The sequence below is a fragment of the Drosophila erecta genome, unplaced genomic scaffold, assembly GCF_003286155.1.
Source record: "Drosophila erecta strain 14021-0224.00,06,07 unplaced genomic scaffold, DereRS2 tig00000000-arrow-pilon, whole genome shotgun sequence".
NCBI classification, from domain to species: Eukaryota; Metazoa; Arthropoda; class Insecta; order Diptera; family Drosophilidae; genus Drosophila; species Drosophila erecta.
The window spans coordinates 13695547-13836469 of record NW_020825194.1 but is presented as its reverse complement, the minus strand read 5'-3'; the positions used below and the strand labels follow the sequence as shown (position 1 = coordinate 13836469).

The 140923-nt window shown below is 41.7% G+C and overlaps 2 protein-coding genes across 2 annotated transcripts; both read right to left on the bottom strand.

The window, feature by feature from the left end:
• Nucleotides 1–22667: 22667 nt before the first annotated feature.
• LOC26526218 lies at nucleotides 22668–23192 on the bottom strand. The gene is made up of 2 exons (XM_026983733.1): nucleotides 22800–23192; nucleotides 22668–22730 (listed from the first exon to the last, which is right to left on the bottom strand). Exon 1 carries the CDS (start codon nucleotides 23143–23145, stop codon nucleotides 22909–22911), a length of 237 nt encoding a protein of 78 aa, XP_026839534.1. The 5' UTR covers nucleotides 23146–23192; the 3' UTR covers nucleotides 22668–22730; nucleotides 22800–22908.
• A 35029-nt stretch (nucleotides 23193–58221) lies between these two features.
• Nucleotides 58222–135302, bottom strand: LOC6551900. The gene is made up of 17 exons (XM_001980579.3): nucleotides 134329–135302; nucleotides 113951–114655; nucleotides 95381–95504; nucleotides 95165–95288; nucleotides 95010–95094; nucleotides 94036–94146; nucleotides 87683–87883; nucleotides 83930–84081; nucleotides 83731–83875; nucleotides 80324–80454; nucleotides 74526–74685; nucleotides 72334–72542; nucleotides 67107–67269; nucleotides 62821–63042; nucleotides 61411–61710; nucleotides 60431–60588; nucleotides 58222–59599 (listed from the first exon to the last, which is right to left on the bottom strand). Exons 2-17 carry the CDS (start codon nucleotides 114039–114041, stop codon nucleotides 58703–58705), a joined length of 3273 nt encoding a protein of 1090 aa, XP_001980615.1. The 5' UTR covers nucleotides 114042–114655; nucleotides 134329–135302; the 3' UTR covers nucleotides 58222–58702.
• Nucleotides 135303–140923: the final 5621 nt, after the last annotated feature.

Genomic DNA, 140923 nt, shown 5'->3' with positions numbered 1-140923 from the left:
TATTAATGGGCAAAACGTTGTTAGCCTTCTAAAAAATGCATGTGCCACAAAGGCAGCGGTAGAAACAAGAACCGAAATGTTGACTATTTGCAACGCAACGAGTTTTGGCGTCATTTTCGTTTATGGTAAAGAATTCCCAATGCTTTACATACTGTGTCTACGATATGTGAAAAATAATATTAGGTTTGACTTTGCTGTGGCATTTTCAGTCAGGAGCGACCGGGAAAATATTTAAACTGACTAGTACAGTGGTAGCTCAAAGGAGGAAAGTCTGTATCAAAAAAATATCTTGTCTTTTTCTCAAATATATAATGTAAACAAATTGTAATATATTAATATTTACTTAAGACTCTTTTTAATATTTTGAGCGCTTTAATTTCACATACACATTTGTTTAAGTAAGATATTCCAGTTTTTTATATCCATTGCGAAGAATGTTTGTTCGTAAAAGCTCCGTATATGTGTGATTTCTGGGGCAAACGGGGGATTGAGCTGAACATTTTAACGTACATAAATATATGAAAAGTTAATTTGAAAAAATCTCTTTTGACAGCGAACAGCTAGAGCCAAGGATGCGAGGTGTTGTTACAGCTCCTCGGTTCTTTTTGCTGCCCCTGCTGCTTTGGCTGTTCCCGAGTCGCAAGTCAGTCACTTGCAGGATGCTTTCGTCCTGCAGCTACACACCCATACAAGCTCATGCTCGCACTCACACTAGCGCCGCGTAAACGATGAAAAATGGGGAAAACGGAGAAATAAACGCGATATTCGCTGGTCTCTTGGGGTAAATGGAAAAAGGAAAAGGGAGCTGGTTGGTCCTGTTGGTCCTGCTGTTCCTGTTACTGTTACTGTTCCTGCTGTTTATATAGCCTGGTCTACGTGTATAAATAACGGTAACATTTTAAATCAGTCGAGTGACTGCAGGAAAATGCCAAAACGAAAAGCTCAAACTGGTGCCAACATCTGACAAGCGGCCCTAGAAGCCAGCCAGCCACATCCCAATCTTGGTATCCCCAGGAACCAGGAACCATTTCCTATTCAGCTCTTTCGCTGACATTGATGTGCATGTTTTGGCGATTGTGTGCATGTGTGCATGTGTGCGTGTGCCCGTGTGTGTGTTTGTGTGTGCGTAACCGCAAAAAATTTCATCGCTCATACATATCCGAGTATGTGTGAGCTGGACTTGTCCTTTTCTCCTCCCATTCCCATTCCCCTTTCACGTTCACGACCATGTCCATTTCGTGTCTCCTTGTCGCTGTCTCTCCCTGTCTCTCTCTCCCTGTCTCTCTCTCCCTATCTCTCTCCCTGTCTCTCTTACTCCCGCTGGATCCTTCAGCTCTGACACTCTACTCACTTTTTTTACGCTGCTTCATATTTTCTGCAAAATTTATGTAATTTTAACCCATTTTTTCACACCCTGGCATGATGCTGCTACTGCTGCTGTTATTAAATCTTGTCGCAGTTGTAATTGGTTTTTTAAATTTTAATTAAAAGCCAGAATAAACGATAATTTTGGAGTAGCTGAGCGGGGTTTGTTCTTATACACACATGTGTGATTTATGACGGTCAGGGATTAAGTGATGTCTGTATTTTGAAATAAACAGTCCAGCAGCGAGAGATTTTCGTTGATAGCGTTAAGTCTCTTAAGGTGCCAAGGAAATGTTATATTTAATTCATATCATATATTATTAACCCTGCACTGCTGTACATGTTATTAAATTTATTAGCATTCTTTTAGAACCATAAAACTACATCATTAGTTAGCAGAACTGAAAGAACGGGGAAATATTTAATTAAATCCCTGGATGGCAATGAATTTTAGAGGGGAGCATTTTGCTGAATGTGTTCTCGGGCAATTTCATTGATTTTGGCTGCAATGATTGCCAACTTTGTCATTGCCAATTGAACTACTGCAGACATAAATCAGACAGGCCACAGGCTTCTGCAGTAGTTGCAGCTGCCGCCGGGGAAACCACAAAATGTCAGCCTTAAAAATGATCCGCTGCAGCTGCGACTTCCGTTGGCCATTAAGGTGAACGTCGTGTCCGGACCGTATAATTGTATTAAAGGTAGAAAAATTGCAGGTAGTTAAGCCAGGACACGATTGCCTTCTGACCCTGCTCCTGCTCCTGCTGTTCATCGCCGTTCTTGCCGCTCCTGTCTAATTGAATTTTTCTGCGCAACGCTCATTTATTAATCCGATTTCTATCGGCTCAGAAATCCCCAAAACACCCAGCCCTGTTGGGACACTGCAGTTGCCCCACCGAATTAATGGCATTCATTAGCCGCATTTAGATAGCCATCGGAAAGAAATGGAAACGAAACTGAAACCGAAAGCTTAGCTAAGAAATACGAAAAGGGACTGCAGTTGCATGGTATTCTTGCAGCTTGTCTTGGATTGCAGTTTATGAGGTATTTTATCACTTGCATCGAATTTCATTATTAATTTTGATTCTATTTTATATTTGAAAGTGATTGGAATGTCTATTTTCCTTCAGCGCTTACCCGCATGAATGAATAGGAGCGAAGTCTTTACATATGTATGTATGTATGTACATATATCCAATTAAATTGGGTCAAACTGTTGTGCCACATCCCCGACTATCATTCTAGAGCTCCGCTTCTCTTTCTTTGCCTATTTGGACGCCTTTTAATTAGCATGTTTATTTGACTTTGCTGGCAAGCGGAAAGTTTTCTAGGGGACTACAGGCTGAGCCTTCGTTCCGGGCACACGTGGCGTATGTGCAATGCGAGTCTGTGTGTTGTGTGGATGGAGGAGCAGCTGCTTGTGCGTTGAGTGTTGATTAAACAAATTGCAAATGAGTTTCGGATTTTTTTTCGGGCGTAGATGTTGTAGTTTCTGTTTTGTTCTGGGTAAATGTAAATAAACAAAGAATTGGGTAAGACATGCACTTGAATAAACTCTTATAAAACTAAGCAAACAGAACGGCAGGAGAAGCAAACTGTAGTTAAATGCACAAATAAACGGCACATGTACTTCTGTGTGTGTGTGTGCGAGCTGTGCAAATGACAGTGAGTTATTTAAGAAATGCAATTTCAATTAAATATGCAAAATACTCAAAAGTCTAATTTAGACAATTCCCAATGCCGTCCGGGAAAGAGAAGAAAGGCAGGCAACAATGCGCAGATACTTAAATATTTATATAACCAAAGGGACTAAGAGGCGTGGCAAAGAGAAAGCGGGGTGGAGTGGGCCAGAGGCGGGGCAGCTGCAGCAACAAAAGTTTGTAATCAACAATTTGCATATTTGCTTTGGCAATGGCAAAAACTCGCTCTCTTGCAAGCCTCTCTCCTGCACCTTGCGCGCATTCCCCATTGTTCCTCCTGCTGGCGACTCCCACTCGTAATACCCTACAATCGCATATCTCAGGGGCATCTGGTGCTATTTGTAAATAATAAGGTATTTAAAATAAATTCCGATCAAAGAAATATACACTTAAACATCCAACAATTAAAATAAGAACAGCTACTTCTAGGCCCAAAAAAGTATGCTACGTTTTAGTGCAGTGCGATGCCGGGTATCCTGCAGTCCGCATGCTGTGCTACAACAGTTGCTCAGTTATTTTTTGTTTTTATTTCTGCGTTGTTAACAGTAGTTAGTTGTAGTTGTAGTTGTTGCTACTGTACTTTACACAGTTGTTTGGCTGCTTTTTGCACGCTCTTAAGCATCGCGCGGGCATGAAACTTACTTCATTTGCGTTTATGTGATTTTCTGCTCTAATAACTTTAAGTAGAGTGAAAGGCTTACCCAACAATAAAAAACTACATTACAATCATAATAATAATAATGAAAAAAATAAGGGTTAAACTCTCCGTCGACAATCCGTATAATGCCGCCAGCCCAAAAACCACTTCATTCCTCTTCCGTGTAAACATTTTCCGTTTGCCCGGTTTGCACCTTTAATTTTAATGTTAATTAATGGTGTCTAAGTAGCATAAATGGCTTCTTAGTGCAGTTGTGTTTGTGCAAGGTCCAAAGTCAAGTGCCAATTTAACTTGCAATTCTAAAATTCTAGGTTTCATTCTATAAAATAGGACCTTCCATTTGTCTTGACTTCCCATCTGTATCGCAATATGTATATAATGCATAAATAATAACTGATTAGGAAAGCTATAAAGTAACTGAAATATATTTAATATAATGCATACATCCACAAAAATTTGTTGCTTTGAAACCTATTTGTATGTTAAGGAAATGGTTAACACACTTTAATATACAATAAATGATAACTTGGCCCTTATTGACGCAGCTGAGGGCTTAAATTCGGCATTAGTAGCGAGGTCCTGTCACTAAGTAGTTCCTGCCACTGGGCGCTACTAACTTACTGACTCGCCAAAGGGGGTCAAAACCAGCCGCCCGTTCCTCCATTCATTCGCTTGGCCATTCAGCGTTTGTTGGCTGGATAATTATGTTGTGCGTGCTAGATTTATGCGCAGACCCCCCCTGACCGCCTCGAAAAACTGCGAGCTCGGGGCCAAAAACGTAAACCCGCCCAGGATTAGAAGGTGCAAAGACGCTATTTTCGGTTGGTAGCCGCCGTTGCCGCTGACGCTGCCATTGCCATGGCCATTGCCGCTACAAGTACTGCTGCTACTGCTGCTGCTGCTGCTGCTGCAGCAGCATGTGTTGCAAATAAATTGACTGTCTGTGGCGATGAGCAAACAAAGCGGACCATGCCCGAAACCAACGACCCACTACCAGGTCCTGTCCATCGGCCATGGCCACTAAATAAGCAGGATCGTGTAGGTGCAAATGGATGTGCGAGGGTATTTGGTATGCCTGCCAGGGGCGCTGCTTCAAGGGGGCAGCTCTCTGGCAGGCTCTACATTGATTTCGCATTCATTGGCTGATGAAGAGCTTATCGCTGTTTGGCTTTTGTGTCGTTTGTCGAGTGTGGTTAGCTGAGGTTTGCTCCAGGCCATTTACCTTTAAAGTGGTTTCATTTCGAAATGATTAGCCTTAACAAGGATTTGCTATCAATTCATTAAAGCGTACTCTGTTTAATTTCACTACTAACGCTTGACACAAAACAATGAAAATAATATGTCTTTTGAATTTTCTATTTAGCATTTTAATGAATTATATCGACCAACTGAAGACTTCATTAAAGAGCAGCCCCCCTTTTGCCATTCAACTGCGACCCTGTCCCTTGAGTGAGTATCCGTGAAAGTCGCTTCAATATTCAATATTGCAGGCTCGTCCTGTGCGTGCGTGCCTTGAAATTAAATGTCGTTATAAGTAGGCATTTATATACAGTGTAAGACGGTCGCTATATGGAGCGAAACACTCTCATGTATGTAAAGCCATATCTTTGTGCCTTGCCTGTGTGCATGTGTGTGTGTGGGTGTGTAAATGTGTGTGAGTGTGGGAGGAGTTTGTCTTTCAACACACAAAACAAATATTGAATGAGAAATAAACGCAAGCTAAATAATACAGAATGCCCCCTCTTCTTAGACAACGCAGTTGGCAGTCGGGCAAAGTTGATTGTAAAGAAAGCTGACGCCGTCATTAACTTCGATAGACTTTTATCTTTCGGCCCAGCAATTGTGTTCTCTTTAGTACTGATATATAAAGATCCCATGCAAAATATATAAATGAACCTAAGATTCTCCGTAGAAAATAAAAAAACGTGCGAATTCTTCAACTTGAAATCTGTTTTGGTATTTAATTATAAAAATGGGTAAAAACAATTAATCGAATTTGCGATGTGTACTGCACCAATTTACTGGAGTTGGAACTGTTATAACCAGAACTCCCGAAACCCATGACACTCATCTAATTATTCTCTCAATTATAAACCGAAACTCGAGCAGCACCACCCGTTTTGCCTTTGTGTGGCTGGCCGTCGCATTGAAAATTAGTGACATGGCGCATGCATTAGTAAGAGCTCGATGGCAGTCGATGGCAATGCAAATCATTGTCATTGCAGGGCGCAACCACATGCAAACCTCCACTGCACTCCCCCTTTCCCCCTGGAGACTGGGAAACCGAATGGAAGCCCCAGACCGAGAAAACCCCAACCCCGAAAACACAGAAACCGACGCTTTCCATGCAATTTCCGCACAAGTTTGTGGCTGCCGCGGACCCCAAGTCGTGTTCTGCAAGTGTAATGAGCTTTAATCATAATTGATTTAGTGTGTGAGCCCGGCTCGCTGCCTTCCTGCCAGCCAGCCAGCCTGCCTGTCATCAATGCCAACCGATTTATGCTCTGCAATAAACTTGGCCGACAAATTATGACGACAGTCAGCAAGACCGCCCAGATGCGATGACTGTTGAGTTCATTTTTCAACCGGCCAAAAGTTGCGCCGCTTTGCAGCTCAACACTCCTCGCTTATTGACTTATAGCCAAGCTGGGGTGTGGGGAAAAAAAAAGTAGTTTTAGCCTGCCACAAAAGCCAAAAGTTTTCGGCATCTACGCTTCGCCTTCTACGTTCCATTTCTGCGAGAGTGTATGCAAATATTTCAGAGCCGGGAAAACTTTTACAATGGAAATGCGGGGCTTTTCACTTCGTCTTTCAGCGTTGTGTGCTTTTAACAACTGTTTAAATCAATCGCAATATTGATATGGCCTCGGATTTCGTGATAGATTTATTTTGCCGCAGGATATGTAATGTTGCCTATAATAAAAACTCGACCTAGCTTAAGGTGTGGAGATTATAAGAATATTGTATTCTAATAGCACAGTATTAAGTTGCTTAGGTGATGATAGAAGTTGTGTGCATTTAGTTGCTGAGTGCACTTATTAAATATATAATTAAAAGAAATGGTGAGTTCCAGATTTCTTGTAGAAATTCAGTTTATTCCCGAAGAAATTGTAGAGCAATTAAATGAGCAATTGCTTGGGGGGCAATCCAAACAACGAACTAATTCCTACTGAATGCCGGAGTTAAATTTCTCGAAACAGGACCAAAAATGGCCAAAAAGTAAAAATCAAGGGATACGGTGGGGACCAGCCAAGACAATCATTTGTCAGCTGCAGCCCCACTGATTGGCCATTTAGTTATGCGCCGTCATAAAGATAAGCAAGCTGGTCCAAGTCACATTCGGATAAGTCTGGGGAAAATGACACCAGCTTACCAGAACCACAAAAGAGGGACACTTCAAAAATAATTACATAAATTCAAAATGAACCTTTGATTCGAGAGTGCATGATTCATACCCATATAGTTTGCATTGCCCTTTTAAAACTTCGTAGACTTAATTAGATGTATCGATTGAAGATTTTGTTTGTTTTTGGTTTTTAATGAATCATTTTTCTGAGTGCACCCGAAGCAACTGAGTCTTGGCATTCATTAGCAGTGGTCGAGCTGCCAGCTGTCGCCCATGGTCCACGCTCCATGCTCCTGTCCTTAGGTTAGTTAGTGCGAAATGCAAATTTCCATGGCTGCACTTCACTAGCTTGAAGGCTCGAGATCCACTGGCCCACTCGCCTCCATCTACAGCGCCGTCCGAAAGTTCTTGACTTTGGCATTTTTGTTTGTTTAATAAATTTGCCTCGGCAAAGACAATTTTAAATTCTTCTAGCAATTGGGGAAACAGCAGCCACAGCTACAGCTCTACAGCTACACAGCCACAGTGGCAGCCACAGCCACAGCCCAAGGGCAGCCGGAGATGCTGGAGATGATGGGGGTGCAGGAGTGTTGGAGGACAGGATTTGGGTCCAAAGCGGATGCAACCCCATTACCGAGGGCCGAGGACAAAGGAAACCAATTAACAGACGCCATTGTTTCACTTGGTAATTCAACTAAATTGCATGGCATTGCAGCTGTAAGCAAATCTACCGGTGCTCCAGCTTCCTCCCACAGCTCCACCACTCTGTGCCCATCGCCATTCAGGACTTCTCATTCAGGATTCGGGCTGGCTTATTGGTACAACATTGCCAGCTATGTGTGCCACTGCCGGACGTGTAGGTGGTGCCAGTAGTCAGTAGATGTTGAGTACTGAAAGATAACTGGCAGCGGTAGCGAGTGGAAACAAATGAGTTGGAAGGGAATTAGAATGGGGCATTGTGAAGAAAGGGTAGTGTTACTTTTGTTGTCTCGGCTTCCATTTGATTTTCGGTCGAAGCAGGCAGCCGCAGGATATTGCGCAGAATGCCACAAAGGCTCTGCCTCAGCTGATTAAAACCTTTTTGGGGAATTGTTTTGCTTTCTTAGGCAGTTGGAACAAAACCCAATGGAAATTACGATTTTTGACCACTTTTGATAATTTTTGCGAGCATTTTTCGATATTTCCAAATCAGAAGTTGGATTAAATATCATGCATTTTTCTAAAGGCACACAAAAGGTCATGTTTCATGTTTCATCCAATGGCAAACACTGATGATGTTTATGATTCGATATGAGATAGCGGTGAGATAGCAATAAGTAAATTTGTTTCATATTTTAGTTTTATTTAATAGCTTTGCTTTATAATTTTGTAATACTTCAGACGATTCTTTTTTTATTTTATTAAACCAGTATGAAGTGTTTTTGTTAATGAAATATAGAAAAGTTTAATTGCTGTCATCGACGTAGCTCTTTATATAATATTACATTATTTGTTTGTTTGGCTATCTTTGCGATTGGTCCTAAATAAGTAGTGAGTTAAAATTTCAAAGCGGAAGCTTAACGTTTTTTCCTCCGTTGGTAAGCGAAAATAAAGCCGAAAAAACTAATGCCGAATCCCTAACCGCATCCACAGACAGCAACTGGTAACGAGCAACTTTTCATTAGCATTTGGTATAACAAATTCTGGTAATTTTACCCCCCTCCGCACCGAAAGTGCCACGTCCACACGCACATGCCGCCACCCTAAGCGGAAGTCCTGGCGTCCTGAAAGCCAAGTGCATTGTGAGCGGGGCAAACATTTTCATTGGTTTTCCTTTTGGGGGAGGAGGGCGTAGAAGTGGGAGTGGGTTGGTCGGCGGCGCATTTGAAGCGCGTCGAAAATGCATTTGCCCAGCGAGCGATCGAAAGCGGTTGCCTGCCTGGATGATTATCCTGTGCAAGTGTTTCTGCCTCTGTGTGGGTGTGGCTATTTGTGTGTAAGCCTGTGTGTGTGTGCGTCTCTGTGCCTGTTTGCCAGGATAAACGACGTAATCCACACGAAATGGAACTTTTCACATTTAACTGCTGCCGCTTCTCTGCTTTTCCATGCTGCACGTTGGCTACGAAAGGTGGGGGAAAATGGAAAATCCGCAAGGGCAAGGGAAAAGTTTGGGAGGTAGGCGGTCCGGCAACTGGAAAACTTGGCCGGTGAAGAGTGAGAAGTGGCCGGCTTGATAATGAAAACTTGAATCATTGTAGGCAAACTGCAGTGCCTGGGCGGTCAGTGAAATCCTGACAACTAGGCGAATGCGCAATGTACTTGCAAACAATTTATGAATTTAAGTTCAAGGCTTTTCCACTTGAATCGAACGTTGGATACTAGGATTTTGTTTAGCATTTTTATTTTAGAAATAAATTGAATAAATTTAAAAAGTGAGAAACTTGTTTGCACCTAGTCGAACTATCGGGTAATGCAGGCAAGTCATCTGGCCAACAGGACAAAACGATCGGTTACTGGATTTCGTCCTTAGCCTGTAGCCCTGTTTCTTTCCAGGCTGTCGCTCTCTCGCTCCCGCTGCCTGAGTGTAAAGTGTTTTCGTTTCGTTTTCGTGGTCCGTTGCGTGCCAAATCTATGAGAGCGTGCAATGGCCGCAAAAAGTTGCCGGACAGAATGAGGATGCCTGGCTGAAGATGAACACGCACTGCGGAAAAAGACCCAACAAATGTGTGTGCTACTTTATATACAAATTGTACTTTGCCAGTTCATTTTAATGTTAATCAGGCATTTGGTAATAAACATCGTACATTTGTTTGAGAAGGTTATCAAAATTAAGACCCCAATACGGCGAAAAATTGTCGGAAAAATTGTGCCAAAGCATCAAGCGCCTCTCCCCCTTGAGACAAGGGCTCCAGAGTCCCATAGGAAATATTAAACCATAGTTTAGTACAATTTCCCTGACTTTTTCTCAGTGTGCGGCTGGGATAGGAATGGCGTTGATGCTGATGCGATGGAGGCTGAGGCATGGAGGGCGTTGGGGACACTCACTGGCCATTGCCTGCGTCAACCTTTAGTAGCCTTTTGATGACTTTTTGCTGGCGTTGCTGCTGTTGCTGCCGTCGTCGTTATTTTTGTTGTTGCTGTTGCTCCTGATGATGCTACTGCTACTGGAGATGCGGTTGTTGTTGGAACCGCAATTTTCTTGTTGTAGTAACACGCCCCATTGTTCTTGTTGCTGCTGTTGCCGCTGTCGTTGATGGCGTTCAAATGAAAACTTTTCCAATTATTGCGGTGAGCCAAGAACCGAGGAGCCGGAGACAACAGGCGGGCGTAAAAAGAGCAAAAAAAAAAAAAGGGAATCCCGGCTGAAAGAAAAATCATGGGGCAGACAAACAAGTAAATGAGCATCAAATCGAACTCGTGCGGCGCATAATGAGTGTTCAGTTCACTTCGAATTGGTTTGGCTTTGGTCGCTATTTGTGTTTTCCCCCGTTCACAGGCTACCCCACATTGGAGTGCCGCCCCGGTCATTAATCTAATTTGATGTTTCAAGCCGCCTACGAGCTGGTAAAATGTAAAATGATTCCTCAATCGACCTTTTAGGTTCCAAGGTGTATATCGATCAAAGCGTTCGTTTCGTTTGAAGCCCATCCGTTAATGATGATGACGCCCAGACAATGATGGTACAACAACAATGACACCCACTAAGCTGCGGCACGCCTCATGACAATGCAATGTGGGCCGTAATTCCACGCAATACGCGACCGGAAGTGGCGCCATATTGTTTTCAGTGCCTTCACCGCTCGTCATACTCTTTAGTTTTGGGATCACATCAAGGGTTTTCCAATTATAAGATCCAAACAGAAATATATTAATGAAATAATATCTTATTACTATATTCTTAATAATGTCTTAACGCAATAGTTTGATATAATTGATCGAGTTTTTTTAAGTTGTTTCAGAACTTACATTTTAAGGGTATATAGGGCTTCCATACGGAAAATTCGAATTATTAGTAATATTTTTGCTTTTGTCATTTACCGCCTGGTGTTCCCCAATGATGACAATGTGTTTTCTTCCTCTCGCTTTTCCTGTGGAGTTGATGGTTTTGTGGTGGGGAATCGATGGGCTTAACAAAAGGAAAAGCGGAAATAATTTTGTTTGCACGCGGAAGCTTTTTGTTGTTTAGCCGCCACTGCTCTTGCTTAAATCCTTTTTGCTTAACTAAATCGCCAAATTGATTAATAATTGTCGTCATCGTCATTGGGGTCCATGACTCTTTGTTTATATCAAAGTTTAATTAAAGTTTAAGCGTTTGTTGCATTGGCATTACCCTGCCAGCTTTTCGAGCCTTTCTTTTACTTATTTTGACGGTATGCTGGGAGTTTTTTTCTTTTTTTTTGCGGCTGGTGTATGTGTCGATTAATTACGCGTCTCGTCGGCGCCAATGTTGCAAAGTTTAATTAGTTTCGTTTTTAATTGACAGCTGAAAAAGTTCAGGCAGCCTGCCGCTTGTCAAATCGATGGAAGCGGGACGCTGATAGTTCTGGGAAATCGGGGCACCACGGTATTAGTTTCCGCAGCAAAATTCACTTCAAATTGACAGGGAAAGAGTGCGAAAATTAGTGGGTCTTTCTTGACTGGAGTTCAATGAAGCTAGCTCCAGTTTTAGTAATATTAAACGGAGCTCTTGTATAAAGCTTCTTAAAAAATACAAAATAATATATTTTTAAGTCACTACTCAAGTTTTTATATTTACCACTGAATTAATCCTACACACAGCCAAGTTAACGCATTTGCATTTAAAAGTCGATGGAACAAGCAGTTGCACTTTGTCTTAATTGTTTCGGCCAACAGGCTTTCCGTCTTGCAAGAACCACGACCACTCCTGTCGTTAGCCAGGGACTTAAATGGTAAGGGCTTCCGTTCCAGCTCCTAGTGTATTGCCACTTTTGTGGCTCCTACTGTTTCAGCTTTGGCAGTTGGTCGTAACTGTTTCTTGTTGCGTAAGTCAACAGTCGCAATGTTGTGTTAATGTTGGCTATACGTTTGCCCCCTCGGTCGAGTGTATTTGTGTGTGAGTGAATGTCCTGTCATTTGTTGACCAAATAACTACATGGCAAGCAATTTGTATTTGTTTTACTTTTGCCGAGTGCTGAGTCCTGTCCGGTTTTGCCAGCTCTCCAGCATTTGCTGCACGCACCGAAGACAAAAAGCAAAGGACTCAACTAATTTCATATTAAAACATCGTTTTGCATGCAGGAACACAAGCAGCAGCAGCAGCAGCAGCATCAGCAGTCCAAGAGTGCCATGGCACTCCACAAGCGTTTCTAATGAATTTGATGTCCTGGCCGAAAAATGCCATGCCCTTTTTGGCCAGCATGTGATTGTGTGACGGCCGAGAAGGGGGTCACATAATTGTCGTCCGCATTCCAGCCAGCTGTCAGGAGACAATAGGGCCAGCAATGCAATTAACATTTATGGGATTTTTTAGACATCTCCACCTCAAACCATCTGAACTCACGAGGCCTTCCAAAATCAAAGCCGATTCGATAATCCAATGAGTTCGCATTTCATTTCGTTTCTTCTCCTGCTCGCCACTCAAACGATCCATAATAAATTGCAAATAAATAGACAGTGAAAGTGAATTACAAATGAGCCGTGTCCAGCGAAGCGCATCTAAAAAAAGGGACACCAGAGCGGTCGACAAACCCCGAATTATCGAAAATTTTTACTCATTATTGAGCCCAAAAGGGCGTACCATAAATTTATGTTCTGTCCCTTTTCGCTCTGACCAGGAAATTGCCCATGCCAACAAGCTAAAGTCAAGAATGATGCACTGTTATGTGATTCTTGAAGCAATCAAAAATAAAATCATTGAAATGGTATGCTACTTTTTCAGTTGCTTTACTTTAATTTACTTTGTAGGTACAATCAAGCTTTGCTGGCTTAAAATAATAGAATATTTTGATAATCTCTAATTGATGATTCCCAATTATCAAACTAAACCAGAAATGTCACAAATGATAAAGAATAAAATATTTAAAAGTTCAAGTAGGTGGAATATTTTTTTAAGTGCAATGACTTCGTCCACTGAGCCATCGAAGCGCTCCTAATCAATAGGAGAAATGCCATAACAGATACTCAAGCACATACATAGAGCAGGAAGGCCAAGTCTGATTCTGGCCTAGGTCATGTGCCAGTACGAGTATTTGCGTTTGGCTATTTTCAAATGTTGCTTGTCCTCGATGGGAAATGTAATAAGGCTTTGGCCGCATCATCTGTCTATGGCATTCCGCCCACAGTAACCTCTAGTCCTTTGCCTTTCGAATCGGATGCGAAAACAGGCCATAGAGATGATTGAAGCAGTGAATAAATCACGAGCTCAGTGGCATTAGATTTCCCAAAGAACGTGGAGTGTTGAAGGCGTTTGGCCGATGAAACTTTCATATGACATTGGTTTTGAGCAATTAATGAGCAGGCATGTGAAATTAAACAAGAAATTAATAAAATAGTGCTTGGGTGCAACCAATAAGCATATGTATTTAAAGTACAAGCATTTGAAAAGATTTAATTTAATCTTTGGCTGGATCAGTGAATAATTTTCCATAGCCTTATTAGTGATTAAGCGTGATCATTCATTTATTGCATGCCTGCCTGCGTTTTCCTGGAGAGCATGCATTTTCAATCGGATTTCCGTTGCCGGTGTCGCTCGCCTTGATTTCTCATTTATCGACTTTCCACTTTATTTGAGCGGTTCCGAAGCCGTTGGATTGACCAGACAGTTGGCATCGTGTTTCATAAGCGCCACGCCCTCGGGCCAGAGCCGCCCAAATTTTGCGGTCGAGTGTGGGGCATCATTATTATGCCATGCACAGTTATGTGCCTGACCCGAACGGAAAAATATGTAAAAAGGCCGCGCAAAAATCCTTTTCCATTTTTTCATACTTGCCTTGTATGCTAGCCCAAAATTTGACATATAAAATTCAACTTTTGGGCGGAATTTTTGAGTCCATCTGGATTGCAGAATGTGGGCGGTGGTGGGTGGCGAAGGTCGCAGTGAGTGAGTATGCGTGTGTGTCAGTGTGTGAGTATGTGTGTGTGTCAGTGTGTGTGAGTGCCTAATGTCAACTTTTGGGCACCGTCCTGGCAGCAGCTCAATTTCGCTTTATGTTAATTTAAACATGTGCCGCTATGCGCATAAAATATGAACTCAACCTCTCGTTTAGCTTACTCTTGGATTTGCCCCGTTTTTGTTGTTATTTTTAATTCAAACCCCCCCAACCCCCCACCATCCCGCATAAAGGATATCCAGAGTGTCCGAGTTTCTTTTTAGTCCTGGCCTTGCTATTTGTTCATTGTAGTTTCGGGTCAAGTTAGTTTTATTTTCTGTGCGAGAGAGTGTGTGTGTGCCCAAAGATTTTCCTTTTCTCTTCTACTTTCACCAGGGGCGACACACGGTGGAGGGGGCGTGGCACGTCTGGCATGTGTGGCCAAGTGATTTGTATCTGTGTGCTGGTCATATGTTTGCTTGTGTATGTGTATACATCTCTCTCTGATTTTTTCTTGTTGATTTTTATGTTAGCATACTTCTTTTTTTTTGCCTGGTCAGTGTGTGTCTGAAAAAGAAGGCTCCCATATTTTTGTTGTTAGTCCTGCTGAGGTGCTGTAATAGGTCTTATTTCATAAATTTTATATACACTATGTGTGCAAGCTGAAACAATTCAATTTGTTCGGGCTTATTGGAAACGTAGAAGGTGAGGTTTTGGCTACCATTTTAAATTTAATGGCGTATTATTAAACCTTCAAAAGTTTTATAGTTTTTGCATTGAATTACTTACATTATTTCGGAATTATTTTATCGATGGTCTGCTATTGCAGGACATTTCAGAGTCGTCCATGTTCCTCAGTCTTGACCAACTTCTAGACAATTTCTTTTTCATTTGTGGGATAAACATGAGATTAGAGTTTGTTCTTCTGCACATCCTCCCCACAAACCCTTGACCTTTAAGCAAAATTATGTTTGCCTTCACGGTATTCGGTTGCCTTTTATTTACCTTTTGTAATTTTTGCCATTACACATGATCTAGAAATTTTCATTTCATTTCGGTTTGCTTGTTTGGCATTACTTTTATGGTGCAGATGTATGTATGTGCCATTTAGATAAATTGAAATGCGAAGTGCAGGCATTTTTCTGTTTGTATACGGTTGTGGGTTGCGCTCAAAGGTCCTGCCCGTTTTCTATTTCATCTTCTAATTATGAGTGTTTTAATTAAATGCTTAGGCTAAAAGCATTTTGCAAAAGGTTGCGTTTTAATTAAAATTTGTTCCAAGAAATCAAAGGCTGCGGAGCTGTGGGCTAATCTATCTCGGAAAATGTTTAAAATGGCATGGGAAAATTGTCGTGTCCTCGGCACATTTGTCAATTTATATTGCTCTCCCCTACCTCGCCTCGTCCCACTGAACATTTTTCGCTGCTCGTGGGCATTTATCAAAGCAATTGCCATAAATTTGCAAGTGCCCCAGCAGATTAACAGTCGAAATAGGCTATCTCCACTGCTCCACGGCCGTTGCTGCCCCACTGTCGAAACAACAATTTGTGGCAAACAAAATGCAAAATTAACTGCATTTCGCAGAGCCCATCCACCAAGCGACTGCGTGTGTGTCGAGGATATTTGACCCTATCTGCCAAATGCGTGCAACGTGCACCACTTAAAACTTTCCCACCACTTAACTCACCCCCTCAAATCACCCACCCCTTGTGGCCAACACAAACACTAACACACTCGCACTCACACTCACACTCACACTCACACTAAGCACGCACACAATGACCGGCTTTGAGCAGGGCTAATTGTATTGGTAATGCGCATGAAAGCTTTTGATTATGGCCGCCATCGTGAGTCGCCAATCTCTTCCGCCGCCTCTCGAAACTCCCATTCCATCTCTGATTAGCTTTTACAAATTGCAACAGTGTCATTTGTTACACACACACACATCAGGGCATGCTGCACAGTGCATTTAATTTATTTGCAGTTCAACGGGACAGAACACAGGCTGAAGTACAATCGCAACACCACGGCAACAACAATGACTCATTGTCGTGTGCGTATTATTGGCTTAGTGCCAAAAAAGTGTCAATGCATAAAATATTTATGGCCTGACCAGGACAAACATAAACGAACGATTGCAATAACCGCCCGGCGAAATGACCACCCACAATTTTAACTTTTCCACCCCCCCAACGATTTTCACTTAGATCCGACTGCCAATTGACATTGAAAGCGGGGAGATGAAATGAAATTAGGCGTGCTGCATTGAAATTTAAGACAAATATCAATGAAAGCTTAAATAATATATTCACTTAGCATGTAACTGCATTATTAAAGATCTTACCGAATGCGATGCTTTCCAGCTATTAAAGCTGTCCGAAGCAGCTTAATAATCGAGGTAAGGCAAACTGTAATCATGAAGAGAATTGCCTTGTCACAGCTCAATGGCAATTAAACAACTTCTGCTTCTGCACTATGCATTGGAACTTCCAATTTTGCTAAATAAACAAACTTTGCACAAGACAAACAAAGTGACAGAGGGACGAAAATGGCAAACTGTTTTCTGCTCCTGCTACATTTCTTCTGCAGTTTCTCCGGTGGAAGAACAACATTTAAAATGCTCTTCTCCTTCTCGACTCTTCGCTTCTGAGAAAGGACTGCTAATCAACGACCAGGGACCCAAACGGCTGCCATTTATCTCAGCCTTTTTTTTCGGGGCAATGCAATGCCAAAGTTTTGTTCTCGTTTCTGTCGAAACCTTCTCCACTCCTGTTCTCTTCATTTTTTTTTTGTATCTCAAATTAATCGATTTAATTGAAGACTGCAGCGGGATGTAAAGAAAAGTTGTGCTCCAGTCTGCCATGTTATTTCAGTTTATTTACAATTGAAATTTTCCCAAGGGAGCGGAAATGTGCACAGGAGAAAATTTAAACTTTCGCTATCGAACTTCCTAATCAGTTTTTTGTTATTAAACACAAGTTGTCTAATTATCAACTGCATCAATGAACTAATAATAATTAATTTATGCTTCAATGTTTTTTGATTCAGTAATATATATTAAGTGTTATTAGAATTTTATTTAATACTATTTGTTTAACTTATATTATCATTATGAATACTAGATATATGAACAAGATGTAGATGGTAGCTTATATATTAATAATCCGAGGGGTTTAGCATTTTCTCTCCATGATATAAGAAACCCGGCAAGAAACAATCAGCTGCCGGTTATTTTGGAAGCGATTGATGCCGTCCGTTGGGAAAAGCAGGAGCATTCGGCGGCTGATGAAGCATCCTCTCATCCTGGCAGCGTTGAAAGGTGCACGAAATTGCGCACTTTCCCAGATAAAACCGAAGGTGTACAAGGTGTGGGTGGTGTCCTAGGGTACTGGGGTTCTGGGGTTCTGGGATTCTGGTGCAGTTTCTCCGCCAAATGTAAATAACTAAGCCGCCGGCAAGGTTGTGTTCGACCCACTGAAGTCGTGTAGCAGTCGTAAATAGTTTTTGCCTGCAAGTGAAGAGTAAACACATTTAGTTTGAGTGCAAATCGAGTTTGAATTTGCTTAAAGGTGCACAGTGCCAGTACCCTGTACACCTACTATACCTAGACATTTAGCCCCCTGGACCCGTGATTCCTGCTTGGTTGAGCTGCAAAGTTCCGCTGTGGAAATGGTGCAAAAATTGCACTTGCCGGCAGCAACTAACTAGATTTGCCAAATGCATTAAGCGTGAGCAAAAACAGGAAAAATATATTTAACTCTGGCCAAAAGCGCACAAGGTGGTTCTTTTGAAGGAGCATATGAGGATGTTAAAACAGCGGAATTTCAAATGTAGTTGCATTCTAGGAAGGACAAGATAAAAGCATTTCGCTTGAATTATTCTCCTAATTAATCGAGTTGTTGCAAATGGAATATAAGTAAAAAAAATTAATCAACTCACCTTTTTATACAACTTTCTTTCTGTTCACTGCCTTGTGTAGTAAACTCTTATTGAATGCTATAATGTCATCTGTCTGCCGTGTACTTTTGCATTTACGTTTTTTTTAGCTGCCATTTCCAAAGCTGAACAATTCAATTAAATGCTCTGCGAAATTATATTTCCATTGCACGCCGCGAGAAGTTTTGTTGAATATTGCCAGTGACAGTGGCAGTTGCCAACTAAAATAGAACTAATTCCATATGCCTTGTAGCCAATTGCCAAAGAGACAGAGTGGAGCAAAAGAGGATTGCGGGAGCAGCGGAGCAGTGGAGCAGTGGAGCTGTGGAGTTGTGGAGGTCCTGGCAAACAGCTGCCCAACTTATGACATGAAAATAATGTGGGCGAAACAATGAATTATGCACTTGGAAATAAGTTTGGAGCTCGGCAGCGGCTAAATTGGGACGCGCGACGATGCGGTGTGGCCAACAAAACTAGTTGGCAAATCACTCATAAATGGCCCAAAAGCGAGGGCTCATGGCTGGTCATGGTTGCAGCTTGCAGCCTGCTGCTTGCAACTTGCGACTTGCACCCATGGGTTGCACCAAAAACTGGCGAAACTTTTCGGGGCTGCCTGTCTGGCTCGCTGGCTCGCTGGCAAATGTGTGGCAGACAGGGGCAGCAACAAAATTCGGTTCCATAAAATGTTGCCAAATGCAAAATGCGTGCATGGGGCTCATAATAATTCATAAGCAACATTTTGCGATGGCATAGGAGCATTTCCGCTCACCCTCATTCTCTTCACTTGCCACTACGCGAATTTGCTTGTGTATGTGTGTGTGTGTAACGCGTTATATTGCACAATAAACGCGTTAAGTTGAAAGTAATGCATCAACGTTTTGTGCGCGCCCCAAAAATGCAGCCGGAAATAACACTGGCCTACATTAAACATTCCACAAAGCATACGTTTTTTATATAATTTTTTTTTTTGATTTCTAGAAAGTTACTTATTATTTAAGTGCCTTCACAACTAGTTGGCAAAATTTAAAACAAAACGTTTAGTCACTTTCCCAGTTCTGCAGACTAGTGTCGTTGCAAGAACACCAGCCATACGCGCAGCGGCAACAATGCGGAGTATGTGCCTCCATATGTTGCCATCAGACAGACTGACAAGGATGGAGTGAACGTAGGCAACTGGATGAGGGCACCGAAGCTTTTGAAAGATGAAGGAGCAAATGAGGTTGCAACAGCGGACGTGGAAACTGAAGCCAAATGCAACCAGGGAAAATGAAGTGAAGTGCGAGGCGAGGCAAGGCAATGCAGACGGAAATATCTTTGCCGACTTTAAGGAGTTGCCACCGATCTGCGTATTAAGTAGTGAAAGGTGCTTCAGAAATGAGAAAGTCGCGCTGCAGGCGATTGGATAGACATATATGTATGAAATGTTTAATGGGATTTTAAGTAGGGCAAGTTCGAAAATCAATGTATTAAAGAGATTGTGTTAATGTACTATATTTTACATTTACAAGTTTTAATCTGACACGGCATTGACATCTTGCATTTTGGTTGATAACCAATTAAGAATATTTCCCCAATTAAAATAATTCTTTCATTTATTGTTTCCCTTTGCGATTGCGTCCAGCAAAGGGCGTTTGTGTATTTATATTTACATAATTTATTTTCGTATTCATTTCATGGTTTGGTGTTCGTTGAAGGATTCTGAAAAGTTACATTATGGTTTTAAGATATTAAAGACATAATTGTCCCTCGTTTTTTCAGAAGAATTGTACACTTGCTACCTTGGTAGTTTTAAATGTCAAGGCAAGAAACACAGAACTTCATCTATAAGAACAACATGACTCCTTGTAGCAGTAATAATATGGGCGGCAAGATGAAAGTAAAATTATAATTAATAAATCCATCATTGAGCTCCCGCTGACGCTGCACTGCCTTTCCCGCTGGCTTTTCCTCCGCCCTTTATTTTTCTTACTGGCAGTCCACTGATGTCGCGAACAGGCTGTGCCACGCCCCCTGCAGTGTCAATAAAATGCGTGAAATTTCCATAGCCAGCTTGGGGGCGTTTATGCATCAGATGTGTTATGAATTTCAATGCAGCGGAGTCAGGAAAAAAAAATAGACCGAGTTCGAACTGAAAAATTGCACTAAAAAAAAATAAAATAGCAAGTGACTGAGGCTTACTGGCACTGAGTGCGTTTCTGTTTTTTTTTCTTTTGTTGCGGAGTGAAAGTCTTTCTCTCCTTTTCGGGGGCAAGCAAAGTCCTTTACGCTGTCGCTGACATTTCACATTACGTAAACGTATTTATGCAAATGTGCTGAGAGTCCTGTTTGCTACGTGTTTGAGTCCTGCCACTCCTTTATCCTTACTCCTCACTCCTATAACGCCTTCCTTTCTTTGCTGAGCTTCGGGTTGAGATGGCTTGCTCGGTTTTTTGTCGATGCGCCATATTTGCATGCATTTTAAATGACTCGGATATCAATTTTGACATATCACTTGACAGCTTAAAAAGGTTTATGTATTTATACAAACGAACTCGCCAACCTCGCAGACCCATATTGCTCTCTCGCTCTTCCACATGAGTGCGGGAATTTCCACAATAAAAACGGCGGATTTTAAATTTATTGCTTCATTAAAACATAATACCCAACGGCATGAGTGTGCGTATTCGTTTTATTCATGTATCAGGTGAAATATTCAGGAACTGACTCACTTTTTTCCCCGATTTTCGTTACTTTCTCGTCGGTTAAACAGTGTTTTGCGTTCCGTGTTTTAAGGCGCCTTTAAAACATTTGAAAGTCATCCAGCAGTAGTGCCAATATTTTATTGTTAGCGCCAGCGATTCGGCCATTTGTTTAGGTGTTGCAAAATTAATACATATGTTATTTATTTTTTTTTTGCCATGCAAATATTGAATAAAATTGCCCGAAAATGTGCATGTAAAATGCATTTTAGGTATTCATGTTATTAAAATGTAAACAATATTAACCAAAAAATGTGCATGCCAGCCAGAATTCGTTGATTTTGCCTGCAATATTAATGCTTTAATAGAGCAACTTTAAAGTGGCATAGAATTCAAGTTGAGGGCTAAGGGCAAAGTTAATCATAATGCTAGACTGACGGTGAAGATGGAGCGGTCAATCCATTAGTTTCGCCCACAAACTCAAGTCGAGAAGTCAGAGTAAATAATTAAATTTGCTGTGTAAATAAAGCTTGGTGGGGCCGCCAAAATGGCCAAAAATGTACGCGCCAGAAGCTCGAGGAACGAGCCACTTAAACAGCTTGTCTACGATGTCAATGGCAGGCCATCGGCCTTCTCTCTACCGACTTTCTCCACTCACTCTCTGCCTGCTTTCACTCCCTTTTGGCTGTCAGTTACTCCGCTTGTGGAGCTGTTTTCATTTGGCATTCAGTGAAATTGCTTTTATTAGCGTATAAATCAACAGTGCAAAAATTGTAGCATACTATCCGGCATGCCGGCGTTTAAATTAAATTTATGCGCCATTTCGACTTGTTTACAAGTTGCTTGGCCAGAAGAGTATGGACGAAGACAAAAGCTGGCTAGAAATTGGAGTAAGAAGCGGCAATCGTCGTGTGCCGATTCACACTTGAAAAGTGCATGAAAGGACGAGCTTAACGACTTCCCCAACGACTGAGGGCAGCGATACTCGCGCCGTTTGCCCATTATTATGCCCTGAACATAATAATAAAACTATAAATTAAATTAACTCATAAAAATTCCGTGTGCATAAGAAGGCAAAGACCCTGCCACCAACGTAGACCGTCCGAATGCCGAATAATAACATCGTTTTTGTTGCAGTCCGCCCAAGAAACCAAAGTGGGTGGCCAATGGGGGCGGCCATCTATCTATCTGTCTATCCGGGGCGATGTCAGTCTCAGGCTGCTGCGTTGTCCAAAAACTGCCCGCCAGAGACTGTTCGCCACTCTGTTCGCTTACCCTGACCCCTTGGATTTTCAGGCACTGCAAGAAACTGCATATAATGTGTCAGGGAAGTATATTTCCCATTCCTAGCCTTTCCATAAGAACGTTCTTGGTATCCGCTCAAGATTGGAAAACTAATTTTTACTTAATTCGTTTAATAAGAGGTAAATATAAATTTGTTTTTATTTGTTATTCTAAATATGGAATAATTAGGCCAGAAATAAGAATCATAGTCTAATACTAAACTTCTGGAATAATCATTCTATTCTTAGAAATGTGCCCAAATTTCAGAATACAATATTTGCGAACTTTATTTTGGTCAGTGATGTCTAATATATATCCACTTGCCCATTCTGCACTCGGTCTTGCTCGCATTTTATGGGGCATACATATAGGCGCTTTGGCTTGTAAGTAGCATGTAAGTCGGATGATTTAAATTCTTGTGAGCACACCAAAAGCGAACGATGCTGGTAGATGCCTTTTCGGTGCGATATATAAAGCGTCAGCGCGCATATTTGATTTGATTTCATTGCCAGAACTGAGACTGGAACTGCCCAGTAGGCCATTCCATTGAAGAGGACGCGACGTGCCTGTAAATATTTATTAATGCTGTGCAAGTTACCATTCGGCTCCGATTCCCAGCATTCAATGCGATGATGATTCTTCAGTGGCTTTGATTTTTATTGAGCTCCGTTTGAAAATGATTTTGTGGTCGCCGTCCAACGAGAGTTTAGTTCAAATTTTAATCATCTCAATGGGCTAGCAGACAAAGGAAATTGATTTTACTTCTATCTATTGTTTATGTTCGCTTTTGATTTGGAAATTTACCAATTTCATGTGAAACTGTTTTGGAAATTAAATTGGCAGTATCAATTCTTATCTGGTAATTTCTTAATAATAAAATTACGATAATTTTCCTCCAGAACTTCGGTTGATGTTATTTTGCGGTTTTCTGAATCCCTTTCTTAGTTTGAATATCTGCCAATCTTCGCTCCAGCTTTTCAATAATTAAATGCTTGATACGATTTCTCAAATGAAGTTGTATCAATTCAATTTGCCTTTGCTTGAAGACTTTCTTTGACTTGGCGATGCGTTTCTTGATCTTAATGATTTTAACATGTTTCTTTGGCCTGTGCTTGCTAACAAAGCCGATTTCGCGCCATGGATTGTTCATTGCCTAATAGGCTTAAAACTTGAATTTTGTAACAATGCCAGCACTAAATTCAATACTGATTGCTAAATCAAAACCGAATGTAATAAACTTCAGTTAGGGGCCAAACAAAGCGCCGGGTCCAACAATAACAACAATGAATGCATTCAGCTGCGGAGCAAGAGGCTGTGATGATGACGTTTAAAGCAATTACAAGGGAAACCAAGCCAAAGTCTACGCCCACTGCCGCGCCCGCCGAACAACAATGTGCATACAAATGCAAATTGCGCCCTGGCATACGTTGCGTATACGTAACGCCAAATGCCAGCGGCTAGAGAGCGCCAACAACAATGCATTTCGCATTGCGTGAACAAAATAGTTTTGTGTTGCGGTTGTTTTTAGTGGCTCCGCGGGTGCAGGCGGTCTTTCTGTGGGCGGTTAACGGGCAAGCCGGCTGGTGGGCGTGACAGGCGTTGGACAAGGACTACAAGCACCACATCTACAACAAGTGCAATGGCAATTACTGGGCGTGTAGTACCAGCAGTTGTAAGGCAGGAGCTCAAAGCCAGAGACCGAGGGAAAAAAGCCAGCTAGAGTTGCAATTTCTTTTCGCGAGCTTAACAAATGCATAACCAACTAAGAACTAAAAGCAGGTAGCTGGGGAATACTTAGGAAGCAACGAATATGGCTGTTCCCTAACTGCTAGCTGATATATACTTACAAATTAACTGAACTTAAGTGTGTAGTATATCAGTTATGTCCACAATCTAATTTATTTGACTTCATGTTTAGTAATAAATAAAAGGCTGAATTGTTTAGGTTTGGTAGAATATCTGCCTAGTTTGTTTCTTATGGAACCACAGCCGAAACTTTCCTATCCTTCCATTCGAAGAACATCATAAAGGATGTATAATAGCGCAGAGAACTCATAACCCATGCATTAATACCCTATCCTAAGCTAAGCCCGCGGCATTGTTGAGTTTTGTTTGGTTGATTGCTGGCTGCTCGGCTGGAGGGTGGTGTTCTGTGTGCACAGAGTGCAGAGCCGTTTCGCGTGCTGAGCATTTAGTGACACATTTTAGTGGTTGCCGTTGGCAAATTGCAGGTGCAAATCGAAAGATGTTGTCGCCAGGCCAACGGGTCGCGCATAAATGGCGAATAGCCCACAGCCAAAATCTCAACCACCAACTGGGTTTGCGTACACCCACTCACAGCCACGCATCAAATCATGGCAATGCAAACCAAAATTGACTTCAGCAAAATGGGGGATAAAAAAGAGCACTGCTAGAAATGTTGCAATATTATAACATAAACAAGCTAAGATTGTATAGTCGAGTTCCCCGACTATCAGATACCCGTTACTCAGCTAGTGGAAGTGCAAACGAGAAATTTTAACATTTTCTGGAATTTTAGTAGAAATTAGGGAAAAAAATTATAAAATGAAAAGAAAAATTAAGAATTTTTTAAAAGTGTGGGCGTGGCAAAAAGTTTTTTTGCAAAACTTTAGAAATTTACAAGATATATAAAAAAGTGAAAAAATACCAAACATTTTTCAAAAGTGTGGGTGTGACAGTTTTGGGTGGTTTGTGGGCGTAGGAATGGGCGTGGCAACATTTGGAAATAAACTTGCGCTGCGTCTAAGTCTCTGGAAACTGCATGCTTAATCTCAACATTCTAGTTTTTGTAGTTCCTGAGATCGAGGCGTTCATACGGACGGACAGACGGACATGGCCAGTTCGCCTCGCCTTTTGATTCTGATCAAGAATATACTTTTATATGTTACATACATATATGTTACAATGAATCTAGTATATCCTTTACCTGCACGAGTAACGGGTATAAATATGTGCTGGACAGGAATATTGTAGGCACATACAAATAAAAAGAAATACCCCGAAATATAAATAAATAATTTCCCACCATCCTGCTAAGGCTTATATAAAAAAGGCAGATATTCTAGGCTTTTCCCGCAGTGAACTTTTTGGGGCGCATCCCCATCCTCAGTCGTGTATAAATAAAGCTCACAAAATAATAGAAACTGGCTTGGGTGAACCGTAAAGAAGGGCGAGGGCTGTGGCCGAGGTCAAGTTCGGAATCCATTTGTGTGCATTTCAGTTTCGGTTTAAATCAAGAGCGGGACTCGGCACTCCGGACAATCATTCAGGCTGACAGGATGTGCGCTTCACTGCGCTGATTGTGAGTCGAAAAAGGCTAACGAAATGCGAATGCCCATGCACAGAAGCTAATATATTGTGCAGGATCAGGAGATCCCGGCATCTTAAAGCTATTTTATCCCTGCCTCCGCCACCAAACGTTGCCACTCGAGGCCACTTTGCTAATTGAATTTATGCCGACGCCACTTGACAACTTCCTGCAAGAAGCAAAAGAGGAAACCTTGCCACACGTCTGGCAACAGTTGGCAACGTGTTAATTTAACAAAAATTACAATTGCAAGGCAGCCAGGCATCCTGTGCCTTTCAGCCTGCCCGCCTCCATATTTATCCTTCATCTTGGCATTTTGCTCATTAAGCATATGGCTGGCAACAAGGTGTAAATATGTTTGCCACCGCTCCGTCAGGCTGTTATAATTTTTTTCCCCCATTTCGCACAAAAAGCACAGCCAAGCGAGTAGACACAACCACCCAACCGCCCCTCTGCCACCCACTTTTAGACCAGCGACAAGCCTTTCTGCGTGTCCTTGTAGTCGGCTGTCGTCTAGGCTGCTTGCCATGACAATTTAAATGCCTGTTGTCTGCGCACATCCTGTGTAAAAAAAGGGTGGGATGGCAGGTGGGGTTGGTAAGTAATAGCCGCTTCTAGCTGCGGTTCCTTTAGAATCAGTTTCACTCCCATAAAGGGTAGCAAATTGGTTGTATACGACCATCTAGATGTCACGAAAATATAACCATTGTGTCTTTAATAAAATCCAAAATGGTTTGAAACCGTTTATGTTTCTTTCATATCTGAGCTAAGTCTTCTTTTTCATAAAAAACGGTAAGACATCCTTTAGAAATGCATTTTAAGCCAGTATGCATTAGTATAATTGATTTTCAAAACACTCTTGCGGTTTGTATTAAAGCATTTTAACGAGTCAACATTTAGTCGAGTATCTTTCATCACTTGTAATTGTTAATAAACAAGTTTTTTTATGTTGTATTTACACTTTAATGAATTGCATGTAATTACAAATATATGCGTTGTTGCCATCACGGCTTTTGTAGTCTTCGTTGGGGTGTTTCCTTCTTAAATTTATGGGGAAATGGAATAGGTCGAGTGCCGAGTGGCGCAACAAAAGTGAAAGCAGCGAAGGGAAAATTATCATTGTGGTTGGGATTCGAGAAAGAGGGAAAATTAAAAGTCTTCGTCAAAGTGAAGGGAGAACTTTTAAAAGCCCATTAAATATTATCAGCCTCTTTAAGGGGGTATTAAGTCTGACGAGTCAGGTCTATTCTGTAAAAGCTATATTCTGTCTTTCTTCCAAGGAACAAACTAACTAGTTTTAAATGGAACACTTAAAATAGTATTCCTTGTAAATATTAAACACTTTTTCGCTTTAAACATCGAAAAAGGTCGACGTGTAGGCCTTGGGAAATAATTTGCGGAGGGCATTTTAGCACCCATTTTGGCATTTGAAGCTGCTCCATTTCGGGAAACCAATTTAGTCATATCTTTTGCATGAAATGTAAGCCACTAATTAAAACTAAGTGGCGGGGGCGGAACATCGTTGAAAATATCGCGCCCATGCCGTAACACCGATTAACCCCAGCGACGCCCAATTACACTTTCGGCTACCGTACTTTTTTTTGCCCTCCCATTTAACGCGTTCTCATCGTTGACTGTGTGCGAAGAAAAGTGGGTGAAGGTGCGGAAAATGCGAAATGGGAAATGGAAAACAGCGTTGACTACCCTCGAAAATTTTTGACATTTTGACAGGGCTACAAGTTTACAAGCACCGCAGGCTACAAGAGGCAACATCATCGGCGGCAGGAAGAACACTACTATACATGGTAACGCATTACGCATACGCCACGTGGCCGGGGTAATACGGGATGTGTGAAAGTTTGAGTGTGAGTGTGTGGTTGCTAGACCCAATTCTAATTTGTTATGTAACTGTGTGTGCACGCGTTTTGGGTTAGATAGCGAATCGCATAGCTGCTGATGTAATAGCGTGCGGAGTTTTCGGGACTTCAAGCATTTCGACCCAGCTCATTATGCCACATGCGACTAAGGAGGTGGGTTCGGATGGGTTTCTGGTCTAGCGGCATATAAGAAAGTTGATTACTAGTGCAGTGCTTGTTTACATTGCTAGCTTGCTCTTACCAATCACCACACTCTTGCACAAGCTAATACCAAAGACACAGAATGTATTCCCTGAGGGAATAAAAAAAAAGTTCACTTTTGCTTCACCTGAAAATTAAACTTTCAAAGGGTGTAAACTATGAAATTAATGAATAAAATTGAATTTAAAAGGGAAGGGAAGTAGTATCATTTATGGACTTAAGCTTTCATGTCCACATGTAAATGGTATAAGCTATTCTAACTTAAATTTGGATCTGATTTTGGTCTGTTATAAGCTATTCTATCTTAAATTTTGATCTGATTTATGTCTCGCCAAGTTTCATTTAATATTGAATACTTAGGGTATTCAAAGCCGGCTAGTTTCGCTGTGGGCGCTGTATGTAGTTTTGAAGGGCCCTCGAGCTGTGTCACCTTGTGCCCGCCTGTCAGCCTGACAAATGGCGCACGTTTTACATATGTAGTTACCTCGAGCCCTCCTAATTTTCCGCCTGCCCCGCCCACTTACCACCCCCTCCCACCAGCACTCTTCGACGGACTGCGTAAATGTGTTACAAAATGCCGCAAACGTGTGCGTGGCAAATTTGTAAAGTGCAAAATTTATGCGTAATGTGAGGGCGGCGTTGCGAAGGCGACCCCCTTTCCCTGCGGCTTACAAGTTTCAAGAGGTCTCAGTATACCTATCCCTATCTCTCACCCTCTCTCTCTCTTTCTAACACCCTGTAGCCTTCTTTTTCACACACGGATGTAGGGTGTGAAGTTTTTGGCATATTCAAGTGCGAAAAGTTGCAATTTGAGGCTGCTAACCAAAAAATATAACTGTCTAGTCTGAAAGCGGGTGCAAGCATCCTCGTGTGAATGTGTGCGCGTTTAATTTTCTCACCAAACTAAAATGTTTTCGGTGGCAGAGTAGCAGCATCCTCGGGCTTTTTCCTCGCGCACTCATGCAAATATTTGGGTTGACTCTGGTGCTTCTATGGCAACCGACAAAATGACGGCAAAAGGTTAGCAAAATAAGTTCATATGCCCACCGACGCATATTTGGATTTGGTGAAATTCATTAAAGTTTATGTTTGCCTAGATGTGGGGGGCAACAATAATGTCGATAGCTGACTTTTAGGGCCTGCCTTTCTGCGCTTAATGTGTTAAAACTAATTTAAATTTATTTCAAGATGCCGCTACGTTTTTTGGTCCCCCCTCACGCACACGCACGCCCACACACTCGCACCGTTCAAGGGTTAATAAATAAATTACGTATACGTGCACATAAATCCAAGGAGTCAGGGGCCAAAGTTCAAAGCACGAGGCATAATTAAGTGTAAGAGTGTGAGTGTGCCGAAGAACTCGGTGATTGGCATCTATTTTGTGCGCCGAATGTACCATTAAATTAGCCAAATTACAAATGAGATAGGTATGGGTTTTTAAATGTGTTTGCTTTCTTATGGGGCTTAAAAATTTCTTTTGAACGTATTTTTCATTTATACGGTAAAAATATGTGGTTAAGTGGATCAAAGGATATCCTTCCTGCTGCAGCTCAAAAATGGAAACAAAGTTGTAAGTATTAATTACCTCATTAATTTTAAATAAAGGGTTTACTGAAACTATGATCCAAAATTGTAGCTTTCAAATTAAGATGTATAATCGAACTGTTTTGTTGTAAGTACATTTTTTGTAAGAGGCCAATCATTATTGAATAGATGATAAATAGATGAGAAATAGCTTAGAAGTCAATAGTAAGCCAACAATGCCCCCTGGCATGTCACGTGGCATGCCACAAAATGTGCACTGGAATGCTTAACAATGCAAGTATAGCATTGAACTTTCTGTTGCGTTGGAAATTTAATTAAATATGAGGCAAAACCGTTGTTGTTGTGTTCTTGGTGCTGTTTTGTTGCTACCATAAACGAGGACATGCACAAAAATTGCATGCGACGCACTTGGTGGGCGGCGGGGTCAGAGGTCAGGGGGCGGACAAACAGACAAACTAGTTAAAGTGTTGCCTGTTGGTTCCGTCGTTTGTATTGTTGTTGCTCTGCCTGTTTGTTTCTGTTTGGCAGACAGGCCAAAGGGCACAGCTAAAGACAAAGGCAAAAAGCAAAAGTGGGTGGTGTGGAATGCTGGTCGAAAAAATGGGTAATGGGGGCGTGACCGCAAAGTAAAAGCGCTGCGCGTTGACACGCAACAAGCACTAAAGTTGAGCCGCCTCACTCTTTTTCCGGCTCCTCCTTCAATGTTTCAGTACATAATTTCATTTGGCAACTCGTGCGTTCTTCAGCCTGACTCACACCACCCACTGCCAACCACTGGCAGTTTTATTTTTGTTGATAAATCGAATTGTACAAATTGCAAATTGTAAACATGCTATAAATTAAGCAACTTGCAAATTAAATTAAATTTCATTTCATACTCCGCATATGGGCGGCCGACTGTTGCTGCCATTCCAGCCAAATTTCTGTCTGCCAGCTGTGCTAATGAAATTTTCCTAAATAATTGCTCGCCTATATAGGCCGTCGCCTAAAAAGGGGGCGTGGCATTGCTGGGTGATGGGTGCTCGGTCGTTGGTGCAACTCAGCAGCGGTTTGTTGCCCTCCAACGGGCGACGCATTAAAACTAATGCTGATGCGGCACCCGAACTGCGAGTGGGAGCGAGAGAGGGCCAGTCAGACAGTCTTAGATGCGAGCTTATGGACGAGTCCATAAGGCCGAACGTTAACACCTTGTAGCAGCAGCCACGTCCAAGTTGCCTAATGCCAAAGCTCAGAGCCATTGCCACAAACTGTGTCAGCAAAGCAATTTTGAATACCCTCGGCGCTTCTGAAGGGACTGCGGCGTTTTGCGCTTATGCGTTAGTCTGTTAGCATTGTATCTACAATACTACAAATTCTAGTCTATAGGTGTAAATCTGTTTAAAGCATAATGAATTTAATTTGTAAAGGTATAGTTTTATAAAACTGTGTAAAATAAATCAATTTACAAATTTGTTTGCCTTTTAGCTATTTATTCTTGTTCACATTTTCATCTGAGTAGTATCTATGTTTACTTTCATACTTTGAATGCAGGGTATTTGTTTGTACTCACCTAACGCCCTAGGAAATGTATTTCTGGTGTGTGAGTGTGACCCCGAGCAAGATGTTTCCACCCACCCCAAAACCCGAGGCACACACACACACTCATATCGAGAGGGATGGCTAAGACATTTCGAGGGGCGGACATCCCAAAGGGAAGTAGAGGGTTAGGAAGGGGAGAAAACCTCCGTGTGTGTGTGTGAGTGTACGAGTGTGGCTTTTGGTATATTTGTGCTATGTAAACGTGTTTTTTGACAGTAATAGTTTGTAATATAAATTCACACCAGCATGCCAACGCCAAAACGCACAAAAGGCAGCATTCTCTTCTCTGCAGACCTCCACCACCTCCGTCCCCTTTTGCCTTTTCCCATGGACAGACAACAAAGTATTTTGCTACGTGTAACAAAAAAGCCATTTAAGCATTTTGAGGTCGGCGGCGAACCTGGGAGCTTGGATGTGGAAAAACAAGGGAAAGATCGGTGGGGGAACCTAACCATTTAATGGCTCCACACTCCAGGGAAGAAGTTCTCAGATGTGTGAGCCCGTCGGTCTGATCCCTTTTTAATGCAGGTTACACGCGGTAAATATAAAAATGCGCCAAATTCTCATTACTTCAAAACAAATTTACCATAAATTGGCGATGGTTCCAGCGAAAGATAACAGCATTTGGTCGCGTTTCCTCTCCCAGATGTCTGGCCACTCGAGTTTATCGGACTTTTGAGCGGAAATCGGAAAATGGAAAAATGGAAACTGAAAACTGAAAACTGTCACACGGCCAGTGGGCATGTCCTTGTGCATCCTTCGCTGCCACTCAGCCATCCATTCGCATTGTTGATGATGCACATTTCATGTTAATGCAATTAAGTTTTAATTGTTGAATTGTTGATCTTAACGCATGATTTCATATTTATGCGCATTAATGTGAATCGGTTCGGTTTGGCCAACCGGCTCATCCTTTATATCCTTCTCGAATCGCTTCCGTGTCCCTCGGTCGGCATCGTTGTCATTGTAATTGCGCGTCCGATAAGCAAGGCATTTAAATGTCGCATTTATTGTAATTACACAGTTCCACCGCACCTCCAACCACTTCCCTGATCACTTTTTTCACGTAACCTTTAGTAATCATTTTTGATATGCGTAAAAACTCATTTGACTTTGTATATGGATTTATTTATGCCCCGACAAATGGGCGTGTTGATTTATACGACGCTCCAGCATTTTTTTTGCTAACTATATTATTTATTTTCAAATAAATAAGTACGCATAAATATTAAAACTGCAATAAAAATAATTATGATAACCTGTAACAAATTGTTGTGGGTGGGAGGTAAAGAAATTCAAAATAATCAAAAAAAATTTAAAATATTTACAAAAATTGCGAGCGCGACACTTTGTGGCTTGTGGGCGTGACTACTTTCTGGAAAAAGGCGTCACTAGAATCTGCATACTTAACTTTCTACATTCTATAGTTCCCGAGATCTCGATGTAAAAACGGACGGACACGTCTAGATTTAATCAGCTAGTGATCCTGGTCAATAATATATCTATAGAAGTATGTTACATATTATTACACGAATCTAGTATACCCTTTTACTCTACGAGTGACGAGTAAACATTTATACGCGAGTATATAATTCGAGTACATCGCATTGCTTCCTTGTCAATTAATTAATTTGTTTGCTCTTAATTCCTTCGAACTAAAGTCGCTGACATGTGTTGGGATCGGCTTTTGTTTATGTGCTTTATATTGTAATGAATTGATTCATCTTTTCCGCAGTGGGGATTTACGAGCCAGTGACAACCAAATCTGACAAATTGTGGGGAACACCGATTAAATGCCAGTTTCATCTAGGATAAATTGCTGGTTGGGAATGCGATTAAAAAAGTCAAGGGATATAATGAAATATTTGCAAGCCAAGCAAATAAATGCAGTTTAAAAGCTCTCCGTTTGTTTTTTCCCCACTAATTGCTTTACCTTTTTATTGCACTTTTCTAAAGCAATGCCAGAGTTTTGGAATATCTTTAAAATATTCCTCTTATTACACTTTGCAGCAGGTGCCACTAGTGCACTTCACGTTGGCTCCCAAACGTTGGCTCGTAACTTTGAGCTTTGTGTGTGAAAAGCAACTAACCTGGAATTTGTCATAAGACAAGGGAGCAAACGAGCGGGTTTTTATTAAAATCTTGCCAACTTGGGAACCTCTCAGCTTTCCGCTTTATTCCCCCTTACTATTAGTTTTTAGACGGGGTATGCTAAGGGTATGCTGGACTATAAACATGTTTAAAGTTTTATTGAAACAAAAAGTATGATAAATACCTATACTTAATGCAACAAATATATTTAATTATGGAGCAAGCTATTCAGTTATCTTTTAAAATCTGTAAGAGAAAACTTCTTTACTGAACAGCTTGTGCTAGTAATGATGAATCATGAAATAAACTTTATTTATGAGATTAAGGATATCTAATCTTCGGTCCGAGGGAACCTGAACTTGTAAGTTTTTTGTTTTTGCAGCTGCCTGTCACCAGGCATCCACATATTATGTTTTACCCCATTGCTCCTCTTTCCTCAATTTTTTGTGCGCCCGGGCGCCTTTGTTCAGCTCAACCACATGCAACAAAGTCAAAGTTTTCAATCACATGTCAAACGCCGACTTGGCTTGGGTGCTATATGCTATATGGGTGCTACATGGGTGATGTGCGATGTGATGCGGGGAGATGGGTTTTGGGGCACGTCTTGAGCCCTGGCATTTTCAACAGTTGCCACATATTGCTCATAAATGTTGAATACTCGGCAGCAGTGCCCTTTGCCACGCCCTTCTGGCCCCTTTCACTTTTGGTTAACCGCAGCCGCATGCTGCAAAACTTTCGCCTGTCACAATTTATGTGCCAGCCACATAAACCCAGAGCCAGAGTCTCTGGCAAAGTGTCACAATCAACTGGTTGAAGGTATTGAGGTATTTTCGAGATTCCTGCTAGCCATACTATGCCAACTCAAAGAACTGATGCCAAAAGATTTGCTTAGCAAGTTATTAATTGGCAGTGGGATAAAAGGGGGTTGAGTTGTGCTGACAAAACAGCTGCATAAATAATTAAAATTTTCCACTTAAAAATCACACAGGAAATCGGTTTGTTTTATGCCCTTTTCCCCACACTCTGGTTCGAGGATAATCAACACAACGCACCGCAAAAAGGGTTAAGGGTTCTATTTTTCGGGTGTTGAGGGCGGCCAATCATCATTAAAATTTTGGGCGAAATTAGAGTTAAAATAAAACAATTTTTGGCCTATTTGCTTTACGTCCTGTCGATATTTAGTTTTGGTTTTCATTTCTTTTCTCTTTTGCAAATTTCGTTATCCTATGCTTGTTTTCATTTGCCTGTTCTGTTCTGTTTTGTTTTTTGGGTCATTTTACGGTTGAGCGCAATCAAAATAAATGTCAGGGGGTTCAAATGAGGGTGTTTCTAATGCTCGCGTGGTTGTTGTTTTTGATATTATTGAAATGAATGTTGCCCTGTTATTGTTACCATTACGACGAGTGTTGTTGTGCTTTAATAAAATTACCTTTCCTCAATGCAATGGGGGCGTCGTTGTCAAAATGTTCGTAGTAACAAATTGCGTTGAAAACCGCAAATGCAAAATGTTGTTTACTTCCAGTTTACATATATACGCAGCCACACACACACCCACACACATGTAGGCGCACATTTACCCATACCAGCACAGGCAATTGATTAGCATATTCAATTTTAATTATTGTTAAAATCAATTCCAACAGAGAATTCCCTTGCATATCCTTTCCATGGGCGAGAAACCGTAAATAATGTTTACATTTTGATTGATCAATTTTATGTTGTGGGTCCGAAAATTGTGTTTCCCTTTGGCTGTGTGCAGATTTGGTTATTGGCATTGTTAAAGCACAAATTTGGGGTTTTGCAAATGTTGTGATTGAGTAAAGACCAAGAGACCCTGAATAAATAACCAGTTTAGTGAGACAAAAGGTATTACTTTTCAAATCAATAATGCACTGCTGATGGGCCAAATATATAACCGATTCAAAAATACTTACACAGACATTTGAGAATGTGCGAGAACATTGAAAAGCACTTAAGGAGTGCACAAAACCGTTAACGAGTATAGGCCACAAATTTGCGTCTTTTTATTTTCAGCTTATACTTCTCTTATTATTCTGGTCTACGAAAACCATTTTCCATGTTTATACCCAGCTATTTTTAAACGCATCTTCTTACATTTAAATTATTCATTCAACTAAAATTTAAAGCAAACTTGGCTTGAACTGTTGTAAACATTATTATTGGATGAGCAATTTTATCTCAGGTAAATAAGGTAAATGTGTAATAATTCGTATCTTTCAATAGTTGCTCTAGTGGGTATAAAATGTTCGATGCAAAGTCGTTCAAACTGTTTGCTATATCTTGGGCTCCCACTTTTTAAATCTGTGCATAAAATATTGCTACAAGTAATATTTCAACCATTTAGTGGCAGAGGCAGAATTCCAATATCGAGAAGAGGCATTTGCATACTCTCCTATGCTCGGCGTCTCTTTCTGCTCCTTTAGCTGCCTCTCTCTCGCACACACATGGCCAAAGCCATAAATCTCGGTGACTGGCGGGCAACTGGAAAGTCAAACAGCTTCACTTCTGCATTTGATTCATGAATAACTCCCCGTCTCCTTCGAACTTCCGTGCTCTTTCGCTCTCCAATTTTGATAGATTTCCTCATACACTCGTACTATTTGAATGGAGTGTTTATATTAAATTGAGGTCCCTTGTCATCCTCTGGCAGCCTGCATTTGTCATGATCCTCATAACTAGACTCATTTCGTTGGAGGGGCCATTTCAATCAAATCCGATTCGGTGCATTCGTGTCCAGCAGTTTAACGTATGCAATTTAAGGCACAGCAAATACTAATCCAGTGCAGTGCCCGGAGTCTCTAAGGTTGGACAAACATTGGGCTGGGGACATTAACATTGTTGCAAGCAGTTTGACAGTGCCCAGGAGCAGTTGCAACAATAATTGCAATAATAATAATAACTGACCAAACACTGAGCAGCAGGAATCCTTGGGCTGGTGCCTTCATGCTTGCCTAAGTAAGTTAATATGCCATTTGAATGTTGTGATTTTGAGCTGGCCCAGACAGACTGCAATGAATTTTAATTAATTAAATATTGTTTGTGTCCAACTCTCACGTAATGTGCATTAACCACAATGTCGGACTTCTTGCCAACCCTTTCAACAACTTTCAGCAAAACCTTGATTGCCTTTGTGGGCTGCAGATGGTCAAGGATCCCAGAGCAGGCCAGGACAAATATTTGTCCAACAGCGGTGGGACATATTTTGGAATTGCAACATTTTGGATTATTGGTTTCTGCCAGGTCTCATGAAATATCTTCATCGTGCGGCAAGAAATTCAGTAGCAAGTTTGTGCCTGACTGGAAAATATGTCGGTCACAGATTCCTTTAAACTTGTACTATGCATTTCCGTATCTCATGTTTTGCAATTAAAATTGTGGTTTTTGTTGTAATTAAAATGGGATTCTCATCACAACTCCATTAAAGTTTACCACACATAAATTGAATTGCATATCAGTTTATATTGCATTTCCAAAATTAATATACCTAAGTGTTGTATATGAGCATGAATCTAATTTCATTCAATTTTTTCTAGGGGGCACAGCGGTAAAAATTGACTTGACTTATGACAAACATAATAAGTTTTTCCATTTGGAGCTCAACACATTGAGAAGGTGTTTGAAGAACTATGAAAAGTTCCTTACCAATAACCTTTTGTAATTTTTTAGAAGGGTGTGCAGGGTAAAGTTGACAGAGGTCAATAAAAGTCGGGATTGGACTAACATATGTTGCCCGAGAAGAGGGCAGAAATGCTTAAAGTTTTGTGCTCGCCAACATTGTTGCACCCATAATCTAAAATTTAGGAAGGACGACGAGTGGATCCTGCCCAGGGTATCATCATAAACGTTTATTACGTCCATAAATAGGTGAGAAATTACGGTGTTTGTTTTCCAGCTTCAGTGAAGGTAGCAACTTTCCTTCATCTTTGGCTGCAATTTTGTTGCCTTGCTCCATTTTCTTTAATATTTCTTGCTGTTCTCTTTGAGATACTTAAAACTGGCCGCAAATGATTAAATAGTTTGCCACACCCTTAACTGGAAATTCGTGGTCTTACTTTGTGGCTTCTTCTTTAGGTCATCAGCAAAGTTTAAAAACAAAAAAGGTGTCAAGTGTTTGGAAGGTTTAACATAGAATTTAAAGCACAGTACAAGTTTGTCAGAACAATGTTTCTATTTTAAAATTTTATCGAAACCAAACCAATTATCTAAATGTGTCGTAGTTTCTTTGTAATTAAATGGAATTAATTGGGGCTGTCAACGCTTTTCGTTTTTTCTTTAATTTCTCAAAATCTTTAAATGATTGGAAATGATTGGAAATTAGGTGCGGAATAATTTTTTCGTTTCCAGATTTACTGGGCACATTTCGCGGAGCATTGGGTGCCGAGCATAGATTTTTCACACTACCATATCGGGGGTATTTTAGGAGTGTGGAACCCCAAAGAAAAGCCAGTTTGTTGGGTGGGGCGTGGCAAGTTGACAAATGAGTGGTAATTTGTTGCGACGTAAATTTGAATGGAAGTGCCTTGATTGCCACTTGAGACATTTGTGTGGCAACATCTGCCAGCGAAAGGGATTCCTCTCGGTCTCGGCCTCAGTCCTATTCTCATTCTCCTTCTTACTCCCAGTTCCACTTTCGTTCAGAGTTCGGTTCCAGTCTGTTCTCATCCTCCGCCAGGATACTCAATTTTCCAACAGCGCCGGATATGCAAATTATAATGATATATTGGCTGTGAAAAATTTGCGCGACAGCAGCTACCCGCTCAAAAAAAAAAAAAAAAAATACAAGGAAAAATGTGAATGGTTTTTAGGGGAAACTTTTCGGGCAGAACTTATCGCTTAGCTGGAAACGTAAAAGATGGATATCTCAGGCATATTGGTTAAAGTTACAGATTGTTGATTCTTCGTGATAAATGTGCTTCATTTGAAAGCGATCTGTGCCATTTGAAAATTGGTTTGTAAATAAAATAAAACAAAAATGGGTTTCGCAACAGTAATTAAAGGTAGTTTAGATAAGTTCAAAATACATTGCACAAAATAGAATACTAGCTAAAAGTTTGAATTCTAAATGATGAAAAGCACCTTATCCCTTTTTGGCTAACTACCCTTGGAGGACATATTTAAAGGGTATCAAGCAGACCTTCGCCTTTCCCCAAAAGTAGCTTTTGTTGCCGTCTGCCTTTTGTCTTCTGATGCCGCCGACGTGGCTTAGGATTACCGCTAACGGTAATAAATAGACCTGCCACGCGTGTGTAATTTAGACGGGCCAGGAGACACAGGACGAAATTGCAGGAGGAGCAGTGGAAAAGGAGTGGAGCCCCACCATGGCGGCCATGCCGCGGTCGTTGACAGTAATGAAATTATGACATTGCTAATAACAGAGCCTCCCGACGTGGCCAGGAATTACTCACTTTTGTTGCTGCCGCTACTCTGTGTCTTGGCCAAAAGCCTTGAAATATGATTAGCCGCCATTCGCCACCAGCCATGGCAGAAACCCTTTCTCGGAGCGTCCGAAACATTTTTTCATCCTCTCCGTCCGTCAGTTGATGTAATTTATATTAATTAAAATTTACGCTGATGAAATGCTGTTGATTAGACTTGAAAGAAGCTTTCAGTCTGAGAAAAGGGCACCATAAACAAAAACACTCCCTTTTGTTTCAAGTCCAAAAACAGCAATTACAGTCCGAAGCATAAAATTGTTTTTCTTATTTTTACTATTCACACTTATATTTCTTGTGTTACATTTCAATAAATATTAACTGGGCTTTTGAATATATCTAAGAAGTTAACCAATTTGGGACTTGGAATCATAGCTGCGGCAAATCTGAAATAAGTTCTCTGCTTCTGTGGAAGCCATAAAATACCATCTGAAATGGCTATAAAGTTTTAGTTTTCATGTTTTACTCTTATTACCCAAATCTGCTGACTGCGCAAATGGCGAACGAAACTTTTCCATATGTCATACGCATAGCAAGCTGAGTCTTAAAAATGTCCCTCGGCTGCAAAATATGGTGTAATTTGTGGCAATGTTAAAAAAATGTGCGAGAAAGCGGAAACTCCAAAACTTTACAGAATTCCTATAGGCAAGGAAACCTTTGCTGTTCGGACAATTGCAAATTTTTGAAATTGTAGCTAAAGTAGCTTTTACCTAGGCAGTTTTTGTAACTTAACACACATCTTCATTAAAGGTTCGTCCTATTAAATATAAAGAAGCCTATTTAGGTATTAAATATCAACTTAAATGCTTTAAAAAGTGAGTGCCTCCTATACCAACCATGACTATGGCCAGAAAAACGTCCTGATGTAGGCAATTGACTTTACTCAGCGAGGAATTGAGATTCCCATCCTAACGAACATGCATGGCAGCAATTACCCCTGATGAGGTGGGCACTTGCTCCTCCCAGCTGGTGATGATCGGGTTACAAGCTCGCGCATTTGTTCGGGGTGTCAGATGCTCCGGCTGCCTTCGCCAGTTGGCTGAGTGCTACTATAAATCACTGCGGGGCATTTCTTTAGCTGCTACTGCTGCTGCCACTGCTGCTGCTGCAGCTCCTGCTGCACTGCCTCATGTTTTTCGCTATTATTTCGCTTGACATTGCGCTTGTCTTGCATGTCCCAGTACCCAGTACCCAGTCCCAGTTTTAGCCAGAGTCCCAGTGCATTTGTGTCAGCGCGCACATAAGGCAGCTGGCTGCTCGTGCTTTTGCTTTTGCCTTTTTGTCTGCTTCTAAACCGACATTGAGTTACATGCAACAAACGTATTTTGACAAGTGAACATGCACAGGGCCAAGAGACAGAGTTTGAGTCAGGGGCCAGATCCAGCTCCAGCTCCAGCTCCAGATTCAGATTCAGATCCGCAGCCAGAACAGAGCCAGCCATTCATGCAATATGCGGGTGGGCGAGCTGTTTCCACCAACATGTCCGACATGACACACATGGAGCAGTCAGCGGGAAGGAGCAGGAGAGTTATGGAGCCATTTGCTTGTCTGTGGGCTGGGATAACTTGAGACATTTGCTGCTGCTGCTTAAATTACTCAAAATTTATGCATGTGCCCAACCCGAAACACGCCCCCCAAATGAATACACTTCTGAAAGTCAATTTCATGTCATGTGGTCGGAAAGTGGGGTTGGAGGGTGACACAGACTCATTTTCTTCCTGCTCGTACAAATCAATATTGCTTTGCATAATCAAAAGCAACAGTTAACCGGAAGTCGTATCAAAAGGATTTTAGTTTCTGTCAGATCCACAGGCAAAAGTATCACAAATTGAGTTTCAGTTCCAGGAAAGTTGACTCTTATTTTCCCACTCATGTGGGCTTATTGCTACTTTTTGGTTACCGTTCGAAGTAATAGTTGCCTTACGATTTATAGGAGCTGTAAGAAATATTTATTACGTCTAAATAACTTATTAGGACGAGTTCTTCTTTACATTTTAAATCATTGAAGTACTTCATTTGCCTTTCCAAACGTCGTTATTAATAGACTTCAAACTGTTGGAAAAGACAAACTACAAATTGACTCTGGTACTGTGCTATCTTTGCATATTGTGTAGATATAAATGCTCTAAGCTACTGCCACAGCCATCGAGATCATTAATCTTTCTTAGCTGGAAACTGGGGAGCCAGGAGTGTAAGGACGTGCCCGCTGTTGTTTAGGCATCGCGACCTGCCCGAAAAATTCCTTTCGCCATTCCGGGAGAATTTCTTGTCACCTGAGGGGAGATGGCTCATAAAAAAACAAAGCGTTCTGGCTGCTTGTTAGCCATGATTGGCGGGGCGGCTAAACTGGTGGCCAGAGTGAGGCTTAGCTTTCATCGCCTCTTTGTCACACGGTCCATTTTGTTTGCCATTTGCGATGATAAATCGCTGGCGGCTGCTACCTGAGGTCATAGGTCAGTTATTGGATATATTGCAAATATGCACGCTGCTCACTTTGATTGATGGTCTGTTGACTTTGGCGGAATTTGTTTGATTTGCAAACTGTGCGGCCTGCGAATTTAAATTTGCCACGTTTTTAAACGGCCCACACATGCCTGTGTGGGCCATAAGACAACCAACCACATGCAGGTTTTTAGCCACCGGCAGTTGTGCTTCTTCGCTGCCTGTTGGTGGGCCCTTTTGCAGTCGCATAGGCAAATATGAAAAGATCATAAATTTTCATTCAATTTAATGCCTCAGCAAACAATTTTTATAGTCGGGGTACAAACTGTCAGAGGACTTAGCTGCAGTCAAAGCTCTGAGCCAATGGCAGCTGTTTTAACAGCTTGTTTTGTGGCCTCTGCCATAATACAAATACTGGTCCATATATGCGGATATATGCCGTACCATATATACATTTTATGTGGGCGCCCATTTCATACATGATAGCATAAATGGCTCAATGCAAAGTTGTCTGCCAAAGGAGTCTAAAATGGGCACCAGGACCAGAATCCGGACCCTTTCAAGCTGCCGCAATTCTGTCGGTTCGGTGCCTGTGTGTGTACTGCAAGTTATTGACTTCAAAATGGTTGGATGCACAAAACAAAACATCGAAATGTTCATGGAAAGTAAATAAACTGAGCAGTGCTCCTGACATTACGAAACCCATAAGGTTGAATTCATTCGAAAAGCAATGTAAAAGATCTTCAAGAGTCAAGTTAAAAAGTACACTAGCTTGTCAGTTCTCTAATGATATGAATAAGGAAATATATTTATTATTAATTATTATTGTATTAATATTTAGTATTAATTAGAAACAATTTAATGAAAGAGCAGGTCCCTTGCTAAAGAAACTTAATTAATTAATAAGTGCCCTTCATGCCAGCGACAGCTGAAAAGTATGCTATGGATTTTACTTTGGACAGCTTCTAAGCTTTCTCTTGATCTGCTTTATTGTCCAGTCTCTGGCGTCTATCATAAATCACAAAATTAATCCTTCTTGAGTTTATTAGCGAACATTGACGTGGCTCGTTATCTGCTATGTCCAAAAACAGGCCAGCCAGACAATCGCAACAATAAATTATGCGCGCATCGAGACTTTCTCGTCGCTCTCCTTCAAGTTGAGTTGTTCTGGTAAAGTTGGCAGTCAATTTATAAGTTACCTAGTACAGCATCACGTTTGTAACTTCAGTTTGATTTGCCTAGCTAGGCGATTGCTGATGGGAAAAGGCTACCCCATGGAGATGATAAACGATTTGTCTTTCGATTTTCAACCTGAAGGCCTCGGTTCAATGCACAGATCTGACTTTCAAAATGCAAATGTCTCGGTATAATAAATTTACACAAAAAATACTACCAGCCCAAAGCTTGTCTAGACACAGCCAATGCGAATCTCGATGATGAAGTTCAAAATAAGGCTGATTAAGCTGCTGCGTCCTTCAAAGGGCAAATCGCAGCAGGTGGCGATAATAAAAAATCGCACGGGTTCAAGGTATCAATGCGACCTCAACTGGAATGTAATGTATGCACCTAAAATGCAAATAAATTAATATATAATATACATCGAGAAGAATGTACTTTTGAAAAATATAAATCTCTCTGTATAAGTATATGAAATACATAACTTTTAAGCACAATGATGGGGTATTACTGGGCATTATTTCATTACTTTAAGTCCTCTGAATGCCCCGACGAAAAGTTAATACAACGGAAGGTCCCAATTGGTGACATCGGGTATTTCTCTGCCCAAGCATCCTTGAGCGAAGTTTAAAATCCTTTCATCCCACTGCTGAATGGCCCAACTGGCCCACTTTTCTTTCTCTTTGCGCCACTTCACTTTTAGTCGCTACTATTTCCTCGAGTGGCCACTCAAGACGATTGCGTATTCGACATGTGTGCCCAGGCACTCGAATTCCGAAATTCGAAATCCAAGCCGGTTTTGTTCTCTGGCGGGCTTGCATTAATGGGCAAATTGAGCCCTAATGACATAATTTACTTTTTATTCAGCCAAATAAAAACGTTGTTGCCAATTAAGCCATCGAAGCATTAATGCGACACCGGGAAAAAGAGAGATTCGGAGGATGGGTAAATTGTGGAAGAGATTGGCAAGTGGAAATAACAAATTGAATTTCAACAGCAAATTATTTTGAAACTGATTTCGATTCGATCTGTGGGGTGGGTCAACAGCGTGCGACAACCAGTTTAAAGTACGACGAGTCTCTCACTCCTGCACAGGAGCAAACATTCTTTCGCATTCTGAGAAACTTTTCCCCGGGCTTCCCTTCGCTTTTCTCCGCTTTTCCCGCTTGGCTTGCAAGTCACGTGTTGCCACAACAACCGCCAAAATTGTCAACAGCGAAAAATTGTGCGGGCGTGAGTTCTCCGGTGGAGAGAGAGAGGGCGAAGTGTCCTGTGCAGGGGGCGTGGTTGGCTGCAAATGAGCGCCAGCAGCACAAAGGAATTTCCGGTAGTTAAAGCGATTTCTCAGCTTTCTCAGCATATTTTCTTGAATTTTCTTTTATACATATATTTTTTTTTTTTATTCGCGTTTTTCTGCTTTTGAAATATATGTTGTATATTTCGCTTTCGCATTCAAAAGAATTACTAATGAAATAAGCAGCGCAATTGGACTGCCAGCCGAAATATAGACACCCACTGATGGAAAATGTATTTGCCTTCTTCATTTTTTGAGTGCTGGTTGGTGGGCGGCGTGGTGGAAGTCATAAAAGAACTTACAAAAATACATGTGTCTGTGTATAAATAATAAATTATATGCAAATGTAATAAACAAAGAGACGATGATGGAGAGCGATCCAAACTGTTGAATTCTTAATTGAATTGAATTCTTAAGCACACTTGACCACATTAAGATGGTCTGGGCCAGAGTGGTTGGATAACGATTGGGTTTTGCTTGGGGATTTAACAGGGAAAGAAAATATTGAAAAGTTGACATGCGGCATAGCATAGGCTTTCTATTTATTTTCCTCTTACCTACCCATTAAAATGTATGCATATTTTTACGGTGAAGACTCGCTTCTCGTTTCGTTTCGTTTCGTTAGGCCGACTGTCAAAATCACGGAAAACCAACGAACCAAAAAGTTGATATATATCCCAGCATATACTCGTACATAGATATGTATGTATGACCATTGGAAATTCTACAAATGCGGATCACTGTGTGCTTTTCGGGCCAAGTTATGCAAAATGGCAACCGAAAAACTATGACCGGGATTGCGACGGATGGGGGAAACGGCAACGCATTCCATGCAAATGTTGGCAAAACAGATTTTTAACCACCTATTTTTTTTTTTGGGCCGCTCCTCTCCCGGATAGGATTTCTTGGCCAGCTGGCTGACAGAATGACTCCCTGGCTCGGATAGTTAGTCCCTTACCAAATTGGCTGCCAGCCAGCTTATGTAGATTTCAGCAAGCCAAACACGTGCCCGCATCCAACTTGAGTTTCGTTTTCAGTTTTCGGTTTCTATTTTCGTCTGAGCAAGTTGATGATGGCTTAGTTTCCACTGGACGGGAGCAACCACTGTTTTTCCGTTTTTCTTTTTGGGAGGTGGAGTGGAGCCTACAACTTGGTCTGGGCATATTTTTGTAATTTGCATAATTATATGTGTGATTTATGGATTTAAAACTGTATACTTAATACGCCTCGTCCCCTGAGTCTCTCCTTTAACTCCATCCCCTTTGTTTGACTTGATAGTTCGTAGGATACTGGGGGTTCGTTTAAATGGCCTAATTGGATGGATTTAAGGATGTGTTCATAAATCAGATTTACAATCTAAGTAAGTAATGGCAAAGCATTTTCAATTTTATTTTTATAAAAAATAGAAAATAATTTATTTTTTTATGAAAAGTGGAATCGGATATTAATATGTGCATCCCTTTTTGGAAAACATTCGGAAATCAGGCAGCGAAAGAGCAAATTAAATGTGTATAAAAAGAAATATTAATCACAATGTTTCAGAGGATGCTGCGGCTGCTGCTGCTGCTGTTGCTGGTGCTACTGCTACTGCGGCAATAATTTCAATTTTCGCTGCAATGTGACAGGCGGCAACAACAGGGAAAACAAATAGCGCGGCAGATGAAAGGCAAAAGCACAGCCAGCACACAAACTCTTGTCCCTGAAAACACACAGATACCCACACGCACTGACACACACCGACACACACAGACAAACCACGAAGGATTGGGAGAGACCGAAAGTAGTGTCCGCATTGCATATGCAACATGTTCGAACTCCTTGCAACGGACACGCCTTCGAGGCATCCGAGGCTCCACTGTACCACAGTACGAGTACCACTCCAGCTCCTTACCACTTGTCGCTGCTATTGAGATAAGGAAATTTATTGGCTGCGCATGTTCTTTGTGACAGATTTCGATTTATGTGCCTTTATGTGCAGCGATTTTTTTCACTCCGGCTTTATTTAAATTTCTCTGCCTGTTCCGTGACCACAGGCATTCCACATCGCCCATATTCCCACCCACTGGCTTAACATTAAATGCTTGCTTACCTCTGAGATATATGGGTAGGGGTTCCATTGGAGAAGACTGTCGACAGACATTGCAATAAGCAATGAGCTGCAATTGAAAAGTGGCAAATTAAAACGCGTCCTCGAGCATAGCATAAATTTGGCGGCACATAAATACTCTTTGAAATAGTACAATTAGGCAATGCGTTCGAAAATACAAACTTCATTGAGCAAAAATTGTTTAACCTGTTTGATATGGAGATTTATGCAGTTAATACAAAATGTTAGGAATATTTGCTTAAAAGGTTATAAAGAGTGTATCACGAAAGCTGAGCAAGAAAAAAATGAACAGAAAAAAAAGCAAAAGAAAAAAGCCGTAGACGATAAGTATGCAGCCTATACAGTGTAATATTCAATGAATTGTACATGTGGTTAATGTCCATTTGGCAGCCTTTTGCCAGTCTGGCCATCTGCACCTCGATTTGCACTTCTTTTCCCCGCAAAGTCTGTCTGTTAGCCGGGAAATCTGGCCTTCTGCTGGCCTACGGTCATATAAATATATATACATACATAGACATATATAAGCGTATATATAAGGCGACTGTTGCGCCGGCTGCCCCAATCCCACTTAATGCTGCAATCAGCTTTGCCTTTTGAGCCTGCTGCTGCTTTGCCCTGTCTGTTCTTGGCTTTATGTTAATCATACGCCCTGTGGCCAGCGCCACTGCAGGCCATGCGCAGTTTCGTGTTCAGTGTGCGCCTGTAGGGCGGTTCGGCATTTTTATGACCACATCAAAGGCGGGACGTCATAAAAATAACTTGGTCTATGGAGCGGGCTTCTTCTATCGTACATCATCGATGTGTATTGTTCGTATGTGCCAGACTTGAGCAATTAACGCTCTTTTTGTTGCAATAATGCGAAATTGCTTCAAAGTTTTTCGGGGCCAATTAAAAGCAGGGGCGTACGAAAGAGAAAGCGAACGACCAGAATTGCTTCAATTAAATTGAAAGCTTTTTAATCGTTTTACTTTTCCTTTTACTTCTACTTCAAGAGCGGTTTCCGTCTTTGAATCGCTCCCTACAAATTTTCATCTCTGGCTTGTACGAAGAACTTTGGCTGGGTTCGTATTTATGCTCTGTTTAATTGCTGTGAGAAAATATTTTAATTATATGCACAAGCGCAAAGGAAATATTTTTCAAAAATAGCTAAACGAAAAGAAATTTATGCAAATGACTGCTGGCTGTCGCTTTTATTTTAGGTGACTTGCACACGATTGCAGGTTATTAATTAGCATTGCAAGTTTAATTGGCTCCGGCCAAGCGACACTTTCCATTTGAGAAAATACCTCCCCCTCTCGCCCGCTGTTTACTTATGCCGTTTGACTTTCCCTTTCCGGGGCAGGAGAAAATTTCACTTCATCTTGGCACTTTTCTTGAAGGCTGCACACGTCAGCCTCGGCTGGCAAAAGTTTTGTTTGTCATAAGCAAAAGCAGTGTTGGCCAAAGTTAAAACAAAAAAAAAACAAAATAAGGATGGCAAGAAAAACAAGACGAGGAGCGGCTTCAACCAACTGACGAACGCAAAAGTAATGAAAAGCCAGCCAAAGTAAACGAAAGACCAAAAAAATACATATATATAAACCAAAAAAGGTTGCTACAGCCAAGTTTAAAATACCCTAGTAAAGTTTTGTTTTGTTGATATTTTGATATTTTTTATGAATAAATATACATTTGCATAAAAAAGGAACACTTGTAAATAACTAGATAAATACATGATAATAAAATCCGACATTTCTTAAGGTACTGATATATATCAGTGCCACGATCAGAGGCAACGGACTTTCGTATTTAGGGTATAACAAGAAGGTCAAAACTTGAAATTCAGCTTGGCTTGGCCACTGAAAAGAAACGCAATTACAAACACAAGTCAAGTTTTTCACTGGGTCGAGAGAGAGAGAATCAGAAGGCTAACTGACAGGAAGACTGAGCGACGAAGCTGCAATAGAGAGCGATGTAAAAAGGGATCAAAGTTGCTTTTGACTGCTCGTAATTTAATTAAAGACCATTCCCTTTGTCATGCCCTCGCCTAGTCCAGTGACTGAGTCCGAGGACCTGGGTCACTCAAAATGCTCCTTGCCCGCTGCTGACCAAGTGACTAAGCTGGCCATTTGCCAGATTCCTTCCACTTGTCGCTGCAGACTCGTCTTACGGTTTCAATTTCCATTTTCAGTCAGCAAGAGGACTGTTTACGAATATCCGTCTGCGAATGTCCTGCCGACCCTTCGACTCTTTTTGTGATATTATCCAATTGACAATAAGTGCCCTGCCTTCGGGATGGTTTCGTTGACAGTTTAATTTACATTGAATTAGGCCCCACGCAAGTTCGATATTTAATTTAGCCTTGTGGCTAATACTTATTGTCGGCTACTTTAAGTTATTGTTGTTAGTTATTAAAAATATAAAGTGATTTGTATAGCTCAGTTATTGCTTCCAAACATTTCGATTTGTATGGTAAGATGTAATCGTTTCCATCGAGTGCCACATGATTTGATTGCTTTTTTCAATCGGCTCTTAGCTTTTTGACCCGGCGTGGGCCAAGATTGGACTCCATTTTCGGTAAAAGATCAGCCCCAACCATTTGACCTTGGCCATCTAATGACGAAAGCGTTTTCTAATTAGCCAAATGGCCATTTATTGTTACAGCTGCCTTGCAGAACCTTCAGTGACAGCTTTTGGCATCGGACAGCGTTTGTTACGTTTGTTCGCAACAAATCCGCCCGTTCACCACCCAACACCCACCACCTACCAAAAAGCCAAGTGCATTTTTGTTTATTTGTTGGACTAAGCTGCTGTCACATCTTAACTCAAACACAAGCCTCCCATCCCCACCACTCCCCTGCCTTTGGCCAACAGCAGTTTGTCTTTCGTTTTTTCATTTGGCCAACGTCTTTCTTTCTTTCGCTTTGTTTCGCTTCGGATGGTTCATTCTGTTTTGCTTGCCGCCCTCGCTTTTGGCCCTGCATTCGTTTCAATTAAACAAATCCCCTTAAGTGCCAACGAGTGTACGTGCAGTGGGCGGTGCGCGGGGCGTGGCTTTTTAAGGGTTGGGGCTGCAGCATGGGGGCCACTTTGTCAACACAGACTGAAGTCTGGGATCTTTGCGTTAAACAATTAAAAGAATGCACTTGAAAAAAGGCCATTACGTATACGCCGCGTACACAAAGCACTCGAATCGGTGCAAAATGCACTGCAAACAACGGTTTGCAGTCTCTTCAAGGCCTATAGCGAATAGAAAATTCACAGTTTTTTGTACATTCCACAATAGAAAGATATGCTCTTCAGTGTATTTAAATCAAAGGTGTATAGCTAGCTGCCAATGCGAATGCAATGTCTGATGATAAGTGTTTGATGTGTCGTGCTTCCAGTTGCATTTGCCATGAGCCCGCATATATTTGCATATGTGGGATCTGCAGGTGGCTGCCAGGGATTCAGAGTTGCGACAGGATATGTTGGAGATCCGCAGGATTCTGGATTCAGGATGTAGGATGCAGAATGCAGGAGTGCAGTCGCTGTTGCCATCGTCACCGCTCACAAAGTAAAACTAAGCGCTGCGGATTTGATGATGTGACGTTGAGTAAAGATGATGGATTCATCAGCGTATGCAAAATGCTGTCACACGCTTTGTCGTCCGCTCCCTGGCATCATCATCCGACCAATCCCGTTCCTGTTCCTGTTCCTGCTCCTGCTCCTGGTCCTGGTCCTGTTCTTTATCATGTCCTTGGCTGTCTGTGCGCTCATCAACATCAGCATCAACATCATAGTCGGGACGATGTCGCCGGCGATGATAAACGAACGTGATTTTGTAGCTGGCTTTCTGTCTTTCCGTCCGCTCCGTCAGTCCCGCTATCGTTTCCCCCGCTTTTCTGGCCAAATCCGTCTGCTGGCTGGCATTGCATAAGTTTCAGCGTTCCAGCGTGCGGCGCATAATGAAAATTTCATGTAAATGAGCATGAAATATCTTTTCCATTTCAGTCAGCCAGTCAGGCAGTCAACGTTGGCCAGCGAAACAAATGTCAGCTTATGAATTAAAATGCCTTATGATGCGGATTTTATATCTCCCCTTCCCCACGGCCGGCAGTCTCTTTGTTTTGCGCGAAATCTGTTCTATTTGTCTGTGGCGGCATTTTGTGTATATAAGCTAGTGGATAATTGTCACCGATCTTCAGTGGCCAAACGTTCGACAGACGATCCGAATTCGCATTCTAATTAGCGCGCAGAAGGGGGCAACTTAATCCACTACGGCAAAGGAGGATGGCCTCGTGTCGAAGCACTTTGAGTTTTACCCCCTGCGAATGTAAACCACTTGATAATGAGCATGACACCTTGACGCCAAGGGCTACATTGCCGTTACCCAACCGCTAAGATATCTTGGCTTTGCTGACCTCTGGGCGACAATTTAACCACTAATTACATGCAGTGTCAGACGGGACAGGCCAACTCACCCGGGGTCATAATTAGTGTAGGCAAATGTAGAAAAGAAATCTTAGTGGAGGCCAGAAAGAAATGCAAATACACGGCGACTAGGCAAAGTAACGAGAAAACCACGGAGAAGAATATTTTTAACAAGCGACAGCAAAGAAAACTGGCATAAGGTGAAAGCGGTTTACGCAAATATTGAGACTCTGTGATACCTGATGCCACCAAATTACTAAGTTCAAATTGTTCATTGTCTGCTATCGCCATGGGAGTATTAACTTGGCCCATAACAACAATTAAGTCTTAATTAATTGCTTAAGTAATGTATGTAGGTTCTTTACTGGGCAGTTATCTCCACTGGGCTATGGGAACTTTTCTCAATTTTGCAATAGTTTCCTATGGAGCATTTGCAGCAATTAAGATAGTTTAGCTGAACATTTTTTAGTAGATACACCAGCATACCCCACTATATATATAGATACACCAGCATACCCCACTATATGCTGGGTATGAAAGTATAAGGAATATTGAAGAAGAACTCGAACTGCGCACAAAGTTGCGGCCAGGTGAGGTTGAAGTCTCCCGGCTCTGCTGCCTCACAGAGCGTTTGCTGGGCAAACGGTGTGAAAACACAAACAGTTTGTTGCTGTTTTCTGCATCTTGGCCGCTTATCCCTCGCCTTTCTATCACTTTTCTTCTTTTCGCTGCCCTGCTGCCAAACTGTAATTAAAATTAATTGGAGGCTTTGGCTGTGGTCAGGCAGAGCCGGTCTCCGCACAGCACCTTAATTAACACGCCTTTTGCCGGAAATTCACTAATGAATTTTCACGCTTTAAAATTCCTAGAGGCGGTCGAAGTTAAAGGCCGCCCATGGCCCTTATAACATTATGTTTACTTAGCCAGCTTGCGCACAAGCAAAACTTGAGCGAAAGTATCCCAAAAGCGCACTAAAGAAAACAGTCAATAAATTGTTTACATGGCAAATTGATCCCCAGCGTGCATTAGATGAGAAAAAATGAGTTGACTTTGAGTGAGAACAACAACCGAAGACCGAAGAGGATAAGAATGGAGGAGCCGCATGGAGTCGAGCTGGGTACTCAGCCCTGGACATTTGGGCCACTCATAAATATCTGGAACTGGGAAATAGAACCGAGGCATCGGCTCGGCCAAGATAGTTTTCTTTCGGGTCTCATGCGAAGTGTTTTTGTTGAGATAGGTCGCTGAATGCCAAAGCGGCGTATACGTAACCTGTGTCACACAAGGCATACTTAAATGCCCCATTTAAAATGGTGTAGCTTATGCCGATTAGAAAAGTTTTACATTTTACCAACAACAAAATTAATATAAAATGCTGAATGCATTTGGGACTATGGAAATATTATCAGCTCTGCTGTCATTGTTGGTTCGAGGACAATAAGAAGGCTTAATTACGATGCATGCACCTACCTTAGTTTAGCCAAAACATAAGCCTCTAACCAGATAACCGGAGAAATAACCCCATTGTTTGTCCCCGTAATGTGCCTTGAATGGCAGGGCATGTTTACCTTGGGCCAATGTGGCCATAGCCATTGCTTGACCCAAATATTTATGCGCTAACCCACCAATTTGCCTATTTGCTGATGGCCTAACTGCAGCCCATTCACACTGACGCACTAATAATATGTGTTGACCGGCCAACTGAAACTGGCTCACACTCAAACACATGAAAGCACGTTAAGCTTAATCAGAAATCGATAATAATCAAAGCTATGACAGATTTACTGGAGGTGTGCATGATAATAATGATGAGGAGGATGCTTCACCGCAGCCCCATCCCAACGCAGTCGAATCCAATCCCATGCAATGCAATGGAATCCAATCGAATCCAAACCAATCCAATCGTCTGACTGCGTTATTACGGATGTGCAACGCGGCGTATGAAATTAATGCCGTTGCGGTTTGTAACACATTAATTGATAATTAATTAAACATTGCGCAAAGCGGCGAGTCCTGCGGCTAAAAGTGCATTTTATGCCCAATCCCATGCCATCCCATGCCAAGCAATGTCACGCATACGCACTGTGGCCAGGGTATTCCCCGATCCCCTTGCCTCATCCTGTGTTGCCGTTGGTCACATGATAAATAGGAGCTCTTTGCAAAGGAGGCGTGTCAGCTCATAAATGCTAAACATGAATTGCCAGCAAGATATTCAAAGTGCGGGTAATAATCTACCGATTAGTCAACGAGCAAGCGTCGTGTTTGAGTTCAATGCAAAATAGTTTTTCGGGATAAAGTGCAAAACTGTGTTATCGATTTATTGTCAGAAATATATAGATATATATACTTTCCGTGGCCACTTAAAATAGGAAGCTTCTGAATTGAGGGAAAAGTTTTAACAATTAAGATAAACTTCCGAATCTGTGCCAAGCCCTAAATATTTAATCCTTATTTGTGGCTTTAAATATGAGCAAATGGGTTATAGGTTAATAAACAAATAGGGTTCGAAGTAATTGGAAATTACTTATAAACTCAAGTGTCCAGCTTTATCTACTAGCTTCTATTTGTCCATTAAAAACATACACCGATACAGCTTTAAATCGCTTTAAACAATAGACACAAATATACGCGACCACTGTGTCGGCTTGCTCCGTCCTCTCCAACTTTTCGTCCTTCCGGACTGCCAGAATAAATTTAAAAAAATATTCTAGGAGATCTACCTAATCTGACAAATCCTCGGACTTTAGAGAGTGGCAATGAAAAAAATAAAATACAGAAAGTGTGTTGAGTTAAATAAATAATAGCAATCCGTTGGACCTTGAACAGGTATTCTGACATCGGCACGGAATGCACTCAGACTAAGCCAAGCTGCGCTGGGGAAAATAATGACAGGGAGCAAATAATTTTCCATTTGGCCGGAATGGCCTTGAAATGCAATCTTACCTCCGCCCTCCCCCCGGCGGCGCCCAACGGGCGCACATAGTTTTCACCTGAGCTCGGACTTGGATTTTGGATTTCATTCCAGCCCCGTTCGCCTGTCAAGGTAAACTTTTCCACCTCGTTGGGTCATGCAGCGCGTATTTGTGTCATGGCATATTTTCGCAGCAGCAACTTTGAGTTTTCCCAATTTTTTTCCTTTTTTTTGTATTGTACGCTCGGCATTCTTTCCACTCGTTTGTAGCATGCCCCAGATGCTTAAGGCTTGTTCCAGGCAGCGACTTGGCCGCATATTTGCAGCAGCACCACCATCTCCACCACCACCCACAATCCACAACCCACAACGCCATAATGCCGCACATATTTCGGTGTGTGCAAAAGTTGAAATATATTTCATATTTTACTTGGGCTCGGGGAGTTACGGTCTCTCTTAGCTATATATGGTGCCGTACTGCATGGCGTATACGTAATGTGTAGTGCAGCTTCTTAAGAGTGCAATAAAATGTTTTGTGCTTGCAAAACTTTTGTTTCAGCTCCGACTGGCAGGCAAAACTCTTTCCGTGAAATACTTTTGCCTTGCCGCTGAGTTTTAAGTTTTTAGTTGCATTTGCAGTTTTGTTTAAGTCCTTTTCTCCCTCGCCGCTTTTCATTGTCCGACTGCCCATATGAAAAGTGTCGCCAAAACGCGCATTAGACACTTTTCCCGGCATCGCCAATGCCACTGCGATAAATGGCATCCAGATGGCAGTTCAAGTTTTCGGGTTTGCAAAGTTTGACTAAGGTGGCAAACTCTTTCAGCAGCCAAAGCAATTGCTGTTTGAAAGATTTTGATGATGAGAGAAGCACAATTGATTCACTTGAAACTTAGCCACAGCGCAGTCCATAAAGCCTTATATGAATTCCCCTGCTGGAATTAAATTATGGGTAAATTTATGTGTAAATTGTATTTTAAGTCACTACTTTTTATGTTATGAAAACACTGTATTTCTGTGTGGGATTTGCATTTTCCTTCAAGTAATAATAAGCTAAGTAAAGCTATTTCTGGACCTTGAGCCACCCCCGAAAATTGGCTGCCATCCGCTCGGAGATTCCTTACCCATTTGTGGCGCTAACAAATGGGTTCAATCATATTTGCATCAGTTTGGACAAATTGAATACCCTTGCTCATTTGTAAGTTAGTCAACATCCGGTGGAAACCCGAAAACTGGGCAAAGCAGGATAAATGCTTTCTGTGTCAGAAAACTACTTTCGCAACGACTGACACACTGAGTGTAATAAAAGTCAAACGTGGTCGGTTTTGTGAACTAATAAGACGAGCACCGGATATGAGAAACTCAGATACAGCTATAGATACAGATACAAGATACACATACCATGTAGGGAGGACACTCGTCCCGGGCTAATAGATCATTAGTTAGCAGTTGTGCTGCTGTGACCATTTTTGGGGTTGTCTGCCCTTCCTTTTTTGGCTCTGGACGTGGCTATTTGAATATTTATTGCAGGCGTAACAGTAATTTATTGGCCAACATTTGTCATGTGAGCTGCAAGATCTCCTTACTGCAGTCCGTTTTCAGTCCCTTCTGCATGTGAAGCCTTTGTTAATTATGCCATTGTGAAAAAAGGGGTAAAGACGCGCCGGCTTCAAAGACATTTTAATATCCAGCCGGAGGGGGGAGCGCCAAAACTTTACCACTGATGATTATGTTGATGACAACGCTGTCGACGATGTCGGGGGGGCACAAAAAATAACACTCGCGATAAGGCAGTCTGCGAGTATCGAACGAGCAAACAAAACCCCGCCAAGTCAAAGTGCAATGCAGCATAAAAAATGCAGGAAAAGAAAAAGCGGGCCGAGAAATGGTGATGGCAAATGGGGTTGGGAAATGGGGCTGGGAAATGGGGATCAGACGCGTCGAGTGCATTGACAACTGACAGCAAAGAGGCTGAGCCGGCCCCAAGTTATGCATGCGAGTACGTCTGGGGCAGGAAAGGGTGCTGCGTTGCTTTCTTTTGCAAAATTGCTTGTTTACTTCAAAGCAAGCAATTCCTGGAGCATCAGCTGCGTCATGGCGCAAAACAATGCTGTCAACTTGGGCGTCGCTGCCATCGCACATCGCCATCAGCACTGCGAGAGGAGCATTGAAAGTGGCAGAACTCGGGGATTGATCGACTGTCAGATACCCATAGCAAACTAATGAAAAATTTCAGCAATTTCAAAGAATTTTCAATTCATAGTTATACTATTAACTAAATAGCTATCAATTTAAATAGAATATAACTCAAATAGTTTTCACTACTTTAGATGTGTACATTAAATGAAAGGCTGAATGCATATAAATTCATTTATCGAGTATGAATTTATTTATCTATATTATTATTATTATATTATATAGAAGTTACTTCATTTCCTCTTAATGGAGCAACCCTCGCTCAGAAAAGTAATGGGTATCAGAAGAGGCAGCAACAATGGCCAAGAAGCGAGTGCTTGAGACTTCCTCGAGGTCCCCAGGCTCTGCCGAGTGCCCCGACGGATATTGCCAGGGAAATTGATTGAAAGTTTGAGCATCTTAAAAGTAATGGTAATGAGATTGTTTGCACTCGCATTGCTCAGATGCATTGCTGAGATGCATTGCTCCTGCAGCTGCACATGTGCAGGAGTCCGTAATCCCCGAGTTCAATAATTATAAATAGTGCTCGAGAGTGTGGGCCTGTGAGTGCGATTACAGATTGCCTGGCTGCGCTACGTTTTGCTTTGTGGATGCTCTGTCAAATGTTATAAATACGCCTGCATTATGCGCCCCGATTCTGATGAATGGATGTCCAACAAATCTCCTTGCCCCTCCGGGCAGCTCCCTTGGCCAGGATGAACTGACCTGGTTGCCATCGAACGGTACGGTGTTTGGTGCTTGGTCTGCGCATAACAAATGGCCAGCAGATAACAATGGATGATGGGTACAAAAGCGAAGAGGAACCAACTGAAGGGTTGTTCAAGTGCCGGGCCACCAACCAGCCATCGGGGGAACCTGATTGAGGTCCCTTTCATATTCCGTTGAGAGTGGATCGATGCCGCTTATAAATATGCATGTGTAAATCGCAAAAAAATGCTGCACTTTACAATATAAATACGGCTGCTCAATTAAAGTATTTTGTTTCTTGAACGCGTTTTTACTTAAGCCTTCAGAAGCAATGTTTAATTGAGTGTAGTCTTTGTAGCCCTTGCAGTTTTTAAATTTGCCAAATCTGGCAACAAAACGAGGGGCCAAAGAAATTTTCGCACAATAATTACTTCGTAAGAAATCTTCCAGGGCTAATGGACTGCAAAGTGACGAATAGGCGGCCCAGGATGTGAATTTCGTCTTTCCGTACGATTTAAAATATTTAGTCAACATGTCTCCTGTTTTTTTTTTTAATTTTTGCGATTCATTGCGTGTGTGCCTTTAAATGTTAACCCAAGCAAAGCAGAGTAACGCAAATACTTTAAAATACCGAGTAAAATGGCCAGAGAGCAAAGTCCCGAGCATCCCGGGTAGCTTGTCAAACATGACCATTGCTATTGCCAGGCCACAAATCCATGTGATGTCTCCTGCTGTCTCATTTCTCTTAGATCTACGCTTCGCTGCACATGCAAACGTTTGTCAAAATAAAAAAAAAATGTATAAACCAAACACACGACCAAGAAAAATGAGAAAAGCCAAATGGAAGAGATGCTAGTGTTCCGCTCACATACGAGTATACACAAGCCAAAATAACTCATACGCCGCGTTGTCGCGTCCTCGCCTGTGTCCATTTGAGTGCACAATTTGAAAAGGCTACTTGCCTTGCTTTTGGCCTTGGGGCCTCCGTTACAAGAAGATGCGAGCAACACAGCATTGTCAATTTACCTCCTACTGTGTTTCTACACTGAGCCAATATCTTAGGAGCACAGTAAATAAATGTACGATGAGCGCTAGCTGACAAGCAAACTTTTGAGCGATCAAATATTTGATATAAATTAGGATGATTCGAATATCTATCTGTAAAAATACAAATTTGTTGTGTAGAATGACAACAATTTTATCTCACTGCATTTGACTGTGCATTAAAGTTGTTGCAATATTGCAGCGGTGAAAGCCTTGTCGCTAATGGGCCGAGACTTCTTTTGAGCCTCATCGCTGACTGAGACGGGATAATGCCACCAATGGAGACATCTGAAATCTGTGAAAAATCTTTGAATCCCGCTCTCAAAGAAAAAATGCTGAAACGCTTCTCATTGAAATTTTGTATGGATTTATTTGGTTGAGTTCATTCAGTTGCTTGATGTTCAGTTTGTTTCTTGTGTCTCAAGTTATTATTGTATTCCTTGTATTCATTGGGATAGGGGAGGGGTATTTTCCATATCGTTTCGAGTGCTTAATCATAACATACATTCATAATTCATTTGTAGAGTATATGCCTGGCTTTAAACTAAATCATTAATATATTTTACAATTATCTTTTATGGCTTCGTTTAGACGTTAAATTAGCTACACTTAGTTTATATTCAGATTGGTTGGAACACTTACATGCAGAAATATACGCATACATGATGACGACCGAACCATATATGCACGTTTGCTTGTATTTCGTTCTAATTGATGTAAGAGAAATCACTTGTTTCTTTATTTTTTTTTAGTTTGTTTTTCTGTTTTCTTATTTTCATCTTAACTAGCTGGAAATGGAAATTACATTTGCCATGCTGGGCCAATAATCTGTCTATAAGAGTTACGGCTCAACATTTTGTTTTATACACACTTTAAAGAAGTATTGTGCCTCGCTTGTGTGTTTTCTCTCCTCCATTGCCTAAAAACGTAAATATTAAAATGTAACAATAATTTACAATGTGCATTTATTTTGTTACTTTTATGCCTTTTTTACAGTTCAAACATTAAAGAGAAAAAATACAATTTGATATATAAATGCCATTTACAAACAACAACATTCCCACGTGTTTTTCTTAGTTTTGCTCTTTTTTGTTTATTTTCCAAACTTTACATACCAACAATAGGTCCTTGTTGTGTTTTCTATTTGTTATTTATAGTCTTTGGGAGTTTTTTTTTTGATAGAATGTGCAACTAATTTACATTCATTAATTTGCAGCGTTTCTGTTTGATTTGCTTTTTGGGTTCGGTAATACATTTGATTTACGATTTTACTATTTACACATTAATACTTAGTATTCATTTATGCTAAGCTAATTGCAGCTAATTTGCTTGTGTGTGTCTGTTAAGGTGTGAGTGTTTGCTTTATTTATATTGTTTACCATATATTTGAATAATGTAATTAATTTTCAATATAATTGCCAAGAAGGTGCGTTTTCGCATTGCTCGCCCATCTTCGTTTGAGTGAGTGTGAACTTTAAGTCTATTATATCAAGGATATACCTTACTAAATTTATTCTAGTTGTATGCGTTCATTGAGCCCAATTCCTAAAAATTGCAGCTCCTTACTGACTTCAGCTGACATTTACAAACATTTACAAAGTACCCTTCGAAATTAATATATACTTCTCGTTAGTGTATGGTAATCTGATGAAAAAATATGGCATAGGCTGTGTGTCCATCTGAGTACTTACTGTAAGGAAGGAACAATCATCTTCTGCTGCATTACTCATTTATTTGAATTGAGTGAAAGTATACCTAATGAAATGAAACCCTAATTTTTCTGGCTGCATTAAAAAATATAGCAATCTGTGCAAAATTTGCTATGCATTACGAGTTCTGAATATGTATTTCCTCGTTTCTGTTAATTTTCCGCATTGAAGTTTGATTTATTTATATTACAGCTTGGGTGTTTTAAATTACCGTTCAATTTTTATGATGCATTAATTAAACATTGTTGTTAGAATGTACACCTAAATTATAATTTCGTTTTGTGATATGTAACTACCACAGCAGCCGCATATAGAAAATTAAATATGTATATTTCGTGATTGAATTATAAATTGGCGGCCTAAAAGAATTAGTAATGTGGGCTTACTGGTTGCACATTGATAAGTTAACCGAATTACTGCTTGTATTCTTTAGGATTGTAATGCTCAGTGCAGAAGATTTGTGGCAGCCTTTGTATGAGCTTTGTACTAAAAAATATTCAGTTCCTCGACGAGCACACAAACGATTTAATTCTACAGAACGCTGCAATTTACTTCAATTCGTTTTGGCAACACTTAGCCTAGACACCAACCACGAAGAGCTCAAGACTTACATGACTACATAAATTGGTAATTTCGGGGATTCGGGGCGGCGAATATCCGTAAGATGCCAGGGAGACCTTAGACGCAGCTCTCCTGCTGCGAATACATGAGCGGGGTGCGAACGGTGACTATTTCGCGCGAATAGGACTTGCCCACGCCCGAAAGTCCCGATAATGAGCTACTGGGACTGGCCACGGCCGCCGTGGTGGAGGCCAATCCGCTGCTGTTGCTCGATACCAGCATCTGGCCATGGGCCATTTGCTGCTGTTGCTGCTGGTGTTGCTGGTAGGAGGGTGGCATGTTGGACGCAGGATGGTGGTGCATTTGCTGGTGCTGCTGCTGCTGTTGGTGCATCATTTGCATCATCGAAGCGGAGTTCTGCGGACCGCCCGCCAGCTGCTGCTGTGCGTGATGATTGTGCGGCAGTGTGTGGTAGCCACCGGGATGCTGGGGCAGGGTGTACATTTGCACGGTGCCAGGCGACACCGTGGATGGGGTGCCATGCGATCCTGGCGATGAGATGCTTGCCCCCGCACCGGTTACCCCCGATCCTGATCCACCGACACCGACACCGACACCTGCCACACCTGTTCCTGTGTCCACCTGCATCGTCTTGTACGCATCGATTTGCGCATATATCGTCGGCTCCTCAAAGTAATCGTAGTCGTACGTGGGCGGCGGAGCGTGCTGGTGCGGATGCTGCATGCCGCCCGCATTTGGCTTGTGGCGCTGCAGCGTCGCCGTCGCCGGAATGGTCGGCAGCAGCTTCCGCATACTGGAGCCGTGTGGCAAGGTGCCACCCAACATCGGATGGGGATGCTGAACCTGCCCCTGCTGCTGCTGTTGCTGTTGCTGCTGCTGCACCACGTGCTGCACCACCCCCACCCCGCCCACGGGCTGACCCTTCTTGGAGGCGCCACTGCTGCCGGATGGCATGTTGGTCAGCGACAGCTCGGCGTAGTGCAGCTCATCGTCCTGCAGGAAAGAGAATGGGCCAGGCATTTAATAAACCGCCACCACAGAATTTCTTGGAACAGTCGAGATTCCACTGAATAACTATTTGCTTGATGAACCCAAATACTTCTGACGCTATTTATTTCATCTTCATTTCAACATTCTGAGGAATAATTGAAAAACATATTTTTAAGCTTTCTGAGGAATTTCGATAATAAGCACAAACAAACAATGAAAGATTCTTAGAAATATTAAATTGTGGACAGAGATAATATTTAGTTTACATTAAACGAAAAACTAAGACAATCAAATCAAAAAGGGTTATAACTAAATAATATAAAATCAAAAACTAATTGTTAATTAGTCAGTAGCTCTTTTAATTAACAGCTATTATTATTCCCAATTCCTTTCCTAATTAAATGAAATTAGTTTCTGAGAAAAGAGTATTAGAAGAGTTTTTAGCAATAAGCACGAGGCATTCGTCAAGGTAACTACAAGTAACTTAATTTTCAATTTATTAAAAAAAACAGTTTGGGCTTTCAAGAAATACAGAAGTACAAACAAGATTACTCCTTAAGTGAGAAAATAGCGACAGAGTTAAGGCCAAAAGCCTCATTGCCAACTGTTTTCCGGGCAGGGCTAAAATCACAAGTTTATTTTCTAATCTGGCCCAAATTGTTTTCAAGAGCATTAGGATTTTCGCAAGAAATTTGCGACATCAAATCAAAGCATTTGTTATGGCAATGCTGTCGGCATTTTGGGTGGGTCTGCCCCCTCACCCGTCATAGAGTAGTTCGACTGTAATTAAAACTTTTCGGTGGCCAAAAGTTTGGCCGACTGCCGTCGACTCACCTTGCTGCTCTGATAGGTGCCACTGTCCGCCGAGTTGGCCTGGACGATTCCGGTGCCGGATGTTGAGCCCGGCTTGCAGCTGATTTCCACCTCGCTGGTCGTTGAAAGATGTCCCGATGGCGTTTGTGTTGCTGATTTTTGTTTATATTCGCCATCAACTGGATGGAAATTCCGGGTGGGGTGAATTCGGGTGATTGTGAGAACATCATGGAACGGATCAGAATGGAGAACGCTTAGTTAGTTCGAAAAGTTTTGAACTGGCCGACGACGTCGTTTTCGTTTCTCTGCTTTGTTGTTAAGTAGCAGGAGCAAGGCAAAAGTTTTTGGCCCGGCCGACGCCCTCAAATCTTTTGGTGATTTTCGGCACCAAGTTTTCTTCCTGCCCCATTTTGCTACCCACCGCCAGCTTCCTTGGCTTTACCCATAGTTTACTTTTTTTGGTTTTTTTTTTGGCCATGAAATTGCTTTACGTTTCGAAAATTGATTAAATTGTTGTGCTGTGCTGGTGGAGCTGCTTCTGCTTTGGCTGCCGCTTGATTTCTTGATTGCCATTAATCAAGCGAGCACGTGCAGTGAGTGAAATTGCTGGTGCTCCTTCTGCTGCTGCTCCTGCTGCTGCTGCTGCTACTCCCCATTTTGCCCATTTAACAGGGTCTTTAAGGCCCTCGACTGCAGACACATGAGCAAACAAGCTAACCGGCGAGGAGCTGACAGCAATTAGCTGTCATTTAAATATTTCAGCACTGGCACAAAAATGCAGCCAGCTCTCCAGCTCTCTAGCTGCCCAGGACTTTGGGTCCTGTTTGTTTTGCCTGCATGAGCCCTGGACGGCCTGTCAAATGCATTTGCATAAGGGGAAGCCCCAAGCCAGCGGCCATAAATTGTGAACAGAAGCCTGGGCAGACGCCATTTATCTTGGGGGCACACCCAGAGGTTGGGTATCTAAGCAAAGGGGGTTTTTTGTGGAACCGGTAACTTACCCTCATTGTAGGGCACCACATCGGGATTCTTCTCGTCGTACATCTCCTCGGAGTGACTCAATGGCAATGAGATTTTGTCCTTAATTTGCAAATTGCCCGGACGTGAGAATTTCGCATTCGGATGTACGAATTTCTGTTGCTGCTGATGCTTATGCGAGCGCAGCTTCAGTGCGGCAATGGTGCCAATACCGATGCACACGATGGCCACCAGGATGCCCACGAAGATGCCAATCGACAGGATCGGTGTCAGCTCGAAGTTATCAGGACTCTGGGCGCTGCCCTTGTAGGAGGTCAGGGCAACTGCAAAGGTAAATGCGATTCAAATATTGACAAAAGTTGAATATTTAACCATAGTATAAATATGCTCTTACGAAGCATTTCTCTTAGTTAACATCCATATTTCGATTTCTTTCGGTGTCTCTAGAAGGCATACAAATCTCTCCGTTGACTGAATGAATCCTCTATAAATGCTGATCATAATCAAGCTTAACCTTTACCCAGAGCATCTACGCTGTGACCCAGCCAGCCAAGACAATTTTCTTTTCTGATTTCCATCTCTGCCTGGTTTTCCTGCCGTTTGCTGTGTTTGCTTTGCACTTTTCTTTCCCCAGTGTTGCCACTGCTCGGACTGACTTATTTGAAAAATTGAAATGTCGGCTCAAGTTGTTTACACAAAATGTGACTGTCCCTTCTAGATGTTCTGCTCGCTTTTCGACTTCCTTTCCTTTGGTTTCCCCAAAAGGGAAATGTACGAAAATGAAAATAAAATTCTTGTCAGCTCTTCCTTTGGCTAATTAGCATTACAATTTCCTTTTTCGTTTAGACCCCTTACCCTCAATAAAAGAAAGTCGCTATCCGCATTCTTCCAACCCCAATTCATTAATGCTAATCATTTCAGATTTTTTTTTTTCGCTACTTTGTGCGAGGGAAGAAGGCCGCATAAAATTTTTGCGTTTACTGCCCGAAAACTGCAGGCAAAAGTTTTGTGTCGCTGAATTTACAATTCATTGAGCAGTTTAGCGTAATTAAATTTCGAGGTGGCATAATAATCATAAAACCCAGTACACTCTTTGCTGCGAAACTGATACAGCGGCTTTTCGCCGCATTAACTTATGCAGTTCGCTTCGTTTTGCGCAGAAATGAGAGTAAGTCTCAATATTAGCATAATAAAAGCATAAAAAACAAAAGAGCACTGAGCGAAAAAGCTAACTATTTACACTATTTTTATTTTTTTATGAATTTGTTGAATGCAAGCTCTGCAGAACTCATGTGACATTTTTCCCGCAGTGCTGATTTGCCCGGTCCGAACTTCTCTTAGTATGAAATTTCTCCCGCAGTGCTGATTTGCCCAGTCTTAATGACATATGAATTTTAAATTTAAAATAGTAGTAATGGTATTTTGTAACTTACCGGTCTGCTTCTCGGCCGCCTTCAAAGTGTATCCATCGAGGGCAATGGCATCGCTGCGTCCTCGTCCATTGGCGGCATACACATAGATCCGGAAGAGACGACCAGCATCCAGACCCGTAACACTCAGGGCCGCAAACTTGGCACTGATGTTGGCCTGGAGCTGACCACTGTGCTGATCGAAGATTTCCATGAGGAACCACTGCCGCATTCCGCCATCGAATCCTGCGAAAAGAAGAACAGACACCGATTGCATAACTTGTCACGAACTGGGGCTTACTTTGCATATTGACCGGTATTGGCATTAGCCAAGGGGAAGGCAGCTTTGAGCTTATTAATATTAAGTAGTTGCGGATGGATTGGCGTTTCTTATTTATACATTGCTCAGGGGCTTGGCGGGATTTATTTATGACTGCAAATGCCAGGACTTTGGTTTTCGGATTTTATTTGATGCCAGGTAAAACAGATAAATGGCCTTATCACTGACTAAAAGCTTTCAAACTTTGCAATGCAAATTCAGTGAGAAAACCTTTTCAACATGGAAACCATTTACAATGGCCATCAAGTTAGCAAATTATTTGTTGACCATGTACTTAATAACGATGAAGTCTCTTTTATGTCCATTTATATTTATTTCAAACGCTCTCAATTCCATAAAATACAAAAGCCTTTCTCAGAAACACCCAACTTGAGGTCACTGCTGCCGAAAATATGTATTTACAGTAATCTAAAGTTACACTTTAAATGCCATTTAATCACACCACAAAAGGACTGGCCAAAACCCACTCCAGTTCGCCCCTTTGACTGAAGATAGGCGAAGCGGTTTTGGCCAAAAGTAAGAGGCTAATGTTGGGCCACTTCTTTAGCGGCTGTTTTTGCCTAGCTTTGGCAGCTCAAATGCCACTTCATTGTAGACACAAAAGCCGACTTAAAACACTTGCGAAAAATGTTAAAATATTTTGTAATAAAAGCAGCGGCCAGTGAAAAGGTTTAGGGCGGGTTTTTCACCAGCAACAACTACTTCAGCCTGGCACACGCCCCCGGGTCCCAAGGAGAAATTGTTGTGGAAAATGTTTTATATGTTGCCATGAATTTTAGTTGTTGTTGGCCGCCTTTTTAGCCACCCGAATTCGCCGGCACAAAGAAAAGGGCACGGAAATAGAGTAAAGAGAATGTGCTTGGCCTTTGCCTCAAAGCGTCATTGTTCGATGGGTGGCTAGGGTGCTGGGTGGTTCGGTGGTTCGGTGGGTTTATTCCATTCTTATTTTCTACTCCCTTTCAAGGAATCCACCCCCTGCTCCTTTCTTGTTGGCGGCCATTTTGTGCGCACTTTAAAACGTTTAGCTAATGAAATTTGCCGCAGCTCCGTTGTCAGAGCAAAAAAAAACTTCATTGTAATGGGTTAATTTTATTTACTTGGCTACAGCAACAATGGACGCTACGCAAGTGGAGTAAAAATAATAAAGCAAGAGCGACTAGCAACAGCAACAGCAGTACACTCAAAAAAAGCATTAAATGGCTTATGTAATATGTTGATTCATCAGCATTTTTAACATATAACGATTTTAACAGTATCTTAAACCATTTAATTGCGAATTTTGATTCAGTCAATATTGAGAATAACATTTTCTATTTGTTGATCTTAAAGTGTGCTAAGTACAGCTGCATTCAGAAAATGCAGTTTCTTCTGCATTACTTCATTTTCCATTGAATTAGATTATTTCTCAGTGCAGCAGCATCGTCAGCAGCGAAGCAAAATGTTATAAACTGAAATTTCATTATATTAAACCGACGCTTGATGAGTTCGGTTAGCTGCCGTTCCCATTCCCGTTGCCCAGTAAGTTTGTTATATTTTTTGTTTTCCGACCAATGGAAAAATGAAAACAGCAGTAGCCAACCGAACTTGGCCCCCAAAGATGTGGAGTTGTCTTCAGTACCGCACATTGGATTCAATTCAAGGCGGGCTGAGAGTTGGTTTAAGCTCCGTTCGGTTCGGTTTGAGCCGAGTTGAGCTGCGGCGATGGCCACGTCGAGTTGAGTTGGCCAACTTGCGTGCTGGCTTATTAAAGTCGACCGCAGCTAAAGTTGAGTTATTATAAAAACAAACGACCAAGGGCTGTGGGCGGTGGGTGGTGGGTGGTGCTTGGTGTATGCCAGTAAGGGGCGTGGCATTTCACCAGTCGTTCGCCTTAATGTGAAGTGCAATATAAAAAGTATCGCATTGTGCGCGCCACCCTGATCCTGATCCTGATGCTGCTGCTCTTGTGTTGTGCTTAAACAACTTGCGTTAAAGTTTTAATGATGCTGATGACTATGATAATAATGTGCAGCCACTAAATTAGCAGCCCGAGGGGCGGAAAAGGGGGCGAAAGTGGGACTGTGGGAGTGATGCGGTAATAAGGCGAACAATGGCTTTTCAAGGCGGCGAGGGAGAGATGGAACAGTAGGAGCTTTAAGTCCTCGCTGCACTGCATACGTAATGGAAACTAAAGTTCGGTCATCAAGTATACGCAACGTGGCCGCTAACGAGGGCTAGATAAGTAGATAGCTTGATGAGGAATGACAAGCGGTTGTTCTATTCAGATTAAATTGTTAGTAAGTTACAAATTTACATGAATTACAACTATTTCAATAAATAGGTCAATTTTGCAACAAAATATACGAGAGTTTTTTAGAATTCAAGTACAATTGAAATTTTAAGATTTATTATCAAAATTACTATAAATGCATCCTTTCAATTTGAATACCTCTGAAGTTAAAGATTAAGCCAACAAAGTAATTGCTGCCACATGCGCTGGCCCAAACGGCATATGAAACGTATAAAAAAAGGGAAAACTCAAGCATTTCCGAGCAGTCTCATGAATCGCAACAATGAAGGCACTGCCAAGGAATTTCCCTGCTTTTCGCCATTCTGCAGCGCGTAGTAATGCAATTACACATTACGCATACGCGATGTGGGCAAGCACTTGAGACAACATTAAGTAAGCAAAACAATTGCGATTGCCGGCAATTGGTGGAAAACATTGAGCGCTTAAAGCGGATGGATGGGGTGGGGGAGGGGGGAAGTGGAAAAGTGGAAAGCGCCAAGCGGGGGCGTAACAAACAGTAGCGGGAAAGAGCGCCATTAAGTATGCAGTTATTATGCGCTTTTTGTTACACTTCTTGCAGCAGCCGCCTCGTTATGCAACGCTTTGATTTGCGTTGCCTTTTCGCAGGATCCGCATGCTTTTCCCTCCGGTTTTCCCCCCGCTCTTGCTCTTGCCACCCTCTCGATGCCCCTGTCTCCGGTTCGGCACTCAAGGACTGCATAAATGCATCATAAGCTCGGAGCTGTTGCAATTTGCGAGGACATTTCTCTGTCTGCGCTAATGTGCAACTCTATCGCTGCGAACTTTGAACTCTGGGACTGCAATTTGTGCTGCTTATTTTGCGCTTTGCTGGCATTTTTCTGTCTTTGCGTTTTCCACTCTTGCGCTGCGCATAAAATATGCGAATTGAATTTGTATTTAAAGTTCCGTTCTCGGTCTTCTCAGTCTTCGGAAACTGGCAACTTGCAACTGGAAGGCAGCAAGTTGCCTAACAAGCCAAAACATTTTGTATGTACAAATTTGCGCTTAACTTTCGGCCGTGCACTCTTCGTCCTTTCCGCTTTCACTCCGCTCATCACCGGTCTTCTTCTATTTTATTTATTACTGCAAATTTTAAACTGGAATTGAAATTTTAGGAACATTATTTCCTCCGCTCTGCGAAGCGTTTCCTTTCTAGTTTTATGCTTTCATTGCGTTTTTATTATTTGTGTCTGCATCACGAAAGGAAGTTGGCTGTGCTTTACGATTGTGTGGATATGTGTTAGTGTGTAAGTAAGTGTGTGCGTGTGTGTGTGTGGGGGGGGGGAATGAATCGGTATCTGTATGAGTGGATAGACATACTCGTAGATGGCTGCCAAAGTGCACTTAAGTCGCTCATGTATTTTAAATGAGTCTGAAAAGCGTTGCAGGAAACTCAACATATACATGTTACATCTCTCGCACACTCGTGTTCATGCTGCAAAGGAAGTCTCAGGACATGACCACTCCCACTTGCGCCTTTCCCTTATCGCCCCTCTGCCATTGACCAATGCCTTTTTCGGCCATTGATTGGCTCATCAGCAATTATAGAAACAAAATGGAAGGAAAAAAAAAGCGACCAAACCGAAACGAATGAAAAAGGGCAACAAATTGGCTGGCAATTTGACGTATATATATATATATATATATATGTATGAGCTCTGTGTGGGCCATATAACTCACCTTCAATGCAATAAACCTCCAGCGAGTCGGACGTTTGATTGACCACCGTACAATTGGTGGGCGCTTCCGGTTTGCCAGCGGCTATCAAATGGAACACACAGGGCTCCTTCTGCTGACCCACATTGTTGTCGGCCCAGCACATGATGGTGCCAAAGTCCATTTCCTGCAAAAAGCGGAGGAGACAGTGTTTCGTCAATACTCAAGGGTGAAGATGGGTAAAAATAGATTGAGTACGAGGACAATCGTTAGATTCATTCATGGTCCCAAACGCATACGTGTACATATTTTTATTTTATTTATTTTTAGAAAAAATCCTGATGATATACACATACATATATTGCATATTTTTTCTAGTGATCCGAAATCAAATAATCATTTCTCTAGTTAAGTTGGATACTTGAAGGAAAAATATGTATGTAGCTTTTAAAATTCTTTTAGTGCCACTACTTAAATTCAACTCTGGGACACTCAGTTAAATGGAATTGAAGAAGCCGCGCTCGACATCAATGTGAACTTAATTCATTAAATCAATATGGATACGGGGCCAGTGCGTTGTCAGAGTTGCCCTGATTGATTGCAGCTGTCAATAAGTTTTTCATTAATATAATTTCATGTCATGTCAATGCTGGAAGGCCGAACAGAAAGCCGGAAGGAAAAATTCCCCGGCAGTAAAAACAAATGAAGCATTTTGTGGTTCTGTCCCACGGCTATCCCATATATGAGAGAGCATACACATACTCATATACATTTACATCCATATCTAAATCCGTGCAAATTGTGGGCGAGGAAGGAAGTCATGTTAACATGGCCCTAATGCCTGTCTATCCCATTGTATACCAGTGCTAAGTGGCCGCCTGCGGTCTTAGCCATTGTTTGTGCCTCTTGTTTATTTGTTTGCATTTTGTCAAATGTTGTGCTAATGAAATCCTTCGTCTCCGGTCAAGTGCACACACACTTACTCATACTCCCACACACCCACCAAACTAGTGGACCATTCCCACAACACGTCCCATGCAATCGATTCGCTTTCGTGGCCCGTAACTACGTATCTGCGTATCATTGTGTCTTTGTATGGCATGTTTACCTTTGTCCTTTTCCGTTGACTGCGAGCAGCAGAATCAACGCACTTAATCAACTTCAGGCTGGCAGGACTCATTAAAAATTGAAATCACTTTCGGGTGCACGGCGAAAAGTCAACGCAAATTGCAGCCTATTTGTCAGTCCGCGCGCGTTTTAACCTCGCTTCTGCTATCTTTTTGACTCGCAACGTGGGCGTGGCTGTCATTTTAATTAGGGCAAGAAAAGAAAAACATGGGTCACAAAAAAAAAACAAAAAAACCAACACACCCACCAAAAGGAAAGTTTGCCAACAGCCTGGGGAAAAGTCGAGATTTATGGAAATTGGAGAATGGTTAAGGTTCTACGGCCTTCGCTGATGGAAACTCCAATCGTTTAGAAAAAGAGTTTTAGAGTTGGCAGCTCAGATTGATTACTGGGCCCATTTCATTCTTTTTAATAAAAATCGATGGGTTTGCCATTAGGCTTTTATTGAGTTTATGCACCACGAGCATCCAATTAACTGAAATTGAGATATGAAGACTGATCATCAAAATTTCGCTGCTTAACTTTGATGTGCACCATTTAAAATTGTTCTTATACAAATATTATATTTTGCTTCTAAAATAAATAGAACTTCCTTTCCCAGAAACTATCTTTAACTTTAACAGAAAAATGAACTTCATGTGCGGTAACAATCTTTGTGTACAACCAGCTTATTCTACCATCAGAGGCAAATAAATTGCGAATATTCTGCAGCCTTTGACTCGAAATTTGAGCAACAGTGCTTATGCAAATTTATTACAAATTTATGAAAATTAAAATAGGTATTCATCTATGCGTGTGTTAGGCTAGTGTGTAATTGCGTTTGCAGTTTTTGTTGTGCTCTGTTGTGTTAGTGTTTGTATGTGGCTAAAGTGTTGGCACAAAGGCGCCATGTTGGCAGCTGCCAACACTGCGCATCAACACCAACGGGCCAAAAGGGAAAGTGGCTAGAAGCAGGAGCTACGTCTGCGGCAATATTATAATGGACCTGCCAGGGCCAAAAGCACAAAACCAGTATCCAGAAACCAGAAACCAACTCACTATCGCACACATAAGCACACACACACACACAATTGCCAGGCATTTAAAGTAATAATCAATGTGGGAGATGCACAGCACGCTCTGCTTTTTCTATTTGCAACTGTCATCGCCCGAGGCCGACAATCCTTGATAATTTCCTGTCCCTGGGGCCCCTGAATTTATGCCCCTCTATTTATTATGATTATTTCATTTTGTTTATATTGTTCTAATGTTGCGCCAGCAACAGTGTAAATATTGTTGCAGTAGCAGCACCAGGAGCAGCAGTTGCAGCCGTACAAACGAAAACAAAATCCATAGAATATGCCAACGTATACTTGATATTTTTCCATGTGTGTGTGTGTGTGTTGTTGCGAGTGCCTGTGTTTATCTGTGTGTGTTTAAGGGCTCTAAAGAGGACAAAATGCCACTTCAAGGCATTGCATTCTGTGCATTTCGTTTCAAGTCAAGTCTAGTGTTATTATTTATGCATTTTAATTAAAAATTTAAACATTTAAGTGACATTTTAATGAGTTTCTTGCACTGGGGTTCACACAGAAAGCGATGGAGCTGTGCCCCAAAAAGCCGAGAGACTGACATTTATTTTTGTGAAATATTTGAGAAATTTATATGTCAGCAGCGGAAATTGCTTGACATGAAAGCCTGGCAAAAATTGCTCTGCTCACACATAGAAAATAGCAATGGAATTGGGCGAAAAAAATGTGAGGAAATGCCCATGCACAAAACAAAATTAATGAGCTGTTGGCTGCCTTTGAGCAAATCGCACGGACTGAGAAAAAAAAAAAAATGGGAAGGAAAAGCGAAAAGAAAAGTCCCAACGAAAATGTGATGACGGCAACGACGACGTTTGAGCTGCGGTTGGCGGAAACCGGAAACAGCATATATGACAACCGAACGGAAGGGATTTTTCATATTCAATTGAGCTAAATGATTTATCTCTGTGTATGTGATTGTGTGTGTGTGTCCAATCAGTGCGATGGACTAGTGTTTGTGAGCGGAACTCATTTGAATGCCGTTTGACTGCCTCGCAATTCGTTCGTTTGATCGCTGAAATGTAAGCCGAGGCTGTCGCCGCCAGTTTGATTAGTTCCATACCGAAAAAAGGATCGAAAAAAACAGGAAAATTCGTAAAAGAGACGGAAAAGCAAGGAAAAGGGCAGAAGCAACCGCAACATTTTAAACTGGGTCAACTAGAAAAACCAGACGGAGCGAAGGCCCCGAAACTCTAAACCAAACCATACCAAACCAACTGGGTGCCATGCAACTTAAACAACTGTGTTGAGAGCCTCTTCTCAGCACATCCCCGCGTACCCCCCTGGAAAATCCCCCTTCCTGTCCTGGTCCATGCCATTTGCAGCATCCAGTTGCAGCTCCTCCACTGTCATCGCATAATGGCAGCCATGTTGGCTTACAAGCGACCACAAGCCCAGTCCGAAAAACTTAACACGTTTGTGGTCAGACAGCCAAGCGGAAATGTAGGTGGCGTACTGGCTGATGGGCAAAATGTAGCCATAAAAAATCTCTGGCAGGAGTTGGCTAGGATTTCAAGATGCCAATAAAAAAAAACTCAATGTTGCTGGAATTCTTATAAAAAGTTGCGTAAATGTAATCGACTTTCCCTACGAGTATACTTGATAAAAGGTGTCGTCCTTGATCCCTTAAATCTTTCTTTCTCTCTCGAGCCTCAAATTAAATAAATACCTAACACAGTATTTAATTGCGGATTTTAGTTGATAAAATAGAACGTTAAAATCGTTGCTATGAATATCACTTTACTTTTTTCTTTGCACCACTTAATTTGAAGTCTCCCCACTTCTGAGCTTCAACAACCGGCAATGATTGCTAGTATCATCTCCTGAGCTGCAAATTTCTATGGGCCACTCCACATGCAACTTTGTTCGGCTGACCGTAAAAATGTACACATCTGCTGTCGAGAGGCTGACATGGGGAATATCAAATGCAAAAACTGAAATCCCAACGATTCGGACATTGATGGGAGTGTAGCTCATTGATGGCCAATTTGCCCGGCCAATTGCTGGGGAGGAGCTCCGACAACTGCAATCGCAATTGCTGTTGGCCATTGGGGCCATTAATGCGGAAATGCTGCCAAAAAGCGACAGAGACAAGAGTCAAAAGAGTCGGACAGAGCCGGACAGAGCGGTGGAAGGTGGTGAGCTTTATCCTCTTCATTTTGGCCAATGATGATAACTATTAAAGTCAATGGCATTTACTTCCAATAATTTTCCTGCTCTTTTGTGCTAGCTTTTTATTTTTGCTTTTGTTTTTTTTTATTTTGTGCTTCCCAATAACCTTCGACATTCAATGGTGTTGTTGTGGATGATAATGATGATGATGGTGGTGGTGGTGGTGGCACTGCTGCTATTGGATTTTTAATTAGAAAGCAGTGCTAATAGAATTTTTAATTAAAATCGCTCGACTGGCACCAATGGCTGGCTGTTGTCTCTATCAGGAAGGGCTTTGCTCTACTTTACTTTCCCTGTTGCTGGCTGGCAAACATGACACGCACACAGGCCCAAATAAATGGCAACAACCATGTGACCCGCCTATTAATTAAAATTTTTGCTATTCAATAACAGACACCCCCCGTGGAGTTCAATGATACGCACTCTGCACTGAAAAAATGCCCTCTAGCGCTAAGATCATTGATACTAGCAATCCATTTGCTTAATTAAATAAAAACATATAGCGAAGGCGTAGAAAGAGTTATTTTTTTTTCTTTGTTAGACTTTTCTACTCTATCTATGTCTATTAAAAAACTTGAATGACCTTTTCTATCGTTTTTTAATTTCCGTCTGTCATTTTTTCGCCCAGTGGCCAACAGCCAAAATGTCAAATGTGTCCATAACAATTTCACATTAAAAGCGAGCGCAGCGAAATATGAAATGAAAAATTTATCAAAGAGCCGCATGCTTTTACCAGAAATGAATCGAATGTCTGACGTGTTTAGCATTTAACATGACGAATGCGTCACGCATCTGCAAACCTCAATCCCGCCGACATTTGTCGGTTCCCAGGCGATTTTCCCGGAACCTCCGTTTTCGGACTTTTCGGACACTTTAAAACTTACCTTGACGGGGGTGTAGGTGAGGGTCGAACCCTGGGCGGAATGGGGCCGGAAACCGCTCTGCGGCATGTCGAAGGTCTCCGCCGTGTTGTTGAAGGACCACTTGAAGTTCTCCGGCGGCGGAAAGGCATCCACTTCGCACACTATTTCGGCGGCCTCGTTTCGCGCCACTCCATAGATTTTCTTTTGATCGGGCCGGCAAATTGGTTTATCTGCAAGTCGAAAAGCGGGGGAAAACAGTCGGTGAGTGCGGAGATCGAATCAAAGTTGGCTATAGTGCAGTTTGCTGTTAGCATCTGCAGCTGGAATCAATAATCTGGGCGGTGGCTTCTTTGTTTTAGCCCGCCCCTTCACAGGCTCGGAAAACCCAAGTAGAAAAGTTTACCCTTCTGTGTGTTCCTTCCTACAAGCTCCGTTTTTGGCCATTCAAGCAGCCCAATAAGCTCAACAAGGACGGTTGAACAGAAAACAGATACCGAAAAATAACCGAACCGAAACGGGTGAATCAACAAAGAAACTGAAGAGATGGCTCACTTTTAAAGGACTCAAATACCTTTGCTTTCTTTTATTAAAATGTATTTTTTTTAATCAATCCCAAATAAAAACATTTAAAAAGGGATAAGTTTCCGTACTGCAATGTGAAAGACGCTCTTGAATTTTCCGTTCAAAATTCATAAAATTTTATAAAACTACGAAGAGACGTCTCGAATGAAAGAAAAACTTTGCGCAGCGAAAACTTTTAGCGACATCAAGGAGAAATGCAAGGGAAAGCTGAGTTGAGCAGGCCAGGGAATATTCAATTTTCTAATCCTTGGCCGGCGAAAATCTTTCAACCGTCTTGCCACAGTCACGAAACTTTTGAAAGTTGCAAGTGGCGAATTTATTGTGCCATTTGACAACTGTCGATATTGCATGCCAAACTGGACCAGTAAACAAATTTTCAGCGCAGCTCGGGGAGCAAGGAAACGAAATTACGCTGTCCGAAAAGGGGAAAATGATGGCTACCAGTTGGACACTGAGTTTTCTGGCCAGCGGAAGCTCTCTGCGTAAAACAAAAACACGAAAAGCTGAAGAAGGCAGGAGTGGAAGTGATAAAAGGGAAATAGCACCGGAAAAACCAAAGCATAAGGCCGCAACAGCAGAGGGACTGCTTAAAGGGCCGGCTGACGAAAATGAATAGAAGCATCTTTGGCCTGCTAAATTGCTCGAAAAAGGCAAACTAATTAACCAAAGTTTGACTCAGGACCAGTTCAGGCGAAGTTCAGAAATCCGGCACAAATTGAGCAGAAGATTTGCGGTCCTGTATTTCCAGCGCAGCTGCAGACCCAAATTCGTTTTAGAAATACACCAAAGGAAATATGCCCTTCGGCTCGATTATCTCGGAAGTTTGCGGCTCGTGCAGCAATTTCTATAATTATGGCTATCAATCAAGTAAAATCTATGTAAAATATCAAATATATGAGAAAGTAAATAGCAATTTAGAGGAAATCAACTTATAGCAAATAAGGTGCTGAAATGATAAAATAATACATTTCATGTGGCATACCGCAATTATTGTTTTAATAGTTCACTAAAAATCTTTTCGTGGTTAATCCATGGATCGTTAGATAAATAACACGCAATCAAAGCTGTGTTCCTTATAGCATTGTGCCGCAAAAGTTCGGCGCTTGTGAATACACTTTCCACTTTCCCCTTTTCCCTGATCCACTTTTGCGACCCGTCCATAGCTCAGCGACACACAAAGGAGCATTCAAGCAGCGCACAATAATGGGGCGTATACGCAATAAAACTGCAAGAGGCCCGCACGAGCGCACAATGCTGGGAGTTCAGTTCGCCGTTCGTTGGTATACCGATGCCCCGCTGTTTGCCATCCATCCTCGTCTCTGGCCATACTCGAACACTCAATAATGCTCGTTTTTGTGTGTCAAAGGTCCACTCGAGAAACCAAATGGCACCAGGAGGCGCAGATGGACCAGCAGGAGCAGGAGCAGGAGCGGCGAAGAAGGATTTAAGTGGGTGGTTTTGGGACACAATCCGATTTCCTATTTAAGCCGCCGCCGAAGCATTTGTTAACGGCCCGAACGCAGCAGTTCGAGAGCGTTTTTATGGGTCAGCTAAAACACAATGCGGTGCACACAATGGCCACAAATCAACATATCCCGCAAATATCCTTGCCCACTCATCGCGATACTCACACATCACTTTCAGCTCGACCACATTCGAATCCCCATCGCCCTCCACGTTCGAGGCAGTGCAGGTGTAGTTTCCAGCTTGGTGACGAGTGACACCCTGGAGCGCCAGATCTCCGCTGCTGACAATCACGCCCGCTCGCTGGTTGTGCTGGATGATTTGGTGCTGCAATTGGCAGGATTAAGACATAATTACAGGGATTGTCAGTAAAAGGTACATACTAAATTAGAGAAGGAGCTAATGAGGAGAAATAACCATCGTTGGAGTACTATAATTCGCTTTTATTCAACTCTTAATCAACTGTTGGCATACGTACAATAAGATTTGTATTGTAACCAATGGTAACCGACATCAGTTATGACAGATCAGTAGCTCTGCAGATTTCAGCTTCTCTTTGCTTTAAAATAAAGTCGGATTTGCCAACTTTTATGCACTTAAGTCCCAGGGATACAAGGTCACCCATCCGGGCCCTTTTTACCCCCCGGAAAAACACTCATAAATGTGCGCATCAGTGAGCTGGCAGCTTCATTAAGAAGCTGTGCCTTTGCTGACTACGTGCCTGGCATCGATGCTGAAAAATCAGCCGATATTTACTTTAAGTTTTCCCTTAAACACACAAGTTTCACCTACCACCTTCCACCTCCCACATATTCGTAAGTAGGCCTTCACACTCAAATGCTTACAGAGGCTTGACCTTCTTGCCGCACTTTCTCGCACTTTCGCTCTCATTTTGAAATAATGCTCGAACCCCGATGTTCGCCTTTTGGTTTTGTAGCCTTTTCCCCAACAGGCCGGCACTCGACAACATTTTGACGCATTTCCCCAGAGCCTTGTGCCATTTAGCGGCAAAACAAATTCGCACTCTGCCCGAGCTCAGCAAACAAACAAGCGGCAGGCGGTGGGATTGGGGGGAATGGCAACAATGAAGGCATTGAAATAAATAGAAATAGAAATAAAAATGTGTATAAATATGGTCGACAAAAGTCAAAAAGCCAGAGTACGGCGAACAAAGCCTCGACGACCTTAGCACACATCCATACTGAGGTGTCTATATCGGGATGTGTGAGCAAATAAATGGAAACAATGCAGCCAGGCAGCGCAACACTACGATAATAGTGTGGACCAGTACACTCAAAAAACAATTCCTAAGAAAAATATTTCATTGCACAAACATACTAATGTTTTGAAAATGAGCCAGCTGAACTAGAAACTTCAGCTGAATTTAATAACTGCTTCAAATACCCTCTAAATACCATCAAAGCTTGATAGATTCCAAGCAAGCTTCAAAATAATTCTAATTATATTGTTTAATGTTCAAGTAATTATACTGTTTAATGCTCTACTTTGAAGTGTAAATAACAGGCCAGGAATTCGAGCTGAGCTGGAGGGCTAGAGTTGATACTCGAATGCATTGAGAAGGGGTCGTGTATCTTGGGAATTCCATGCTGCGGCTTTTGTTCGGCGACTTCTGTGGCGCGGGGGGCCCCTTCCATTGTGCAGATGTAAACAATTATTTAGATGGCTAGACATACGGCGAGTGCCGTGTCAGGACAATATTTGCCCACTAGTCACATTTCGGCTATTGAATTCCATTTGCTTTGTGTGCGAATGATTGATACTATTGGCAAAGTGTCGGCGCTATCCGATAACAGATTGCAGATACAGATGTATCCATTACATATGCAATGCTCGGCCGCTATTAGCATATCCCTCGACTTGTTTAAAGATCCTTAAAGTGCAGAAGAGCCCCAAAGGCATTGTGTGTCCTACCCCTCTCGAAAAAGGACCTGTCCCGCTTTCCGCACAGCCTCAATTCCCGTAGGGTCTACTTAAATAGCCCAAATGGGAGGGCGAACGAACTGTGGCTCGGCCCAGCGACCTTGTTGTCATAAAACAAATAAAAATGTCGCCATGCATATACGAAATGTAAATAAAGTTCAAGGTTGTCGCAGCCAAAACAGCAAAATGAGAAGAAACAAAAAAAAGAACAGAATGAGGCAAACCAAAAAGTGTAAACAAAGGCAAATAGAATGACAAAAAGAAGGTGGGCCTGGGCGTTTGGGATTATTTCAAATAGTTCGGGGCACATCCGCTGCAGAATTTCCGCCGCTAACCATCGCCCGTTCGAGGTCACCACCCCCAGACCCACTACCCACTTCCCACCCACCGCCCAGCCCCGCCGACTTGATGATGTCTGCACAACCCTTTAGTGCCCCTCAATGCTAATGGCGCATTTTATGCGTTGCCATTTCTGTTTGTCTGTCTCTCGGCCGTGTTTTCGACTTGTTTGCCAGCCACTCCTCAAGCGGCAAGAGCCTTGGGCCACAATCCAATCCAGGCCGTCCTCTTGTGTTCGTCTGTCATCGATGTTAGTTCCGACTATAAATACCCAATTAGTTTCCGTAATTTATCTGATGGCTCGGACTGATTGAGTTGATTTGGTTTCTGCTTTCCCCAAGCGCTTTTTACGCGGCTGCTCTTTTAAACTTTTACTCGAAAAATTTTTGATTTGCTTGAGAACTTCTGAAACCGTATTTTTAATGTACATATAAGTAACTATTTAAGAGACTTTACTTATTTTCTTGACTTTCATTCCTTTTCTTACGGTTTTCTTAGTCTTAAACTTGCAACAATTTAATGCTTTTAGATAATATCTTTTTTTGCAGAACGTCAAATACTTGTAGATTATAGTTTGCAATTTTAATTAGCTGTTGACATACACAGTAATTTATTTCTGTACGTTCAGTTAATAACAATAGGCAAGATCCGCAAATAAAGATATAACCGTTCAATTTGCAAAATCTATTCAATTTGCAATATGTATTTTTGTTCGTCAACCAGAAACTTGCAGTTGAGAATTTAAGATAATGAATGAAAACATTCGTTTCAATCAATATAAATTTTCGACTGCCTTTATGGGGCAACGAACCATTGCCACTTGCCTTGTGGAGCTATGTAAATATTTATGCTCAAGTTGCTGCAAAACTCTAAAGTCGTTTCCACCGACTTTGTTCTCTAATCAAATTTTCTGGCTATGTTTGCTATTTCTGCGGTTCCTGACGGAGCTGAGATAAATGCGAGTGTGTGGCCAAAATAAGTTTTACTGCCAACAGGATTCGGATTCATCCGAGGCTAGCTGGTTTCTCCGGCAACGATTCCATCAAAGTTTTGCTCCTTCTCCGACTTGTTGTTGTTAATGAACATGTGAAAACTTTTACCCGCACGCACATTCGCTTGAGAACTTTGGCCCCTACTTCAGTGTGTGTGTGTGTTTGTGTGTGTGTGCAAGTTTAATAAAACTAATTGTTAATTTAATTTGCCAGCTCGTCGTTAATTGTCAGCTTGTCTAATTGAATAATAACAGACGAAGACAAGTTGCCAGAGCTCCACTTTTTGCCCTTCGGCTGTTCTGCGTGGAAGAATAGTTAAGTTCAAACCGAATCGATGTGGTGGCAAAACAAAAATTAATTTACTTGTTAACTGGGTGCAACGGAGTTGATTTAACTTGATTTGACTTCTAATTGCATTTGTAGGTTGCAGCGTCGCCATTGCCATTGCCGTTCCCGTTGCCGTTGCCAATTAACAATTGACTTTTAATGAACGCCCGACTTGGCTTCCTCGCCTTCACTTTGGCCCAAGCCATTTGCAATTTTCCGCTTGGCCTTGAACTCATTACGCATACGCCATGTGCACAGCTCGACCAAGCGTGGCTGTCTGTCTAACCTCCGCACCACTCTCGCCATTTTACTTGACTGTTTTCCCAGTGTGTGTTTGGCTTAGTTTCGTATCCATTTCATTTCCATTTTTGCACTGCCGCAGTGAACTTTTATTGTTATGACACTTGGCTAAGAGCAAAGTGGGAGAGGGCAGAGAATCTGTAGGGGATTTCACGCTGAGCTGGGTAAACGTAAGTGACGATTGCCAACTAACCAACTAACTAACTGCGCTTGTATCGCTTTCTGCCTTGTTAGCCAGTCATACAAATCCTGTCTCGTAACGGGGGCATTAGTTAGCTATGGCAAAATCTCTTACATGGCATAAAAGGGTATTAAAATAGTCTAAAAGAGTCTGACATTTAATTATGACCGTCTTCAAATATTCAAATATTTATGCGTTGCAGTAATGTAAGGGTATTGGTGCATCGATATGAACTATTTCTGTTCTCAGTTGATTTGCATAGACTTCCTAAGCATTGATTGGTCCTTTCCCTATCTCTAGGTATCTATGTATCTTTCACTTTCTATAGCTTTTGTCTAGCCCTGCATAATTAGCATTTTGTTCGATGTTAGATAGAATGTAATGGAATCAGCACTCGAACCAAACCATTCCATTGTCTCTCGGGCAAATTATTATTTCATATAAACTTTTTATCTACCTACCCTGTTCTCTGGGCAAATGTCTTGTGGAAGTTCCTTTGTACTAAATATCCTTCGTTTGCCGCCCCTACACGAAAAACTTTTTGGTCGTCTTCGAGTATTTGTATTTGTATTTGCTTATTGTTGTTTTCGGTAAAAGTTATGGCTAAGTTGTTGGCTTTGCTGTTGCCGTTGTTTAGCTTGGCTCTTTGTTTGGTCATGTACTTCATTGTGAATGAATTCAATTAGCATTCATATTATTCATACACTTGATTCGTTTCTTGTTCGGCATTGAATAACATTTATTTGGCCACCATTGTTGTTGCCGTGGCTTGAGTTGCTTCTTTGTGGAACCACTAATAAACAAATGATTTGCCTTGTAAACTTGTACAAACTCCCGAAGTTCCGCCCCTGCCAAAACCCTGTCTCATGCCAGCCACTTGACTCTATTGCCTTAAAATAATTGGCCAATAATTCAGTAAAAATGACCACTTAATTTCGGCTTCATAATAATTTACCCGGCTGAAGGAAGTATCGTGTGTGTGGGAGTAGCACGCCAATGTCTTGGGAATTGCCGGAAGTTGCGCAGTTGTACGCTCAATTGCCTTGAGTGCAACATTTGAAGTATGTTTGAAGGTCAGTAAACAGAGAGCCATTTTAATAATATTTTAAATGAATTTTTATGTAAGAAGTGTTAAGGAAATGACAATTTATTTTGAATTCCTTTAAGGTAAAAACAAGAATGCTATAGTCCAGTTCTCCGACTATCAGATACCCAATACACAGCTAGTGGAAGTGCAAAACAAAAAATTTCAACAATTCCTGGAGTACCGGTTGAAATTGGGTAAAAAGTAATAATATGAAATAAAAGCTTAACATTTTTTAAAAGTGTGGGCGTGAGAGTTTTGGACGGCTAGTGGGCGTGGAAATAAACTTACGCAGCGTATATGACTCTGAAACCTGCATACTTAACCTCAACATTCTAGCTTTTGTAGTTCCTGAGATCGAGGCGTTCATACGGACGGACGGACGGACGGACGGACATGGCCAGTTTGACTCGGCTATTGATCCTAATCAAGAATAAATATTCTTTATATGCCTGTAAGTAAGTACCCTATGAGTAACGGGTATAATTATGTTAGGATTAAATTATTCAAAATCCAAACAAAATGCATATTCTATTTAGTTATAAAAACAAAAAGTAGATTTCTGATTATTTTTTCCCGTGCATCTGTCAAACTTTCGCAAGAGTCCGAAGTTTTTTTATGGCACTAGAAGGTATATTTATCCAAAAGCATACTTTACACTTTAGACCGTACCGTTCTAGCCCTTTCTCTCCCGCTTTTTGCACATGTTTCAATAAGAAGTGCCCTTTTAGAAGAGCCCTTCATAAATATTGCAAGTCAAGTCCAGTCAAGTCAAGGAAAGTTGTTTGTTTGCTCACTTACATTATGCTTCCATACAACTTTATAAGCAGCCGGATTTGCATGCACTTTACACTCAAAGTAGACATCATCGCCTTCCTCGATATCCTCCGGATTCAGATTGGAGCCCAGGTCCAGCTGCAAGGTGGGAATGACTGCAAAGAAAGTGGGTAAGACAGAAAACAAAACACTGGATGAGCATTGTATTCATTTGACTAAGACAGAGACTTAGACTTGGATTGGGATTGGGATTTACTCGGGTAGAGCTGCGAAGAGTCCATCAAACGTAATTTGCTGGCTGTTTTGGACAATCCTTCAACTCAAGCCCAAGAAAGAGGTATGAAATGGTGGGCGTTGGATGGGGCAGTAAGGGGGTTAATCTGGGCTTATCTGTGATTAGTGTCGCTCCTTCCTTGCCTTCTATCTATCTACGTATGTAGCCCAGTTGTCCCTCGGCATTTTGCCACCTTCCACTTGTTTATTATTATTTTGCACATTGTTTTTGGCAACTTTCCCTGCCAGGCGTAGTTCTGGTCTCTCCACTTCGCATTCTGTCTGCTTAGTGTTGCTGCCTTTTTCTTTGCTACTTCCTGGGGTGGCACGTTCTATAAGCAAGTTTCTTTAAGCCGATTTCGTCTTTTGCAAAGACTTGTTAATGAAAATGAAAAGTGCTTTAACACACACCATTGCAGAAACGAGAAGGGAATGGGCGTGAGCCGAATTAAAGAAGGGGGCTTTGGAGAAGGACTGACAAGAACAATGGGAACAGGAAGAACGAGTCAAAGCAGTTTGCATAATTTAAAGACTTTTCCCACTGCCCCACCATGGCTCCCTCCCCTCATTGTGTCTATCCTTTTCCCGCTCAACAAGTTCATTAGCGACGACTTTAAGCCGGCACAGAAAACTAAACTGAAACGAAGGGACAAGGGAAATGAAGGATGTGCACTGAACAAAATTCGGTGTTCTGAATGCACAAGAAATGATTTTTTTGTTAGCGAAAACAAATATTTTAAGTAGGCATTATTACTGCTAAAAAGCATTGTAAATATCATATTTATAGCCATAATTAAAATGCGAGCTGGTGTTAAAGCAACGCCAATTTTCTTCAACTGCATAATGACAGTGAGATATTTTCCGAAGGAAGTTCCAAGTGGCTGGCAGGCCACACTGTTGCGGTTAGGATGGGCTTAAGTGGTAATAACTGTCACTGGCCAAGCTGGCCAACTACGTCGGGCTAATGCATTTTATGGTCCTCCATCTCGGTGACCCCCGGTCCGATCCATCGTGGAGCGAATGTTCCGAAAACGAGAGGAAAAACCAAAGCAGCCCATCCCAGTCGTAACTGCAGCTTAACGTAACGACTTTTGAGTGCCTGTGCCACATTATGTTGCAGCTGCAGTTGAATTGGAAGGATTGCGTCTGTGTGCTCGCCATGGGTGTATGAGTGCGGGTGAGGCCTGTCATTGTCTATTGCACAAAGTTGAACCCGTTCTCGTTAGCAGTTCTTAAATTGATTCTACTATGCTCCCAAGGCAAATAAATTGAATTGGCCTGAGAGCTTATTTGTTTCGTCCTATTTCTAAATCCCCTTTGAGCGTAATTTAGTTATATTTAGAAGTTGGAAAAATACTGTAGTTAGACTTCTATTTTTCATCCAAAATAAAAGTCATTGTAAGTTGTAAGCTTTTTTAAATTAAATATTATTTGATACGTTTAGTCCCATAAATAATAAAAAAAAGGTATTCCCAAAGAGACCATGACTATTAGAAAACGAAATTTGCCTCGTCATTAAGTTTATTGCGGATACGACTTAAATTCTTGGTCTCTTTCCGTTGATTTAATTTCGGTTGTCTAACCTGCGTTGATTGTGTGGAAAATAAGAGGTCTGCCTGCGTGAAGGGTCTCTGATTAAGATATTAGAGATAACTTTTTTATGGCCCGGCTAAATGTGATGTAATATAATGAGAAAATTATTGGCAGCGTCAACTTCAACCTGGGCCATACCATCTCTGGTAGCAGCCGACATTGCATCAACTTTTCAATTTACCCCCGTCGCAGGAGGCAAACAAAGAACACGCTTAAAAAAGACACAAAATCTTTTCACGGCAGCGAGGAAAGTCGGGCGGGAAATATGAAATCTCAGGAAGTGTCAGCAGAAGGAAAACGGAGGGGGCCAAAATATTTTAAGCACGCTATAAACATGTAAATGAGCATGGAAATTGAAATTGTTATCTAATTTTTTATATCAGCGCTCGCGCAGAAGCCCGACTCCTTTGCACAAGACACTACACTGAGCGAAGATTCAGGACTTTAAATCAAATCGATTATTGATAGTGCAAACTTTGTAACTTTAAGCGCAAACTTTATAAGCCCCGTTCTTAATACTTAAACCTTTTGGCAAATAATCATATGTATAACATTTTCTTGCAGTGCATTCTCCGCAGCAAGCCGGGAAACATCCCCATCATCTCGGCAGCCAGCGAAAGGAGTAAAAGTTCCAATGACATTGGGGAACAACGAGGCTGTAAGCTTTTTAGATAATAGACGTGGCAACTGTTTGCCCAAGACGCTGTCGTCACAGCCCAGAAGTTGAGGACCCTGGACCCCAAGACTATTGAAACATTAAGGTTTAGGTTTATCCCATCCGCATATGTGTGTGGGTGTAGCCTAAAGTGAGCTCTTCCGGCTTGTCGTGCATTGTGTGCATAACTTTTCTCGGCCGCGCGCGTTTTTAATATTTTGCCATAGAAATTTTATTAACAAACTTTACCCCCAGCACATTGTTGACGCGGCCCATAAAACAAACGTTTGACATACGAGCCGAACCGAAAAAGAACAAAAATTGAACGCATTATGTAAGGACCGCCAATATTTGGAACAGAGTTCCGAAATCCCGGCTACCGCCTGTTATGTCACTATGGCATTGGTATGCAAAACAGTATTGATTCCCCAAAGGACATGGGCGATAAGCGGCTGACATAGTTTATGGGATCGCACGAGAACCAGTACGCGGGCCCATCGATGGTTTATGGGGCACTCATAAAGTAGCGACATATGTCAAATGGGGGTGTTATTAAAGCGGCCGGTATCGTCTGTTCCTGGTACCCAGAAAGGGTTGGGGAAACGAACCCTGACTATCGTTTTGATTGATTCTACAGCTAACAAGGGCGTTATGTAGCTTACCCAATAGCTCTGTCAACAAAATAATTTTAGAATATGTTAGCGTGATTTATTTGGGTGTTATTTAAGTATAGTTTGTTGACAAACTATTCAGTATACCTGCATTCTTTATTATACCTGCAATATATTTCTGTTTAATTCATTTAATGGCTCTCTCGATAAGTGCAATTTAAACGTTTCATTATCGATTGGTTAATTTGTAACACAACTTATACAGTGCGATTCGTTTAAAGGTATAAAGGTATACTCACAAAACACATTCAGCTTCATGGCCGTTTCTCGAATGCCATTTCGAACGAGTTCATTGGTTGCCCGACAGGATAAGGCCTTGCCATGATCCTCTCTTGTGGGTGTGATTGAAAGCACCGAAGTGCTGACATTGCCGTCCTCAGAAACCTTCAGAAAAATGTATATATTAATCCAGAAATTATAAAGTATTTATGCACCTACCTTCTGGCTGTGGCCATGCAGCTCGAGATTGCCCATCCACCAGGTGATTTTGGCCGGTGGCCTCGATCCGATCGCCTGGCACTCGATCTCATACTTTCGATCCGCTGACATCGGCTGATTGTTAAAGCTGATTTCCACCAGCAGAGGGCGCACTGTAAAACAAACAGTTTGATTATGAACGCGCATTAATTTCCATCGTGAAATTATTTGCTTAAATGGAGGTTAAGGTTGGTTTTTACTCTCGCCACTCGTTCGAAGTTTTTTGCCTGGCTTTGTTTTTCGCTTTCGTTATTTTGTTTGGTGCGACAGCAGCATTTTGTTGATTTATTTAAATTGTGTGTGAAAAATGGAAATCGAAATGGAAATGACAGGCAATGCAATTAAAATTAATTGCAACAAATTATGATTGCCACCAGCGGCAGTAACTGCGGCAATAACAACTGGGGAATGCAACAATATCAAGCATAGGGCAGCAAATATTTCTGTTTTCGCAAAAAGGATCCATAATACCGAATAATAAATGTCAGACGGAAAGGGCAAAGAAACCGACTCGAAACAATTCGCAGCCTCAGCCATTTTTCTCCTATATATTCAATATAATTAAATATTTAATTTTCGCAGAAAAACTATGAGAAATCGATGAGACGTTTATTATTAAGGGTAGCAATTAAAACTGCGTAAATTGCCATTAATGGTGGCTCTTTCCGGTTCCCTAAATTTATCGATAGCTCGAACAGACTCAATGGAAAACTATAACTTCCGAATCGCGATGGTTGACTGTTTAATAAATAATTGGCATGTGGATTGGTAGATCACAAACAGACAATGCATTACAGTTCAGCCAATAAATATTCATGCAATTACATTTATGTAATTTGTATATTTGTTAATATTCATGCTGACAGCAATTTGTTTACCCACAAAATTGAAAATTGCACAAACCAATAAACAATAACAAACATATTTTTTTCCCGCCATCCAAATATGGTCACGTAAAGCTTTGGAGTCTGGGTTCATTATCAGCATTACACAGCCTCCATCGTTATCGAGATGTCACAGCGATTGTTTTTGTTTTTCGCGCCTGCAGTTTTTCTTTTTTGTGCGCTCGTGAAAATTATAAATACGCTATTTGGGTTTGAATTGCAAAATTTGTGTTATTCAGCTATTTATTTTGTCGGAATAAATTGGAATCAACCAATTTGGGGAAGATTCGTTCAATTATTTCATATTGCCTAAATCCGCTTAGAGGGTATCATTAAACAGATACCTTTAAGACTCAATGCGCAAATTTCTTGCAATTTAACGAGTTAAGCCAACTGTTGTTCGTTCACTTTTTTCATTTGTTTTTACATTTGCTGCGGTTGGCTGCGCATTTTATGCGTTAATTTAAAGGCGTGACATTTAAGTTAAACCCAAATGCGATAATAAAAAAGGAAAAACCAAAAGAGGCGCTGGGCTGAGTGCTGGCCAACTATCTACAATTTTATTTATTTCAATGCCATTTTAACCTGTTTTTTCCTTGCATACATTACAATATAATTGCAGGTTTTTTTTATTGTTTTTATAGGCATTGAACAGGTTTCAGTGCGGTTGTTGGCGCAGCGCTTTATTGTAATTAAATTAATTATGCACATTTGCATTGAAAAATCATTTAAATGTTTAATTAAACGCACTACACCAGCGAGCATAGAAGACCTGAATGGTCCACCCCGAGGACTGAATGGCCACCAATTATGCAAACAGATCCATTAAATTGTTAAAGGCTCGCAGAGCGAAATCCCCGAAGGACATTTAATCGATAAGAAAGAAAAGCTACATTTTCCAGGTGGCCTATTTACCATTTATCGACTCCTGAAACTTTTGATGGGGAATGACGAACCCCTAGAATCTGATCCCCAATTGCACCAGAATTCGTGAATGCTGAGGAAACATTCTTATTCAATTAAATGTTGCACTCTTCACTTCGACCAGTTCTTTTGGGGCCTTGAATTGTGTGCTAATGAGGAACTCTCATAATTGTTTTGTGTGAGTGACTGAGTGTCGTGACGGGCGTAATCTAATTGTTAGTGGCCATAAAATTAACTAATTAAGGTCGTACTTATTATTCAACTGCCCCGTTTCCCGGTCTCCTCCATTCTGTCATTACACGCAAAGCAAAATAAAAACACCACAATTTCTGTCAAGGAAAAGTGGCGAATTCTGGTTACAACCACAACTGCTCGCTTCATTTCAAGGTCATTTGTTAATCGTAGTACGAAACTGTGGCCACATTAATTGGCCAAGTTAGCGACATTCCAGCGCCTCATCTTCCACTTTTCTTATGGTGTATTAACTTTTATGTCTTCGCGAGTGCGACACATTCCATGTTTTGCCCAGTATTCTGTCCCATCTCAGAGCAATAATATCAAATATGCGCATCACCAGCTGCTGCTTGTGGAACGTTGTGGCATTATTTTTTAGGGAACTAAGTAGGAATTGACGTCCAATTGCTTTGGCTTTTTGAGAGCCATGACAGACGCGCCAAAGTGCCATAAAATTCTATGGCCAATCTTTGGCTGTTTGCGCAACGCTAAGGGCCTGATAGCCAAATATTATATGGCATTTCGAGAAATCAGGGAGTGGTAGCTGGACCTTGTAAATATTACATGTACATGGTTGAAAAAGATCAAGTGCATTTCCCTCCATTTGCATCTGATTTAAAAGAGTAGTAAACTAGAAAAGTGTTTTTTGCGCCACATTCAGATAACTTTTATAGTTTGTAAAGAAAGACTAACTTTTGGATAGTCTGTGTTCCATTGTATCTCCACTAATAAAGCTGACAGAATTTGCAAATACATTTTTGTCACATCGAATTTATTTGCCAACAGCTTTTCCGAACACAAATCTCTTAACCACTCACACTCAGGCACTCGAAATTGGCAACAATTTAATTCAATTTAACAATTTTCACTGGCGGAGCGTCGAAAAAGGGCATTTAAAAATTGTCACAAAATAATAAATCCATTCGGGTCATGCACAGTCCACTAACCTGAACGCTACTATTATATGAAACACAAAATCAAAAAAAAAAAAAAAATACATATAGTTCGATATGATGTTGGCCGTACAATATGTGCCAGGTCAGAGGCCATTGTATGTAGGTGGGGTAAGTTACGCACAGGAATTTCTGTTAGCCGTTTTTCCTATTCGCTGTTTATTTTTTTTGGTCGTGGGTATCGCATGCAATGTTGCTGCTGTTGCCGTTTGCATTTTGTTATATTTGCATAAGCCATTTTATTATCTATTTTTTTGTGCTCAGCCTCTCTGAGTTTTGCCTTACTTATTTATTTATTATTTTTTTTTTTGTGTTTTCGGGGTGTTTGTTTCGTTTTTATCTGCGCAGCTATTTGTTAAAACTTTTATCGCAATGCTTAAAACCGAACAACAAAAGCAAGAGCACACAATCTGGATCAGGAAAGAGTGAAATAAATACAATAAATAAATAAATTGTTTGGCAAAACGCTTTTAGCACCATATTTGGGTCGTTTTAAACCGCTTCAATGCTGAAAAATGTTTCAGTTTATTACAAACAGGAAAGTCAGAAGGCGCCTAATGAAACAGAAAGCTTACGAATGCTTGTTTACAAAATGGCCAAAAACAAGGCACAATAGCCATTATTGATTAGCTGCTTTTAATAGTGCACCAAGAACATTGTACAATATATATATATTTTTTTAATATTTCATTTTGTAAAAGAGGCATTCTTGTACTCACGGTAGAGGTCGATCGTTATGTTGGTGGCCACATATTTCTTGTGAAAATTGCTGGCCTGGCAGGTGTAGACCGCATGCTGGTGGATTCTTGACAGGTTGTGAATTACCAGCCTGTTGGTGATGGCACCATCGTATGTGTAATCGGTAACGCCATTCTGCAACTGCCCATCCATCAGCCAGATGACTGTCGGCGGCGGAGAGCCTGGAAAAATAGCAAATATGTGGCTTAAATCTTGAGTTCGGCTTTAATTTTAAGTGGAAAATGCATAAGTGCATGTTGTCATAGTATAAAATCTTAATGGTAATGAATTATTGCTACCAAAATCCATAAATTTCTTTTTCCCTAATAAGCCGCACTGGCTTGGCCTAAAATTATCCATCAGCTGGATTAAAGAGCCTGTTATAATCTATCCTTAGAACCTCTAATTTAGTTAGCTGGTGGGGCTTGTTGACTAGCCACCACAGCGCTGCAATTGCTGCGGAGTTGGTGCCACTTAAATCAGCACACAGACGCACAACCACATTACTCATACGCAGCGTGGCGCACTTGGGCGCCTTTAACGACTTCAACTTAATCAAGCGCTGAAATTAGCTTTTGTGTGCGTATATGAGCGCACATTAATTTAATAGCAACGGGTGGTCGGTCACTCACTCAAAAGGAGAGCAAATAATACACTGCTAAAAATATAATAAATCATATGTGCAGCAAGACAGATTATCCAGATTACCAGCTGTATTTGATTAAATCTTATTTTAAGCGTCCCAACATGTAATTAAATTCTTTGTAATTGCATGAGCTTGCCGAACGTTTTTTCCAGTGTCTGGCGTTGACACAAATAAATTTTGTGACAAGCTTGTTGTATATTTTTCTATTATTACATAGTTATTACGCAAAATGCTTGATGAGTAGCCATAAAAAGCAATGCGACTGAACAAGTGCCATTAAATCCACCTGGAAATTCACTAAAACTAAGCCACGGATGGGCCGAAAACTGCACTTGATATGTTTGAAAAATGTGTCGCTCAGACACATAAACATAGATTTCCCTACACATACGTATGTATGCGAGGTAAACGCACATTACTTTGATTAATAACTGCCATTTGGTAGAGTTTTATGTTGTTTATGAAAATATTTCACATACTCGCAGAAGGCTCTCCCTGTGTGTGTGTGTGTGCATGTGTATTTGTGCCGGAGTAGATTAGCGCATGTGTAGCAAGGCGGCTTAATGGTTGCCAGTGATTTATTGGCCACTCCTCGACCAGCAATACAATGGGAATATATAACAAAAAACGCTTGCAGAGCCAGAGAAATTCCAGTGAAAAGTTTAATGCATTTGTTGCTCTTCTTTTGAACCCTTAAAGTCTGCAAATTTACTGACCCTTGCATTCACTTTAAGGCCCCGGCCAAGTATGCTTTCAAGAATCCGGTGATGTCTGCTGTTTTTTAATGTCAACATAAGGTGCCACAGCCCACACAAACACACACATACACATACACTGATGCAGCTGACTTGCATTTACTCTCCACACAAACACACCCAAAGTTTGCACTAGTTTTTTACTCTTTCACTCTGCTTTGCTTTCTTTTAACTTGCAGTTTCATACTCTGGACGGAGGCGTCTTAGAATATCCGAAACGTAGGCAATGATTTGTTTTAAAAACTCAAGCTTGAAGGAAAATGTAAAAAATTTCGTTGTATGTACTTAAAAGCAAAATATTTCAATAGAATATGTCAAAACATAAAAATTTTTTAATTTATAAAACGAAAATAAATAATTTCGTTTTTAATTATTGAATTTAAATACAATAGTTGCAAAGGATAATGTATGTAAAATGTATATCGGTATGACCTATCCTTCGAAAAGAGTACTTATGTCATAGTCCTTTAAAAAAAACCGCTCCTCTCTTTTATTTCCTTTTGCTTTTTAGCCAAGTGCTTTGCCATTTTTAGTGCAGGCATCAAAAAACGGGTTTTTGTGCCATGCAGCAGAGGAGCAGAAGCAGCGGCAAGAGCGACATTAGCATTTCTTTGCCATGTCCACCTGGCCTGCACTTGTCCACCTCCCACCGCCTACCACAGCCACGCCCACTTTCTAATGAGCAGCAGCATTCAAATGCGTGCCAGTTTTCAGCGTTTTCTTGCGACAAAGCCTTAAAGCCGCCACCAGCCAAGTCCGACTCACTTATGCACTTTTGCACACACGTTACCAGAACTCAAAAGAATTCCTCTATTTGGGTTTCACATTGTTTTCACTACCCACATCGCAGAAAAGTGCACAGCGAGAAGAAACTACCACAAAAATGTCTGCTATTTGTGGGATTTTACGGAATATTTTTCCAGCTTGTTTCCAATAATTCGAAGAATTCAATAAAAACAAAATAAATTATGAAATAATTCGATAACGTTGTTTTATTTCATTTAGGCTATATTGAGTTTGCTCTACCAGCCATCAAAATTCCTTCGTTTGTATTTTTGTTATTAAAGAATATAAATGAAATTAAACACCTATGTAATCTTTTGTTCTTTGTGTAAATAAAACTACACATGAACTTAGGCAAGCAAACGCTCTAGTTATGCAATGCTGAACTATTTGCTTGTTTAGTTTTGCATATCTTTGCATCTTGTGCATCTGTTTTGGCTTTGGATTTGTCTCGGCTGAAATAGATACACTGGTAAAAAAGTGGGTGAGGGGGTGGGACCACTCTTAAGAAATAGAAGAAAAAGCAGCAGAAATTTAGAACTCAAGATAGTAACAAAAAGTAAAGCAAAAGGAAGAAACTCTGCCATGGCACATAAATATTTTTTATGTTGTTGTCTTTGGCACAATTTCTGTTTATTCAGTTCGCAATCCCCCTGACTTCACTCCCCTTTTTTTTGTGCTCTTTGCCATTTGACCTTTTGTCCAATGAGGAAGCTGTAAAACAAATTTAAGGCTTGCCGACTTCAAGGAATTTTCTGAAAGAATAGCAGAAATTGCCTTCCTCAATTGTTATTTGTAGTTTGTTTATAAAGTGAGCCGCTGAATTCCTTCGTTCTTAATATTAAAGGAGGAATAATAATTGATACCTTCAAGGTTTTATACCTCTTAGTGCGCCTTTTCAGAAAACCCATAAATGAAAAATAAATGAAGTTGAAATTATGCAAACTTTTGTGGCAGACAATATACTATTTCAGCTTTCCCTCCACGTCCCCTTAAGTATTTCGCCCATTTTGTTCATCCCACTTTCGCCTTAGTAAATAACTTGTGTTGTTGCATGGCCCCGTATTGTTGCACTTCCGTGCTCCGAAATGTGCCACAACAACGGGGCAGCAACGTCGGTCGTAATAGTAATAATAACAACACGAGAAAACTGAAGAGAGAAATTTTTATAAAAATGCACACAATTTTGTACTCGCAACCTGCCTAGAACAACAACAGCAAACACAATAACAATATGGCCAACGCTCACTTTGGCCAAAACGGAAAACGCCTGCACTTCCGTTTGACACACACCAAAAACAAAAAAAAAAAAATTAAAGGAAAGGAAAAGAAAGGAGGGTAAAAAGCCATTTTTAGCACACTTTAGCAATGCTGGCAGTTCTGAGGGGTATATGCGAACTACAGATGAATATGTTTTTTGGCTAGATTGGGATACAGAAGATTTAAAGAAAAACTCCTGTTTAGCATCAAGGATTAACTTCCTTTTGTTAGCCAGTGTGCACTTTCTTTTCTTTTTGTTCAGGGGAAATTTAGTTTATTTTTAATACTAGTGCAATCTACCAAGTAAATAGGGTAACTATAATGCTCAACAACGATGTCACCCATCCGTTTAGTTAATGTTGTTTCCCGCGAGTTGGAGCTTTCATTGCACTATATGCTCCAAAGAGTTTCAGGCTAAGAGATGTGGAGCTAGGGGGATTTGGAGTCGCAGGGGCCGAAACCGCCGTGTGTAAAATTCATGACGTGCAGAAGAAGGCAACGCTGAATATTATGCATTAGTGGGCACATAAAGCCACGGCTTTCGCCCACTTTTTGCCCACTTTTCGTCCTCTTGGCCTCCAATGCCGGCGCACAATGGGTGCCCCTCAGTTCCAATGTATATATTCTTTATGATTGTGGCGGGGGCAAGTGAGCTGTGTTGGGGCAGATTGGTAATTTTTACTACCCACACAGACTGTGCTGGTTTATAACTTCATTTCGCTCCCCATTACTCCGCTACTCGTTTTTTTGGGGCTGGCGTGTCGCGCTCATTTGCAATTGTGGCCCTCCTCCTAGGCTGCAATAAAATTTACTGCTCCTTTGTCGATTTCGCACACTCTTAAGCCCAAACCGGCTGGCCTTCCTTATACCCCATACCGGTACTACCAAAGCGCCCAAAACACCAAACATTTCCATCCCGGGCCGCTCCTTTCTCATCGCCTGCCACTTTTGACTTACTTCTGCTGATTGCACTTGTTTAAGTGGCAACTTTTTCAGCACTTTATGCTCCCGCTACCTTCTCCCGGCTGGCTTTTTGTTTTGGCCACAGAATTGCAATTTCTGTAATGGACATTGCATGTTGAATGCCAAAGACCTGACCGCACTAGACCCAGAATCGAAAAGAGCCAAGAATGGAAACGGAGATGGTGCCGCACCGAGTATAATGTCAGCATTTGCCTACAATTTATTTCCGCCCGCTGTTAAAGATTTCAGTAGCATTTTCAAATTCACACCATTACTGGGTCGTTCCAACATAATTGGGATGTTCAGCGGTTAAGGGGAGAACGTGTCCGTTTAAAAGATAATGGCTATCGAGTCCACAAGGAGAAACCAAATTCAATTGTGGATTTCTCCTAATAAAATATACCAAAATAAATCAAGTTTCTTATACCATATATACCAATCGAATCTGCTTACCCCAAAGACCCACGAAATACCATTTACTTGTCTTTTTATAATGTAAGTTTTTTTATAGTTGATGTGCAAAATTTGTCGTCAAAATTTATTTTGAGTGCAACCATTTTCGTTACAACTCGGATCAATTTGTTCGTTTCAACTGTCAACGAGCCTGACCACACACACAGTCACTCTCTCCCACTCGTTTTGTACAAGTTTCAAGTACTTCGATTGCTTTACCTCACCCACCCCCCGCTCATTTGCCAACATCAACTGACTTCCTTTTTGCTTGTCAACAACTTGGTTGTCCATTCAGCCCCCCTCCGAACTATCCACCCACCTCGTATGTATTTACATTTGTACATTGGCAACATTTTCCTTGCCCCCATTTAATTGCCACATACAACATTTTGAGTGCCCAATTTTGCTGGTTCCTCTTTTCCTTTGCACCCCCCTTTCAGTTTCAGCCCTTTCGCGGGTTTAACCCCCTACCAACAAACACACATACACACACACAGTGCCGGCAGAAAACTACTGACCAGTTAACAGTTGCCGGGCAGTTTCAAGTGCAGTTTGCCTGCTTGGTGATTTATTTTATGTCAACGTTGACATGTCAAACCATTCAAAGTGGTTTCGCTTCCGCCCAGACCCAGAAAACAAAGGGGAGTACGCAGCGATAAAGCACGCGATTGTCGTTTGCTGGTGACATACTTATGTCGTGCACTGTGACGGCTTTCTGAGCGAAAGCTGCACGGCGTTCTTGGGTTGCGACACTCGGACTTCCCTCAACCAATCTGTATTTTGCTTCTCATTAACAACAATTGACTTAAGGGTTTTGTGTGCGATGCTCAGATTGTACACAGTGAGAAAAAGCTGAGAAAACATGATGTACATATTCCAAATAAATGTGCTCAAATACAAAGAGCTATCTTCCATTAGGATCATGGCTACCATGGCGTGGATATATTTTCAATGAAAAATGGTAGAATTGGCTTTTAAATATGAATGCCATTGTAATACCCAGATTTCCTGCCTGTATAGCCATTGTCGACGTATCAGCCACTGGGAATCATCGATAACAAAGACTGTTGACTTCTGAGGACCTTTCTCTCCACTTCTGCGCCCAATTCTTCTTGCTCTTGAGCAATTTTTAATCCTTTTGTTAAGCCAACACATTTGTTTGCGAAATTAACTTGGCTCCCAGGGATCCCAGCTTGACCTACTCGCCTTTCAATTGGCTCCTGTTTCACTGACATTTGTGTTCGCCTTCCTTACAATTGAACTTTACTTCATTTATGGTTTGTTGTTTATGCTCGTGCCTTTGTTTGCATGCCAACAAAGCTTAGTTACTCACCCCGAGTGTCTTTACAGCCACTTGTAAAGTTAAAATATTGATTGCATTTTACTGGGCTAGCAATTATTGTTTTATTTCACTGGTATTTCCCTGCCCCACACTCAGTACCGAAGGATATTGTTTATCATTACAAGAACTTACCGCCGTAAACAGCGCAGGTGACTTCCGGGCTGCCACCTTCTTCATAGGGACCAGCTCTCGAATCGATTCGCTGGCGACGCTCATTGAAGACAATCGGCTGCGTTGGCGGCACTGAAAAATAATTCATATTATTTAATTATGCATTAACTAAATCTGTTTCACTTTTAAAGAACTCGCCAAATCCCGGATCGCTTTCAATGATTTTAAACAGCCGCAAATCAGAAACAATTTGGCACTGTCAAAAGCAATGCAAAGGAAAAATTATACAACGTTTTTACTCATATAGCTAGAATAATAAATTGTAAGTTTTGCGGCTAACCGAAAATCATTTCAGCTAATTTATGTGCAACTCGTTTGGCTCGGTGTGCGTGTGTGTGAGTGTGTGTGTGTGTTTGGTACCAAAGAAATATTAATTGCTTTTATAATCGTTTCTGGCTTGCCATATTTATTTATTTATGTGAATGTTGATTTTATATGCACGTAGACAGTAAACAGAATATATATTTATTAATGGCTCTTTTTATTTAAACTCTTTGAAGTGGAAAATTTTTAATTGAGATTTGTTTTGGACAATCCAAGAAATATCTGCTTTTTAGTTGGCTTTCTTCGTTTTGGGTTCATTGTTTGCAAGAATTACAAAAATATTTTCATCCAAAATATCGAACATTTTGTTGTTGCTCTTATTGTGCAAATAGGCTATGTAAATTTCCATAAAAAAAACTTGTAAAAGTTTACATTTAAAGTTGTTATTAAAAAAGAAGAAAGAGGAGTATCAAATTTAGAATCATTTAAAAATTACTAGTTGAAAGTCCTTAGTTAAGGCCTCAATAAATTTGATGGGCGACCGTTTAGGCTTTCTTCACAATGGTTTCATATTAATTAAAAGTATTGGGCCATTATCAATTATAAGTGGGAGTGTGAGGCACGCGAAATAGATTGCTTTCCTGACACATTTCAGCTCTGGGGATACGCACCGACAACCTCCAAATTGACGTTGCTGTTGCGGGTCTGCGAAAGCTTGAAGTCCACGCGACACCGAAAGTTGCCCGCATCCTTTTCCTGAAATGAAATTCCAATTATAGAGCGCTGCGCTGTTGGCACTCGTGAGGGTGGAAAGTGAATGGGTTACCTTAAGCGGATTTATAATCAATTCCGCCGGCACCTTGTGCGTTCGAAATACGGCCCGATCTTCGAGGACCTCCTCGTCGCGCCAATGGGATGGGGTGCCTGCGTGGGCGCCACGTGTGTCGTAGCTGTCAAAGGAATTGCGATACGTTAACCCATATAACCGATATAGATACTGGATAAGGAAAGGATAAGGCTAGTAGTGCCCAATTTGACCCACCTGTAAATGGGTAAATTATTCTTGTACCAAACAACCAGAAGCACTTTGTCATCGGCCTGGCTGGAGCCCACATCGCATTTGATTTGTGCCGAGCTGTTCACCAGGACGCGCAGGATTTCGCCATCTGAAAAAAGAATGTGGATTGGCATGAGTAAGAGGAGTCGCTGCAAGTTGGCAAGTTATATTTTCAAGTTCTTTGCTTTTGGCTGAAAATGGAAGTCAATTTAGCTGGCAAATTGATTTTCAAGTGGCTGCCGCAACAATTTGTCACAAAGTGTTCAACAATTGCATTATTGCACACATACACATTCTCCCGAAATGCAGCAAAGAAGCCTCATGGAATTCCCAAAAAAAATGTTGATAAAGTTGTTTGTGCCAGAAAAAGTAGCGAAATATTTCATATTTTCTGGCACCCATTCAACGAGCTTTACTCTGATAAATGTGGCTACTTTTTGGGCTAGCCAAAGGCTTCCCTCTTCCCCCCTTATCTAATTAGCCAAAAGCTGACCAGTGTAGCCTGCATTCACACCATTGGGCTAAGCTTTAAAATATCGATCGATCTGCGGCTGTTTTTGCGGCCCGAAAAAGGAAAACCAAAAATAGCCGAAAATCGCCAAACGAAATCACAACATTCATAGAGAGTTGCAGATAACGGGAAGGGGCAATGGCAATGGCGATGGCGATTCTGATGGCGATGAAAAACCAGATATAGAAGGGAAAATGCAGCGACAAGCGACCACATAATGCTGCAAAACAAAACAGGGGAAAAAACACCGTTCTGTAAACCCTGAGGAGGGAAGGGATAAGCGGCATAAAGGGATGGAGGGATGGAGGGATGATGGTCCAGGGGGATAGTGGCAAAGCGGAGCTTAGGGGTGATTACCCGGCCACATGCGGATTACAAAATGGCCGCCATTTTCGTGTTCTGCTGCCCAGTGGTTGCCTTTTCCCCAGTGTGTGTGTGTGTGTGTTTATGCGGTAAAAATGCATTGGCAAATGCGTCTGACTTGTAAAAAGAGCGGGGAAAAAAGCAAATACAGAGAAAGAAAATAAAAACACAGTTCACTGATCGAATATTGAAATTCCAGGCATGCTGGAATCCGCTTTAATTTAGTAAAAACTGTGTAACTACTCTTGGTTAATCCACAAAAAAACGTGCTAGAAATATCATAAATCATGATTCAAACGTGCACTGCCAGATATCAAGTATTTACAGTCTTAAAAAGCTGACTGACATGAGTACAAACAGAAAATGGACCTTTTTAATTGCTATTTTAATTGACATTTCCTGGGGACGTAATCATCAATCGTATTAGTAGAATCCACTGGGCCATTTACTAGCATATTCGAGTCCTGTCTCTGACTTTTGTTGGCAGCACATTCCCTGGATAACCTTGGGGCATTCGGGCGGATTGGAGCGATAAGTGCCTTGGATGGCAAACGATATCGAACTTCACTTGCTGCGACAGAGGGTAAACGGTAGGCGCCTTTGGCATAGCTTTTGTTTCTAATTTTGCACTTGTGTGCGCAATGCTGCCGCAAAGGCCTACGCAATGGGGGCATCATTCGCCCACTCTGCCCCACTTTCTCCGTCCGCTTTCCCCATCCACTACCAGCCGCAAACGAGGAGCCATGTCCGTGGCCTGGGGCCTCTGGCTTCACTTCACTTTGTCCACACAGAGCACACCCGTAGCAGACCACATGATAAATAATCGATAAATTATGTGGACACATGTTTAATCTAGCATGAAATGGAATCATTTCCCTTCAATTTGTTGTTAGCCAGGCCAGCAAAACAACAAAGCAGGCGGCAGCAGTACGATAGAAAACCAACAAAACCCGACAAAAAACAAAAAAAAAACAGAAAGCGGAAAACAGCAGCGAACAGATGTGTTTCGGGTGCGTAGAGGGAAGGACCTATTTAAATATAAATAATGATCAAATTATAAACGCCGGCGAGTGGTCGCTGTCTGCTGACTAAACATTCGTCGTTGCTGCGAGGGAATTGTTTGTTATACACTAAATTATAGCGCATACGCCATGTTAACGCACTTGGCCAACTGGGCACAGTGTCAACTTGTCTGGACTCCAGACAACACAGTCGCATCTCTCCGGCGCTGAATGATTCATCATTCATCATTTGCTTAATTGCATGCCAAACATTACAATTACCGAAACGACAGCTGAAAATGTCCACCGACGAAACAATGTTCTGGCCATTTTACTATCTGTATAACTATTAGCATCTCTATCGCTGTCTGGTGTCTGGAGTTGCTTAATTAATATTTTATTTCATTAGCAGATTGGCCAGGAAGTGACATGTGTCGTCACAGAAAGCTGACACAGTTTAAACCACATTTGATAAGGTGGTCGGAGGGCTAAAAGCAGACAATTAGCTGGACAATAGATAGAGCCAAGTAAATGTGGTTGTCAATTTCTGTTAGTGAGACTTAAATTTTCCCGTGTCCACCTAGCCGTTGAAAGGGCTAAAAAAGCTCAATAAGCTCAGTTAATGCCTATTTTCCACACTTAAAGAAAGGAAACATTTTGGGGCGTTTAGCTTTTCGTGTACTAGGTAAATGTATTTGTATTTCTTTCATTTTTTGGAAACATAGTGGTAGTTGTTGATGTTAATGTAAATTATTATTAATGCATTAATATTAATCCCTCATCAAATTTTACTATTCCATTAAAGTCAGAAATAGGTAGCTTCTTTTGTTTAAATGCCTTAAGATGTTTCTTATCGTATGTATACCTACACATCCATGGATAATTAATCTTGGCAATTTATTTCTTCATTACGTAGTGGAAACTACGACCGAGTTGTCCTAATTTCATTCGCATAGGCGAACATCTGGGCGACGTTGCTTTGTCACCAACACAAAAGCACAAACAACGACACTGACAATGACTCTCTGGAAATCCTTCATGGCGATGCCTATAACAATGCCGCCACTTGTTGTGAGGCTGCTGCCGTTGTTTGCCCCCTCTTTGGTTTAATGTAATTGAACTTTTTCTAATTGACACTTGTCAGTGGCAAAGACATTTAAAAAGCAACAGCGAAAAAGAAATAAACTTAATTTTGACGCATTTACACATACATTTATTTCAATTTCCGAGCGCAACAAAGGGAGCGAAGCGAAGTAGTCGCAGTGGCAAACAAAACAATGCCAGCTCAACTGCCACACAGAAACTCGCATCAGGATAACTACACCCACACAAGCAAACAAACAGACGGGTGCGGGGGTCGGGGTCTGGAGAGGGGTTGTTCTAGGGGCGAGTTGTTTCTGTGTGTTTGTGGCACAATGAAAAGCTCCTTGACAATGGCACACAAAACGTAACTCGGGCTGGCGAATTTATTGCACTGGTGTGAGCATGAATGCGATGGGAATGGGAAGTCATAGGAGTGGTTGCAGTAACCGCAAAGAAAAAGCTGCAGGAGCTATGGCTGCGTCAGGTGGAGAGCAGCATGCTTCAGATCCTGGCGGAGAACACAGAGGACACAACTAAATACAAAAACCACGTGACAATGTTTTCCCCCTCCGATGACGAGCGATGGCTCGGTTGCTCCGCTGGCTGAAGAGCACACAATTCAGTGGTGCGGCACAGTTGGATGTATCCGTGTTGCCGTGTATCTAGCAGTCAGCAGCCAACAGCAACTTTGTGTCGCATTCGCAGAAAGAAAACCGCATGGGAATGCATCAAGTTGCGAGGAAAGCGGACGGCGAACGCCGCAATTCTGGATAACTGGGCGTATGCGTGATGTGTGGTCGTGTGGCGGAGGGATACTACAGAAATTCAAAGGTGAAAATGCCCGATTATAGTTTGTCTTTAAGCATCATTGGGTATGTGCATATAATATATGTATATTCATATGCTTGCGTAGAGTTCATCTCTTCTCCTTAATGAAACTTGGCGGAAATGTATTATACTCACTTCCCTATAGTTCCTTATCTTCATGATTTTCCTCATCTTCTTTACTTTTTTGTATTCAAATTTCCTATCCTACCTTCTACCCAACGAGTAGGGTAGGGTTTTATATATTTTCCATTTTCTTTTCATAAAATTTTTCAAATAGGTAAATATTAAATGCAATAAAAGAAGGAAGTTTATAAGAGGAAGCTTACAAGCTTAAAGAAATGACTTTATTACGGAACTATAAAGTTACATCCTGTACACCCCTTTAAATACGAACTGCATGACTTTACAAAAACATGGCCTGAGAATGGGCGCACATGTCGTATGCGCGTTATGCAGTGCACTTCGTTAAATCCAATAACAAGACAGACAGCGCCCACAACAACAAGAGCTGCTAAAATAACATACAATCACCAGAGACAGTTAGACAGGCAACCCTCAAAAAAGAGTGCTGGCTGCTTTTTCGTAGTGCTGGGGGTTGCCAAAGCGGAAGGACGAGGAGCTCCACAAGGAGACAGCTGCCATCCAACAGTAATTGACAGAAATCGCTCACAGGAGCATATATTCGTAGCACACATAAATGTACATGTACATGGCTGAAGAACTCCGGCCTGCAAGTGCAATGATAATGTCATACCGATTTCACTACATCTCCAACCCAGACAAGTGGCCTGCGGTTACGCGGTTTAATACAACCCAAAGGGTTGCCTTCAAATCAGATGGAACGGGTAAATTCAACATAAATGTATAAGTCATCCGGAGCAATGTGGGAATCAAGAATGCAAAGCCTGCAGCGACACATGAGTGAAATATAAACCCAGGCCAAAAATAAAACATTGAAGTATAAACATACAATGCAGAGTTATGGATCGCCACAGACACGTGCTGGCTGTTGTGGCTGGGAAATATTTTTCTTTCATGGCTCACGGACATCGTTAGTCGAAATTGTTGTGGAGCAGCGGATACGGAGGCAACAAAATGCTGAGCTAGTGCCGGGTGCCCCCAAATCAAAGGCAGCCAGAAACCAAGTTGAAGTTCAAAAGCATTCTTTAGCCAGTTATCGCAATCAGCAATTGTTAGTACATAAGATAGGTACACTTGATTAACCATAGACGTTCTTAACAATTAATCGTAGATCGCGTATGCCACCACTGATGAATCCAAGACTTGCTGGAACTTAAGTCAAAATAATTAAATTTTCTGCCAGTTTTGGCTACGTGTTTCCGTTCGAACTCTGAATTCGAAAATGCACCTCCTCTTCTAATCACATCTGCTGTTAGATAAATCACCATTGGTATTTGGCCAACGATCGCGACACGTTCGCGATGCCACAAAGTTTATTAAACGCTTCGCGACTTTGGCAATAACTTCGACTTGGGCGCTCTGGCTGGGGATTGCAATAAATTTGCTTTAATGTGCAATTTATGGGACACCATTTAATTAGTTTCAGTTGTTCGGCGGGCAAATTGATGTTGACAGAGATTATTGGTCCGGGCACGTAATGCAGCTAAAGGCCCCCGGCGCTCCGATCCGTTTGCCTTTTGCTAATGGGCCAAAGTTGACTGCTGGTAGATGCCGGAGGAGCTGGGGCGTCTTGGCGAGTTGCCTCCAGTTTATTTGTACGTGTCACCGAAGGACTTGCGCCCCGGCTATGAGACTATAACTTCCGCTTGGCGCCCATTGACCTCGTCAACATTTATCTAACGGTTAAATGCCAGACACACCACACCACACCACACCGTACCACACCAAACCAAACACACACTTCCCCATTTTGGCCCACACAATCACACATCGTGTCTGTGCGGAGTGAAGCTTTTGTCTAAAAGTTTTTCCCTGCCAATTTATTTGTGTTTTGTAGTTGGCAAGAGGGACTTGTGTTAGTTATGATTATGGCCGTGTTTATGGCACTGGTTGAAAAGCCTTTATCAAGATTAATTGCTGGAAAATTGTTATGCCCCAACGACACTTTTAGCCTAATGTCTTTCCATCTCGGTCCGATGTTGTTGTTGCTGCTGTGCTACTTAAATATTTACCAGCATGTTGAATACTTGAATGGCTAAATAGTTGGGCCAAATCGATCGATATGCTCACACGCTCGCTACGTTACATTATTCTAATGAAAAACCGTACTGGGCTTGAAGCTGTCTCCAGAGGGTTGACGGTGGAGTTTTCCGCCTTTCCTTGGAAATCGTTTCGATTTCTTTGGCGGAACTCTTTGAACAAACCCCTGGCAAGTGGGTATGTAAAAAAAAACCTATTACAACATGCAAATAATAATTGCGCTATTAAAAGTTGCATATTAAATGCGACACGACAACAACATCAGCTTGCAACGTGCAACGTGCAGCCTGCAACGTGCAACACTCAGGCCCAAAACAAGTGGCGGGAATGTGTAACGCTGACGCCCAACAATATTTTGAAACCCTCACATGGAACAGAACACTTTAAGCTTACTCGAAAAGGAACGAGGCGAAAGAATGCCCTTTCAAGCATTCAAAGATTACAAACATTATCTATATCCATCGTTTACATTGAAAAATTAATAATAAAATGAAAACTATTAGGAAAAGAAACATTTTAAGGTACACACTTTCTACAATATTTTTATAATTAAATGATTAAGTAACTGGTTTTAAAATAAATGAAAACGCTTAAAAATATTCAAATAAATACTGCAATCTGAGCGTACTCAATCTTAAAATCAAAGGACTTTCTTGAAGGCATTCAATGTGTTGGCCGGAGGCAAAACCTTGGCACATAAATTATTCATTGATTAGCAACAAATGCCATTAAACATGCACCCAAAGTGCTGGCCCCTTCAATCCTTTGGATTGTGTGCCTTGGTAATAGTTTCGACCCATGTGTGTGTGTCTGTGTCCCGAAACACTTTAAACTGTCATTTGTTGGCCGATTGTGTTTGCCATGCGTTTTGGCCGCCTGCATTTCTGGTTATTGCCCAATTGTCTGGCTCCGATTGCGATTCGGTCCGCTGATGGTTCGCCTAAAAGCAAGTCATAAATTTTTGCTGCCGCCATCAAAAGAGCGCTAAACGGCTTACATGGCCACGCCTACGCCGGCGAGCACGCCCACCACACACGCTCGGTCCCAAAACAGTTAATGCCAGCGGAGACCATGAATATTCCCTTCCTTTCTTTTTTTTTACTCGCGTAGGCGAATCTCGAATATACCCGCACTCCCAAATATATATGAACCTATGTATATATAGAGAAATTTTAATTTAAATGTTTTTGGCAGCCTTTTGGCCGCTCACCGCACCCGCACACACATACGCGGCTTTTATGCGCTGATTTTGTGGGCGAAGGGGCTGCGAAAAATGGGCGACTGAGTGGGCGGGCGAGCGCTGAGCTTGATGAAAATCTGAAAATGCCCGGCAAAGCGAACATTTTTCAATGGGATTTTCTTGTTTTTTCCCCCATTTTTTATTATTATTTTTTTTTTACACCAACCAAGCCAGTACATTTTTTTGCCGCTTCATTTTTGTTTGCCGTGGTAAAAATTTTTCTGTAGGTGACCCTGAACTGGGCGGCGGTGGGTTGCGGCTGCGGTTTTGTTTTCCCAGCGCTTCTTGTTGTTTTTCCTGCACGTTGTTGGCTGTTGGCCGGGCATAGAAAAAGGCTCACACACGAGTTATGCAGCTGCTCTCGGTGCGGCTTTTAATTTGCTTAATTTTGCGCTTAGCCACAGCAACTGGCAGAGGCTACTTTTAAGAGCGAAAGGATATAGCCGAGTGACAGGGGCGTGGCAGTCGGCGATGGGGGCTGAAAATCCACGCTGAGCCATTCTCAGCCTGCGGCTTATGTGGCAACAGATGCTGGGGAATTCACTTTTATTTCTCGTTGTGCCTTAAACGTGAATGCGAGATGTGGGCAATGGGCTTTGATTAATTATTGTCGGAGGTGCTGGTAAATTGCTAATACAGGCCATGGAAGGGTAAAACATGGTAGTCTAGATATGATACCCATGTTTTTTGTGTATTAAATAAAATTTGTATGTCTCGTTTGCTTGAATGAGAAATATCGTTACACAGTATTTGCTTTAAGCTTTGCAAGTTGCTTAAATAACTTTGTTCAGTGCTTACACGGTGTATATCAAAACTCTTTAATAAAGCCGAATATATATATATCTCGAATATATCTCGGTTTGAGGCCCAGCTGGCTCCATTTTCACATTAGAGCTTAGGCAAAGTGCAGGAAAAGTTGCCCTTCTGCAGAAAAAGCCATAACCATAGCCATATTTTGATATAATCGCCAACACACACTCGCACGCATATATAAAACCGATCCGAACGAGATTAGTGAGCTGCCGGGGCACGCCTCGAAATTGATTTCATGAATATTTCAAAAGGTTTCACGCACATGCCAGGGAAAATGGGGCGGAGTGTTATGCCGATGGGGATGTTTGGGGCTAGGGTAGGTGTCTGTGTACCAATTAACCTGCCCCTCTAACACTTTGTTGTGGTTGCCAAAGAAAAATTGGGAACAAAAATAAAAAGAACAGGGGCCAGCTTCAAAAGCAGTAAGCATATTTTTCAACGCCCAGTTGGTTTTCGACCTAAAATGAATTTCAATCAGGCCACCGTTTTAATTGACCACCAATTTCGGCAGTGGTCGAAAGTTTTTTACCTAAAATTCTTTTTTTGTATGGAAATTTAACGTAAAATTCATTTAGTTATTGACTTTATCACGTTTTGTGGTCGGCCAGAAATCGGCAGGGCAGACAAAAAGCCCACTTAGAAGTGTGGGGGACCAAACAAAATGTGGCTGACCTTGCAAAGCCTCTTCAGACAGCCACAGCAACATCCACAGCCACAGTCACTCGCATTCGGATGTCGAAAGTTGTCGGCGCAGCAAAGTCAAGACTCTATGCAGGAAAAGGTGGAGCCGGGGAAAAAAGGACAAGTTCATCGCACCAAAAGGACGACGAGGAGCAAAAGTCCAGACAGCTCTGAGGCATATCCGTATCCCTGTGTCCATGTGTGTGTCTCCGTGCGTTTGGGGTCCTGTGTTTGACTTTGGGCTTGCAGCCAAAACTGTTATCAGCCATTTTAATAATGGCCAGCTTAAAGTGTAGGACAAGAAAAATGTTCGCCAACAAAGGTACGACGGAACGGCAAGGAAACGAATGAACGAATGAAAGGGCCTCAAGAAATTGTGAGAAAATCATTAAAAATTCCCAGGGCAGAGACATTGAGTTGGGCCAGAGGCCAATATACCTGGCCCTAGACTCTCATCGCATGCTGAGTATTTAGCCGAGGTCAAATTGATATGTCTGGCAGGACGAAAATGGCACAAAATGACAGACTGGATGAGCCAAGAGATAGAGAGATGTATGTCTGGCAATTGTCGGAATACGGAATGCAGACATGTAAAGCATTTGTACATAAAAAATAAAGCAATATACGAAGAATTGTCCAAAAAGAGTTCGTAATATAATGCAATAAAAAGATAAGGTGTTTTGTTCAAATAAATATTTGATTTGATAAATCATATTTGATTTTGAAACCTTTTTGAGATATTTGTGAGAAACAAATGATTTCTTTATCTGCAGGAATAACGCATTGATCACAAGCAGAGAAGGAGGAGTGGTAGATACTCTTGTCCTGCCTGTAGTTTGCGTCTTCCATTACTGACGACGAACAAATGTCACTCGAGTGTAATTTACAAGCACTAGAAAAAGTGCTATCCAAACAAGGGGTTTGTATGTGGGGCTGGGATAAGATCCCAGTAATCCTTATTTATTGGGGCACTGGTTCACCATTTGTAGTTTGATTGCATATAGTATATGTGTTAGGTTCTCAAGTAGTCCTTTTTATAATGCAGGAGAAAATTGATTGAGGCGTCATTGGGATACAAAGCTAGCAAAATAATAGGCTTAGAAATTTTAATGAGTTTCTATGGCTGTCATTTATAGAAACCGCTTTAGTTTCTAAGATATAAATGGAATGCCAGCTAGAATCGGATTTTCTTACTGCTCAAATGTCGTCAACCAACAAGCACTTCACATCAAACACTTTCCATAAAAAATAGTACAACAAACCCATACGCAAGGAAAAAATAAACTCACAGGAAGAAAATGTTATACAGCGAAATAGGTGTATTGGAAAATTTATTTCATCAATTTAACAGTAAATTGTTTAGTGCATGCCTGCTCCGCAACAACAACAACTGGTCTATAAACAGCTTAACCCACAAAAAAACACGCATACGCACAATGGCACAATTCTCAGAAGCAAACTAAATCGATAAATCTTAAAAATCTTTTTGTTTGGAACAGGTCGAAACCGAGCGAAAGTAAACACAACAGGCGCTCAGCCAAAGGGCTTTAAAGCATCAAATATTACGCATACGCAGCGTGTGCGGCTGCCAGAGCAAGAGTGAGACAGGGACAGAGAGAGGCAGAGGGTAGAGGGGTAGAGGGAGAGATATAGAGCCAGTTGAGGCCAGCTTACCACACAGAGCTTTTGCCAGATAAACGGACCATGGACTGCAGCAGCCACAAGAGTTGTACGAGTCCCGCCGACTACATGTGTAAATTACGACATAGTGATGGCGGGGGCAGGGTCGGGGGCTTAGAAAGGGAGAGATAGTGGCCCAGAGAGTGAGACAGCAAGAGCAAGTGGCTAAGAGTGTACGTAAAAATGCATGATATATGGTAAATGTTTTGTGGCATTTTTGGCTTAGTTCTGCTGCGCCAAGCGCCATGGAGCCTTGGCTATATCTCCGGCAGTATCTGTTACTCGTAGCAAGCATAATGCATACAAATTGTGGCATTTTCTGTGCCAGCTCAACTGCTCAACTGTTCAACTGCTCCCAGTGAGAGTCCGCTGTGGCATGCCATTTTCCCTGCCACTTTCCGAGGGCATTGAACATGACATTTAACGATTGCCCATTGATAAGGGCGTGGCGCTGCCCCGAAACAAAGTGCACTTCAGCATTCGACGAGACGGAGGTGAATCTCAGTTTGAATTTCAAGGGTCAGGTGGAGGTGAAATCTTTTCAAGGGGTCACAGTTGATGCGCAAAATGCAATAAATGCATGATTCTAATCTTAACTGACTTAACTACTAACTTCTATAGTTCCAAACAAAGATATTATTAAAACTGATTTTGATTACAAAATTATTACTATTATCTTTACAAGGGCGATACAAATTTAATATTTTTAGCTACTAAACCTAAGACAGCCTGTATTGCTTTTTAGTTTCCCGACAATAAATTCTGCAAAACCATTTCCCTGAAACATAATAAAGTTCAATGTAAATGAAGGCAGCCCAAAGAAACCACAAGCTCCAAGTTTTTTTTTGGTTGGCCGGTGAGTTTAGTAATAGAAACCTAAACACTAAAATTGAATTATCCGCCTTGACCGAAGCACAATTTAAAAATTACTCGCTCGGAAAATTCAATCAGCCAGCGGAATAAGGAGGAAGGACACCTTTCCCCCTGCGAAAGTAAATAAATAAAATAAAAACCCGAAAACAATTTCAGAAGGCAGCCGCTAAAGGAGGACTAGTAAGGGAAGCCCAAACATCTTTAAAAGGCCAGCAGGAAAATGCCTAAGATGCTTAGTATTTTTGGTTCTTCTTTGATTTTTTTTCTTTTTTTTTTTGCCGGCCCGCTGAGGCATGGAAAAAATTTACACAATTTAATGTGTTTTTTTTCCGGCTGCTTACAAAGGCTTCAAGGAATTCCGGGGATTACTCGTTGTGTGTGTTGACTCTGGCTTTAAGCTGCTCAACTGAAGCGCGAAACGACAATTTGCGCTGGTTGTTTGTTTCCCTCCTGCCGGCCATTTTTGCTTCTTTTTCTGCGCATTAGTAGCGGTGAGCAGGCCGAGGAAAATCACTTGGCCGCCTAACTAAATAAACGGCTTTCCCAGCCACCCTTTTTGCTCGTTCGTGGGTGTTGATTTTCCTTAAAGCATAGACAAGCACCTGCGGCGGCTCGCATGTTTACGGCTTGTTAGTTTATTGTGCACATACTGCAAGTCGTGAGCCTTTAATAATGAACTGGCTAAGTGCGAGCAATATAATGAAGAGCACTTCGCAGAAATCTGGCTACTGCAGAAATCGTTTGGGGTCGCCCAATTCTTGTAATAGTATACACGAATCTTTGACAAGGACAACGACACTCGAGCTGTCCACAGCTGAACAGTAATTGTATTTCAGATTACAAAGTGTTCCCTGAAATGTTCAATGTTCTCAATAAACAGTTTCATTTAAACATACGTTTCATAAAATAAATACAGCGATCAAACTTACTTCTTTTTTAAGGCTGAAGCCCCCGAAAAGCTTCTTATTTTCTGTATATTCCTTAGAAATTTTCTTTTTCTTGTGAGCGAACATTCCTCTTATGAAAGTCACATAGAGTTCCTTTCGAGCATCCTTAATCCAGCTTATTTCCACCGTAACGTGGGGAGAAATCGGCCTGAAGCCAAGGGTTCAGCACTCATTATTTATACCCTGACATAGGATCTCAATAAGAAAACATTTCCTGTTTTCCTTGCTTTCAGTCTAAATTTCAATTGGATTATTTATGGCAACAACCGCAGTTCTTGGGCAATTCAGGGGGTGGGTGATTTGGGAAAGTGTGTTAGACATTTTCACGTGTGCGACACAAACACACAAAGTCTGGGAAATGAACACAAATTCATTACAGCAGCAACATCGAATAATGGCTTTGTCTGTAAGTAGCTTGTGATTGAATTGAGCCAGCAGTCGTTGCCCCGAACCGAAGTCTTTTACCTTTCGCTCACCTGGCAATTGTTGTCTGTGAGTGTGTGGGTAGATCAAGGTAACACAAGCTGTATGTGTGTGTCTGTGTGTGTGACAAGCCGAATGAAAAATGAAATCAAAGCATTTAAAGCGCGACATGCGCTGACAATGTAAACGACACCAACACTGCGGCTCTGCCACTGACAGCATTCCACTCGGAATCGCACCCATCCCCTTTCGCTCCCTTTTCCCCTTTGGATTAGCACTCGAGATCCTTTGGTTATTTATGTGTGTGTGCCCCATAAAAAGCGGGCTAGATCCCCCCTACATGAGCACTCACACAAACACACACGCCCGGTGGAAAACTCTGAAATGTACACACACCGGGAAACCTTTTCAATTATTTCCCCGTGCAGTTTGCTTGGTTTTTGGGTTTTGGTTTTGGGGGCTATTCTTTAGATCTAGGTGTGCGCTTTCCCAGCTGAAGCAAACTCAACATTCTGAAAATCGCATAAAATAAGCACCAATTCAGATTTAAGTGGTATTAAATTTAAGATGTTCTCAATTATTTGATGAGAAGAGAATAAAATATTTGTTTAAATCTGAGCGGTAAATTGAACTGATGCTTTATGCATTATGCTTTAGTAACCTTTTTAAGCTCTTACTTTACCGACCCAATTACTTATGATTAAATTGCCGGCACCCACACACAGATTGATTTGCCATTAGCAAGGGCAATTCATCATTTGTCACCCATCCTGCCCACCAGCTTTCCCTCGGCAATTGTCCCACATACTGTGCACTTATCATTGTTGACATTGTGGGGATCGGGATCCCGTCAATCCCGTTCCGCTCATTACATGGCAAGTGTGCGTGGCCTGTTAGCGCCTAAAAGCAATTCGTTGTAACTATTTTCTATAGAAGGCCGGGCCATTAATGTCTCTTTGCGTAAACAATTTTAATTTCCCAACGACTGCGGCAAGTTTTGCATTCGCATTCTCGCTCGCCCATTCCCATTCCCACACCCATTCGCAGTTGCATTCGATAAGAGGCGACAAGCCCGCAAATGGCTGCAACAGCGGCAGCAACAACACAAACCTGGGGCACACAAACTGGTGGCAAATTATGGTAAAACATACAGGGGGCGTGGTCGGGTGGGCGGAGGCATATGAAACGAGGACTTGGCATGCAAACCAAGTCATGGCAGGTGGAAAAGGCGATGGAGGCAGACAGGCAGGGCTGCCATGCCGTTTGTCTGTCTGCACACTTTGAGATAAAATCGAGGACCCTCAGCGACAATTTGTTCCAAATAAAACCCCTGTAGCCAATAATGTTTTTGAAATGGGTAAATTATGACTACATTACATGTTAATTTCATACTAATAGTTAGCCTGATTGATTTTTCAATTTGTTTTAAATTTAAATATGTTTAAACAAAGCAAGATGTCTTCAAGGTACAATTGTACCCTGATTATTCTTACAAATGTGGACTAAACATTTAGTTTGCATGCCTCTTTTTTCAGTGTATTGTCTGCATGAGTGTCTTTGGCGCAATGCAAGTGACAGTTTATGGCATGCAGGTATGGCATGCATTTTATTTGCTTTCGATTAGACCCAACTAACGTCTCGTCAGCTGCAGTTTGTTTGCCCATTGTTTATGGCGACTAATTTCGTGTTAAGAAATTTGCAAACAACCCGCTCGAAACTCGCAATTCGCCAGCCCACCCGGTGCCCATTTGTCATGCCCCAATGGGCGTTTTTCAAAGGAGTCTAGACGAGGGTCCGCTCACCCAAACCCAAACCATCCGCATTCCGCCTGTCAGTGGCAGCTGTTCGTCTGTCTGTCAAAAGGGGGCCGACCTGAACTTGAATTTTAAAGGCCGAACCGCAAAGAACATGTGTGTGTGCGGTGTTGTCTGTGGTCATTAAATGTCAGCGGCAGACAGGAAAAAATCAAATGCTCAACAGACCTTTGAAGCACCGCATATTACGCATTAATAAGCTTGGAGCGCTTTTAAAATGACGCCAATAACTGTCATACTTGACATTACCAATGCAAGCAATCCACTCTCCTAGACAGGTTCATTAATTTTAGTTCAGCGAATACGATACTGAATATAATATCGAAAGTGATTTCATTTTGAATATAACTTTAATGAATTTACAATCCAGATTTCTTATATTGGTTGCAATATATTATGGGTTCATTTTCGCCTCCTAGCCGAACTGTTAATTAGTTTTTCGTATGTGGCATAAATCATTTTATAAAAGCGCCGAGTGGAAAAACGCTAAATCAACAGATTCCCGTTGCCCCACTTGATGATATTGTCACGTACGGCGTCATACGCTGCGTATGCGCAACAAATCCAGGCCAAAGCCAAATAAACATAATTTTCTCCTTTTTTTCGCAACTGGCTCTGTTGCTTTTGCTGTGGCCCATCAACAATCAAGCTAAAAGCCCCGTTCAGGTGGAGTTTTCAGTATTTTCCTTCTTCTTTTTTGTCGAGGGCGCATGGTGAGTGTGTGTCGCATATGTAACAATGTTTGCCCGGCCAGATTAAAAATTATGCTTTGTTTGCCCAACTGTCAGCAGAAAAGCACGAGCAACAACAATACGTACGACATCGAAAAAGCCCCCTAAAAAACACAACAAAACGACGAGCGGAATAAAAAACGTGGTGTAAAAACTTTTCTGGCCTACACACAGTGACAGTGACAACAAACCAAACAAAAGTTGCCAAAGCCGGGTCTCGTTGTTCTTACCTTGCCCCGAAAATGTGTGTCAGCTGATGCATAATAGCTACTGTACAACACCACCCATCACCCACCACCCACCACGCATCATAATCATTTTTTTTCGGCCACTCTGTTGTTGCTAGCAATCAGCATTTTTCTTTATTTCTGTCCGTTTTGCAAGCTGAAGTTTATTTTGTAAACATGCCACTAAAAGTTTTCCACTTTGCTCTAAAATACTCAAACCGAATGCCAACACCAGCGACAACGTGTCCCACTCACCCACACCTACACCCACACCCACACCCACACCCATAGCGATCCCAAAAAATAAAACCTCTTCCTTTGTGTTTGCCGTTTTTTAGTTAATTTAAAAAGTTTTTTTGCAGCTCCTGGCTTGCAGAGAAATTTTTCTGTCGTCTCTCGCTTTGATTTGCAGCAGTCAGAAAAATTGGTAAACGATTCGTCGAAATGTTGTTAGGGCACTAACACCAACAGAAACAGACACAGAAACACAAACACACACAAGCACAGTGGGATATTTTGGTAGTGGCAGTTGGTATGTAGTTGCGGCCGCTCGAGTCCTGGGAAAACTGACATTTGTGCGCCTTTTTCTTGAGTATTTTTCTTTACATTTTCCTCCCTCGTTTTGGGCAAAGAATTGCTTTTACAGTTTTTTCGTTGGTTTGCTTTGCTTTTGACTACTGCTGCTCAAAATGTTTCTTTTATTTATGTGCTGTCACCGAAATTGAATTAGAAATCGCTTGTGCTACCAGCCACACCGGAGCTCCAAATGGATCTGAACTCTGTAAAATGTGTGGCGGTGGAGGATGTTTTTAACTATTTACTCAAAATTTAAGTCAACATGTCTATAGTTTTATTTACCACAAAACTAAGCTGCACCTAATTTGATAAAAGACAATCATAAATCATCCTCCCAAACACAAACATATACCATAAAATATAAATAAATGGCTAGATTTAATTATTACAAGGGTAAAATATATTTTTGTACGTTAAATATATTTTCCATTGATATCCTTTCCTTTGGATATCCAAAATATCTATCCTTAGACCGCCACGTGGTTTTCGAATTGGAGTGCAGATTTGCAAAGCAAAGCAAGCCCTTTAATGCCCTTTTAACCTCTTCTCTGAATTTCAATGGCCACGTTACCTGGCGAAGATGGCTCGCTTTGGTTACTAAAACATTTGCCATTGTCTGGTTGTTTGTTTTGCCAAAGTTGATGCCGTTAACTGCAGTCCGGAAACTGCACGTTCGGCGGCCTTTAATTAGATTTCATTTCAGCAAGGACATCGTCGTCCTGCTAGTTCGCTGATATTATTCTTGGCGGACATCGGCGCCCGTTGACAACTGGCTGCTGTCCTGCGAAATGGCACTTTGCATGTATCTCCATCTTGCTAAAAAAAAATTCCGCTTTTTTGCGTGAAAAATGATGGGAAATAATTTGCCAACGACATTGTGTCCTTCGCCGGCGAAAAGGACCCAGTCTAAAGTGGGTCGTGAACGTGCGTTTGACGTGGCCATTTGGCGCACCTTCCTGGAGATGGAAAAATATTATGGCAGTGAGAAGGGAGCAGGGAGCAGGAAGCAGAGGGGAGGGGCTTGTTTTCCCTGGGATGCTGATCTTTTTCTCGCTGTGTGTATTTAGGTGAAATTTATTTTACTAATTATTATGTAAGCGCACCGCCGTCCAACGGCATCAAGTGTTGGGTAATGAAATTAAAGCGCGTTCAAAGTGGGCCACGCCCACCAACCCTCCAACCATCCAACTATCCAAGCATCGCCTCTAATTTTCCATTACGTAATTTATGTGCCAGCTGTGTCTAACACGTTTTTAAACCCAGCATAAGGCAAATGATCGATAATTTATAACCATAAAATAAAGTTAACCTTGCTGGCGAAACTCCTCCAACTCCAACGCTCTGCAATATGATAATGTTCAGGTTTTAACTCAATTTCGCATGCCAGCGCCGGGTAAATTCCCCTGGCTCAAAGTGGACAGCAAAATAAATTTGTACACATATATCCGGCATTTATATACACATATTAACTATGCTATATATAGTGCTATGTTATATATATTTTTTTATAGCTCTCCGGGGATAATCAGCGAACAGGAGCAGCATCGGTGGCACAGCTAATGTAAAGTCCAACGCAGACACATAAAAATGTGAATTTATGCATTTTTTCGGCGCTGGAACAGTGGAACACTGGGCCAAAGTAGCTACCACAGGGAGTGGGAGCAACAGCATCCTGCCAGGTGGATGGTTGGTAGATGGTTGGTGGATGGGGACGATGGGCATCCTGGTACACTGGCATACTGGAGCATCGGAGCTGACACAGGTGACGCTTTTGTGGATTTGTGGCCAGCATTGGCGTTTATTACTGGATGCTGGGCAGTGAGGAAGGAAGTGCGCACATGTCGCCCAGGAAAAAAGCCACGGCAACGAAATATCCATAATGAAGTTGTAAAAATTGCAACAATTTTATTTCCTTCTTTTCCGTATTAATTTAAACATTTCAACCGCTCGCTGGGAAAAAGTTTTGTTCGTTTATGCAAACGACAAAACCAAAGGGAAAAAAGTTGCCTGACCACATTTTTAAATGTTTGGTCAGAAAAAATATGTACTGAACTCCAAACAATGGATTTAAATGTTCAATTAAGGGCGACGCGTGAATAAATTGTTAAGGGAGAAACTCAGATAGCTTCAATACCACAGGTATACATCAGCATACATATTTGCATTTAAATTTCATTCAAAAAAGGCTCCATCTTTCGCCTAATTAGCCAAGTAAACCTTATCTCTCGACAGACTTTTTTCTTGACTTGAAGTCACAAGCGACTAATTAAAAGTGTGTAACTTTTGCTGCATAATTAAATTTTATTTGTCCTTTGCGTCAGACAAAAGTTGGAAAACAAAAACATTCGCATTTTAAAGCCTGAAAGAAGGCTGGAAAAAAATGCGAGTAAACAATGTGAATGTGAAAAATTGTCATAACGAATGAAAGGGATTCCAAATGGCAGGGATAACAATTGTTAATAAAATATACAGCTTACACGAGCCAAAATAATAATAGCTCGTTGGCTTGAATGAATAATTTTAATTTGTCCATTCGTTGATAGTAATAAATGTACACACTATTCACTCGATTTCATCACTCACCTGGCTTGAAGCCATCGGCATGGTCGTGCGAATTCGCATTGGTGATGGCTCCCATGATCAGGCATATAAGGAATGAGCCGGTGAAGGACATGGCTATAGCTGACTGCTACCGATCCGATTGGCCAATTGGTGATAACTGTTTGGTTTGTATTCTGCGCTGGGCTTCGCAATTTGCCGAGGCTCACTGCACGGGCATTAGGTATGCAAATAAATTGGGTTCTGGCTGCTCGAACATCGCTTCAAATATGTAAGCTCGTTGCTCTAATTCACACGCTCGATGATTCCTTCCTGTTTGGCGGCGCGTTTTTATCGTTTCCACTCGTGTTTTCGCTTTTCACTTAATTAAAAACTTTTGCTCTGCACATAAATTCATTTTAATATTTACAAACATTTTTTTCCCGGCTCCTTAGCCACTCGACTGTTTGTACAAAACGCATAACCGTTAAGATGAATTTTTAATACAATTTGACGAGGCTTAACTTTGGTCACCTAAATATGTGTGTTTGTGTGTGTGGATAGGTGTGCGCGTGCGTTCGTGCACTGTGTGTGTGTGATTGTTTGTTTATAAATATTTAAAATAAAGCGCGCACGTGCTGCTCATTTCGCGCTCTTTTTCTTGCCCGCCTCGGCATTAAAAATGTAATTTCAAATCCTTTTGCCTGGCATCCTGCAGCTTCGCCGTGTCCTTTCCTCTTCGAGTGATAGCTGCAATTAAACAGAAAGAGAGACAGTTGTATAGTGAGCCTGGATAGCGGTCGTTTCATGTGGTTAGTTGGGTTTTAATTAAAATGCTCGCATATTTGCCCACTAAGCCAGTTCCTTGTGGGGGATTTCCCGTCGCTGCTCTGCCATAAATAAATGCTCATTAATTCGAAGGCCATTACGTAATGGCAGGACACAAACCGAGAACAACTTAATGCCAATCAATAATGATGGATTAGCCGGGGACACACACAGGAGAATTCCATCTATCTGCTTGGGTTACGCAAACGAAAAGCCCGAGTTCGGATGGAGTTTAGATGGGAATTAATTGGGAAAGCAGAAAGCAAAAGAACACTGAAGAAGATAAGGGCTCGAAATGAAAGAACTTCTATAAAACAATATGCACCATAATTCTAAAACAAATGAGAGGTTTGCATAGCAAAATATATTTTTAAAAACATATTATTCAGCTTGCTAAGCTAGTCACATTGGCTTGGAAGTGCTTATTGCCAACCTATTTTTTTCAGTACATCAGGACATGTCGATTCCCAAACGCAGAGACAAAGGCAGATCTCTGCCACATGACTTTCCCAATCGCCTTGTCAATGGCCTAATGTGTGGCCACGGCCTTAAGCAGGTAAAAGTTGGGATCTCCCCTGCCCTCACCAACCCCACCACCCACACCACCCACTTGCTAACTAACGGTAATTGACAAAAGAGTCATGAAAACTTTGACTTGAAAGTTGTTGCCACGTTTTTGTTTAACACGCAGCCAAACAAGCTGACAAACTTGTATGACAGCCAGTCAAGCGAAGTTCTCCTGGCAGCGCCTGGGAAAAACTCTAGATGGCTGGTTGGCTGCCAGGAGAAGGACGCAACAGGAAGTGGGTGCAGGTGTGATGGGTCAGAGGAGCAGTCTCACCTGAGCAGCAGTCACAGCCCCTACACCCATCAACCACCACCCACCACCCACAGACACACACCTCAGGGACAAGTTGTGTTACTTGAGCAAGTTTGCATTGGGTAATTAAGAGCTGTGCAAGTGTTTATTGAGAGATTGTCGGCGGAGAGTGTCTCTACTTATGTGAGTGGGTTTTCTACGCGGGGTTGGGAAAGTTTAGTTTTTCCAAGCCGCGCAGACCGCAATAGGGAAATGGGGAAAAAACTTCGAGTTCTGAGAACGATTAAGGTGGGTAAGATACCATCTTCGTTAATATTCTTAGGGCATAATTGTGCGGGATATTATAATCACAAAAACACCCCGTTATATATAAATTCTTGGCAGCTATCTCGGAACTTTTTCCATAATCTTACTTTGAAAACACTCCACATAACTAGCCTTGAAGCTCATTATGTACCTATAAATCGAGCTTGAGATGTGTATTTGTAAGCCCCTTTTTAATATCGCTATCTGAGGTATAATTCCCTTTGATATGGATCTAGGAAAGTAATAATTCTGCACGGTTTTTCCCCGTTTAGGGCCGACAAATTCCACGTCACTTGGCTAGTCAGTGAACCCATTTGCCTATGCCTATAGAAACAGTCAACAAATGGCACATTAGGACCTAAAACCGATGGCAGCGGCTGAAAAAACGGCCGAGCAAACAAAAAGCATTGACAAAAACCCAGTCAATTATGCCAACAATATGCACACATTTCAAAAACGTTGCCAGTCCAGGAATCAGTATAGAAGCAACAAGAACGACAACAAGAGCGGCAAGGACAACACGGATATTCCATAAAACTATGGCAATGTTGGGCAACAACAAAAAGCAAGGTGGCCGAGCACGAGGGAAAATGCGAAGTGGGGTCAGAAAAACCTAGCCAAACCGAACGGAATGGAATGAAATGAAATGAATAAGCTATGGTGGTAGTGGAGTCCAGGGAAATGGGAAATGGAGTCGGTGTGAAGTTGGTTGAATGTTTTTGCCCTGCGGCGATAGTTTTTTTTTCCGACTCTGGCTACGCTTTTAAAAAGTGCTTTGGTTTCCAGTCGCAATTGAAATCATTAAAAGTGAAAATTGACGCTTAATTGAATTCAAAAATAAAAATATCTTTTTATGCTTTATTTATTCAATATTGAATTACACATGCTGGTAATGATATTAAAATGATATTGTATTTTATACCAGTCAAAGTATATTTGATTATATTATTTTAAACTTATTTTTTAAAACTTGCTAGTATTATTTTTGATAAATAGCTATTTTGTGTACATTGAAAACATCGACCAGGAAAGTGCACATTTTGTAGTTGCTCCTTTTTTGTAAACACATTTTCATTGCAAGTTACCTGGCAATGCCTTTGGGCACTTAGCGAATAAATTGAGCGCAGCAATTTCATTTAAATGTGCACAATAAACTTAGTTCATGACCCTCGAGCATTTTTGTTTGCCCCCCTGCCTTCGTCTCACTAGGTGTGTTGTATCGTTTATGTCTGCACATCGTCTAAATTGTAAATCACATTAAATTTGCGAGCAACATGCATAATGCAGTCCAGGCTGGCGAAAGGCGGCAAAAGGGGCAAAAGGACGTAGCCAGGACGAATGACAGAGCCACAGCAGGAACCGGAAGTGCAGCACAGACACAGACACATACTCACACATATTTGCTTATTTTTTTTCTGTGAGGCAATTGAAATGAAATGAATTGCGGTTGAGACGTTGGCAAACAAAGCAAAGTCAGCAACATGAAACAGACGAAACTTAAGGAGCAGACCGAGCCATATGTCGCGAAAATGGCGCTGGGAAAAACTTTCGCAATCGATAAACATGGGGGAAAAAGGCGAAGAGAAGCGGAAAAACCCAAGCAGAGGAAAACTTAAGCGTGCGGGCTGAGTGAGTGGCACCCAGCATAAAGGTAATTTAGTCGCTTGACATGCTTTTCAAACTGCCAAACGTTTTTCATTTCGCTTCACTTCACTCCGCTTTTCCCATCGAGATTTCCTGCACTTCTTTTTACAGCATTGCATTCGATTTGCATTTCCTGCGATTGTTAGATATTTAGATAGGTAGATCGTTATGTGTCTGCCCATCTATATCCATCTGCGTTTGTCAGGAGATTTGGAGCTGTTCGACAGCGGGATGGCTATGCAAATCGATTGGCCAAATGCAAATTAATTTAATGCCTGCCTTAAATGCCAAATGAAAGTCCGCTGACGGGCAGGGCACTCCAATTAAATACCGACTCCCTGTAAGTGCAACTGCCCCCATTTTGTATTAAAATTTAAGCAATATTTTAAAAGCCTGTCTCACGTCTACTGCATATTTTATGCTTTATATTTACAGCGTACGAAATTTTTCGGGATGAAACGGGGGGCGCGCTGAGTGGTCGAGCTCCACTTTTGCACCTGCAACTGCAACAATTTCTTCTGGTTCCTGTTGTTGTTTTCCATTTTTGTAGGTGTATATATATACATTTTTTTTTGTATATTTTTTCCTGCTTCAATTTCCGGCAAACTGCCGACACGGCTTATCCGAATGGCTAGCCCCCGCTTCTTTCGCCCCCAGGCGCCTGGACCATGCCCACTTTCATTTCAACTACACGCTCAAGTGAACTTTGCTAAATAATACAACAAATTGTGCAGTGGGGCCCACTCCAAGCACCCTTGACGCAAAAAAATTTAAAACCTTTTCCAGAATTTTTTATATTTATATATATATATATGTGTATGTATTTTGCAACTTGAATTGCATTTTTTTAAATCAAGCAGGCTGCGCGGGTGACGACCTAAATATTTGCCCTGTTGTTAAATTAAAAGAGATGGAATAAAACCAGAGTCAGCATTGCTGGTGCGAGAAATAAAAGGCAAAACTAAATCAACAAACGCCTACGGCCCACAGGCAGACATTATGAAAATGGCGACAAACGACCGGAAGTAGCCACCAGCACACCAACACACACGCACACAAGGGCACACACAAACGCTGTGTGTGTGGAGAGCAGCACATGGGATAGTATGGCCCGTAGCTAACCTGGCGCTGACTTCCTGCGATTTAAATATGGCCAAGCCGCAGAGCCAAAGCCAAAAGCCAAACAGACGACAACGCATGCGAACAGAAGGGCAGTGGGTTTTGGGGAGTAAAGTGGCGGTGTACGGGGCAGGGGGCGTGGCAAGGAAGTGGGACAACGTAGGAAGCAGCCAGCTATATAATGAGGCTGAAACCACGCTCGCATTCGCCCGCTGCTCATTTCCAGGTCGACATAATTTGTCCATAATTTGTCTGCGTCTTGCGCAGAGAGATCGGTGGAGGGGGGAGTCGTGTGGAGGAACTCCGTCTGAGGGTTTATCTATGCCCCACCGGGAAGCTATTTATGTCCTCTTTTGGGGCTCCATTCACCCCAGACGAAATTCGGTTACACAGCCAACTGGGGGGAAATGTAAATTATGAAACTGAGTCGATTTTTAATAGAGAAAATGGGGAAAAACGGAATTTGATATACACTGCGGAAAGTACAGGTATTTTACATATCATATTATACCATCGCCAGTATGGTTTTATGTCTATCGTCTACCTAAGTACTATTATGATTTTGCAGTGTAGCTCTATAGCTGTGGATAAAAGAGAACCACCGCTAATAGTGTGATAAGCGACATGCACACGTGAAAATGACCTACTTAACCACCAATTCCCCCTTTTAAGCCGAAGCTAACCATTAATCTAAACCACTTTGGACACGGCACAAACAATTGCCGTGTTGGCCCCGGTGTTAACAACTTTTTCACGGCTCACACTGACCACGGACTAATTAAACGAGACGGTGTCTAATCATGTTGAATGTGTGACCACTGATTGATTGATTGATTGCACTCTCGTCATCTGAAACTCGAAACTCCCTGAACACTTAGCCACGATGAAGAGGCATTTGAATGGCAATTGCTTAGCCAAAAGTGATTAGAAATCAATACGCCGTTTGACCTTATATCATTTTTTATAAAAATCTTTGATAAACATGGTCATTAGTATAGGTATGGATAAAGTATTAATTTCACTTTAATTATTTTGGATAACTTGTCTTTGATTAGGTGCACTTGTTCCGTAAACAAATTGCATATCATTAAACTAAAAGCAATAGAAAAATGTTTAGCTAGTGGCGGCTTGAAAGCGTTTTCCATTTTCTGGATATTTCAAATACTTAAAAGCTTAACTCATGATCTATATGGCCTAGTCGGACGGCCCTTCCGTAGGGAGGTGAGGCACAGCGCTCACACTGAGAACAATTTTGTATTTTAATATATTCATGATGCATCGCTGCTTGCTGACAAGAAAAAAACAACAGTGGCAGCGTCGAAAAAAACAACAATAATAATAAAATGTAGCAGTAAGAGCAACAGCTGCAATGACAATAACTCCTGGCGTTGCACATGCACACCCACGAGTACGCACACCTATGCAAACAGCCACTGCTGTTGCCCACATAAGTATGCTGCACTTTTTGCAGCTGCCTTGTAACAGAGCGACGCGCATAGGTGTGTGTGCCTGTTTGTGTCTGCCCTGTGTATACTTGTATGTATCTATGCAAGAGCAGCAGTAGCAGCAGCTGCAGTTGCCGCCAGCCATTACAGGCCATCATCCCCACCAGCCCCTGTCTGCCACGTTTGTAATTGAAAATGTTTTGTTTTAATTAACTGAAGCGAATTTTTGCAGCTGAAATGTGTGTGACGGCGGGTGCGAATGTGTTGGTTGACTTCTAGGCCTTCGGCGGAATGGCTCCTTAAAGCAGAACCTTCGCTTATTGTTATTATGATGCGCTTTATTGTCACGCGAAGCGTGGCGAAATACTTTTGATATTTCTTTATGGCGTCAAATTTATGTTTACAGCACAAGTGGGATGTGCAATGAAAGCTCGCCAAAAACAATGCCAAGCGGAAACGGAAGATCCTGGGATGTATGTGTGCCTCTGCTTGTGTGTGTGTGTGTGTGTGTGTATGTGTGTGTGGCACTCAAAATGTTTGGGTTATATGAAGACATAAAAGTGTTTTATAATAAAGCAAAGCGTGAAATAATTCACAGCTCTATGTGGTCCTTCGCGAAGCAAAAGAATGAAGCGCAGCAGCCGCAGAAGCTGACAATTTTTATAGTCCCTCCAGCGCACAGATATATATGCCTGTATATACAACAAAACACACGCACACACACAGATACACTCTGGAAATGATGTTAAATAAAATATTGTTTATGTGGCAACATAATAAATGGCCAACTGCCGCCAACCGACTCGTAAAGCACACACCTAGACACTCCCATTCGCATTCACATTCACCATCGCATTCACTTCGACATTATTATGACCAAGAGCAACTCATAATGGTTTATATATCTCGGCGTCAATAGAAGCCCACCGAATGTTCCTCTATGGCTGCACACTTGACAATTACAATAATGACAGATGTGGCCGACGTGCTGGGGCAAAACTTTGGGCCACTTCAAGTGTAAATAAATGTTTAGACGTATGTTTGTGTTTGGCAAAGAGGGATTGAAAGGCTATGGCTGTTGTTATGGAACTCAGGTGTGACACTTGCGATTACATAACTTAATTCAGAAGGTGGAACATTTGCTAAATTCCCCATATAGTTGTGGTATCTTAGAACGTTTATTTATGTTCCATACAATATTCAATGTATACAAACACATACGTGTTCTGAAAGTATCAAGTGATCTTAAAGGAATTAGCAGGTTATGAATGAATTGTAATGAATTTTTGTTGCCGAAAATAAGGTAGTAACTTGCCTACCCCGCTTCTGATTATTCGTATAATTTGGCATGTGCTATCTTATTTAGCTACTTTTCCAGTCGCTTAGCCCTGTTTTTTCCGCTCTGCATCCTAGTGACCCAGTTGAGCCTTGGGAACCCTCGCCCACCTCGCCCTGCGCTGTCATGTTAAGCGTCAGGTCCTGGACACGGACACGAACAAGGTCTTGGGCCAAATCTCTCAGCAACCCAGCTGCCCAGCTCCCTTCTGCGAGCCCCGGTAACCACAAAAGGGGGTGAAAGTACAGGCGCATTGTGTCTCGTTCGCAGAGCTCTTTTTGGGGGAAAAGGTTTTCGGGGCCACGAAAATTTTCTAATTTATTATTTTGCGCATTTAAATATTTTAAGTGTCCCGCAGGACTTGAACTCGCTTTTTTGGTGCGCCGCTTGTACGCCCTCCCGCTCTTGATAAACTTGCAAGGACACTAAAAATTAGTCGCCTGGCCGCACTCGTGTGTGTGTATGTGTATCCCCATCTCCCTCTCTCTCTCTCTCTGTATCCCGCTATCTCTTTCACTTTTTGCTCTGCAAAAGCGACAGAAGCAGCAGCAGCAGCCACGTTACAAGTTAATATAATTTTAATGAAAATTAACATGAAGCCTGGCACTTTTTGCCACGCTTTAATTTCCCCAAAGACGAGGCCCCTCACATATACATGTGTGTGGCATGTGTGACTCTGTCTCGCTCCACCAATCTAGCCATCTCGCTCGCACCGAGTTGGTTTATTGCACACACCGCTCCGCTATTAAGCGCATAGTTTACCAGCTGCCTTCATTTTTATTCCCCTCTTACATAAGCTTTTTGCCTAATTTGTTGCTGTCGAGTGCGTTCTCGTGTTGGGATTTACGCAACTAATTTCACGTAGGCAAAATGAAAAGGATGCTGCCGCCTACGGCGCCGTCGGCTGTGGGCGTGGCAGCCACCTGGCTTTGATTTATAATACCCGACGAGTTCAGTTCTGTTCGGGGAAAGGCTCAGGCTCAGGCTCGCACACACACACACACGCAGACATCCTCGCAGGATCCTTTGTAAAGCGCTCCTGTTGCACCGGATCAAATTTTACTTGCCACAGACACAAACACACTCACACCAGCACACGCACACACTCTCAGCCAGCTGAACTTTGATAAAATTAATGCCGCTGGGGACATTTGCAAGCGGTGCACTGCGCCATCAAATTTCAATATGTCGGTGCACTCTGACGGTTGTCCTTCGGGACTGCGAATCACAAAACCCCGCAGCAGGACGGGATCTAACTGGCTTTTGAAAGCAGCGGAAATAATGATGAGTATGAAAAAATGTAAAAGTTTTTATTGAAATTCATAACCGAGCCGTATATTTTCATAACTTGCGTCAAAATAAGCTGTTTATCTTGGCAATTTAATTAAACCCTGGGGCTTTAAGGGCCGCCAATGGACAAAGGAATCTTTATTCATGTCATGTAATTACTTAAACTTAATTACAAGAAATTGGATGATAACTTGAAATCTGTGTGAACTAAATCAATGAAAATCGAAATCTCAGGCATAACATCAATTAGCTAAAAATCGGTTTTCATAAAATCTGTTATAAGTATTTTAGTGACCGGGGGAGAATTACGATTTAATCTAGACCTCCAAATGAACCATTTTTGCTAACTGCAAAGGCAATACCAATATTTGTGTCCGTCAATCAGGACCCCACACTACTCTTGGTCATTAGGCCTGTCCAACTTAGAGATAATCAGCCACAAAAACAAGCCTCGAATCATATTGGTGTTGGCCGAGATTGTTGTGCTCTTTTCAGCAGTAAGGGAAATATGCTCATTTATCAAGAAACCAGCGAAACTGGAGGGCGATGCCCTCGAGAATCTGATTTTTCAGGATTTGTTGGTGGATTGGGGTGACAGGACGCGACCTTGACGGGAAGCAATTAGTTAATACATTTTTGTAAGTAGCCTTGGCGCCCTTATCTGCAAACGGCAATAAATAAATTACATGACTTTTGGATTTCCTCTGGCACGTAGAGCAGGAAAAACGGGGCAGGAAATATAGCGTGAAAGTATGGTGTCGTCCTAACGCAAACATCTAATGGTGACTGTGACTCTTTCGCCTGTCTTGGCCTGAATATCCTGCAACTTATCGTGTCCTTGCCGCTGTCTCCCCCTCAATTTTTTTTTTTATTGGCCTCGTCTGTCTCTGCCCCGTCTGTCTATCTTTTTGCGTCTGTTTGTTTCTCAGCTCGCATATCGCAGTTTCCGTTTCGCAGCCATGTGTCGTTTATTTTATTTGCTGCCAGCATTTCAGCTGCCGGCGAAATCGATTTTTATTTTGCACTCGTGCTTGGTTTTCCTGGCTTTTGTTTTGCTCTTGCCACTGCTGTTGTTTGTCGAGAGGATATCGGTTTGATTTGACTGAAATTCAAACGCAGTCCGGCACTGAGCACGAGTCTCAGACGGCGGGCTTGATTGAAAAGCCCTCGAAAGACGCTGGGTATTTGCTCGGCTAATGCTGAGGCATTCGGTTGGTGTTTCCCGGTGATTCCTGAGCTTGGGTAACAAGTTTCCGTTTTCGTATCGATTGCCTTTGTCCTCTAATTAGCCTCGCTCACAACTTTTGTAATTAGTGCATTGTGTTTGAATTTCTGTTTCATTGATTTAACAATTAGGTAAAAGTTTCGCGGGGCGATTAGATTGAAATTATTTAACGAGCTCCCCCTTAAATCCCAATTAAGCATTGGAAAGTGGTCACTGGCAGCTGTCCTAGCAACATCTTAAATTGAAGGTTTTCAGGAGCCGTAATTAAGCTGGCTCTGGCCTAATGAGCCAAGCGATTCTGAGTCTGTGGGCCAACTTCCAGGCCTTCACTTTCCTCCCTTGAGCAGACTCCTCTTGTCATATGTCAGAGTTGAGATGCCGAAACGCCCATGGCTAAAAGAGATTAAAGAGGCGAAAGGTGACAAGCGACATGCAAATAAAACTCGAAGAAGCTGCTGCACTGAAAATGTTTTAGAATATAAGTTCAAATTATTGTTAACTCGTAGCCCTTACATTACCAATTCCATATGATATTCATTAATTTAATTTGGGAATTTTCACTTCGGCTTTCAAAAATTTGCTTTGTAAGCAAACATATTTCTGTGCAGTGTAGCAAGAGCCCAAAGACTTGACGCTCTCTTCCGCCCTTTTGTGCTGTGATTGGGCCAAACACATGGATAGACAAAAGGTGCCGCCATCAAAGCGGGAGCTATCACATAAGTGCCCCCCATCCAATGGCCCTTTTTCCCTGTTGGCTGACAGGCTTTGCAGTGGGCTGTTTTCTCTATTTTCCACCTTGTTTTCCGTCTTTTTTTGGTAGCTTTGCACTCAGAGAGTTAGCCCACTTTTGGGCTTTTTGTATTGTTTGGCTCTCGCCTTTTGTGTGTGTGTCGGTGTGTGTTGTGTGGGCCAAAAATAGAGCGACTGGCAGATTTAGGCTCTGATATGTTTGAGAGAGGTGTTTTTGCAAAGTGCCCGCCGCCTTACCAATTTGGATGCGATACAAACTAATGCGCTTTGATGCCAACTGACAAACCCATCAGCCAGTTGGCACTCCTTTGGAGCAGCTTCCCGTTTTCGCTTTTCCGATTTTCCGCTTTCCCGCTTTTTCGCTTTCCCGATTTTTTGCCCTTTTCCGCTCTCTCCCGTTCACCCCATGCCAACCCTTTTGAGAGTGGTGGGAAGACCAGAGAGTGGCCACATTAATCACATTAATCAAATCAAATTAGACGTCCGAAATTGATGCAAATTAACAGAGCAGCCAAACAGCGTCATTCGATGTGTGGGCGAATCAATCAAAATCAATCGCCGAGTATGCCCGAAATTGAATAATCGATTCCCTGCCAAGCCAAATACAAATAAGTGTTGATGTGGGGAGACGGGGGCAGTGAGGTATTTTGGTAAATTGTGTAAGCTTGCCATTTAAATGTGTACGCCGGGCTATCGAATTACCAAACGTGTCGCATAAAACACAAAGGACCTCGGAAAGCAGGAAGATTGCGAATGCCACGTGTCTTATGTCAGGCCACGGGGCGCATTAAAGGCTACAAATCGTTTTAAGCTCTTCACGTATGCAGGCACACACGAAAATACGCTCGAATTTCTCTTGGCCCGCAAACATTGTGGCATTGATTGCACTCACTTATTCATGATTTTCCTTCTTATTTCTGCGGCATTTCCTTTTTTATATCCCCTCTAAGGGGAACAATAATGTAGCTCTGTTATGCAGAAAGCTGCTCACAAATACTTATGTATATGCTTCCCAAGAAGCTGCGATGGCGATTAAGTTCGTTTTTTCTTCGCATGCATGCATGGGTATTATATCAATTCAAATCTGAGTTTTGGGAGAACTCTAAACTTAGGAGAAAATGTTGCGTAAATTTGGAAAAAGTTTGCAGTATTGCCGCAAATATTATTCAGATAAGATAATAAATAAGCACGGCCAACATGGCGGATGGGTAATACCAGCCCCCATCAATATGTATACTTAATGTTGTGGTTAAGTCGGTGCAAAAAAGCAAATGTTTCGCAGACTGACGCAAAGATCATTTATTTATTATTATTCAGTGCAGTCCTATAGCAAATGCAGAACCTTGAACTTTGAAGCTTCATTCACCCTTTCAATACTTGTATTAGATGACAATCTTTTATACCTTCGACAGCATAATGATTGCCGTAAATCGTGACCCCATAGAGCTGCACTATCTGTCCCATCTCCTTTAGATATTATGCAAAGCACTTAAATGAATGCACAAACACATTGAAGCCGCCACTCACACTCCCACTCACACTCACACATGTACGGACACAGAGTGCTCTTAGCCGGATTCTCTCTCTATTTGGATATCCTACCCGGTTTCTAGTTGGGGCCATAAAATGCTCGACAGCCAGGGCGCGAAACAAATTGCATTAGGGTCCTGAACCCTTGCACCTGTGCATGTACAGCTTGTGCGGCCAAGGTAAATATGATAAATCACCATTGCTCTGGTGTTTCTCCTTGCCATGACAAATGACGCGGGTGCGGAGATGTTAGGGAAAAGGGAAAATTTTGATGCTGCTGGTGCTGCTGCTGCTCTATTCCATATATGGATATATACATACAATAATCGATGCGATTTGATGAATGACAACGGGTCCTGTGTGTGAGTGTGTGTTTGTGAGCGGACCATTGCCATATATCGGTTGTATTATGTGCACGAATATCAACATATTTATGTCTGTGGCACTGCGCATAAATATTCATTTTTATGGCCAGAGATGGGGGACAAAAGTTGAGTCGTGCAGCTGGAACTGCAGGAGCTGGAGTTGAAACGGAAGCGGAAGCGGGAAAGCAGTTAAAGTAAGCTGAAATCATAAACGAAAATCACGTAATGCGTGCGACACACTCGAGGCGTCAGGTGTTGCCGCAATGATTTTCAATTTTACGCCTGAAAGTCATGCGCTAATTTTCTCGTCCTTGGGCTCGCGCCCCACTCGCCCCACTTGCCTTTTTGTCTATTCATTGTCATTTGCCACACTTGCCGCCGCGCACTCTCAATTGACATTAATGACGGGGCCAAATTGTCCTAATTGAGACAGAAGGTGTTGCACCGCTGAGTTTTATAATTAGCTCCAGCCATTCACATTGATTTGCCTGGATCAGAGACGACCTAGAGTAATGCTGCATTGAGCACTGCTTGATCCTCATCCCGGTCACGTTCCTCCTTCAGAGGACATGTCACAGCATAAGCAAGCGAAGCTAGAGAAGCACTCAACCGGCGGACTTGACCTTTGCCTTTGACAGCAGCGCCCCTTCGAAAAATGGCTTATATAAAGTTGGTCAGGGCAGCATATCAGGATAAAACACTCTATTCCCCAATCCTTTTCCCTGCCTGTTGGTGTGTGTGTGTGTGTGGGCCAAAAATGCGTTGAGAATATAAAAGTCACGTAACTGGCTGTCGTTTCCTCTAGTGCCGCACACGCGCTTCACCCACACCAACGCAGCAGCACACCATCACACATATGTACGTCTACATCTACATCATTACCCAAAAACTAAGTCCTGGCATTAGCATTTGTTTGTGTTCGGCTGCTTTGATTACGCTTCGATTCGAAAGCTAGGTAAAAAACTTTTACCAAAACTTTTCTCTTCACTTTTTTTGGCCAACTTTCGCTGGGGTTGCGTGTGCGTGTGTTGGCAAGGAAGAGTGGGTATTAGTGGGCCAAAATGACTTTATTTATGTGTATTATGAAAATATGAAGTGAAAGCCAAAAGGGGGAAATCTATAGGGGATCTATCGGCATTAGAGCTTAGTTAGTGGCTCAACTCTAGACACAAAAATAACAAGAAACGTGGAGAACATTTCACCTGGGCTGAAACCCATTTAAATGCAAAAATCTGCTGCTTTCCAGGAGGTTCTAAATATGAAAAGTTTAAATTTATCAGACTGGCAAATGGCAAGGCAAATACTGATGATGTTCACGGCAAACAAAAAACAAACAGCGGTAGAACGAGGGCTCGTTGGGGTCTTCTCATTTTTGCCATTGGCAAGAGCCGGCAACAGTCAACTTCAACTTTATTTTGATGGCGCGGTAAATTGCGGAAAAATATGTATATGCTTGCAGGAAGGGCGAGCTAAATAAACCTTAAAATACTCTAACTGCAAGGCTTTTTAATATTTTCAATTCGTTTGTTCAAGGTTTTTCCCATCGCCCAATATAAATAAATACAATTTTGTTGCATGGCAAGGAATCTGATGATGCGCATGCTGACAAGTTTAAGTTAAGAAAATAACTTATAAAAATGTTTTTAGCTGAACATTCAGATTCCTATCTAGTCAATATGAAAATCCCTCTTTTTAGGGTATGAATAATATCAAAAGACGACAGCAAAGGCAAAAATGATGTGCTTGTCCACAGACATTCATGCGTGTGCTGGCATCATTTTCATATGCGTCGCAAAAGTTTTGCAAGCCCGGCAAAGGCCTAAACAGACGGATGTGGGCGTGGCCCAGAGGGTGGGAAAAGGGGCGTGGCCGAGGAAGAGAGGGTCGCTGACATGCAACGCGCTTTCAATTTCAGGGCCTCAGGCTAGATGCCAGTTTGGCAGAGGTTGTGTGAGTCTGGGCAATCTTTAAGCGCAGACAGGAAATATTTTGCTGCCCGTTTCCCATCTTAGCCATCATCATCAGCAGCATGAGCAGCAGCAGAAGCAGCAGCCGTGGAAACATTGTAGCCTCTGCTGCTTATTGCAAAAAAATCCTTTCGCAATGTCCTTGCTTTCGCACACTTTTTAGGCCCCGTTCGCATTAGTTTTCTACGTGTGTGTGCGCGCGTCAGTTTGCTTTTAATAGTTCGCTCGTCCTGTGTTTGCTGTTTGCTTTGCTGTCAGCGCTTCATGCGTGACAAACACACGGAGACACAGGATCTGGGAGGACATAGAGGGACACTCGACTCGAGACGCAAAAGTTTGCGTGACTCGGGCATAGAAATTATGGCAGAAACCAAAAGGGACGAAAGCCAAAAACGGCAAGAAAATGCTTAGGAAATGAGAGGGACAAGCGGTAATGCTCACATTCGCGTGGAAAATTAGCTGTGCTGAGGTCAAAAAGAATCCCTGATTAAAGAGTTAAGCGTTTGTCAGGCCATTTTCCCCCACCTCCAGCAACTTATTCTGCATGCCTTTTATCTGGGTTAATCAAATGTTTTTCTGGCATTTTCTGTCACTCTCGGTCGACCACGCCCCTGCGCCCCCTTTGATGTTCATGCTTGTGTTTGCCCAAAATGTCAAACATGTCAAATTAATTTTCATATTTGTTTTGCTTTTTAGATAATTGAATGTCTCTTTTATTTGCTCATTTCATATGCCAGAAGGCTGCTTCCGCTCATTCCGTTTGCATGTTTGCCTTGCTGTGGTTTATCTTCCTACATTTTGGGTAAGTAAATGTTTTTTTATTACAAGCTGCAAAAGTTTCCGCTCAGTCTGCTATCGATTTGTTTAAGGAAATTAAAAATAAGCGAACAAGTACAGATGGGAATGGAAGTTTCCGCAAGCATGTGCTTTATAGAAAATTATATTAGGCTTTCTCAAATGGAATATACACCTAAGCCTAATTAAAATAAAATGTTAAATATATCAAAACTTCATTCTTCATAATAGTACTAATTACAATGCAGAGGGAAACATTTCCGTTTTAATGATAGTCAAACGATTACAATATGAAATTAATATTTAGGTAATTATTTTGAAATGGTTACAAAGGATGGTCTAATAAAGCCCAGCTAAACAATCAGTTAACATAAACTGAAGTGCTCTACAAAAAGCTCGTATGGCAAACAAATTGACTGGCTTGAATGGAAATGAATAATTCAATTAAAATCGTAATGAAATTTCTAGAAAATGTATGTCAATTATGTGTGTGTGCGTGTGCTCTCCAGGTGTATCCATGTATATCAGCAGTACAACGTCATGTATGTAGCTGTACTCATGTCGATGTGTGAAGTCTAATCAAGTGTCTACCCCAGACCCCATTTGTAGAACCTTTCGCATATACATAAACACTTACACTAAGTGCCACAATTTACCCAAGGCCATAAATCAATAGCACCAAGCAGTCGTAGTCTCCGTTTCGTTATATTAATTATTATTATTGAAACATATCTGCCGCAGTCGCACCGACATTTCCCTCTGACCAGAGTGGAGCAAACAGAGAATTACAGGCATTAGCCAGTGTCAATACAGACGGAGAATCGGAGAAAGTTACCCTGTCAGCCTTAAATTATATTGTAGCCTACTTTTGTTTGTTCTTAACCAATGATAAGCCCTTCCAAACTACAGCTAAAAATTAAGCAAAGCTCTTAGGCGCTCCTCCCCCCCAAAGTATGCAATGGAAATTCAGTAATAAAACGAAACGAAATGCGATGGAGGAGGAGGTCGGTAGGAGCGGTCTAAATAATGTGCCAGAACGGTGAGCTGGTAATAAAAAATGCAGCAAGCAGCAGGCCAAGCGGAAACGGAAATAAGCAAGCAGTCCAAAAATCAGAAGAGAGAGAGAAAAGGACGCAGCAGCTGCAGGAACTTCATTCTGCTCTCTCCATCCCGGTCACTTATTTCGTACACAAAGTACATATTTTACTTAAACATAAGCAATGGCTATTATTTTAAGTTACCCACGCGCTCGCTGATTTAATTTCAGACTATTATGCGCACACAATGCCAACGGTAAACGCAGAGGGAAACTGGTGGAAAACTGAAAGCCCCAAGGAGGAAAAAAGTGTGGGAGAGAGTTGAAAGTTGCCCGGCAAGACGATGCTTTTAATACACTTTGCATAACTAACTGTCAGGGCTTTTATAGTTTTACGATATGATAGAATTACCTTTTGATAGAAACGTGGGGCAGCATAGGAAAACTGAAGCTTAAATAAATGGTGGTATGAACAAGATATTATGTAGATATTTTATAAAAATGGTAAACGGAGATGCGTTCGAAATCCTATGAACACTACCCAAACTCCTGTCTATTGAGTCTTGGTGTAATTCCTATACCCTTTCCTTGTAACCAGTGCAAAGTTTACTATATTCCCAGGCTATAGCAATATGCCAGTTGAGTTCTGGCCATAGTTTTGAGCTCATGTTGCTCTTTCACTTTTTATGCTGCATTTCTTTTCCTTCATTTTCTTGCCCCGTGCAGATTTGGGTCGACCATTTCAATGGGTTCATTTACTGCAGCTAGCAATGCCGCACCTAAAAAAAAATGCATCCTTCGGATTTAGCTTTTTTATGATATACTTTTCCCGCCTTTGGTCCTCCTTTAATTTTGTGTACTGGTCAACATTGAAAGTACATTAGCCTTTTCAGTTATTTTCTAACTTCCGGCAATCGTTGTCTGCTTAATGGTCGAGCTTCGGCTTCATATTTTAATACAACTTGTGCTTTATAAGAAAGTTATGCCTATTTAGAAAGAGGACCGATAAAGAAGACAAGATATAGAAATATATTGTGAAATTTCATTTAGCTTAAAACAAAATATAATTATTGAAGAAAACCCTAATTGCTGAAAGAAGAAGAATTGTCTTCTGAAATTTTAAACAACTATTTTGTCAACCTTCCGTATTTTATAATTAATAGTTTTCCAAATATTTAATTATACTGCAAAACAATGAAGCCGTTTATGTTCGTTTCTCAAGTTAAGCTAATCCACCAATAAGCTAATCAAAGCCAATTGCTGTCATTCCAAATTTTGATAGGTATTCCAACGAAACTCAATCGGTCATTCAAGTCTATTTCAAGTCAACTGTATTGGGCACAAAATAAAATCCGCAAAGAAATTTTCGCAAAACCGATGCCCAATTCCCCATAAAATAAAAGCGCACATTGTAAGCAGCTTTGATTACCGACACTCTCAACGGATTTGTTTCCCCTTGCCCGATCTTCTGCCACTTTTTTCCTGCAGTGTACGAGTGTGTGTGCTTAGGTATTTGAAACCTGATTAGTTGTCAAGCACTTCAAGTGCCCGAGCTCGAGTTGTTCGAGACCTATGTTGGTTTGAGCTTACCTCTGCAGCTGTGTGTGAAATTTATTGTTTCAAGTTAATGCCACTTGATGGATTATTTGGCTTTGTACAGCCAAAGCTTTGATTTCAATTTTTCTTTACTTTGAAATGTGATATTCGCCAGGGCGATTTAAAGCGCTTTCATTTGTAAGAGGGGGAACGATTTGGCGAAGCGAAATACGTGATATACAGCAAATACTAAACATTCTTTGATCAACATAACACATTTAATTAGCTCTTTTAATTTAACTGTGAGCTCACTACGTACGATATCACTTCATCGTCATTAAATTAAAACATGGTTTTATTTATTACACCTCAGGTCATTTGATATCGCGATTTGTGGACAGTGAATACCTGTAACATTTCATACTATGACATACATGACATGTTATTTGATTTAGTCTTACATTTGTATGAAATAGTATCCACAGGCGAACAAAGTTTTTCAACATCTGACAACCTATTTAATTGATTTCTTTAACATTCACTCTTTTTTATGGCCCTTACCTTCGAAAATTTGACCAAAACTATTTTTCCATGTTTTTAAACCATTTCAATTCCTCTCTATTATTTAATGAATTTTAATCTAGTTTTCTTATGTTCATTTAATGGGATAACAAGTTCTAACGTAAAAATAATTTAGTTCCAGGAATATGTTACATCTACTAATTGTTTCAGAGTCTTAATTTTAGAAATATTTCCGGAACTTTTATGGGCTCTGTTCGCAGCAGTCTGCTGCTTATATCGGATGTCCCACGACTCATCTTGGATAGTTCTGCTATTAACTATTAAAATTAATTGTGAAACTTTTCACTTCGAGCTTTATGCGAGTCACACGCTTCGTCTTCCATTTGGGCTCATAAATCTCGGCTGTCTACACACACCAACTCGCATCCTTTCAGCCGTTGTCCTCGAGAGCCTGTCAACAAAGGGCCAGTGAAAGTTTTCGTGTGTCATGACAATATTTACATGCTGCATTAAACTTGCTCCCCTTGACAGGCGAAACTTTTGCAGCTGCTGCTCATGTTATTAAAGTTGCGCATACGCCAGGTTGTCCCCTGGCCAGCTTGATTTATGCGAGAAGAAGCCTTAAGTTTTGGACCAGCCTTTTAATAATTTAAGCTCTGCAGAAAATCAGAGACGAGATAGCACCCCACCCCCGATGCTTCCCTGGCCGTTTGCCAAGCCACGTTGCGCTGACTGAGCCGAAAAATGCAAAAATTTCCTGCTGCCGCTCCTCGTTTCTGGCCATGTTGACAATGGCGGCAACAAAGCGCATTTGGCAAGAGCCTGCAGCCTTGCCAGCACCCATACCCATAGCTATATATAATATATGTACATACCCCTACCCATATCCACACTTACAATCACATTCACATCCACATGCGAAGACGTGCTCAGCAAAAGTGAAATGGCAACAATATATGTGCGAATGCGAATACGAATGTTACCAGTCCATCCACAATGCAACCGGGTGCGAGACCCACTGAGTTGTATACTACTCTGCTTGCCATATATATAGAAATAAAAAGTAGGTTATGCACAGACAGCATTTTAATATGATTTCCATGGCTTATGTCTCCTCGGGATAGACTAACGCACTTCTCAGACTGACTAACTGACGCCCCGGCATCAACAAAATGATCAAAGGCAATGGGAAATATTATCCCTGCCACAATCGCAGACAAATTGTAAGTTCCACTCATTTGTGTGACCCACTTTGACGTTGTGCCTTCAAAGAGATCAGTAGGGATTTTTGGCCATGCTGACTAAACTTATTAAGCTTTATGCCAGCAAAGCTTGACAAATGTTTATAAAAAATGCATTTGCAGCTGAAAAATTTAGGGAAGCAGAAGATGTGTTCAGCACATTTGAGCAGATTTCAAATTCTTTTTACTATACATAAAACAAAGCAGGACATCCTAATTATGTTATAAATATCGTAAAAAGCCCTTATTTTTCATCATGTTTGAGACAACATTTGCAATTTGGAATTAAGGCATATGCACTAAAATGAAATTCTTAAAAGACATTTTAATCCCCCAATTTTCCTACACCGCCTTATATTTGTTTCCAATAAAACTCTTTATTTTCATTCAATTCCGAAATATTATTATAAGAAGACTGCCTAAATTAAAGTGCAGAACCCTTTGTTTGCAATTGTTTTCGCTTTAATAGTATTACATTCCCACATAGCCCCAAGCTGAATAAAATAAATGTTTCTATTTTTAATGCTCCAGCCTTCCCAGCACCATGGCCTGCATTATTATTCCTAGCATACTTTTGAGCGCTCACTTTCGTCTGAAGATTAGGTATGTCGGTATAAAAGTATATGTACGTTTATTTTGGCTTCTATTTACTTGCCACATGCACTTACCCCTGTTTTGGCCGTATTGTATCCTTTTGCTGTGGCGTTTACTCCGCTTTTTGGCGTTTTTTACGGCCCTTGTAATAAAATCAGCCCGCAGGGGTTAGGAAATGGAGTTGTTGCTGCTGCTGTGCTTATTTCTTATTGCTCCTGTAGAGGGCGTGTTGGCATTGAGCGAGTTTTCATGCAGCCAGCGAGACGCACACACATCATATCAAAAGGAGCTGGAGGAGCGGCAGGCAATTGAGCAAAAAATATGGCAAAGTATTTGGCGGGTGCGAGGCATAAATTTCGATTTCGTCGGCCTTGCTTGTGCTGCTAACTTTCTCGTCTTCGAATCGCCGCCAGCCGCGAGGCCAATATTTAAAGTAGCAGCCGATGCGAACTTTATTTATGACTCAATAATGTGTATTTTGATTTATGCATTGTGGGCGCGTACTAAAGCGCACATACTTGTATATAGTCGTACACTGTAACTGCGGCACACACATACACACTCCCAATCGCACTCACTCACACACACTCACTGTATTGTTGCCTCAAGCCAAAAAGGACGCGATTTGCATAACAACACATTCAGAAACTTAACGCAGGCGTTTGAGATGTTTCTACTTCTACTCCTACTAGCACGTGCACTCTCGTCTCGCTTGACGTTTTTCTATTTTCATTTATTTATTTTTATTTGTGTTGTATATTCAGCATTCAACAATTGCGATAACCGATTGAGATATACCTTCGAATAGCTTGGCTGGCACTTGTTTCTTGATTTCCAGCCCAATTGCTTCGTTTGCCAGTTTGCGGATGCGGATGCGGACGGTCAACACTGCGGCTACGCGATGTGAGGCGATGCGATACGATGCGATGTCCGTGCGACAGCGACAACGACAACGACAACACGACAACGAGAACGACTACGACAACGGCAAACGGCGGCAACGGAGCACGACAACTACACAAATCCACGACCTTTTCAGTACTAAAGCGCCTGGCCATTCATTCGTGGCTTTGGCCACTTTTGCCATCGCCCTCCACGATTCGGATCCTTCGGCTTTCGCTCGGGTCGCGCATTTTCGACTTGCCGAACAGTCGAATCCTTTGAGTTTCCCCGTGTGTGTGTGTGTTTGTGTGTGTGAGCCCTGTAAGTGGGCCAACGCTTGCCGCCGATTCGATTTCGAAAGCTAGAACGGCTGGCAAGGGCCAGAGTATAAGAGTTTTGGTTGTAAAATCCAAAAGTCGTCTTGGTTGTGAGTCTGTGGAAGCCAAGTGGTAAGTAAGCTTACCTCAAACGCTTCATGAACTTGAATTGTCAAGTTTGTGAGCGAGATATAAAATAACAGTAGGAAAAGATAAAAAGGTTTTTGTGATTAACAAAATAAATCCATTTTTATTTAATAACCTCTTAAAAATAATATTAGACAGAAATATATTGTACCCCTATGAATAGTACTATCAATAATAAATTTAAAATAATGGCTTTTGGCCTATAAAAATATTGAAAAATCATTTAATACTTATCTAAAACGATCCCAAGCCCTTTTTGTTTTCTGAATCAATATTTAAACATGGTTCTACGATTATGAAGGTATATCACTATGAAATCCCGATCATGATTTATTTGCGACTTCCCACGCCCCTTCCCCTCTGTAGGCCTACCTCAACACCCTTTTGCCCTTGCGAACCTTCTACAAACATATTCCACCACGCATTCCTGTGGAACCTTTTCCTTTCCCTCTCTTTCGCATTTCCACCCAACTCTCGGGATGTCTCTTTTCAAAATCGCATCTACCCAGATGAATGAGAGTTTCAGAAAGCGGTTACCAAGAGCATCTCGCACTTACTGCAGTTTCGCTGGCAAAGGCAGCCAGTCAAGGATCATTATTACAATGAATACTTGACTAATATATGGCTAAAATAGGTGCAGTAAAACTATGAACCGAATGGAGTACATATAGCCCACATCAACAGATGAATAAGTAAATCAAGGACTAATAGAACCATTTCCGGGTTCTGGCATCGTTTTAGGAAACGCAAATGTCAGACCTATTAAGCCCAACAGTTTGGCCAAGCAGAGTGATTAATTAATCAGAATTTTCTGATTGATTTCGTCAAGGTTTTGGCTAAAAAATGGCACCGCTACAACTGAACCTACACCACCATCAAAATCACGCATCACACCGCTTACAAAAAAAATCTACTACAATGGGGTGTAAGCATGTAAGTTGACATGGGACCACGAGACCCGAAGCTCGCATCTCTCCGCTTTCTCTGAACTTTCTCTCGGCTTTCTCCGGCTCTCTTTTCGATTTCGAATTCGTGCATTCGCCAGACATGCGCCCGAAACGAGCAACACAAAAAAAAAACCCAATGAATTGTGGAACGCAAAAACTTTCGCTTGGCATGAATGGGATTTTTTCAAAATTTCCAACGGTTTCACTCTTATACCACTCAAAGAAAGCTCCCGTTTCGCAAGAAAATCCACTCAAAGGACGAAGAATGGGGCCCATGGGTAGCACTGCAACAATTGCACAGCCTAATCTTATCAAATTTCATTTACACGCTTGGCCAAACTCTAATGGCAAATCCAATGCCGAAATGAAAATAGCATTAAACCACTTTCGTCAGCACATACACACACACACACACTCGCGGGTTATTTTTCCTTACTTTCCACATATACTCGTATAGAGCGCACATATAGAAAATGTAACTAGTGATGTTGTCAAAGTATTTGGCTCCTCAACGCGACATTCTTTGGGCCCAAATTGCGCTGGCTAAACATTAACTAAAACTGCAAAATTCCATCACTCACACACACATAATCAAAAGCCCAGGACGACACTCACACACATGCAGTTTCGTGTGTGGTTTCCTACAAAATCTCAGCGCTCAACCGCCAAGCATGGCATTTCATCAGGCGGCAGCAACGAGAGCAGCAGCACCAGAATCAGTCTAAAACTAATCAGTAATGGGCGATTTGATACCCATTAGTTACTTCTCCTCAGATTTTATAAAACAAAAAGTTTAGTTCCCTTTCCCAGTTCTGCTTTTGTTATGTCATGCAATATTAAAATATTATTAAGCTTAAATATTCGTGTTTCAAATTCGATAGGGTGTTGCGATTCCACAATGTGGAGTTTCCAAAATTTCATATTGGATATACCATAGATCATAAATCATATTAAGCATTTTATTACTCAAAAATGTAAATTACATAAATTTTGTTGTATTATTCCTATATTATTATTTGCAACTACCCCTAACCAAAATGAGTAGCAAGTTTTAAAAACCCTTAACCCCTTTTCCCTGGCTGGCGAAAAACCCCAGCAATGCGAGCAAAGGAAGTGCACTAAGTGCAGTGACCAAATAGCTGCCATGGAGTCCCGAACCGGCGGCTGATCCTGCTCCTGCTCCTGCTCCTGCTCCTGCTCCTGTTTTGCTGCTCTTGCCACCGCCCGGAAGTGGCGATGGTGTTGCACATGACTTTATAGCTTTTTCATTAACGTATGTGTGGGTGGGGGTCTGTGTGTGTGTGTCTGTGTGCGCGACAGTTTGGCTATAGAGCAAAAGTTGCATTAAATTTAAATCATGAGACGGCGGTTACTGTGGCCACCGCTCTCTGATAAACCCACACTGTCGAAAATACATTCGGCTAATTAAATGTGTGCACCTTAAAGGGTGTGCACGAAAATCATGCAGATGCATTTTCTGGCCTGCCTGAAAGCGAAACTTAGGCGGTTTAGGGGACTAAATGCGCATTGAATATTCTGGTTTCTAAGATAGGAAATTTCTAATTTTTCCGAGTGGTGCCGCCTGATCCAAAGTGAGCTGAACTTAAATGAGCTGGGTAAAGTTAGGGCCAAGCGCTGTTGAACGTTTTGTCATTAAAAGTTGATCTGGTTCATCGCAAAGCTTTTGGCGGTGGTCTCAAACTTGACTGCTCCTAACCGCCTTCAAAAAAAAAATAAAACCAGAGCCCTGCAATCACAATTAGCCATACAACACACGCAATTTGCTTGCGAACACGGATTCGCTGTGAGCAACAATTACATAATTATAACGCACTTTTGATGCATTGTCATAAATGGGACTATGCCTGTGTGTGTGTGGGTGAGCCTATGTGTGCGGGCAGGGCAACTAATTAATCAGCTTTCGTAATCAATGCTTAATGATGCAGCACCAACAGCGGTAGCACAACGGCATTTAAATGGTCTATAATTAAATCAAACACTCAATTAAACTGAGGACGAATCGAATTTGGAGCGCCAGGCTCAAATTGGATACGGTTGCTGATGGCCTGCTAATGAATAGCAAGCAATACAAAATTACAGCCTGCCAAAGCTAAGTCATTGAGACCTTTTTCAACCTCTGGCTGGTGAGCCTCAGATGGGTTTCACCCATTAATTAATCAAAACTTCAAATAGTAACCACAGAAACCGAACGGGCTGAGCTGAAACGTGGCGCACATCAAACTGACCAATGGGTACTCAAAGGATTGCTTTGTCCTTTGGCAGGCTAAAAAGTTATCCGTTAATTATTCATCAGGTAAGATATTCGAATGCACATATAAGTGCAATGTGTGGGCGGGGCATAAGAATGTTAGTTTCCATCTGGCTTAATAGTAATTGCTTTTGTATTTAAGAGCCAAAAATTAAATATGTATCATTATTGAGCAGGCAGATGCAGATGCAGATAATATGGCAAACTTTTTAAAACAGTAACAAACACTAAGAGTGTTTCGTATTCGTCGTGCTTCTGCGAACTTTTTTTACTCCTTTGTCTGCCCTTCTATCTTGCTTCCTTTCGGTCAAGCTGTAAATTTATTTTACCACACATTGAGATACATTCCATCGGGAGCATGGCGGGGACAAGTCTTCTGCTTTTTGGCCAAGTGGCAAGTTTACCGAAACTTGCAAAAAAGCTGGGGGAAGCCGAACTAAAAGGAAACAGCAGCACCGGCGCCGGCAACTCCTTGTTGCAGCAATCTAGATTCACAGCCAGCCGCAGAGGTGTAACCAAGTCCTTGCAACAAAAACTTTTAACACATGTTGCTGTGTGTGTGAGTCAATGTTGCTGCTGTTACTGCTGTTGCTGCTTCTGCTGCTCTGCTGCTGCTTTCTTGCTGTTGGCAGCCAGTGAGGCAAGCAAACGCAGCAGCGGCAGACGGACGATCGGCAATGGACGATGGGAGCCTCCTGGCCAGTACCAGGCTTCCTTAAATATTAAAAGTCCAGGCAGGAGGAGGACAAACACAGTTGCATGTAGCAAGTGTGTGGGGCAGCAATGCTTTCCACTGAGAAAAATGTGACAACTATTTATGATAACGATGGGGACAAAATTGGCCTATAATAACCGAAATGCACGTTTGGCTGCTTCAAGTAATTCATAAAAAAATGATTACATAAAAATAGATAATAGATAATGCTGACTAAAATAATATAGTTATTTTATGTATCTCTAGATTTTACTTAATTATAATGAAGCAATGAAAGGCAACCAATTTATTAAAAATATGCTAAAAGATAACTCAGCATTATAGAACTGTTAGGTGATTTTTTGCAGTGCTGGCCAGTACTTTTTGGCCAACTGCCGCCGCTTGTCGCACGTCGTCACTTAGGCAAAACGCAAAGTTTTCTCTTCGCAGTGTGCTGTCAGTCACATGGCCCCTCTTTGCCCCTTCATTGCACCCTCCACCCCTCCGTGTTTTTTCTAGATTCCCCCATCTTTCGCCCCCTTCAATTCTGTTGCCTGCGGTCTGTGTTTAAAGTAGCAACTACAACTACAAACTGTGACGAGCGCACAAGGACACGCGTTAAGCTAAGCTAAAGTTTTGGCACACCCACACTATTGCAAACACTGTTGCCATTTTCCCACAACACACACACGCACACATGAATGCCGCGCATTTAACATAAACAAACTACACTAGTTGCAACAATTTTTTTCTCTTGCTAGCCACGACTTTCTATTTGTTTTCTCGGTTTCTTGTTTTATTTTTTAAAGGATTTTCCCACCAAGAAAACGTGTTTGGAAAATTAAAAATAGTTAGACAGCACGAGCGAGTTGTTGTTGCTCGCTTTCTTGAGAATACTTTTGCTGTGAAATATATTTTCGGCTAAGTTCGGCACAACAAAGCACTATTTATTTCAAATGTAACAAACTTAAGAAATAAATATAAAACTATAAAAATACACAAATAAATAAATTATACGCCGTAATAGGTGAAAAAGATTACTGGCCATTCATCGGGGGCATCGGCTGTAAAATGCGCATATGAGAAAACTATTAAGCGGCAGGAGCAATTCAGCTGGATAAGCGAAATTTGCACCAATTTCATCGTGGTGCAGACCTCATCAGACATTGTTGGGGCGGGTGAATGTGTAATGCAACTACTGCCCGGCAGCTTCCACCTGCATCACCTACATCACTCCAGCATTTTACAGGATGCCTTGCAGGCTGGATATTACCCGGCACCCGAATATTCCGCCGTATGCAAAACGCACGGCTCGAAAAGGTGCATAAAGTATAGACGCCGCTAGGGTTCCGGATATATATTTGGGCATAACGTACATAGATCCAACAATGGGATGGCTGCCATGCTGCCACA

What these genes read in the sequence shown, in the direction of transcription:
- LOC26526218 (XM_026983733.1), bottom strand. Translation starts at nt 23,145, where the DNA reads ATGAACAATCCATGGCGCGAAATCGGCTTTGTTAGCAAGCACAGGCCA.
- LOC6551900 (XM_001980579.3), bottom strand. Translation starts at nt 114,041, where the DNA reads ATGTCCTTCACCGGCTCATTCCTTATATGCCTGATCATGGGAGCCATC. An exon ending in CATGAAGCTGAATGTGTTTT is followed by an intron (nt 80,455 to 83,730) that starts GTGAGTATACCT and finishes CTTTCTTTGCAG; the next exon opens with TCATTCCCACCTTGCAGCTG. An exon ending in TGTGGTGCCCTACAATGAGG is followed by an intron (nt 60,589 to 61,410) that starts GTAAGTTACCGG and finishes ATTTCCATCCAG; the next exon opens with TTGATGGCGAATATAAACAA.